At 37.8% G+C, this 142191-nt stretch overlaps 12 protein-coding genes and 1 long non-coding RNA gene across 27 annotated transcripts in view; 3 read left to right on the top strand and 10 right to left on the bottom strand.

Annotated features, from left to right (window-relative positions):
* Nucleotides 1-3992, bottom strand: part of LOC125139741 — a 6740-nt gene extending 2748 nt beyond the window's left edge. The window contains exons 1-2 of the long non-coding RNA XR_007138827.1: nucleotides 3571-3992; nucleotides 2697-2808 (exon numbers count right to left, since the gene is read on the bottom strand). This is a non-coding gene — a long non-coding RNA (uncharacterized LOC125139741). The remainder of the gene's footprint in view (nucleotides 1-2696; nucleotides 2809-3570) is intronic.
* LOC125139739 overlaps nucleotides 1-4556 on the top strand; it is a 10466-nt gene extending 5910 nt beyond the window's left edge. For 2 of the 6 annotated variants that reach the window (XR_007138825.1, XR_007138823.1), the window contains 5 exons: nucleotides 1496-1554; nucleotides 1631-1702; nucleotides 1776-1838; nucleotides 1925-2077; nucleotides 2324-3397. Coding sequence is in view for 3 of the 6 variants with exons in the window: in XM_047804958.1 (XP_047660914.1) it covers nucleotides 1631-1702; nucleotides 1776-1838; nucleotides 1925-2077; nucleotides 2324-2413 (378 nt within the window). In the remaining 3 variants the exon portion in view is untranslated. Of the gene's footprint in view, nucleotides 1-1495; nucleotides 1555-1630; nucleotides 1703-1775; nucleotides 1839-1924; nucleotides 2078-2209; nucleotides 3398-4535 lie in introns of those variants that run through there. The other 4 variants (XR_007138824.1, XM_047804958.1, XM_047804960.1 and 1 more) reach the window with 3 other exon arrangements.
* A 497-nt stretch (nucleotides 4557-5053) lies between these two features.
* On the bottom strand, nucleotides 5054-8080 carry LOC125139764 (proteasome assembly chaperone 1-like). Its single transcript, XM_047805112.1, has 7 exons — nucleotides 7990-8080; nucleotides 7396-7533; nucleotides 7032-7189; nucleotides 6823-6885; nucleotides 6364-6556; nucleotides 5355-5485; nucleotides 5054-5214 (listed from the first exon to the last, which is right to left on the bottom strand). The coding sequence occupies exons 1-7, from the start codon at nucleotides 8078-8080 to the stop codon at nucleotides 5137-5139; spliced, it is 852 nt and encodes a 283-aa protein (XP_047661068.1). The 3' UTR covers nucleotides 5054-5136.
* A 3205-nt stretch (nucleotides 8081-11285) lies between these two features.
* On the top strand, nucleotides 11286-21864 carry mpzl1l (myelin protein zero-like 1 like). The gene is made up of 6 exons (XM_047804956.1): nucleotides 11286-11478; nucleotides 14762-14934; nucleotides 15400-15610; nucleotides 15974-16103; nucleotides 17192-17297; nucleotides 20021-21864. Exons 1-6 carry the CDS (start codon nucleotides 11403-11405, stop codon nucleotides 20114-20116), a joined length of 792 nt encoding a protein of 263 aa, XP_047660912.1. The 5' UTR covers nucleotides 11286-11402; the 3' UTR covers nucleotides 20117-21864.
* Nucleotides 21865-33501: 11637 nt separating this feature from the next.
* klhl35 (kelch-like family member 35) lies at nucleotides 33502-39221 on the bottom strand. Of its 2 annotated transcripts, none has more exons than XM_027151568.2 (7): nucleotides 39035-39221; nucleotides 37778-38617; nucleotides 36997-37178; nucleotides 36046-36164; nucleotides 35764-35952; nucleotides 34448-34636; nucleotides 33502-34138 (listed from the first exon to the last, which is right to left on the bottom strand). In XM_027151568.2, the coding sequence occupies exons 1-7, from the start codon at nucleotides 39076-39078 to the stop codon at nucleotides 33947-33949; spliced, it is 1755 nt and encodes a 584-aa protein (XP_027007369.2). In that variant the 5' UTR covers nucleotides 39079-39221; the 3' UTR covers nucleotides 33502-33946. The 2 variants fall into 2 exon arrangements, with proteins under 2 accessions (XP_027007369.2, XP_047660976.1); XM_047805020.1 differs by lacking the exon at nucleotides 39035-39221 and adding an exon at nucleotides 38725-38837.
* An 898-nt stretch (nucleotides 39222-40119) lies between these two features.
* lrrc32 (leucine rich repeat containing 32) lies at nucleotides 40120-46241 on the top strand. Of its 2 annotated transcripts, none has more exons than XM_047805019.1 (3): nucleotides 40120-40163; nucleotides 41584-41659; nucleotides 42862-46241. In XM_047805019.1, exons 1-3 carry the CDS (start codon nucleotides 40150-40152, stop codon nucleotides 44638-44640), a joined length of 1869 nt encoding a protein of 622 aa, XP_047660975.1. In that variant the 5' UTR covers nucleotides 40120-40149; the 3' UTR covers nucleotides 44641-46241. The 2 variants fall into 2 exon arrangements, with proteins under 2 accessions (XP_047660975.1, XP_027011156.2); XM_027155355.2 differs by lacking the exon at nucleotides 40120-40163 and adding an exon at nucleotides 40592-40738.
* A 17625-nt stretch (nucleotides 46242-63866) lies between these two features.
* On the bottom strand, nucleotides 63867-83258 carry emsy (EMSY transcriptional repressor, BRCA2 interacting). Of its 4 annotated transcripts, none has more exons than XM_027151592.2 (21): nucleotides 83172-83258; nucleotides 81721-81781; nucleotides 81432-81540; nucleotides 81222-81321; nucleotides 80169-80243; nucleotides 79906-80081; nucleotides 79664-79819; nucleotides 78540-78799; nucleotides 76704-76932; nucleotides 76248-76472; nucleotides 75630-75779; nucleotides 75175-75348; nucleotides 74738-74874; nucleotides 74463-74639; nucleotides 74121-74328; nucleotides 72606-72770; nucleotides 72350-72499; nucleotides 71813-71940; nucleotides 70655-71185; nucleotides 70164-70493; nucleotides 63867-65583 (listed from the first exon to the last, which is right to left on the bottom strand). In XM_027151592.2, exons 3-21 carry the CDS (start codon nucleotides 81535-81537, stop codon nucleotides 65386-65388), a joined length of 3675 nt encoding a protein of 1224 aa, XP_027007393.1. In that variant the 5' UTR covers nucleotides 81538-81540; nucleotides 81721-81781; nucleotides 83172-83258; the 3' UTR covers nucleotides 63867-65385. The 4 variants fall into 4 exon arrangements, with proteins under 4 accessions (XP_027007393.1, XP_027007408.1, XP_047660849.1 ...); XM_027151607.2 differs by having other exon boundaries at nucleotides 74121-74316; XM_047804893.1 differs by having other exon boundaries at nucleotides 70164-70490; nucleotides 74121-74316.
* Nucleotides 83259-87462: 4204 nt separating this feature from the next.
* LOC113648285 (adhesive plaque matrix protein-like) lies at nucleotides 87463-91554 on the bottom strand. Of its 3 annotated transcripts, none has more exons than XR_007138888.1 (4): nucleotides 90576-91554; nucleotides 89716-90210; nucleotides 87991-88531; nucleotides 87463-87727 (listed from the first exon to the last, which is right to left on the bottom strand). XR_007138888.1 is itself a non-coding variant. In XM_047805235.1 (4 exons), exons 1-4 carry the CDS (start codon nucleotides 90813-90815, stop codon nucleotides 88729-88731), a joined length of 1143 nt encoding a protein of 380 aa, XP_047661191.1. In that variant the 5' UTR covers nucleotides 90816-91554. The 3 variants fall into 3 exon arrangements, 2 of the variants coding, with proteins under 2 accessions (XP_047661192.1, XP_047661191.1); XM_047805235.1 differs by lacking the exons at nucleotides 87463-87727; nucleotides 87991-88531 and adding exons at nucleotides 88729-88896; nucleotides 89338-89577; XM_047805236.1 differs by having other exon boundaries at nucleotides 87463-88531.
* A 1668-nt stretch (nucleotides 91555-93222) lies between these two features.
* On the bottom strand, nucleotides 93223-99456 carry LOC113645786 (NHL repeat-containing protein 3). Its single transcript, XM_027151640.2, has 7 exons — nucleotides 99214-99456; nucleotides 97476-97628; nucleotides 97240-97390; nucleotides 96111-96314; nucleotides 94887-94978; nucleotides 94656-94768; nucleotides 93223-94578 (listed from the first exon to the last, which is right to left on the bottom strand). Exons 1-7 carry the CDS (start codon nucleotides 99304-99306, stop codon nucleotides 94332-94334), a joined length of 1053 nt encoding a protein of 350 aa, XP_027007441.1. The 5' UTR covers nucleotides 99307-99456; the 3' UTR covers nucleotides 93223-94331.
* A 43-nt stretch (nucleotides 99457-99499) lies between these two features.
* On the bottom strand, nucleotides 99500-117921 carry ilk (integrin-linked kinase). Its single transcript, XM_027151628.2, has 13 exons — nucleotides 117690-117921; nucleotides 113757-113931; nucleotides 107234-107399; nucleotides 106631-106726; nucleotides 103390-103486; nucleotides 103195-103278; nucleotides 102926-103011; nucleotides 102733-102842; nucleotides 102302-102429; nucleotides 101986-102107; nucleotides 101676-101775; nucleotides 101458-101588; nucleotides 99500-101035 (listed from the first exon to the last, which is right to left on the bottom strand). Exons 2-13 carry the CDS (start codon nucleotides 113843-113845, stop codon nucleotides 100886-100888), a joined length of 1359 nt encoding a protein of 452 aa, XP_027007429.1. The 5' UTR covers nucleotides 113846-113931; nucleotides 117690-117921; the 3' UTR covers nucleotides 99500-100885.
* Nucleotides 117922-120830: 2909 nt separating this feature from the next.
* timm10b (translocase of inner mitochondrial membrane 10 homolog B (yeast)) lies at nucleotides 120831-121992 on the bottom strand. Its single transcript, XM_027149121.2, is given in 4 exon segments — nucleotides 120831-120996; nucleotides 120998-121389; nucleotides 121611-121706; nucleotides 121802-121992. Coding segments are annotated over 4 exon segments (537 nt in total). The 5' UTR covers nucleotides 121829-121992; the 3' UTR covers nucleotides 120831-120974.
* Nucleotides 121993-122543: 551 nt separating this feature from the next.
* LOC113644226 lies at nucleotides 122544-127744 on the bottom strand. Of its 3 annotated transcripts, none has more exons than XM_027148881.2 (6): nucleotides 127595-127744; nucleotides 126975-127082; nucleotides 126589-126631; nucleotides 126371-126441; nucleotides 125801-125871; nucleotides 122544-123601 (listed from the first exon to the last, which is right to left on the bottom strand). In XM_027148881.2, the coding sequence occupies exons 1-6, from the start codon at nucleotides 127614-127616 to the stop codon at nucleotides 123206-123208; spliced, it is 711 nt and encodes a 236-aa protein (XP_027004682.1). In that variant the 5' UTR covers nucleotides 127617-127744; the 3' UTR covers nucleotides 122544-123205. The 3 variants fall into 3 exon arrangements, with proteins under 3 accessions (XP_027004682.1, XP_027004691.1, XP_027004701.1); XM_027148890.2 differs by having other exon boundaries at nucleotides 126975-126994; nucleotides 127595-127714; XM_027148900.2 differs by having other exon boundaries at nucleotides 126975-126989; nucleotides 127595-127679.
* A 5569-nt stretch (nucleotides 127745-133313) lies between these two features.
* Nucleotides 133314-140183, bottom strand: si:ch1073-15f19.2 (nectin-3-like protein). Its single transcript, XM_027148019.2, has 9 exons — nucleotides 140045-140183; nucleotides 139176-139532; nucleotides 138704-138816; nucleotides 138454-138601; nucleotides 138186-138301; nucleotides 136281-136434; nucleotides 134812-135153; nucleotides 134285-134384; nucleotides 133314-134202 (listed from the first exon to the last, which is right to left on the bottom strand). The coding sequence occupies exons 1-9, from the start codon at nucleotides 140091-140093 to the stop codon at nucleotides 134106-134108; spliced, it is 1476 nt and encodes a 491-aa protein (XP_027003820.2). The 5' UTR covers nucleotides 140094-140183; the 3' UTR covers nucleotides 133314-134105.
* Between the last annotated feature and the right edge of the window lie 2008 nt (nucleotides 140184-142191).

The following is a 142191-nucleotide window of genomic DNA, read 5'->3' as shown; positions in this document are numbered from 1 at the left end:
AATTTACTGATTAAACCCAGAGACTGAACCTGTGCTTCCCTGTGCACCATTATACCAGCCAAAAAAGTTTAAAAAATAACTAAATAAATGTCTAGATTATTTGCAGAATTGCAGCCTATTAACAAATATTCACTAAAGATATATATATATATATATTGATTGTACTACCATTTTCAATAGATTGCAATATGCAGTGTTTTCCAATAGTGGTAAAGTTTCAGAGTTTCATGAACATAATTGCGTTACTTTAGGACAGTTGACTCTGCAATAGTATTAGGTTCCCCTTTCTGTAAGGAGTACCGGCTAAAACTGCTTAGCGCCGTATACTCCCAGTTCATCTCAGGCAATGTGAGCAGTCATGCATCAGTGCACACGCACGTGAACACATTCACCAAGTGTGAGTACACAATGTTCCTGCAAGCTTTGTGCTGAATGTATTTTCACAGTTAGATTTTATTCAGCAGCGAAGGCCTCGACAATTTAACTCCCTAATAATTAATATATTATGTGTTCATATTATTAATATATATACATTTATAAACACATTCTCTACTATACGTTTATTCTATAAATGTGCTTTATATTTACACTCTTTAGTCATAATTTACCTTCTAAGTGCTCATTTTAGGTATACATCTTATCCATAAACAAAAAGGGGTCACAAACGATCGGAAAGAACCAGGCTATACAGCTGCAATACACAATATGACAATGACATGAGTATCAGACAGACTAATGTCAGTATCACAACTGTGATTAAAAAAGCTGTCCTGTAGTTCTAAACACTAACCAAAGGCTGTGGATGGAAAAAAGATGAGCTATGTCAGAGCTCTATATCCACTAATAGGGAACAACCGGAAGTGTGTGTAATAATATGAACACAGTATTTAAATGTGGGGTCGTATCTGAAAACAGTCAGGCTACATTCAGTAAGTGTTCCTACAGTACCTTTGTAATGTACCTCCATCTAACTATATTCATACATTTATCTATATTAATTTAAAAATCGATTGATGAATCGATTAAAAAGGCAACAAATAACATGTAACATGAAAATGAGGCATGAATTGTAAAACAATGGATATTCATTAAGCTAGTGAGGATTTGTAAATATACTATTTATATTTATACTAGTAAATTGACTATAGGACTATTTCATGGGTAAATAGGTTAATCAGGTGAGTTGCTTGTATATCACAATTAGGAGTATGAATATTCTCTGTCTGTCTCTGTGTGATGCATGGAAACACACAACACTGTCCACCAGGGGGGTATTCCAGAAAGCTTGGTTAACTTACCATTTGGTAAATCATAACCTCTGGGTTGATTTACCCCAAACTAATCTTGTGGTGCAAGATTAATTTTTATGTAGGCTTATTTTATTTAACTGCATATGATGTATAGGCTACTGTGATCTTAGTCTGACATGTTACTCTTTTCATGTATTATTTTCTTTGATAATATTGAGAATTTAATGGGTTGTGTGTTCTTATAGATACTGATGGACGGATTGTATTATTGGATCCTCCAGAAAGAACACAGTCTGTCACAGTTGTAAGTGATTTGTTGTCAGGTACCTTTAGTTACTTTTAGGTTGTTACTTGAATATACTTGAATATTTCTCCTGTAGGATGAAGATGATGACGATGAAGAGACCACATCTGCTGTGACAGAAGTGGACAATGCTAGTAGATCCACTGAGGTATGATGCATACCATTATAACGTATGGTGCCTTTTGGCATTAGAGTAACAAACTGTCATTGTCCTTTCACAGTACATACCTAGGGATTTTCCCACAGATGAGGGTCCTTCAACCTCAGCACACAATCTAAGCAGGGTAAGAATTTGTGTCCAGGTGTCCATATTTGAATTTTATGGTCTGACCAAACAATCTCATTCATTACATTTTTTTCCACTTCCTAGTTGCCAGCAAAGGAGCTGTATAATGTCCATCTTCAAAAACAAATAAGAAAAAGTGACATGGAGATGGACCTTATACAGCTTCAAATGGAAGAGAAAAGGCTCCTCATTAAAAAAGCAGCACTTGAAATTAAATTACTGGAGCATCGCCTTAAGGTGAGAACTTTAATCTATTGCATGTTGAAAGTGGTGTGTGTGTGTGTGTGTGTGTGTATGTATGTATGTGTATGTGTAAAGCAATATAAAAAAAAATTTTTTTTATTGAATTTTACTTTTATTGGCTTTCAGGAAATAAAGAAATAACCTGCCTGGGAGACCAGTGCAAAAAAATTAATAAAAGTAATTTTGACAGATCCTGTCTCTCAAAAGTCTTCTGTCTCTGTTGGCCTCTAAAATCTGTAGGTGTTCCTCTGGGCCATCTTCCTCAATACAAGGAGGGTGGCTCTCTCCTCTTATAGTGGCAATATTGTGAAGCACAACACAAGCCACTAAAATGTCGCATGCTCTCTCTGGACTAACCCGGAGCTTACGAAGACACTGAAACCGAGATTTGAGGATCCCTATAGTCATCTCCACCTTGGCCCGTGTTCGGCTGTGAGCCAGGTTAAACCGTGTCTGTGGTCCAGGCTCAGATTCAGGGTAGGGTGTCATTAAATAGGGCAGACAAGTGTATCCTCTGTCCCCCAGCAAGTAACCATTGTACTGTTCTGTAATGACTGAAGTGTACAACACAAATAGAATGTAAAAAAAAACAATTGTATAAAGCAAAACATACCCTGCTGAAATGTCTGGCATAATGATGACTCGAGGAAAATTCTGGCAGCATGCACAGATCCTGGCCATTTTGCCTCGACATTGGTAATGATTTGGGTTGCCTCACATATTACCTAGTTAGTGGAAAAAGTAATGATTTTAAGAAGGGAAAAAATTAAGTTGTTACCTGCACAATGATACTATGAATAGATTTCCTATTGACATAGTCTCCCTCATTTATTGGTGGAGCTTTAATAGGAATGTGAATGCCATCAATGCACCCAATTACATTTGGAAACCATGAAACAGAAAGTTATGGAAGTATGAAGTGTGTGTGCGCATAATGAATACATGTATAGATATAAATAATATGACTAAATATTAAATATATGCCACTCTGTGGAATTCGTCTTTAATAACAAGCAGAGGTTTATGGCCAGGGAACCGCACAAACGTGGGTAAGAACTGTTTAAGTGCCAGACATACTGTACGAACGGCTCTACACACAGTTGCCTTTCCCACATGCTCTGAATCGCCGACACTGTACAAAAAATGGGCAGACGCAAAAAACCTAAGTGCTAAGCGCAGAACCGCGGTTTGTCATATTTGCGATATGCGGTTTTAAAAGACGTGTTAAATAAACTAACGAATCTTTTGAAAAACGATAACGCTCTTTCAAATATTCATTAGGGTATGCAAACACATCAGTACGCGGTCTTATAACCCTCTCCCGACGAAAAAACCATGCTCACCAGCCTTCTGCAACGAAGTTACACTGAAACATAACCTGCTCCCGAGCAGGTTATCTTCAGAGAGTCAGTTGCTATGGTTACATACATACTCAGAAAGTTACCTCCGTTTTTGGAACCGAAAGTTGAGGTTATCCACGAACTTACCCTTAAACATACCCAGGTATGTCACATAACCTGCTTTCTGGAATACCCCCCTGATGTTTTGTTGTATTGAAGATCTTCATGGTTGTGATTTACCGTCACTCGATATTCAGTATATAACAGCACTCTAGCTTGTGTGAAATTGCTTAAATATGCCATCATAAGAGTTCATTAGTTGTGATTTACACCTTAAGCTTAATCAGGTCATAAGCAGACAGATCTACAAGATCCAGATCTGAACTTTTTAAAAGGAGCAGCAGTTTGATGCTTTGTGCCGTAACTCTGCGCAATGTCCATATATGACAAAATCGCTTACAAAATGTTCTCATTTTGGGAAACAAAGCCCAGTCTTACTGTTCAAAGCAATTACATTATGCTGCGTGTTATGTAATTCATAAGCCACTGAATAAAATACCTGCGAATGTATATCAAAAACTCATATCTAGAAGTAAAATACATTATTATATGACATTTAATCTCCCATTTCTATGTGTTTTAATCTCCCATTTCACAAATATGTGATTGTTGCATATTTGTGACAACTTGCAGAGAAAATTCCATAAGAAACAACTCTCTGGGTTAATTAGAATCACGTAATTGGTGACAGGTCTTTGATAATTCCAAACATGAGTTCCAGTCATGAGTTGTTATTGGGTTATTATTATTATTATTATTATTATTATTATTATTATTATTATTATTACTACTATGCAACAAGGTTATTTAAAGGTTGTTCCTTCTCTCTTTTCCCAATATTCCCAAAATTTCTTTTGACCATTCGTTTTTCACTGCAGTTTTGTTAGTCGCTATATCCCAGTAAATACCTGATATGTGTTCAGCTTAGTCAGTTTAATTGCTGCCTGCAATTTGAACAGAGGTGCGGAGACTTTTTATAGCCCCTGTGCAGCTGATTACGGAAGGTAATCTCAGGATGACTCACATTTTTATTACATTCTTCTTCACATAAGGAATGAACGGATCCGGCACTACAGGTCTACGTTCTGTTCCTGGAACTGAGGGGTGATGTTGTAATGCTTTATTTCATTTAAAATCATTTTGCGTGATGATTGTTTTCCAAATATCAATAAAGCAAATGTATTTGCAATTAGTGAGTTATTTATCAGTGTGTGTGTGTGTGTGTGTGTGTGTGTGTGTGTGTGTGTGTGTGTGTGTGTGTGTATATATATATATACACATATATACACATATATACATACACTTTAAAATTCTTCCAGAGCTTCACTAATATTTGCAGCACATTTTGTATATTTCCATGTTCATAATTTCCAACTGCATTTGTATACTACTAAAACAAAATAAATAAATAAATAAATAAATTTCTTCATTTTCCAGAATACACAAGAACCCTTAAGGTTTCTACGTGCTCTGTAATGCAACCAGTGCTGACCTCAGAAGCAGAAATTAAAGTCTAATATTTTGCGCCACCTGCTGCCCAGAAAAGAAATTTCATAAAAAGTCCACAATGTCCCAGAGCACAGTGTGTTTAATGTGTTGCCATAAAAATACGTTACAGATAGAAAAGCAGTGTACACCTCTGAGGAGCTTCCTCTATGTGTAAAGATTGCTGTGTGCATCGTTAACCCTGGTTAATTTCTGCCGTATTTCCATTTTTGGACTTGTTTCCAGCTAAAGAGAAAAAAAAGAAAAAGAGTGAAAGACTGATGAATCATCATAATCCTCTTGACTGTGTGCTTACTAAACATAAATAGATCAATTATAGATGAATAATATATAAATCAGGTAAAAAAATAAAGTGAGAACCTCACCTTCACCCGTGTGCTGAAACATGACAAGGCGGGTTTAAAGGTTTCCATAGTGACAGAGTCGGGATGGAGGGCATCACTGAAGCACTGGAAGAGGACAGCTGGTATGTGCTGAACCTGACACTGATTGAGCACTAGAGAGAAAAATATGAACGCACACAGGCTTGTCAGTGAACCTCTCAACACATATACTGTGAAGAAATTTTTAAGGGTAACTAAGAGCAAATTATATCATAATAATGCAACAAGGATGTCCTAAAGGTCAGGAACCAGAGCCTAAATCCAGATATACATAATTTGTATTTATTATTTAAAACACATGCTCTACATATTCAATCTTTTGCTTCATGCATTTTCTCAGCTGCTGTATCACGTTTTCACAGATTTTTTCCCCTTGGTTACTGGCTTTCTGGAAATCCAGTGAAATCGAAGTTTATTACACATGCCTGCCTCAGCTTGCTGCCTTACTTTAATTGAGACCCATGTAGGAATGTACCAATGGTTCTAGGGTCCATTTTATTTAAATATAAAGAAGACAGGAAAGAAGTGTCTATGAGATGCTAGAACAGCCTAATGTGTAATGGGTGGGTATAGCTGCTATTTCTGATTTTTTAATTTGGAAATAAAGAATATATTTTTGTAATGTCTCATTTGCAGAAAAAAAACATTTTGCAGGGTGATAACAGGGTTATGTAATTCTGGTGAATTTTGGAGCAAATTTTCTAGAACAACAAAAGAAAGGTAAAACATTCCACCTACTACTACTATTAATAATAATAATAAAATAAAAACTGATTTTATCACATGTTCCCATAATCCTACACTGGGGACTGAAGGTCAGAGACTTTTATTTAAGTTTTTCTGCACAAGCTTATGGAGTCCAGGCCAGCTCAATTACACACTGTCATGTGGAAAAGGGAGAAAGAAAAGAAAAAAGAAAACGCATGTACATAAGTCCATCCTTGAGTGTAATGAAACCTTGTCCTAGTGAGTGTTGATGAGTGAGCTGTACCTGCAGCAGGAAGGCCTGTGATGATATTGGGCTGCTCCAGTAGAGGGCAAGGCAAGTTGTGTGTAAATGTGCTAGTCTTTAGAGCACGTAAGAATGGAGCACCATTCACGTAATGTGGACTTTTGTACTCAGCAAGTGGAGAATCGGACAACACCGTCACAGTCAGTCCTCTGCTCTGCAGGTTGCCCAAAACCTAATAACAGAACAGTAATGTGTTGTAACAAACTGCAGATACATTGCTAGTCAAAAGACTGGACGCACCTATTCATAAGGAATTTACCATTTCATGTTATTGTAAAACAATTATAATTATATATTATTTTATATTTGGCAACAAAAAATACAAACAATTCATACTTTCCATATTCGAAAGTCTTGGAAATCAGTATTTATACAGAAAAGGTGCCTTTCCTGTTTAAATTATTGGAGCAGACATTACAGAGTGAGAGTTTTATATACCTTTTCAGCCCACTGGAACAGCTGATCTTCTGCAATATAGCATGTACACTGGCAGATAAGAACCTGTCTCAAATAGAACAGAAACCATCAGTTTCTCTTAGTCAAACATCTGAGGTTCTGAATGTATAGTGTATAGACAACGTCTGTGTGTGTGTGTGTGTGTGTGTGTGTGTGTGTGTGTGTGTGTGTGTGTGTGTGTGCGCACTCACAGACGGACAGCTCTTCTGCTGGTAGAAAATACAGCCAGGTTCTTCAGGGAGGGGAGCCTTGTCCGGCCGAATGGAACCACGACTCCTTTCATTCCACAGAGACACCCATCCGACCTGCATCCAGCCCTCATAGCTAAGAATGTATGCAGAGACAAAACCTGTATCCGGAGAAACGATAATCCATAAATACATGGCGCATAAAGCACACCATACTCGAAAACAATTTTAAGGTGTGTTATTCACTGAACTGTGGCATGATAACAGCAATATACATTTAAATTCTGCATCAACAACAACAATAAATTCTGACATGTGGTTGATGATTCAATATTTCTCCTGACCGAATGACGCAATGGGAATTTACCTGCAGCATTTGGTCCCACTGCTATGATCAGATCAGAGCACTGGAGCTTATCAGTGCTCTCTACTGCTCTGGAAACCTCTGGACACCACCTGGTATGAACCTCTCTGTACAGTATAAGGCAAAAGAATGATTTGACTCCTTACATTGTATCCATTAATATTATTAGTCCTGCAGTATACAGCATTACCCAAACTGACATGTTCAGCATGCTCCGTTTTCATTTCTTCCTCTCTCTAAGACATTAAAAAAAGAACTGCTGGAATTTAACTTCTTCCCCAAACAATTGATCTTCATTTAGAACTTAGAAAAACATCCAGTGTGTGGTCAACCCTCTGAGTGAAGCGAGTCTAGGAGAAAATCACTAGTGTGTTCCAAACTTCACCAACAATACAGCAAAAAGTTTCAGATATAAAGTACTTTAGACTTTTGTTTAATAGTTTGTTGGCCACTGCATAATTCCAGATGCATTACTTCATGGTGTCAAAGTCTGCACTGTTATTCTAAAACAGTAAAAAAAGCAGGGGAACAATTATGTGACTAAGAGGTACAGCATATGGCCGCATGGTGCGCCGACAACAACCTGCTCCTTAACACCAGCAAAACAAAAGGAGCTCATCATTGACTTCAGGAGGGAGAGAGGAGGCACACATGCCCCATCCAGTTTCAAGTTCCTGGGGATCCACATCTTGCCCCCTTTCCACCAGAAATAACCAGGTGCTGGTTCAGAGCTGGTGCTGGTTCGAAGTTGGTTCCACTGGCGAGCCTTCTATGAACCGGTTTGCCTTTCTATCGGCTAGAGAGCCATCACAGAGCCGAGTCTTACATCACTGTATACAACGTTATACAGCAATGTTAGTGTAGCAGCGGCAAACACAAACAACATCAACAATGGCGGATGTTGCCTTACTGTTAATGCTCATGGGTTTTCGAACCTACATTGGCATCCAAACGCGGCAAATCCTGATTTAAAATGATTTAAAAATGGCACTAATGACGTTCACTTTTGTCTAGTATAGTATAGTTTAGTATAGTATAGTATAGTATAGTATAGTGTATTACATGGCAGGTACATTTTATTTGGCCTTCTGAACTAGAAGGATTGTGTTTGGATGGGCTTCCAGGGTTTCCCGCAGAAAATTTGTTAGTTAAGGCGGCAGGGTTGGACGTTGTACTACATTTAACAATTATTAAACAGGCACGTGCAACCTAGCTAGCAGGTGAAGAACTCAAACAACAAAATCACCAGCTAACTTACTTTAAATTTGCAAGAACTATAGACTAAATAGTCTTTAAGTCTTTGTAGACTTAAATAAACCCTAAAGCATTAGTCCACTTACAGTTCTTACGGACACGCGTTTTATCAACTGGCTAGTGCAGGGATCGGCAACCCGCGGCTCTGGAGCCGCAAGTGGCTCTTTCATCCCTCTGCTGCGCCTCCCTGTAGATTTGGAAAATAAATATTGAATTAAAATTTATTTTATTTTATTTAGTTAGTTTAGTTTAACTAATTTAGTTAGCATAGTTTAAATATGTCATTCTAAGATTATGATGCTCTTGTAATATTTTTATTTTGTCGCAAAAAATATGCGTCATAACTGCCGACTTGCGAAATCCGACACACAGAAGCAGACGCATTTTTGGTTTGCTGCAGCCGGCAAGTTAAAATTTTGATGTCATGAATAAGAAGAGGACTCAATTAGACATTGAACATTTTATTTGAAAGTAACCTTCAACCCAGCATCTTTTTTGTTAAAGGCAGGGTCTCCGATTTTTGAAAGCCAATGTCGACATTTGAAATCACCAAAACAAACACACCCCTAACCCAAATGGGTCCCACCCCTGTATTTATAGCTCCACCCACACATACGTAACCCAGGCAACTAATGGAAAGAAATGTGTCTATCATAGCTGAAGGGAAGAACAATACGATTGCAGATAAACAAACAAGTAAAAATGACACACAAGCATAATCATGCAAAGAACGGCATATATTAGTTCTGTGAAACAAAACAAAACCAATGTTACTCTCCTATCGAGAAGGAAAAAAACAACCTCGGCGTCTTAAGTAAAGTTGGCCACATATTCACAGATTGGTGTTTCCCGAGTCAATAACTCCTGAGCTAAGCGCTGTTACTACACAAAACGCGGTTGTAGCTGCCTCTCTCCATTACTACGATAGAAAAGAGGTGTTATTTGTGTAGTAACAGTGTTTAGCTCAGGAGTTAGTGACTCGGGAAACTCCAATCTGTGAATATGCGGCCAACTTCCTGCTCCTTCAGTTCTCTCCAGCGCTGGAAAGCTGATCCTATATTAAAACGGGTCTTATTAACTATATTAACTTCTACTTCTTGCCTTATCGTAAGCCTTTCTTCGCTTTCTTTCTTTGTTTTTATCCTCCATGTCATCCTACATGCGCACTGAACACTCTCTCCGCGGCATATTGACAAGCCCCGCCCCTTTCTGCTCATTGGCTACACGTTAGTTTTGATTTTTGTTTATTATTCGGCCCGACTCAGTTTTCTGAAGCATTTCTCAAAAATCGGAGGCCCTGCCTTTAAGGTTAGTGCAAACTGTTCAAAATATTTTTGTTTGCCGGCAGAAATAAAATTTCGTTTACTCGGTAGCAGTTCATTGATTTCATAAATGCAACATACAGTTTTTTCTATACTTTCCATAAAGGTAGAAAACGATATATGCAGTGTTATCTTCATTTTAGATGTCAAAAGGGTTTTGTGGATCCCTGTGTTTTTTTTTCCGTGGGAAACGGGTCCAATTGGCTCTTTGAGTGTTTAAGGTTGCCAACCCCCGGGCTACTTATCCTCTAGCCGTGTGGCGCGCGTGCTCGCTGTGTGAAGCGCGTCCGCGCTATTCTCCGAGATGCACTTGACGGCCCTTTTGTGCAGCGGAATTTTTTTTTTGGACGACCTAGTTAAGGCGGTAGGGTTTCCCAGCTTAGGCGGGCCGCCCGGACTGCAAAGTGCTGCGGGAAACTATATTCTATGATGTGATGATACTGTGCTGCTGCGAGTCGACTGACAGTTCTGCAGCAGCACTGCAATTGGGTGGAAATACATAAATACACACAAGACATATGTAATAGGAAAATGACATCATATCTCAACACTAGCTACCTAAAATTAGTTGGAGTTCACAGTGCTGTAAAAGAGGAAAGGTTAGTAAATTCAAAGAATACAGGAGTCTGATTGAAAGACAGGAGTCTTTTTGTACATAATACATGCTGCAAACCATCCACTTCTGCTCTCTAGTACAATGTTGTGTGAGTTCAGTATCTGAACCCTCACTCCTTTCCACATAAGATTAAAAATCTGGCTGCTACCACGGTTTATTTTTGTGTACTTTCATGGCATTTAATCGCATCTTTGAGTCCAAAGTTTGATGCTTGATCCTAGGTTTGTGTTTATTATGTCATTAGTTACTGCTTGCTGTTGTTTTCCATAGTCTCAACATCTACAACCATAATTGTACATAAGTTATGTACAGTATTTTTACAGTGTTCTAACGGTGTAGTGTAGAGTTCAGTAGTGTGCTGGTGGATAGAAAACAAGTTGTCCCTGAACTCTGATGATAAACAGAACTGCAGACTTCCTTTCGCTTACTGAGTTTAAGGCTGAGCTTATACATATGACAGATACTCTTTCTTCCAGGTGTGATAATATACTCCTTGTTTATATCACAATAACTCCAAAGTAAATAAAAAAATACAGATATTATTAAAAAAATGATAGGGAAAACTCTAGGAGTAAGAGAAGATGTTACAGAAATGAATCCACAGTGAATTAAAAAGGCCATAATCAAATCAACAAATGAATAAAGAGACATGTTGATCTGTTTATTGCTGAACAGCAGCAGGAAGACACTGGGTATTGTCCTGTGCCGGTACGGAGGGCGGATGGAGCTGTTGGAAGCACTTCCGGTCCACCGGATGGTGTAAACACGGGGAACTGAAACGTTAGCTGTTAAGTTGTACAGTTTTGGTGCTTTAAAGGATGGAGCTAAGGCTCTCAAATAGTTCTTATAGTTGCTTCTTGTGGCTATACAGCTTTGCTTTATGCGCAATCATAGGTAAGTTACATATTTATAGTAGAATGTATAGCGCTAACTAGCGAGCTAAGCCATTCTGTGTTGAGCTGAACAGTTAAAACGCTAAGCTAACGCTGTAGTGCATTGTTGTCCTGCTTGGTCTGTAGTTCAATAAGGTGATGATACTTCCCTTTCTGTATAGTTAGGTCGCCATTCACATAATTAATGTGTAACTAAACGTCACTTTATATTGTCTGTAGCTTTACAAAACAAAAGAGAAAACCGTATTGCTGCAAAAGTACAACACGACATAGCGACGAGCGAAGGCTTGTTTTATTCGGTTTCTGTCTTATTTATAAACATGTCGGAATCGAGTTGATTTATACGGAGGATTAGAAAGTTTTTCTGTACACTTAACTATTGGGTCTGTGCTAGTGATGTTTAAAGCTAACTTGGGCAACAGCTAGTTAAGCTTAACGTTAGCTTTTACCTTCCAACACTAACTAGTAGATGCTCGGATCAGCTCAAACTTCACCCGAATCCTCTGCCACAAATAAGTCAACATAATACTGCTGCTTTTAAATGAACTTTTATTTATTTATGAAACAAAAGTTCATTTTTTGCCCGGATTAAGCTACATTTTATTAATAGCATAAACACAGGCTTTACCCACTTTCAGACTTTGGCTGGAATGTCACCGTTTCTGTCAGCTTTGTTTCCTATATTTATGCTTATTGTTATTGTTATTATTATTATTATTATTATTATTATTATTATTATTATTATACAACACACCAAGACAAATTCCTGTACATTTAGACCCTATAATACCTGCAATAATCTTGATTCTGATTCTGATTCAGAATGTCCCAAACAGGCGAGTTATTTTTCCCAATAACTCGACAGGTTGCAAAACACGCTAATGTTTAGCCCAAAATCCTAAGATATTATGCTTCTGTACTGAGTGCATTAACATTTTACATTATACTTTTTACTTCTTTTTTTTCTTAAACTTTGATTCCTGTTTGAAACATACACAAACCCAATATATGATCTGTCCGAAGCATCCTATATTCCCATTTCATTTGTACATCTTTTGAAATCTGTACATGAGTTTTTAATGTTTCTTTAGGATAAATAGATATTGTCTGTGCCAAGGTTTCTCAAATTGTTTATAGACAACCTCAACACAGATTTTAACTATTCACAAATTAGGCTCACTCTCTCACTAATATTTTGGTGGTGTTGAATCCAAGGAGCTTTTGTATTCTTTTTGTAAAACTTACTTTCTACCAACACACCGGATTAGGACCAAGTACAGTAGGTTAATGTCTATATGACTAATGTTACTATAATAACTATAAGTGTATCGTGAACATAATAACTTTGAGAATGATGGGTTGTGAGTTTCTCCACTGTGAAAAAACGATTCACTTTGAGATCTGTTGCCCTGTGCTTAGTATGATGCTAGATATGTATATAATGAGTAATCACAAATTCTCTGTTACAAGCCTGAGTCGAGTCAGAAGTCCTGTCTACAGCCCTGTCCCCAATCCATAGTCTCACAAAGTAAACTCCTTTCTAACCATGAGTTATTCTCTGTCTCCTTAGGTCACCATTTTAATATTTAACACTAAATTAAATGTGTATTGTAGATGTTTATGATTTAGAAATAAACTTGCAGCTATAAGTATAAAATAAAGTTTTGGTATACGCTCGTGTTCAGTCTCTGCTGGTAACATTAGATAGCTAGTTAATCAGTTTATGAACATCAGAATAGAAGTGGCTCAAGCATAAGCTTTTGGCTCAAGCATAAGCTTTTGTACAGGGTTCCTGGTTTGTAGATCAGTCAGAGTTACATTTGTACCTGCGCTTGGAATTTGGAATTGCAGAAGTTTATCGGACTGTGGACAAGTATAGCATTAAAAGTGCCTGACATCAATGAACTAGGTTTCAATGCTGAATTGAGATGTCTAATCACTCTTTTATTGTATTAACTTTTTGTAAATGAAACCAGCCTCAATGGGTTGTTAACTTGTCTTACTCATGAGCCAAAGTACTCATTGCATCAGGCTCGTTAAAAACCTCTTTTAGTGTTTCTTTTAGATGTGGTCTGCTTTAGCCCCACATGTTTCCCATGCAGCTGTTCCCTTTTTATCTTTTATTCCCATGTCTTTTGTTCCATGAGGAGTTTCTATTCTTTGGATATAAAAACATTGTCTGGTTGGGATGGGCACTTAGTGTCATCTGATTTGAGTTGTTACATCATTCACTGCTTAGAAGTAAGTCAGATTCTCATACAGGCAATATCTAGAACAGAAAAAACTGGACCATGTTATATTTTTTCCGCATGCTACCACAGTTAAAGGGACAGGTTTTTGTAAGCAAAACGAATGTTTTTATTGTGTCAGGTAGCACGAATGTTCTATGATGTGATGATACTGTGCTGCTGCGAGTCGACTGACAGTTTTGCAGTTCTCTCAGTGGTCAGTCAGTGTGGTTAGGTGGAAATACATAAATACACACAAGTCATATGTAATAGGGAAATGACACCATATCTCAACACCAGCTACAAAATTAGTTGGAGTTCACAGTGCTGTAAAAGAGGAAGGGTTAGTAAATTCAATTTCATGGCATTTAATCACTTTGATGAGTCTAAAGTTTGATGCTTGCTGTTGTTTTCCATAGTCTCAACATCTACACCAATACATGTGTGGAGGTTTAGTTGTTTTAATCCATTAAACATGGTACACTTCAATAAAATTCAATTCAATCCAAATTTATTTGTATAGCACTTTTAACAGTGGACATTGTCTCAAAGCAGCTTTTCAGAACACCAGAAACATAGTACAAAAAGGAAGTACTCCCTTAGACGGAAGAGGATGAAACCTTGAGAGGAACCAGACTCAAAAGGAAACCTTGTCCTCATTTAAGGGACACTGGAGGGTGTGATTTCTAAATTTTTATAAACACCGGAGAGTGTTATTATGAATAATGTCCTTTCTACAGGTCAGATACAGTCTGATATTGTGTATTGATTAGGAGATTGTTGTCCTTAAAGACCACATGGAGTTGGCATCTCCTCTTTGACTGTTCGAAACCCTCATGAAGCGAATACACCTGGAGGTGGATTAAAAGAAGTATTAAGATTAAAGTATTAATTAAAAGAATTAAACAAATAACTTCATCACCTTATATCATGAAGAATTCAAATCTCATTAGTACCACAGTTCGGCTCTTTTATCATGTTTTGTTCTATAACCCATAAGTGCTTCTCTTCCTCCGAGTTGTTTGAATGAGTCAAATGATTATTTTTGTGTCACAGGTCTGCATCCAGTTGCTTCTATAGAAGTGTACACTCCCGCTGAGGTGTTTGTAGAAAATGGAACTGCTGGAATACTTAAATGTACTTTCAAATCAAATCAAGTGATCAGTAGCCAAGCATCAGTTTCCTGGTCATTCATTCCAGAGAGCTCTTTGGATTCTACTGGTGAAACTGTAAGCATCATTTTCCTCCTATGTTTGTGCAGTGAAATGTTTGATTTGTAAATAAATAAGATCATCTTGTAGTTTCAAACAGGCCCACGTAGGTATATAGCGTCCTGTTTGCACAGCAGATTGGCAAATATCTATTTCAATTCTTTTTATGTTTTTGATAGTTTGCTGTTTAGTTGATGATTCATGTTATCATTCACATCTAGAGTGGTTGTCTCTTGCGTGGCATGTCAGTGCTATAAAAGCAGGTTATTATGTGGCAGATATGCCAAAATAAACCAGAGACACAGGCAAAACAGGTGTGTTGGCATTAAATGTTTGGTGATGTGTTAGGAAACAAAAAGACTAGTCAGTTTAGTAAAAAACAAACAAGTGGCCTAAAGAAAAACTATGATATAAACTATATATTTTGGTTTTAGCTTCAATTTTCTCAGCCAGCGTAGTTATCTTGTTACGTTTGCTTTGCAGATCTTCCACTATGCTGGCGGGAAAGAATTCCCAGACAGCGCTCAGTTTAAGAGCAGAGTTGAGTGGGCAGGGGACCTGAACAAAAAGGACGGCTCCATTCGCATCAGTAAGATGCAGTTCAACGACAATGGCACTTACGCATGCGATGTGAAGAACCCTCCTGACATAGCAGGCAAACCTTCATCAACTAAGCTCCGAGTTGTGAAGAAAGGTAAACCGTGATATGATTTATCATCATACATCAAAACCCACAACATTAGATAATCCCCCCCCCCCCCCCGTAGTATTACAGGTAGTAGTATTGCAATTTTTTTTAGTATTGCTGTAGTATTACAATTTCCCTGTGTGTATTAGTATTCTCCTGTGTCAAAATTTAGTGGAAATCCATTCCAGGGGGAACTAAAAGCACATGCATGTGTGATTGGCAGGGGTCAACAAACCTTTGGCCAAACAATATATTATATCATATCCCCTAATGTGAGTTTTTCTGTTGTTGTTTGTTTTTTTAATCTGTGATTTTAAAAGTGTCAGCCCCCAAATCTTTTTTTAATGACTTGTCTAATGCCGTTCACAGAGTCCCTGCCTCAGACGAGCCCAGCAGTGATTGTGGGTGCAGTCATCGGTGCAATCATCGGCGTCATCATCATCGCTGTAGTCGCATATCTGTTAATAAGAGTAATGCGGTCCACTCGTGACTACGAAGGGTACGTTACGTTGAGTTTAATAAGGGACATTCCAAGTAAGCTTTTAATACTTTGTTCCTAAGGGAGGTTTGAAATGAAATTTTGTTCTGTTCTGTGCTGTGTGTCAGACATGTTTGTGCACAGCCTCAAGTAGGCATAAAATGGACGTTTTCAGGATAATGAATGAACGAGAACTATTTGCAACGGCCTGTGTTTCTTAGGCCCTTTGAGCATGAGTCAAAGTGAATGAGCACTCTCTGTCCTTCTCACATGACTAACAATTGTGCACGTTGTGGAACGATGCAAAGGGAGCATAGTGTATTACATCAGTTAGATGACTACCATGTGTTCTACTCAAAAACGTAATCTAACGTACTGTAACATCATGTTGTCTGGTTTAAGCCGAGGATAACTAACCATCTTTCCGTATCAGCCAGAGTCACTGCCTTTTTTTCTTCCACTGGGGTTTTTTTTTTTTTTTTTTGGTTTAAAAGGACTTGCTATACTCTGCTCCAGTCTGCTCTTTCCAAGGTTGTAGTTTGATCTTCTCAGGGTGAACATGGGCTCTTTGTGTCTTCATGTGTGTCATGCATCATCTAGCATTTCTATAAATGTATTCTTTATTAACACATCTTCTTCTCATTGTCTAACAATCTTCTTCTTTTTTTGGTCTTTATCAGCATGTGCACTAACCCTTATGTGAGCGAATGTAAGACAGAGAAACAGGGAAAGATTAAATGACCAATCAGTAATTGCTGCAACAGCATTATTAGGATTTTACTACTCTCTGTTGAACATCATCATTGTTCAATTCCTAATTTAGAAAAGAAAACAGTCATATCTTCCAGGGGAGATTTAATAAAAAAAAGGTCCATGCCACATTTTGCTCATGTCTGTGTGAACAGGGCTTTTTGTTTAGTACTTTGTGCCATTGGAACCTTTTGCTAGTATCACCATGTTACTTTATATCATTTTATTTCTTCACATTGGTGTCTTTCTTCATCTTTGTCTCTCCTTTGCGCTTGTATGCGTGCCTTCTCCATTCGCCACTGTCTGTGCATCATCGCAACCCGATTCTCACCCACACCCACCCACTCCGGCTGCCGCAGCTGCACTTCCATAGAGAGTGTGAGCACACAGGCGGCTCGGCCGGGGAAGAAAGCTGAGTCCAGCACAGATGGCTCACGCTCTAGCAGTCCTTCAGCTCCAGTACAGGTATGAATGAAGCTTTGTTTGAGTGAAAGAGAAAACCGAACTTGCAAATGTTGGAGCAGATGTCTTTTTTGTTTTTTTCATTTTGAAATGTGTTTTGTAACATATTTGCAGTAACTGAGCAGTAGATTGTCCATATTAAAATTAAGGATGTACCGATACCACTTTTTCTCTTCCGATCCTATTCCGATATCAGAGTTTGCCAGTATTGGCCGATACCAATCCGATCTGATACCTGTGTTCTTTTCTACCTTTACAACTCGTGTAGTTATTAAGGTTTATTTGTTTCTGGCAAAGAAATACAAAAATGCCCATTACTGGATGAAAAATGAAAACACGGGAAAACTTAAAAAAAGTATTAATGCAGAAGCAAACAGAACTTTTAAGAATCTAAACCATATATACTGCAATTATTTAATTATTTATATATTCTGAAGAAAAGGCAATATTTTAAAGTGGATCTTAAATTAGAACTCTTGAAACACAATGCAGAATGTATTAAACAGTAAACCTTGCAACCAAATGAGCGACATGTTTAACGCGCTGAGTTAAATGGAAAGGGCGCCTGCTAAACTTGCCTGTCTGTCGCAGGCGGATGTGCAACATATTTCTTATAAAATTTATTATACTTACTTACATTAATGTAATTTAATATATAAGTGTATTTTTCTTATAAGTTCAAGCAATAGTTTAGATTATTCAACCACCACGGGCTTGGGCTTTGGAAGTAAATAAAAAGTGGGCGTGTCCTGTCCCACACACATATAATGGTTCCGAAGCCCATGGATTACAGGAAGCAGGAGCGTGGTCAATGCTGTAGGTAAAACACAGAATAGAGTTTAATTTATTAGGGCATTCCTCAAGCGGAATGGATTCGACCCCCAGCGCTCTGAAAAGTGCGATACCCCTGACCACGGGTGTCGGATTTGGATAGGTCACGCACCACCGATACCCGATCCACTCAAAATGCTTGCATCGGCACCGATACCGATCCAAAATATCGGATCGGTACATCCCTAATTAAAATAGACTTCAGCGTTAAATTATATTAAAAATTAAGTGTCTGCACAGTGCTCCCACATTTTATGCTTCTGTCCTCATCCACATCTTCCTCATTTAGTGTCATTTGTTGCCCATGTTTTGTTCCCCTGCAGAGGCACAGTATAGATTGGGGAATTTCTATTATGAGCCCTGTTCATTATAAGCTAAAGCATATTTTCTGAAAAATTCTGATGCATATCATTTGTGTTTGAAGGTGTGTCTTGCGTTAAGGTGTGTACAGTATTTTAAATACCTTATCTGATTTGTGATTTGGCAGTGTTTGAATATTGAAATCATGTTTGGGTGTTTGTATATCATATACAGTGAGAAGGTTATATGCGCATTGTGTGTGTGTGTGTGTGTGTGTGTGCGCGTGTGTGCGCGCACGTACATAGATATATAGAAAGGCCATGCTTGTCGTTATTTTCATGCAGACGTAAGTGCTGCTGTTCAAGTTATTGAAAGAAATCTCTGGCGTGGTTGAGTTTTAGTGACTTGTGCGCAGGGATGTGAGCCAAAACCTGCTCAAGAACACATGTGACAATGACAGAAAGCAAGTTACACTGCAGTGGAAAAATTAGATTTCAAGACACCACATGAACATTGCTTTGTCCTGTTAGTGGTTAACTTCATACTATTTACTTACTGAGTACTTCATACTATGCTGTCATCAGTAATTGAGAACTACTGGTTACTATAGTAATAAAGGATTTCAGGTGAGTAGGTGCAGCTAGAATGCAACTTGTCAGCAAATCAGTTTTCTTGCCTCTAAAATAAATAAAATAAAGTGCTTATATATATTTTTTATTTTACATTTATATATTATTTATTATATATATTATTTATATAAAATTCTCCGTTTTATATATGCATTATATGATATGGGACGAAGGAGAAGCCTGACATGGATCATGTGCACTCTGTTGTTTTCACTGTCATTGGAAGTCTCTGCACCAAGTTGCTCCGCTGGACTCATCGACATCTAAGGTTGCTGTCGCTGGAAGACGTCTTGTGTCATTTAAAAATCAGTGATTTCCGCTCACTTTATTGTTGTGTCTCTTATGGATATTAGAATATTAACATTAGACAACCGAAATATACCTGATGAACGTCAGTGTAGAAATTAGCTAAAGGGAGTGTAATATTATTTTCTTAATAACATTCCCAGTGCTTCTTACAGATAAGATACAACCTAGAACCCACATGTTTGTAAATTACGGGGAAAAAAAATGACTTGAGTCAAGATGGTGGCCAAATATCTGATCAATTCAACATTCTGTATATAAAAGTAAGTCCTTATTTGAAGAGTGTAACATGCATATGTGTGTTATTTAGGTTTTTTCACTTCTTTGTACACAGCTTTAGACATTTGGTATAGTGCCTCACTGTCAATGCCCGGTGTGTTGTTTATATCCAACCTTTCCAAAAGCATTACTGTACGTGTCACGTGCCAGCAAATCTTCCCAGCTTAATTTCCTATGTATAGAACACAATGAATTTTGAGACACTCTTTGGAGCACTGAATGGGGGATTAATGGGCACCTTTTATATTTCATGGATACGGAGAACTTTTTTTTTGTTTGTTTGTTTGTTTGTTTGTTTGTATATAAACATAAGTATAGCTCATGATGATTGGGACTTCCTCCACCCTTTTGTTTTATTTCTCTCTTCTTATTTTTTCTCAGGGCCCGGTGATATATGCTCAGCTCGATCACTCTGGCAGCAAGAACTCTTTCCACAAGATGGAGCCTGTGGTGTACGCTGACATCCGTAAGAACTAGAAAGAGAGCAAGAGAACACAGAGTGGTACTCACTCTTCTAGCAACACTCCATTTTGATCTCTTTTTTTTTTTTAACTCAAATAAACAATGACACTCTTGCATGTTAATTATGTCACATATACTGAAAGGCTTCAAAGCACCATAACATGATGTTATTACACTCTGATTTATTTCCACTCCGAACGCAGTTACTGATTAGTATGTTGAATCTGTGCATGATGCGTATTAGACTGTCCTGTTGTATCAGATCTCTCTCTCAGAAGTGAGGTTCATTGTGCTTGATCTCACTGAAGAAATGCCATATAGACATGTTTAATATATATATGTTATGAATTGCTGCCTGTCAGATAAGTGATGCCATTTTGATGCACCACATTGTCTTACTGATTTAAATAGATGACAACTCGAACCACTACAAACAAACATGACCAAACGAGCTGTTGATGTTACAGACCAAATTCTAACTAATTGTACAGGTCTGGGTGCTTAGTTTAAAAGTTGTCTTTTTTTTGTTTGTTTGTTTGTTTGTTGTTTTTTTAGAGAATTTTTTTAAGTGTTTTTTCCACTTATTTTTAAGTAACGCCAACACTTACAACCAAGTTTTCATGGACACAGTTTCTCCTTAGTCTAAGCATTTAAACTGAATTCAGTGAAGAAATTCTGCAATGTTCTATAAGACTAGGCTTAATGTATGTCTTGAAAAATGATCATGGAACCAATTTTTCTTCCTTTTTTTTTGTTGCCTTACTGTACTACAAACATTCTTTCTTTTCTTTTTAATTTATAAATTCAAGGTCTTGTCATTGCCATCCTCTTGTAAGCAAATGTTCTTCCATATGCTACATTCTAGGTACAGCTGTGTACGCAGCAGTGCAGTCGGTAGGATGAGTTTGTCTGCTTAGCTGTAGCCTTTTTCTGTAAATGCTCATCTCTGTTACATTAGCGGTTAGTGCGGTAGAGCATAGGTCGTCATTAGTGATCATGTTCTGTTGGATATATTCAGTGTCGATTTGCTCAGTACACGACATTACTGCCTCTGTTTTGTGACATGCCAAAACAGGTTGATTTTGGGAATAGTGTTAGACATTCCTCTGTTTTTACTTCCCCTCTGTAAGTCTTAATTGTTTATCTCTTTGCACATTATGAGGTGACATCGTAGCTTCCTTTATTTTATGGTTTGTTTTAGGGGGAAAAAAGCATACCATTTACTATACTGTTCTGTAGAGTTATCATAACAAATACCATGACATTCCTGACAGTTAATATGATGCTGGACCTTTGTCATGCAGCCTTGTGTGTTGACATAGCATATATATAGATTATTGCTTTTATTTCGGAGAAAAAAAAAAGATGTCTGTCGTTGAGAAGTAAAACTTAAAGAAGTAATAAACAATTAGGAATAGGCTCTCGAGTGCAGGTTACACCAACGTTGCACCGTTCAAATGTGACTGATTTTCCGAGGCTTTATGTTGTGATAAAAAGTACGCGTTGATCTCTGCAGCATGTTTTGACTTCTAGCACTATTGTCCTTACGTTTTCTGTGTGTTAATGCAGATTAATGATGTTAATGACGTGTTAATAATGTGACCATTCTTTGAGAACTGGAATGTTGTGAATCATAGTGCCTTTTTCACATTTCATGTACTAACTCCGTTACATTCTGCGTCTTCTGTCACTCCTGTTTGTGTATGAAACCCTCGCTATCTGATTTCTTTTTATACATATATAAAAATATATATGAAAAATCAGATGAATCCTGATTCAGCATTTTTTTTTCACTGCTATGTAAATGGTTGTTTTTTTTAATGATTTTTACATAAAGTTGCTACAACACAATTTAGGCAGAGTCCTTAGAAGAGAAGTTTCTCTGACCTTGACCTTCACAGTGGCATAAAGCTATTCAATCCTCGCTAGCAGGAAGAAAAAAATGACAGAAAAGGTTTTTCCCCCAAAACCCTTCTGCTAATAAAGAATGAACTGTATGTTCTTTCACTTTAGGGATTCTGAAGCTTAACCAGAAGTCTGTGACAAACTATTAAGTCTTGTAATCTAACAGTTTAATATGAACTAGCGTATTTTCATTCAAAACAACACGACATACAATTTTTTTCAGATAGAGCCATGTGGTTTGTTTTCTTTTTCTTTCCTGATTGTTAATTAATGAAGGCAGGAAGTGGATCTAATTTGGGATCTTGTTTATAAAATAATGTCAAGGGACAGTTTATGCAATTATTATGAGAAGATTTATTTGATTTGCACAGTTCTAATGTTATATAAAAAATATTGATGAAATTGGAATACCAGATTTTGACAAAAAGGCAGTTACAAATGAATGATATAATGATCTAAATTATAAGATTAACTTTAATGGGTTTACATTAAAGCCCAATCGTGACTATAGGATACCATGAGCCACAATAATAATGGGATTAATTGACCCTGGTATCTGATAAGGAATATATACAGGATGGCCTTTGTCTACTGAAATATAAACTGGATTATCTGGTCCTCAGTCTAGAGATTGTTTCTATGGAAATTCACTGGAAGAACCAAATCACTGACGATTCTGTCGAGCGGCACGTGCACAACGCAGTGTTGATAAGAACACAGGAATTTCTCTGGAACAACACAGAATGTTGTTGTTGTGTCTGATGACTTTAGCTACATCAGATGCTAAACTAAGTAATATCTCCTGATAAACATGAAGACCTGTCTTCCACATAACAGTTTAAAATTGTTCAAATTGTTTTAATAATCATTAAACTTCTCCACTGTTGATGTTTGGGTTTAGAATAATCTCAGCCTTTTGCGGTATAAACAAAATGGCAGATCTGCAAAAGTTTAACGTAATATGTCATGTTGTATGATGACAGTGAAGAAAAAAGGCATGAGAATGATGTCTAATACAGTATTAAAGTTTATGGTTAAGGAGTTTGACCCCCATAACCCTAGATGATCATGTCACGATATCAATGTCATTATTATTATTGTTATTATTATCATTAGTAGTAGTGGTTTTATATTCCACAGCACATTAACAGTGATGTCATGCATAGAGTGCTTTAATAATATAACTCTTTAAGCCAACAATTAGTGGGAAAAAATGTGTTAAGCTGGTCAGAATGATCTGGTGTATTTGATTCTTTAACAGAGCCTTGACTTTGTTTCTGTGCAACTTAGTATTAGCTCAATCAGTTTTATAATGTAGAAAGTAAAAAAAAAAAAAAAAAGACCTGCAAATACACAGCAACCCAAAGATGCAGGAAGAGAATCAGTTTCTTTTGTTTTTTTAGATGAAGCTGTAAGATATATATATATATATATATATATATATATATATATATATATATATATATATATATATATATATATATATATGCAAACACACACAAACCTGATTCCAAAAAAGTTGGGACACTACAAATTGTGAATAAAAAAAGGAATGCAATAATTTACAAATCTCATGAACCTATATTTTATTCACAATACAATATAGATAACATATCAAATGTTGAATGTGAGACATAGCTATATATTCCAAAAAAGTTGGCACAGTTAGCAATAAGAGGCCGGAAAAGTTAAATGTACATATAAGGAACAACTGAAGGACCAATTTGCAAGTTATTAGGTCAGTTGTCAACATGATTGGGTATAAAAAGAGCCTCTCAGAGTGGCAGCGTCTCTCAGAAGTCAAGATGGGCAGAGGATCACTAATTCCCCCAATGCTGCGGCGAAAAATAGTGGCGCAATATCAGAAAGGACTTTCTCAGAGAAAAATTGCAAAGCTGCACTGCATCACGTACAGGAATGCTACTGTAATGGAAATCACAACATGGGCTCAGGAAGACTTCCAGAAAACTTTGTAGGTGAACACAATCCACCGTGCCATTCGCCATAGCCGACTAAAACTCTATAGGTCAAAAAAGAAGCCATATCTAAACATGATCCAAAAGCGTAGCTGTTTTCTCTGGGCCAAGGCTCATTTAAAATGGAAAGTGGAAAACTGTTCTGTGGTCAGGCGAATCAAAATGGGAAGTTCTTTTTGGAAAATTAGGACGCCATGTCATCCGGACTGAAGAGGACCAGGACAATCCAAGTTGTTATCAGCACTCAGTTCAGAAGCCTGCATCTCTGATGGTATGGGGTGGCATGAGTGCATGTGGCATGGGCAGCTTACACATCTGGAAAGGCACCATCAATGCTGAAAGGTATCCAAGTTCTAGAACAACATATGCTCCCAGGCGTCGTCTCTTTCAGGGAAGGCCTTGCATTTTCCAACATAACAATGCCAGACCAGATACTGCATCAATTACAACATCATGGCTGCGTAGAGGAAGGATCTGGGTACTGAAATGGCCAGCCTGCTGTCCAGATTTTTCACCCATAGAAACCATTTGACGCATCATAAAGAGGAAGATGCGACAAAGAAGACCTGAGACAGTTGAGCAACTAGAAGCCTGTATAGACAAGAATGGGGCAGCATTCCTATTCCTAAACTTGAGCAACTTGTCTCCTCAGTCCCCAGATGTTTGCAGACTGTAATAAAAAGAAGAGGGGATGCCACACAGTGGTAAACATGGCCTTGTCCCAACTTTTTTGAGATGTGTTGATGCCATGAAATTTAATATTAAGTTATTTTCCCCTTAAAATGACACATTTTCTTAGTTTAAACATTTGATATGTCATCTATGTTGTATTCTGAATACATCATTGCATTCTGTTTTTATTCACAATTTGTACAGTGTCCCGTCTTTTTTGGAATCGGGTTTGTGTGTGTGTGTGTGTGTGTGTGTGTGTGTGTGTGTGTGTGTGTGTGTGTGTGTGTGTGTGTATTAGTTTGAACTATTCTATTGTCATATAAGAGTTTAAAAAAGTGTTCTTATTAAAGCTAAATAAACAATAAATAAATAAATGCAATTTTCCTTTCTCTTTTAATGTTTTTTTCCTTTTTTCTATTTTAGTTCATTATTAATTAGTTAAATATTAGACTGTTAATATGTTTTGAGGTTAGTTATTATATGGATTGCAGTATTTTGTAGACTACATCCGATTCGCTGCCTTTCAGTGGATATTACAGAAGTCAGATTTCAAACAGGCTGTGGCACTTGGTTGAGCCCTGAAAAACTAAGCTGCAAATCAAAATTTGTTTAGATTGATAGAAACTGGTGCAGAATGAAATGTACAAGAGGAAGTATGTGAACATTATTCCTTACTGAAGTCAAAGGAGAAATGAAAATCAGTCAAGGCACCAAATCTCATGGTGCTTATACCCACAATTATGTCATGTAAGCTGAAAAAAAGGAATATGTGGTCAAACCCGTTTAAGAAATAACTGTTACACATAGTTTACATATTTTTCTCAACAGAATGGGATTTCATTGCTTAAACACATGTAACTTCATGTAAACACATTTCTTATTATTAGATTGAATTATATACAGTGAGTGCAATCAATTCAGGTACTATTAAAGCAAATCAATTACATTTTGCATCATGTGAGAATGTTGGCCCTGATAACTATAACCATAATACTTAATTTAAACCGTTCTGCATTGTAGAGTAACAGAGCAATATTGTGTTTGCAAAATAGTTTGAGTTTCATATTAAATTTAAGTTTAATTTTTGAGCAATTTGCAGTACAGTAATTGTACCGCTGTCAACACCGGTGCTCCTCAGGGCTGTGTCCTCAGCCCACTCCTGTACTCCCTGTACACACACGACTGTACAGCGACACACAGCTCCAACGTCATCGTCAAATTCACTGATGATACAACGGTGATAGGCCTGATCACCGACAACGATGAGACGGCCTACAGAGAAGAGGAGAGCACCCTGACTAAATGGTGTCAGGAGAACCGCCTCTCATTCAACATTGACAAGACCAAAGAGGTTGTAGTAGATTTCAGGAGACAGAGCAGAGAACACAGACCCATCACCATCGATAAGACACCTGTGGAGCGGGTGAGCAGATTCAAGTTTCTGGGTGTTAACATCAGTGATGATCTCACCTGGTCCACACACACCGACGCAGTGCTGAAGAAGGCACACCAATGCCTCTTCTTCCTGAGACGGCTGAGGAAGTTTGGAATGAGCCCTAGCATCCTCCGAACATTCTACACCTGCACTATAGAGAGCATCCTGACGGGCTGCATCACTGCCTGGTTTGGAAACAGCACCGCTGGCAACCGCAAAGCCCTGAAAAGGGTCGTGAGAACTGCCAGCCACATTGTTGGAGGTGAGCTTCCCTCCCTCCAGGACGTCTACACCAGGCGGTGTATAAGAAAAGCTCGGAGGATCACTAATGACTCCAGCCACCCATCCCACAGACTGCTCTCTCTGCTCCACCAGTTGAGTGAGGGATAGCTTTTTCCCTCAGGCCATCAGACTAGTTAACAGCCATAACTAACTACAGCATACTTCCACAATATGGTATGCTACACACTGCATTCTAACTTCAAGAGTTCAACACTGGACTACACACACACTGCATTCATACTGCATTTAGATACACTGGACTATACACACACTGCATTTAATTTAATATAACAATCTATCTGACAATAAGCTATCTGTACCACAGGACATTTCTGTATCTGTACACCTTAACATATTGCACCTTAACATATTACATATATATATTACATATACAGTATATAATATTTATATTTATACATACATACATACATACTGATTATGTATGAGCACATTGCATCTTTTCCACATTTGCACATTTCACCTGGTAATGAGCATTTTGCACATTTTTCACCTGTATGTAAATTGTTCTTAATTTCTGTTTCTTAACTACTGTATGTAAATGGTTCTGCAATTTCTGGAGCTCGCTCCCAAGAATTTCACTCACCATGGCACATGTGCAGTGGTGATGTGACAATAAAGGTGACTTGACTTGACTTGTTTGTATTGTGTGATTTTATTCGTATAAATGGCTTTGCGGGACAATGATTGGGAGATGTCCTTATTTAACTGTTTTTATTAAAACACTTATAAATGAAAAGTTCAATTGCTCACCAACAACAGAATGTCAGGGGGTTTCAGGATGTAATCGTAGCTTAAATCATTCTGTCAGAGAATATACGTCCATGTAGAGTCTGTTAGCATTTGTTTTTTGTGGAAAGAAATGTATGACTTAAAACAAAAACCAGTGCCAATACAGACAAAGGTTCATTGCTACTTCCTGGTTGCACAGTAAATTTAATGGCACTGTACAGTATGTTCAGCTGTTTACTGTCTATTATATAGTCACAGCACATACCAAAATACTCCATCCTGCTTTTTAACATATTCTTTTAATGTAGAAATTACAGACTATCCATTCACTCAAGTAAATGAATTATAAAAATGAATAATATGTGATTGTTACTGTGGAAGTTCTTTAGAAATATACTCTATCAAGGAAGTATGTTAAGTAGGAGCTATCAGGTTTCCTGTTGTATTTAGATAAGGCTTTTGAAGCCACTGGAATTTGTTGACCAGAATGAAGACAGGAATTTCTTCAGAAGAGCAAAAGTTAAATGGATGCTTTTGGTTTCTGTACCCCATGTTGTTAATTCTTTTCAAAGAAAAATGCTTCATATTTCTAACATTGTAATAAAGAATTCTATCCTTCTTTCATTTATCTGTTGTCATACTGATTAATTGATAATAAGAATAAGAATAAGAATAATTCTGAGATATTATAAGCTAATGTGGCTTACAAAATAATCATACACTAAGATCTTACAGCTTTAAAGATATACAGAATCATTTAATTATCAGAAGGAACTATAAACCTTTTTTTATACAGAAGTGAAATCAGGAATCAAGAAGTATTACCACAGAGTAAATAGTGAATCATTATCCCTAATCGTGGGAAGATGTTGAGTTAGAACCCTTACTATGCCGCAGCCACAACAAGAGCAGCGCTGGCCAAGCACATGAAGAATGAGGAGCCATTTGGTGACATGACACATCAGATTTTTGACACGTCAATTTTTTGACATTCCATGAAGCAAATTTCTTTATCTCATTAAATAACTAATCAGGCAAACATATTATTGTAAAAATTCTCTTCAATTAATCATCATACTTTTCCTGAATGTATTTTTTTAAGAATCATTTTTTTTGATTTTCAAATGGGTACAAAAGTTTTGTACCTTGAAATATCAAAAGTATTAAAGAATATTAAAACCGTATGTGCAACCACACATACATGTTTTGAGGGTTTGCTCATTTATATTCATTCCCTGTTTACATAAAAAAGAATTAGCTGTAGCACCTCAGCTGCAGTAAATGAAGAAAAAGTGTGAACTCAGGGACCTGATGGGCTATTTATTTCATAGAACTGCTGCTGATCTCTATAAATACTGCATGTATCTCAGAAGACCAGCAGTTCATGAAATGGTGAAGACATTAAGATTTACAAATACCAAGTTGTGTATGTCCATCTTACTGTCCTTACCCTTGATAGGGTCTGGGTCTGATTTCATATTGCAGCTAGTTTACCACCAACTCTTTTTGTTTTTCTACCACTAAGTTGCACATGATTAAGCAGAATATTGGTGGACGCTCTCCTTTATTATCTTTAATGTGTAATTAGCTATTTTAGTTTTGTTATCTGACTTCTGTGTATTATGGTTTTTCCTGTTTTTTTCACCCTGGCAGGTTGCCTAACGATGATACTGAATGATCCTTGTTTAACTTTGCCTGACTTTATTTTGACCCATCTAAAGCATATGTCTGTCTCAGCTGACTATTGCACTAGACTAGCAAAAGATGAGTAAGACTTGGACCTTTAATCCAATATCAGATTACAGCAGAATACAAAAAGAGGACTATAGAAAACTGTTTCCTCTTTCCTTCCTATGTGCCATGAAAAGATCAGAGCAAGGAAATGAGAGTCTACCATTAGAAGAATGCTAAAGACGAACACTGATCTTGCTTGAACTTGACTAAAATCAAAATTTACACCACTATTGAAATTTTATATAAATAACAAAACCTCTTATACTTTTTCAGTCACTGACCTCAATGAAGACATTTGGACAAAAAACTTTGTATAGTAGTGTTGTGGTATTGTTATAACTATAAATATATAAAATCTGGAGAATAACCACTAGATATCCACTGTTATTATTCTTTATTCTTTACTGAATATATTCACCATATGCATTGTAACATATTAGCTTCTGTTCTTTAAGATAGCAAAATGAAAATGAAACACCTGGTTTTAATCCACAATAATTAATTAGTTTGGTCTCAGGCTTCCAATACAGCATCAGTTTGTCTTATGAAAAACAAGTCCTGCAAGGTGACCAGAGGGATTTTGAGCCATTTCTGTTGCAAAACAGTGGCCAGATTACTATGTGATACTGGTGGAGAAAACATCCTGTCCTGATGACTTTGCTGCAGGCCATGGGAGATGTTCAATTCCCTTTCATGTTAATCAAACCACTCTGTCACCAGTCTGGCTGTGCGTATGGATGATACACTGAACCACCTTCAGGGTACAATGTTTGAACCACCGGGTGTATGCGATCCTCTAGAATGGTTCGGTAGTCCTTGATAATCATATGATTTTACAATTCAATTCAATTCAATTCAAGTTTATTTGTATAGCGCTTTTTACAATGGGCTTCGTCTCAAAGCAGCTTTACAGAATATAAACATAGAACAAAAGTTAAACATAAGGAGAAAAAATAATTAATGTGGTAAAAAATTAAGATATATATAGTTCACATAGTGTGTATGTATGTATGTATGTATGTATGTATGTATGTATGTATGTATTTATTTATCCCCAATGAGCAAGTGTGAGGTGACTCAGGCAGCAGTGGCAAGGAAAAACTCCCTTAAATTGGTAAGGAAGAAACCTTGAGAGGAACCAGACTCAAAGGGGAACCCATCCTCATATGGGTGACACTGGGGGTGTGATTACAAATATACAGTCAAACAAGTGTTGAATTGGTGTAAAGATCACATGGAGTTCAGATCTCCTCTTGGTATCATAGAGTCCAACTGGAGCTGGTAGATCTGTAGATGTCTCAGGATTTTCATAGAGTCAGCCTTATCTCAGTGGAGGTCCAAAATCTTCATTGCATGGAAGACGATCGGATCTTGTACAATGTCTGGATGCCTCGGGATGGGTAGAAAGAGAGAAGCAGCGTAGAGGGATTAACATATTTGCTGTTCATAAAAAAGGTGCAAGTCTAAAGTTGGTGCATAATTTTATGGGATGTATTATGTGTGTGTACGCCTGACTAAAGAGGTGAGTTTTTAATCTGCTTTTGAACTGGGAAAGTGTGTCTGAGCCCCGAACACAATCAGGAACACTATTCCAAAGTTTGGGAGCTAGATAAGAAAACGCTCTACCACCTTTAGTAGACTTAGATATTCTGGGAACTACCAAAAGTCCTGAGTTTTGTGATCTCAGAGAGCGTGAAGGATTGTAACGTGTTAGAAGACTAGTTAGATACATGGGAGCTAAACCATTAAGAGCCTTGTACGTAAGTAGCAGCAGTTTGTAATCAATTCTAAACTTAACAGGTAGCCAGTGTAGAGATGATAAAATTGGGGTTATATGGTCATACTTTCTTGTCTTAGTGAGAACTCTGGCAGCTGCATTTTGGACTAACTGTAACCTATTTATTAAAGATGCAGGACAACCACCTAGTAATGCATTACAATAGTACAGTCTAGAGGTCATGAATGCATGAACTAGCTTCTTAGCATCAGATACAAACAGGATGCTTGTCAGCTTTGCAATATTTCTAAGGTGGAAGAAGGCTGTTTTGGTAGTATGGGCGATATGATTTTCAAAAGACAGGTTGCTGTCTAGTATAACACCGAGGGCTTTCACTGTTGAGCTACTAGTAACAGTACATCCCTCTAAGTGAAAGTTAAATTGTGAGAGTTTCTGTGCATTGGTTTTTGGGCCTATAAGTATTATTTCTGTCTTATCAGAGTTTAACAATAGAAAATTTCAGCTCATCCAATCTTTTATCTCTCTAACGCATTGAGTTAATTTGGACGCTTTGGCTATTTCATCTGGTATTGATGAGATATATAACTGTGTGTCATCAGCATAACAATGGAAACTAATCCCATGTCTTCTAATAATGTTCCCTAATGGAAGCATGTATATCGAGAAAAGCAGAGGTCCTAGAACTGATCCTTGAGGGACCCCATTATTAACTGGTAATAAACTGGAGGATTCACCATTTAATTCTACAAAATGGTATCAATCAGACAGGTAGGAGCTAAACCAACTTAAAGCCTGACCATGAATACCTGTGTAATTTTGTAAGCGATCTAGAAGGATGTTGTGGTCTATAGTGTCGAATGCAGCACTAAGGTCAAGTAGAACTAATAGTGATATACAGTACAGTCTTGGTCCGAAGCTAAGAACAAGTCATTTGTAACTTTAACAAGTGCTGTTTCTGTGCTATGATGGGGCCTGAAACCTGACTGAAACTCTTCGAGGATATTGTTCTCCTGTAAGAAGGAGCTCAGTTGAACAGACACAACCTTTTCTAGTATTTTAGACATAAATGGAAGATGTGAAATAGGTCTGTAATTTGATAGTACATTTGGATCTAAATTAGGTTTCTTAATGAGGGGCCTAATGACTGCCAACTTGAAACATTTAGGGATGTAACCAAAAGATAGCAAGGAGTTAATAATATTAAGAAGAGGCTCACCAGATTTATGTAACACTTCTTTCAGTAATTTAGTTGGAATTGGGTCTAGTGAGCAAGTTGTTGATTTAGATGTGGTAACAAGTTTATCTAACTCTTCCTGTCCTGTACTTGTAAAGCTGTGTAAAGCCTTAGGTGAGATTGTGTCACTGGTTGCTCTCATATGTTGAGCGTCACCTATTTTATTCCTGATACTTTCGATTTTATCAGTGAAGAATCTCATAAAGGCCTCACTACTGAACTGTGATGGAATAGTGTTCAGATTTCTGTTTTTTTGTTAAACTAGCCACTGTGCTAAATAAAAACCTGGGGTTGTTCTGGTTATTTTCTATGAGTTTGCTCAGGTGCTCAGCCCTAGCAGCTTTTTTATAGCTGGACATACTGTCCTTATACGCAATTCTAAAAACCTCTAATTTAGTTTTTCTCCACTTTTGCTCGAGGTTACAGGTTTCTCTCTTGAGGGTGTGAGTATGACTATTATACCATGGTGCAAGCGTTTTATCTCTAAACTTCTTTAATCGGATTGGGGCAACAATGTCTAATGTGCTGGTGAATATAGCGTCTATGCTGTTAGTCATTACATCTAGGTCGTTTGTGTTTAAGGGTACAGTAAGAAGTCCAGACAGATCAGGCAGGTTATTTGTGAATCTGTGGTGGTCGGAATAATAGTTCTACCGAGTCGGTAACGTGGTGAGACACAGTTAGTCTGTTCTATAGGTAGTGTGTACATTATGAGATAATGGTCTGTGATGTCATCACTTTGAGGTATGATATCTATGTCAGTGACATCTATTCTGTGTGATATTATTAAATCTAACGTGTGATTACGACGATGAGTTGCTTTAGTGATGTTTTGTTTATGCCCAAGTGAGTTTAGTAAGTCCAAAAATGTGAGTCCTAAAGCATCGTTTGTATCGTCAACATGAATGTTAAAGTCTCCTACAATTAGTGCTTTATCAAAGTTAACCAATAGGTCTGAGAGAAAATCTGTAAATTCTGTAAATTCTGTAAATTAAAAAGAAAATCGGTGTAGGGCCCTGGGGGTCTGTACACGGTCGCTAGAGCGAGAGACATCAGGGATTACTTTGTGTGCATGTGTGGTAGTGTAACATTAAGGACAAGCACTTCAAAAGAATTAAATCTATACTGTGTTCTCTGGGTAACAGTAAGGTAATCACTAAAGATAGTGGCGACACCACCTCCACGGCCAGTCTGACGAGGCTCATGCTTATGAATATATCCTGATGGTGTAGACACATTTAGACTGATGTAGTCTTTTGGTTTAATCCAAGTTTCGGTAAGGCAGAGTGCAGTAAGGCTATTTTCTGAGATGATTTCATTTACAATAAGTGCTTTGGGTGTAAGCGATCTAATGTTCAGAAGCCCAAACTTTAGGAACTGTTTTTGTTTGTTTCTATGCCATTTTTCTGGTCTAATTACAGTAAGATTAGTTTGAGAACTTCTCACGTATTTACTTTTTGATCTCACTGCTCGGGGACCAGACACAGTTTCTATAGGGTGAACTATGTGTGCATTTGTGTCAATGTGTTGAAGTGAAGGATGACTATTGAAATTTAAATTTAAGGAGTAGTTTACCAGTTACAACCCAAACCCAAATCAAGGCCTGTGCTTTACTCTGGATACTGTGGCTCTTGATATACCACAAAGATTTGCAGAAAAGTATTTGTCAATTTGTTATTTAGCCCAACTTCTCTTTATTGATTTAGAATAACACTATTTAAAATAATGATTCGACAAATTAACAGAAGGTTAAAACTGGCAAAGAACAAAAATATGATAACTTGAGGATAATAGAAAAGAGATTGAAAAAAAAAATACAAAGGCAAAGCAGCAAAGTGTATTAACAGTGCGAAACATGATTCACAGAGAAGTATTCCTTTCAAAATTCACAGTTTTTATATTATCACAGTTTGTAATTGTTCCTATTGTTGTCGTCGTTGTTATTTTATTTCCTGAAGAGAATAAAATGAATTAATAACACTTAAGGCTTGTACTAGTTTATGGCTTGGACTAGATATTATAAGCAGCAAGGATTAAAGAATGAAATTCATCTCAAGTAAACAAGGTATTAGATGACCTTAGGACTTTTCATGCTTCAAATGAAAATAAAAAGATAATTTTATTTGTGCTGTAGGTGTTGTGTGATAGTAACACATCCATGGTTGCCCAGGCTGTGTGTTAGGGGCATCTCCTCGGTCAGCTGGCCGCTCAGTGGGTCAAATGCCCATGTACAGTCAGTTGCAACTTCAAATTCATCACGGCCACCCAGGATATACACTTTCCCATCACAAACAGCCAACCCACAATTTTCCTGAAAGACATAAATGGTTGAATGAGCAGGATGAATAAACAGTGCTAATCTGTTTAGTGTAAAAGTGTAGAGATGGTAAAGGACACTTAGGAATGACTGAACTCAAAGTACTGTTTATAAATCATTAATAATTTTAATAGCAAATCATTAATTACTAATGAATTACAGTAACGTAATTAATGGTATTTAGGAGGATTTAAAATCAGAGCCAAAGCAACTTCATTAGTAACAAAAAAACACGCAGACGATCATCTGAATAGTTGGTCAAATGTGTCTTAGAGTCTTGTGTAGTTTATTTATTTCCCCTACCAATTTCATGGGAAGCTCAGCTACTTTGCTCCATGAGTCAACCTTGGGACTGTAACAGAACAGCACATCCAACAGACCCCCGGCTACGTAGACTAATCCGTTCAGTGACACTGCGTTTAAACACCTCTGAGAGAAAGGGCAGGACATCATGCATGTCCACTGATCCTTAACAGGGTCGTAACACTGAAGCTGAAATATACACAAGCACACAACAGATTGTTAAGTGAAGCATAAAACCAAACACACTCATAAACATATCAGTAATCAGTTTACATCAAATCAATATTTCAATACAAATTCCTGATTCCTGTTGAACCAAACAGAATAGTCAAATTTGATAACAAGGTTAATGGTGTTTCTAAGAATTATTGAAGAATTTTCAAAAAATACATTGTGTCAGAAATGAAGACCTTAATAACAATAAGCAAAAATTTAAAAATGAATAAAAATAATAAAAATCTAAGCAAGTCTGAGCAATACATTCAATTATTTTGAGAGTACTGTTTGATAGAAGAATTGTAAAGTAAAAATGTGTATATATATATATTGACTAATCTTATAATAATCATAGTGGGAATAAAGAGGAATATATATATATATATATATATATATATACAGTATATGTTTATATAGCCTTTTAAGACATATGGGATATATTAGCGCAAGAGATACATCGTTCAAGTAAATCAAATCGCAGCAACAAAATCGCTGGATTATTTTGTAAAAAATATTTGCCTGGTAGGCATCAATTTGGTAAAACTAAAATATTAGAGAAAGAAGGCAGCCTAGTCTGATAAATCATATTTTATTGTACTTTATATGGATAGCCAAGTGCATGTGTGTTGTGAACCTGGAATTTGGAGGCCAGGTAAGCACCTTGAACATTTTTTCATGTTCCTCAAATCATTCCTGTTGAATCAAACCTGTCTAAACTGTGTTGCTCATGCAAATGTTCAAGGTGCATACCTGGCCTCCAAATTCCACAGATTCCCAATCCACTTGAAAATCTGCTGTTATTGTCTTGTGCCAGATAGCGCTGTTTTGGTGGTACAAGAGGACTTACACAATGTTAGGCAGGTGCTTTTAATGTTATGGCTGATCGGTGTATTTCATATTCTCTGGAAGCTACATGCTTATTTTAGAGTCTTTGTAATCTATAATTAGTTATGGAAGTTTCATAATATGCTATGTTAGTTCTGTAGTGCTTTTCTGTAATCCTTGTAAAGAGCTTGCTGCTCAGATGTGTTATAATTACTCACTAATTACAGCTGATTCTTGCTACACCTCACATGTGTGTACATGTCTGAATGTCTCACCATGTTGCTGTTGCAGTCTTCACTCACAGCTCCACTGATTACATAAAGCTTTCCACAGCAGCTGGCTAGAGCAGCAGAACTGACAGGCAAAAGCAATGGAGCCACAGGCTTCCACACATTCTCAAACACGCTATAACACTCCACGCTGGTCAGCCTTTGCTCTCCATCATATCCTCCTACAGCATACAGCTGCAGTCACAAACACACACATATGACAATATAAATAAGCGCGCTGAACTGGAAATAACACAAAAAATGGAATGTGTTTGATATGGAACCAACCTTTCCACACAAAGAGACCATCTTGTGTCGCCATCTTCCCTTCAGCATGCTACCCACAGAAACCCACTGGTTTAACTGAGCCATAAAGCGCCACACTTGTGTGCTGTTCAGCTGCCCACCTGTATACACACACGTGACAATAAACCCATGTAGGCCATGTTATACAGCATACATTCCCAGAGGCACACAGGCACAGATTACATCAGATAAGTATGTACTAGGTTCAGCTGCCAAGGTAGTTGCATGACAGATCAAACGAAAAAATGAAAAGACAAATATTTCACACATACTTGAACAGATATGAAAAACTATTTCTTTGAAATAGTTTCTTTCTTGTAAATGCCAACCATAACTTATTATTAGATGTTAGATTATCAAGTAAATATAATGTCATATTAAATAAACTGATATATAAAACTATGTGGACATCAATCTCATTAAGCATCCCATTCCAGATTTCAACCCCCTTTGCTGGTATATTAACCTATATAAGGCTTTTCAGACAATTTTGGAGCTGTGGGAATTTGTATTCATTCTGCACAAGAGTATTAATGAGGTCAGGGTGGATGTTGGGTCCTGGGAGTTGGGGTGTTCCGATTTGTCTTAAGAGTATTCACTTCTTCCACACAAACCATGTCTTCATGTAGCTCACTATAGATTGCCCCCTTAGCTCAGTGAAGGGAAATAGTAATGCTACAGCACAGAAAAGCATTCTATACAATTGAGCGCTTCATACTTTGTTGCAGTTTAAGGGAAGCACCGAGTACTTTGATATTTAGTCTATATAGTTAATATAGTAAATTATTAAAGAATGCCTCAATTATATTCCACATCTGAAGTAAAGAAATTAAATTTGAGTGTGATTCATGTGCTCAAACTGGAAAATAATTATGTAGGCAGACTTACACTGCAAAATGGGTTGATAAGTTGGTGAAGATTCACATAGCATACCTGATAAATAAATGTCATTGTGAAGTTCACAGACAGCAAATTCATATTTATATCCTGGCACACTGACTGAAGTGAGCCATGTCCCAGGGGTGGGGACCTGTGTGTTTGTGAGGGCGAATCTTGAAATCCTGTTTTTGTCACAACCTCCGACAACCACAATCACCTCAGCCCAGTCAGACTGCCTACATTTGTACACACACACACACACACACACACACACACACACACACACACACACACACACACACACACACACACACACACACACACACACACAGACACAGACACAGTGAGAAAGAGAACAAGAGAGAGTTCAGATCACAGTAGTTCACCTAAATTACTTCCAGACCCTGTTTTGTTGTACAAATCACACATAAACAGTGAATATTACTTTTAATAAGACTAATATGTGTATATGCAGAGATATTTTAGTCAATAACAGCTTTAGTAAACATAAGCCATAATCAGTCATTAGGTTTTGCTATTTTAGCTCTTAGTTTCCTTTCAGACAAAAACAAACAATGCAAAGACGTATCTAGATTTTTTATATACAGTATATGAATTGTCCTTCTTAGTGTTAAAATAGTTCTGGAAACTTTTGTGCATAGATTCTCTAAATCCTGTTTACTTAAGCTACTGGTTTAGTTTTTTGACAGTATATTAGTACTACAGTTGACATTAAGTGAAACAACTGTGGTGACCATTTATACTGTAGCTTAAACCTAGACCCTGACTGGGAACTTAACAAGTACTGTCACCTCTGTCTTGTTGTATGACTGACCTTCTTGGTTTGGTTCTCTCCGAGCTGATCTCTCTGCCATATATGCGATAAAGTCTCGCCTCCTGTAACAGCTTCCTGCAGTCAGGTGATTCCTGGATGAATTCATCAGCCTCCAGCATGTTGGTAAAGAACACAGGGTCTAATAAGGGCAGCCGAAGTCTCTCCAGTAGCTTTCCTAGTGCTGCTTTCCGCTTGCTCCTTTGATGGTTAACCCATAACAGAGCAGCCTCCACCAGGACTTCCTCCTGCACTTGTAGCTTTTCAGAATCCAAAAGCTCCACCACTCTCTCCACTGGCAGCTCAAGGAACTCATCGTGCTTGGCTACAATGTTAAAGTCCTGATACAGCAGATCCTGGCACTGTTTCAGCAGTGGCTGCAGTGAGTAGAGCTTGGCGAATTCTATCAGACCCAGGCAGTTCAAGTGAGACACGCACTTCTGCAGGAAATCCAGACAGGCTTTGGACAGTGCAGGCACATCCAGCAGGTCAGCAGCTTGAAAAACCGTCTCCACATTCTCTTCCTGGAGCTGAACCTGGCCCTCATAAACAAAGTCCAGCAGGTGCTCTAGAGCGACTTCAGAAACCTCGTTCAGCCGCACCACAGATTGACTGCTCTCACGCAGCTGGCCCATAAACATGGTGCGAAAGTATTGACTGGATGCACACAGCACAGCACGGTGGCATGGAAACTCATGTTTCTCCACCTGCAGGACAACATCAGTGAAGGTGCCACTTTTCCTGAAGACATTCAGCTGCTGAAGAATATGCTCAGGTTGGTACGAGCTGGTTTTGAAGCTCGCCTCTAGATTGACATCAGGCCCAAAACCCATGGATGGGGATCTGAAAATATATTATGGTGCTTGTTATTGCTTGAAATAAAAAAAATCCATACAGAAGAACCTGTGTTATGTGTATTCACAAACCCCTAGAGTCAACTGGACCCTAACCTATTGCAGTGCATAGTGAGATTCTTTATTCTTCAGTGTGCTTTTTGGTTCATACTCTATGTATTTCCAATTCCATTTCCAATTCAATCCTGCATACATAAGCTATAAATAAATAAAACTGAGAAAAGAAAACAATATACACTGCTATGAATAGAACAGCAGTTACATTTTTGTGACACTTCTTAGTCATGTTAATAAAGTCAACACTACCCAGACATCCTTCCAAAGACTACTATGGAAGAGATTATATTTAATATCTAAACATTGTTCAGAGGTTTTTGTTAACCAGATGATATTTAGCTCCACTCACTGTGCTGAATTGTTGTAGCTGAGTCTGATACTGATGCCACTCATCAGAATATGGACAGATATTTAGTGTTCCTTCCTTTAGTGTTCCTTCAGGTGTGCAAGCTGCAGAATGTAAACACTGCTGCACTTATTTATTACCCTCCCATCACGAGGGAAGTCCTACAAGCAGCTTGTGGGAGGGATTCAGCCAGCGTGTTTACATGACATTTGTGCCTGCAGGAAACATTCACCCACTTGTGATTATTTCTCTTTTTGTTGTGTTGCAGTATCTCCAGCTTTCTCTAACTCTCCTAAATTAAATAGAAAATGGTAGACAGCAAGTTTTAGGTCAAGCCACAGACATGTACTGAATTTAAGTCTGGTGTTTGTCTTGGCCATGCCAGAACCCAATCTGTATATATGCCAGGTATGCGTCTGTAGCTTTTGCCCTGTGCTCTGGGTCATTGCCCTGTTGGAAGATAAATCTTCACCTTTTACTGGCTGACTGGAATAGATTGTCCCCAACAATTTTCTTGTATTTGTCTTAAGCCATTTTGTCCTTGATGGTGCCCAGCTTTATTTTTAGACAAAATTTATTGAAACCAATAACATATAATATTTTTTAATTTGATACGATACATAAATAGCCACTAGAGGGCGCTATTTACTGTCTTACGAGCAAGTCTAACAAACAAGTTTCTGCCTCCTGGTATTTAAATAAATTTCCAATAAATGAATGTTGTGCCATTATTATTATTATTATTATTATTATTATTATTATTATTATTATTATTATTATTATTATTATTATTATTATTAATGCATTTGGTAACATATTTGCTATTTATATATGTGAGTTATACCTACAGCCCATACACACATTACTTTGTAAAATATCTAAGTAAAATAAAGGTGTCAGACAGCTTATTATATGATCCTGATAGGGCAAAAAATGCAAAACAAAAAAAAAAACATCGAATGCTCCTAACTTCTAATGAGCATGGCTTGTAAACAAGGGAAATCCCTGACCGACTACAGGCTGTCCTTATATATGCCTGCCCATCACTGTCTGCTCAGGTTCTCTGTTCTTTCAAATGAGATGGACCTTCTTTAAATGAAGAATTGTCATTGGAAGTCATGTCCAGGCCAGAGTAAGTACATATTTCACTTTGCTTAAAACAATAGCAATCAATTGGGTACTTGACATAGGGAGTAGTAAAACACTCCTCGTGTCATTCCTTAAAGGAATTTATTCTCAGAGGCCAGCTGCAGTTTTTCAAATGGATACTCTCTATCTCCCTTTGTGTGTGTGTGTGTGTGTGTGTGTGTGTGTGTGTGTGTGTGTGTGTGTGTGTGTGTGTGTGTGTGTGTGTGTGTGTGTGTGTGCGTGCCTGTGTGTGCAAGAGAGAGAGAGAGAGCTCCTCAATTCCATAAAAGGTTAGGCCAAAGAAGGAAAGTAGGGGCATAACAACAATGCAGGATATTCTCACAGGATGTGTACAAGTGCGAGAGTGAAAGATAGAGGGAGAGAGAGAGAGAGAGAGAGAGAGAGAGAGAGAGAGGGAGGGAGGGAGGGAGGGAGGGAGAGAAGGGAGGGGAGAGGAGAGGAAAAAATAGGGAATGGACCGCTGCACTGTGTCATTGCTGAACTGAGAAGCTGCAGGCAGCATGAGCATGAGTGACACCCTCTTCAAGAGATAGCTGAATAGGTGCAGTCGCTTCTAAGGTAAGGTTACTGCTAAAGGACAACTTTACTCTCTTTCTCATTCATCTCTCTCACGCTCTTTCATTCTCTCTCTCTCTCGCTCTTTCTCTTCCCTTCTGTGGCCAGATTGGATACAAAAAACATAGGGAGCCCTGTCTAAATGATGCCTTTTTATCTACATAAACAGAGATGTTCTATAACTGAGTAACAGAGAAGGAACAGCATCCTGAAAAACTGTACAGGAAGTTAGATGATTATCCTCTCACGCTGTAAGCATTTGGTCATCTGTCTGAAACTGATTTTTGAGAAGTCAGAGGTTTTACTTTGTGTATGTGTGTAATGATGTGATTCATGCTGTCCTCAGACCTTATGTCCTTAAAGCAAGCCAGTGAATAATGAAATTAATTGAAAATACCATGCACTTCGGCACCCCGATATCCGTCATCCCCCCACCATCTAAAACCTTCCTCTGTCAGTGATGACTAAATTTCAGCTTTTTCTGACATGTGGGTGCTTTCTCTTACGTCAGAAAAGTAATTATGAGTATAAGAACTGAAACGACATAATGTATTTCTGCAGAGTGCTCTGTAATGTCATCTATGTCAAAGATTCCCTTCAAAATGGAATAAATTAAGGCTTAAAGATTAACAATCATCTGTCACTACAGAAATCTGTCAGTATCAGTTACAATATAATAGCTATCACTTACAGCACATGGATGGGTGAGTCTGTAATAGTATATAAGAGGGATGTATATTACAACAGATTCACACTTCCACGTAATAATATATATTTGTACGCTGAGTTCACACTGCTTTATCGGTCTCTGTGCGTGTACTAAAACTGTTCTTGCTCTATTTTTGCAGCATGATGAGCACCCAGGTGTGGGTCCTCTTCTTCATCGTGAATTTATTCTCTCTACAGCTCTCACTCTGCCAAGAGGTGAGTGACATTCTGGGCATCTCTTAAATAGAGCCATTTATGTTCTGATTCCTGTTTATTACTTTATTAGGCAGATTTAACAGATTGAATTAAATTGGCAGGATTTCACAATTGTTCTGAACTTTATAATAACCGAACAGAAACTGAAAAAAAAAAGAGATTTAAATCAGATTTTAATTCATGTAATTAAAAAAGGCAGTTGATATGAATCACATATTTTATTTATGGTTAAATGCACTGTCCTCATTAATAATGGCGATGTACTCAGTATATTTATAGATTAACTACAGTTGATAATTGATTTATATAAAATTAATTTTTAGTATAATTTAGCCTTTAAATGAACCAGAACTTAATGCCATTTTGGAAAATTCATATATAAACATATGTAAGTATTTTGTATTTTTAAAAATTTTACCAATGGGGCGAAGTGAGAATGATATAAAAACACTGGAAAAAACTGGCAGTGCAGAAGATAAACATATTTTATCTATAAATAAATAAACATATTATTTTAGATAAGCATATTTATCTATCCATCTCCAGTAACTAGTGAGGTGTATGGTGCATGGTATCTACAACCAGGTGTTTTGGAGTTGTAAGGAAACTTGGAGAACAAACCCCCTAGAGACCGGGAGAGCATACTAAACTTCCTATATACAGTAAATGGAGCTCAGGATTAAACCACTGGCACCACATGTAGAGTTGTTTCTGTAGAGTGCCAGTGTTTGTTCCAGTAGGTGGACTGGCTGCTTTACCCCTGTCTTGCCCCAGTGTTTATGGGATATTGTCTATTGAAGACAAACATTTACTGGCTTTTAAGTTTGTAGGAAATCACCTTAAGCGATGGGACACAAGTGTTCCTCAAAGTGTATTATGACACAATATGACATAAGGCTGATGGGAAAGAAGCTGGGGAAATATTGTACAACAGTGCCATATTTTGTGTCTGCACCATTTCATTGCTCATGCATGTTTAAGCATTGCAGGAACTGGATAGTTGCTCAATGCCACAGTTAGGCCATATTTGCGTCATTGAATGCCAGTACCAATAAATATGTTAAAATGCTTGTGTGTCAACAGAAACCTTTTCTGTATATTTACAGTTATTATAAATATGCTGATGAAATAATCTATCAGTCTCTGCCTAGAAACGTAAGAATATGAGAGTTAATTTGGCTTTTTTATGCTTTCCTCCATAGCTCCAGAGTGCAGATGACTCCAGCAATCAGATCTTGAGCAGTATACTGCCCAGTGTGTTCCCTGACAACCATATGCACAATCTGTCCCGCAAACTCCTGCAGTTTGTCCAATCAGATCTCAAGAACACGACACACCTGGAAGCTCCGGATGTAGCTCTGAAAAACTATGTGGGACCACTCTCCAAAGTACAGAATCTTGACCTGTCTGGAAATGGCCTTTACTCGGACATGATTGACTACCTTCTGAGAGATGCTCCAGTTCTTACCAATCTTTATTTAAATGAAAATAGCATAACAAAATTAGCCAATAGTACATTCACTAGTTCCCGTTCATTAAGAAACATTGACTTACATAACAATGTCATCCTAGAGATTGAGGAGGGCACATTTGATTCTCTGCTTAATCTCACCGAGCTGGATTTATCAGTGAATTCCATCTCATGCATTAATGACTTTAACCTGTTCCAGCTGAAATCACTAAACCTAAGCAAAAACAGCATGACCTCCTTCCAGAGCATTGAATCACACCAAGAGTTCGAGTTGCTCTACCTGGACCTGAGAGAGAATAAGATGCACTACTTTCCTGTTCTGCCAAGGAAGAATAAGATCATCTATCTTGACCTTTCCCGAAACCAGCTGCATAGCTTGAACAGCACAGGTCCAGAAGATGAGCTACAGTATCTGAGGGATATAGAAGAACTGACCCTTGCTCCACTTCACAGCAGCAAAACACACCAGAAACTTCCCAGACTTCTGTACTTAGACCTGAGTTATAACCAGCTCAAGGCTGTGCCTCCTGATTTCTTCTCCAGCTTGGTGGCTCTGGATACCCTGAACATCAGCAATAACTGTCTGGATAACATTGTGGTAGACTTTGAGAGTCCTCTAAATGCACTGAAGACCCTTGACCTGAGCTTCAACAACCTACAGAACCTGACCTTTATGGAAAACACACTGGGGGCACTGCAGACTCTCTACCTACAGGGCAACATTCTCAGTATGCTGGACTCTGGAGTCTTTCATTTACCCAGCATCACCAACCTGCATTTTCAGTTTAATGAACTGAACATCTGTGGTCCACAACAAAACCAAACCAGTGGCTGTGTCTCTCTCTTCTCTATCCCTACCCTGCGATACGTTTACCTATCTGATAACAAACTGACTTCCTTGCCTGCACATGCCTTCCAGGGAAGCCCATTGCTCATCCTGGACCTATCTCTGAACCCTAACATAAAAATCAGTGAACAGGCCTTCTCAGGCTTGGAGAGGTCCCTCACCCATCTCTACTTGAGAGGAAACCAGCTTGAAAAGCTGAACATCAGCCTCTCACCCTTACGCAGCTTAAAGGTGCTGGATTTGACCAATAACCTGTTAGATGGCCTGTTTCTGGGCAGAGACTCTGCCATTGAGAGTCTGAATCTGGAGAACAACAAAGTGAAGATTCTAGATCCTTCCACAATATTGGCCCTAGAGAAGACACTCAGAACACTATATCTTGACTCAAATCCACTCATTTGTTGTGAAAACATGCATTTGATCAGTTTTTTACAGCAGACCCATGTTGACATTGACAATGCCACATGCCAATTCACAAGTGACACTGGGTACGGGAAAGTCAGCCTCAGGGATGTGAGATCTGAACACTGTGAAACTCTGAACAGCAAAGTGCTTGTAATTGCTATGATCGCTGTACTGGTTTTGGGACTAATGATTGTATTGCTGGTGGCCATAAAGTTGTGTCACTCAAGAAGTCACAGATTCAACAGTTACAAGGCTTAAAATATTCTGGTGAAGAAACCAAGAAAAGTATATTAATGTTATCAGATGTCAGGTATTGAACTGCATGACGTAAACAGCTCACCTCCATCAGATAGAATAATATAGCCCAATTAGACTGGGAAGCTATATAGATGCTGAATAACTATACATGGAAGCAGGGACGTATAAAAATGTGACTGGTATCACATGAGTTCAGTAGAAGGTCCCTCTGGAGGGAGGTACTGAAAATATGTAATATGTGGGATGGGGAAATGGCTAAAATGGTTGTTCCATGTAGAAACACTAACACCAGCAAAATGAAGTTGACTAGACACATAAGTCCAAGATAATTGCCTGAAGAAAAAAGTTTCTTTATGAAGAGAAACATGAGGATCAGCAAACATTAAGTAAGAAACCATTGCTCTTACTTGATGTAACAATGACAGACCGTAAACACATGAAGGACCAGCATTTTTTAGTGTGATTTTGTTATGTATACACATTGAAGATGTCTTTATTTATGTCAGCAATGTCATTTTTGGTGGTCACTACATTTCCCCAGGGTTGTTTAACAACTATTCTTTTGCACTTTAAAAGACTATGCTATAAGAATATTAAAGATGTGTTAAATGCTATGGTATTGTACACATTGTATAACCGAATAACCAAACTCAGCAAAAACACTATAAAGCAAGCACCTACTACAGTTTTGCATAGGGGTAGAGAATTAAAATGGATTTAAAGCTTTCACACAGCTCATGAATAAATCATCTTTAAGGTTAGCGGCAGTGATGACGTTGCATACAGTATAACATATTACATATAAATGTAATATGTCCTTAGAACGTCCTAACAAGCTAATGTGGCATGGGAATCATGGGACCAGGCTGAGACCATGTGAAGTGTGGGTGTGTTTGAGATATGATTTAACCGAGCCAGGAAGTGTTGCTGTCCGGACACCTGCAGTAAAACTGGAGCATGTTTTCACAGCTTTAGGACTGCTACAGTTACCTTTCCTGTTATTGATTTGGTCTTTACAACTCTGAATCTGAATAAGATGTTATTGTTACTTAGCCAAAATGTAGCTGTTTTGTTGATGGAAATCTTGTCATTTTATTTACATTTTCAAAAATCTAACGAATGTACAGTATAATGTTCCTTCGGCGTATTTGAGTATCCTATTTAAGGTAGCATTCATTCAGCTTATTTTATTAATAGATTTCAGGGTGAAAGCTGTTTAAACTCGCTGTCTATACCAGGACCTGGCATGACTAAAATAGACAGGAGGAAATCCCTATGTGATCGAATGTGTCATCACTTTGTGTATAAATAGAAGTTCATTTCATAGGTTGTTGACGCTGTAATGATACGATATTTCCTCATATGTAATTCATGGTCACTACCACTTCTTGTTTAACATCCCACGCGATCCACACCAGCCGAAACTAGAAGCGGTCACATACATACACCTACACACTGCTGTTCAAACTGTCTCCTGCTCCAATCCACTAAATATTAACGCTTTATAAAGTAATTATAAAAAAAAATATATGAAGAATGTAAAAGAGATGTATATTTATGAATATCCGTATTTTGTTAAATAAATGATCTGTCCTGTGTAAGTGTTGTACGATTGTTGTAATGCTTCATTGTTTAAAACTCACTGAATATTAGTGGAACTATAGATATATAATAACATATAAGCAAATGTAGGTGTGATAAATTTAGTGTTTAAAGAGCATTATATATTCTAGGCATGTGTGTTTGTACATGCATTAGCTTGAATAAGGGATGGAAATAGCTGGTGTGAGACATGTTTGTATTAATATAATCCTGGCTGGCAGAAAGACAGCAGGACAATATCCATCAGGCTTCTCCAAACAGGAAGCAGCTTGAGAGGAAAATGGTCAGCACATATAAATAGAGTCATGTTCACGCCCGGTCCTGTTACGTGCCATCGGCCTGACCCAGACTGCCAGTGCAGGCCAGGAATTATTATTATTATTATTATTATTATTATTATTATTATTATTATTATTATTATTATTATCATTATTATCATTATTATCATTATTATCATTATTATCATTATTAATGATAATAATTATAATAATAATAATAATAATAGTAATAATAATAATACTACTAATAATAGTAATAATAATAATAATAATTATTATTATTATTATTATTATTATTATTATTATTATTATTATATTAGTAATCCATAATTGATCAATAATTGTTACTTAAGTACATGCAAAACATACAGAACATATGAGGAATCCCGTGCAAACATAAAAACAATGATATAAACTCAAAACTCATAACAGTAATTAGTCTGTGACTGTTATTACATAAGAACCGCATTACTAGAAACAAGAAGAAAACATATTTGTTTAAATAGTGTGTGTGTGTGTGTGTGTGTGTGTGTGTGTGTGTGTGTGTGTGTGTGTGTGTGTGTGTGTGTGTGTGTGTGTGTGTGTGTGTGAGAGAGAGAGAGAGAGAGAGAGAGAGAGAGAGAGAGAGAGAGAGATAAGGTTTTATCTGATTATGTGGATTATGTGGACCAAATGACTCCCATAATAGTATGTGGCAACAAGAGTGTGTGTGTGTGTGTGTGTGTGTGTGTGTGTGTGTGTGTGTGTGTGTGTGTGTGTGTGTGTGTGTGTGCAGGGCTTTACATGAGAATTTACCACCCTTAATCTATGTGACATTTTGTAGTGTTACAATCTGAAACTGAGATGGGTTTATTCAGATAATATTCAGATAAATATTAAATAACAACGTTGGCCAAAATATTGGTGCAGAAATGATATGCAACAAAAATACTCACACACACTCATTGCTGTGAAACCCCTAAATGAATTCTGGTATGACCAATTCTCCAAAAAAATTCTCATATAATTAGATAAATGGAGTTCACCGCTGGGTAATTAAATTGTCATGTGATCTCAGTATTAATGCACCTTTTCCTGGAACCACTAGGTTTTTTAAGGGGACACACCTAAACAACATCAAGACTAAGGAAGTCCCAGACAACATTCTAGGAAATTATCAGAGTTTGGTTATTTAAAAATAAATTCAAATTTCAAAAGTCCAGTGAACAGTTAAGGATGTTAGGATGGCATTTACACCTTCATCCCTTTCCTAGCTAAAATCCATTCTAGCTGTCTACAGGTTGCATAGCAGAGTAATGTCCTGAAAACACAATAAAAAAATGTTAAGAAATATTATCAGCTGAAATTATATTAAAATTAGATTTTAGAATCCCGACTTGTAGGCTAATTCCTAAACCGTTCCACAATTTACAATGTCTTTACATGTGTTCTTTATTTAATATCAAAGATTTAAAAATATTATTAAGTACTATTTTATTCCAACTATGAATAGATCTGGAGCCTATCTCAGAAAAACAGCATACAAAGAAGTTGTACCCAGGAAACTAGCCTGTAAGAGATCTTAGCCCATCACTCACCACTACACACACACAGACACACACACAGACACAGACACACACACACACACTCACACACACTCACATCCATGGGGCAATGCAATATATGCTAGGTAAAATTTAGAATGGTCAATCCAACTTCCAGCTTTTTTTAGGGTATTGCATGGAAATTAAGTATTTGATGCCAACCAAACCATCACTAACAAAAAAAAAAAAAACTGACACAGCTGACACAGACTAAACAGCATCTCATAGTTAGACTAAAAATAGTACACTACTTTCAAATTTGTGAAAATCTTTGAATGAATGAACAAATATTTAAGCTGAGTGTTTTTTTTTTGTTTGTTTTTTTAAACTCTGGCATTGACAGAGCCAGTACCTTGCAGGGAATTTGACTATTACTACAAAGACTATTACTGTCAAGTTTCACACAAAAAAAAAAGTGAACTGAAATTCCCATAACATACTGAGACAGCCAGCATTCCTGCCGCACTCTTTACTCAAAGCCTGAAGCATGAGAAACATTTTTCTGTGGATCCAGACAGCAATAATCTAAGGATCTAATCTGTTTTTTCCTTCTCCTGTAACTTGTTTGTCCATCGGAAACGTATTCCCCCACCCACTGTACCAGCCCTTACTTCTTCTGCTGTCTGCTTTCTACCTCCCACTCAAACACAGATATACACTAACTCAGCATGTATTATTCTCCCCCAGCTTTAAAATGTTACTTACAAGCAATCTACAAATGTTTTAAGCACATAAAAGGAAAGAGAAGAGTGAGGGGGAAAGAGAGAAGTGATCATCTCTACAACATCCTCATTGACGTGTGTATATGTCTACTGATACCTACCAACTTAGTCAGGCTTAGAGTCATGTGGATGGAAGAGGGGTTTAACATGTGAGTCAGCGCTGTGCATGGTCTAAGCGATAAACTATGAAGCTAAGTTCAGTCTCACATCCACCGAAGTATCTCACATCCTCTGAGCAGAGAGCTTCCTCCGGTCAAAATTCATCAGAACTTCTTGACTTCCTTACAGGCTTAAGTGAGAGCATTATCTACATGCACTGGGATATTTGACTCAGATAATTAAGGTGAGGTGAGCAGAGAATGAATAGAATGAAAAAGAAGTCCTTCTGTTGCCGTAAGGCTCAAAAAAATATAAAACATGAGATATGCATTTAAAGACAGAGATCCGCAAATGAATTCTCCTTTATCCTAAAGCTTTTGAAAATAAATTATGTAGATTTACAAATGTGACAACAAGAAGAAAATTAATCCTGGTATGTTTAAAGATACAAAGCCTGGTTTTTGTTGATTCAGTAAGTGTGAAACTGGCTGGTGTCATTTGATAATCCCTTATGAGAACAAGAAAGAATTGAATACCTAAAGTATGTGGCACTGTAACACCAGAAACTACTCCGATGTCCACATTTCACAGTCATTGAATTGCCTGTAGCCATGCACTTAAAAAGCTTTTCTTACTGAGGTAGTGGCACAGTGTCTTAAATATGTAGATTGAAGAAGTATTACATCACTGCTCATGTTTTCCCTAAAGATGGATTTTCATCAGAAAAGTTAAGAGAGGCTCAGTGCCAATCTGTTTTACTCTCTATGTAATGTTATTTAGTATAAAAAGTGTGGATAAGGAGGTGCCTTTACATTTACATCATCGTTTTCGGATTAGTGCATTACCACAGGCCTCTGACCCACATTTGATAAAGAACAGGATTGAATTACAGACATCTAGTACTTTTCTGTATACGTAGAAAATATAGGAGGATACTGTTCTGAATATTATACATGTTCGATAAAACCCCAAACTTTTCTCAATTTCTATGATTAATAATAATAATACATTATTATTATTAATCATAGAAATTGAGAAAAGTACATAATACATTATTATTATTATTATTATTATTATAATTATTATTATTATTATTATTAGTAGTAGTAGTAGTAGTAGTAGTAATAGTAGTAGTATTTTAAAATAGTAATATTAAAACTGCTTGTGCTTGTGCCGTAGTACTGCAATACAAATTAATTTAAAAACGATTCGATTTTAAGAAAAGCAAGTATTATAATTCTATAGGCATGTGTGTGTGTGTGTGTGTGTGTGTGTGTGTGTGTGTGTGTGTGTGTGTGTGTGTGTGTGTGTGTGGGTGTGTGTGTGTGTGGGTGACTGTGGGTGAGTGTGGTATATATTAAGTTGTTTTTTACAGTCATGTACCATGTCACCAGCCCTGAGTCAAAGACAGAAATAACAAAAAGATGGTATGACTCATCACAACATAATTTAATCTGTATTGCTTTGTTTTCAAGTCGTCCTTCCGCTGCCACCACATGTACATATTCCACACAAGACTCTCATTTTGAGTTTCTGCAAGAAGACAAAAACGCTTAAAGGATACCTAAATTAACCATGACGCCAGTGGGCTCCTTTCACAAAAACAGAATCGGGGTAAGAGTGAGCTTCTAGGAAAATGTACCTAATATACAACGGCACTTTTAAAAAGCAAACTTTTATGCGCGCACACACAGACACGCACTATATTTTATGTTGGTTATATATTTGTTACTTAAAAGGTTTAACCACATACATTAGGTGCTGTTTTTATTCTGTTGATCTCAGAAGGCTGTTCCTGATTAGAGATGTGTGTAAAACTGTAAACTTACTCAGCATCTATCTTGCTTCCACCTCAGTATAACTGGGTTATTCCAACTTCAATATTTCAAATGACACAAATTTTTCACCATTCTACTTCCACAAAAAAGATATGTTATGATATGTATATACGTACAGAGTTTTTCCTGTCCTATAGCTCTATACAGGTCTATAGGTCTATAATTTATTGCTGGCAAGGCTTGCTGTCTGAGAGGGAACGTGTTTTACTCTTTGCCAAAGCTGTGGTGTGTGAGATCCTGCACACCTCTCGCCTTCCACTAACTTCTCTTCATAGTGAGTAAGTTTACAAGCACAAATGGAATCAATTAGGATACCATTCCACTGGAGCACATTTATTTTCTTTTATGACGTGCCCTGCGTGAAGCAGCAGCTCGAGCGGCAGACAACAGTGAAACTATTCTCATGTTCTTGTTCCTGTTTAGATCTTTTTTATTCAATCACTGTTTGTAATGTATTTCAATTCACTACTGATTTTTTGTCCAGTAAATGAGTATATGTATTGAATCTAAACAAATCTAAAGTGTGCATATTTCATTGAAGCTGTGTTTTTGAATATAGATCTCAGGCAATGTGAAAGAGATCATGAGGAGCTCTATGGCTCGGTTTGGTTTTGGGTCAAGGATATTCAAAATGAAATAATTCATTCCCTTCACATGCTTGTAGTCTCTCTATGGGAATGTAAGAGCCAATGATGTAAACCAAATAAATAATCAGCCAACACTAGAGTACTAGAGCAACTGTTTTAAACTCTCTTAAAATGTCATTTGCTAAACATACTATAAAATGTCTCTCTGTGTTTGCCAACCAAAATATTTCCCACAACCCAAGATCACTGCAGTGTAGTCTCTATGGACCTCTGATGTCAGGACTGCTGTAAAACATTCCCTCTGGGCTTCCACAGAGCCCAAACTTGGATTGAATTAATAGCATGGCAGTAAACAGCTGCTATTATAGATAAGCATTATATGCACAGCAGAGTCATGAACTCTCCACTTAGGATCATGAATTTAGTGAGACACTTTAAAGCCTCTGTAAAGCTCTGTGTGACATTTCTTTCTGAAACCCCCATGGTTTGATGTATGAGTCTAGGTCAGCTTCTGAGTGTATGATGCAGAGCTGTTTCACACCTCTCACTAAACATATTTATACAGGGTCATCTAGAGTTATGACATGTATAAGGTTGGCATACACTTTATACAGTTACTTTAATGTTACTAATGCAGTTTTACGAACCAACAGAACTTCCTTTAGTCGTGAAGACTTTCTCCATTTCCTGTGGTTGCTGAGCAGATGAGAACGATGGTAAGGTGGAGACCATTCCTCCTTACAAAACTATTTAAGCTTAATTAATGTGCTTTGTATATATAAAGCCCTATTTTGGCCATGCCACCCCAAATAATTTAGGCTGTTCCTGATTCATTAGTGTGTTTTGCATCATAATTAAGCTCATGGGTAGCAGCTCCAAACCATCATACTCATCATACATCATACCGCCATCATCGCCCCTTTCTGCTCATTTGGCTCATTGGCCTTTAAAGGTAGGGTCTCCGTTGTTTGAGAAATGCTTTAGAAAACTGAGTTGGGCCGGCAAACAAAAACAAAACAAAACTAACGTGTAGCCAATGAGCAGAAAGGGGCGTGTCATGTCAATATGGGCGGAGAGAGTGTTCAGTGCGCATGTGTGACATTAGCAGAAAGCGGTTTTAACATTGACATGGCGGATAAAAACGAAGATAGAAAGCGAAGAAACGCTTACGATAAGGCAAGAAGCAGGACCCGTGTTAATATAGGATTAGCTTTCCAGCACTGGAGAGAACTGAAGGAGCGGGAAGGCCTGCGATGGGACTTAAGTAAAGTTGGCCGCATATTAAATATTAAGTAAAGTTGGCAGTATGTATTAAAAATACATTTCTCCCAAATAAGTGTTGTAGTATAACTATCAGGACATCAGTGATGTGTGAGCTGAATTTGGTGACAGTACAGTGTATGACAGTGAAGTTATTGATTGTCATTGTAGTATCCGCTTTTCGGATTTTGCACTTTGCAGACGGTAATTCCCATGGAATCTGTCTCTCAGTCATCCGCACTTAGAGACTTGTGTATTTTGTCCACTACGGAGGAAAGCTAATTTTGAGGATAATTGGGTTGTAGCTGCCTCTCTACATTACTACGATAGAAAAGAGGTGTTATTTGTGTAGTAACAGCGTTTATCTCAGGAGTTATTGACTCGGGAAACTCCAATCTGTGACTATTCGGCCAACTTTACGCGAGGTGCTATTTTCCTTCTCGATAGGTGTGTAACGTTGGTTTTGCTTTGTTTCACAGAACTAATATATGCTGTTCTTTGCAAGATTATGCTTGTGTGTCATTTTTGCGTGTTTGTTTATCTGCAATTGTATTGTTCGTCCCTTCAGCTATGATAAAGATACATTTCTTTCCATTAGTTGCCTGGGTATGTGTGGGCAGAGCTCTATATACAGGGGTGGGACCCATTTGGGTTAGGGGTCTGTTTGTTTTGGTGATTTCAAATGTCAACATTAGCTTTCAAACAATGGAGACCCCACCTTTAAGATCAAACTGAGGATCCTGAAGCTGTATTCCTTCGACAAAGGTCATTTTAAAGTTCATGAACTTTTTTTTTTCAAAGTATATACAGTACATTAGTACCAAAAATTGTTCACTAGAATATAGGCTACATTATAAAGAACCAACACAGTCTGGGAAATTTCCTGAACACTAACAGCTGTCCTGTTAGCAATTTGAAAAAAAAAAAATTCTAGTTGGACTCTGCCTCTTCCTGGCAAAAAGATCTTCTGACTGATGTCCTGTGTGTGGATGGGGGTTGACAGCGGTGTGCATTTGTTTTAGGTGGTCTTCAACTGCAAACAGATTGCACTCACTTTCCTCCTTTATGACATGATACTGAGTCACACTTTTCAAACTTTTACTTCACAACACTTTTCTGAGTCAGGGAATGAAAACAGTATTTCTTTGTTCATGAAGCATGGACATGATTAAATCAGTGTGTGTCTGCGATTAAGGGGGTTACGTGTTGCCTGTTTCATTAAGAACAATTTAATACTCGCGGTTAAAAAAAACATGATGATGTTATATTACAGCAATGTTATTTAACTGACATATTATTATGAATTATCTGTACAAACCCACAGACTTTGTATGCTCTATTCTATAGTGTTTGTTTAATAAAAATTAAAATCTGTGAACTAATAAAAATATTCTTATGATATACAACTATGACGTATATATAAACCTTTTTTATGACAGATTTCATAGGATAAATCACCCTTATACTTATTTGTCATTATTTTCTGTCATCTTTTTTTGTAGCATTACAGGCAATTCCACATAAGAAGAAAATACCAGTGGTGATTACAGAAGAAGTTTTATCATGATGTTATCTATCTCAGTTCCCCATTGTGTCCTTTTTCCAAACAAAACATATTCAGACAGTTAACATTACACATAATATCTGGAAGATAATGTACAAATATTTAAGGAAGCATTTGACCTTCTACACAAACAAGGAAATGGAAGAGTAATTATAATTAATGGGCCATTGTCCTAAGTATGGACTCCACCCAGTCCCAGTCTCACTTAAAATTGAACAGTGAAAGGCGTCTTTGGTTTTTTAACGAATCCCAAACCTCAGATGAAGATACTACTGTGTTTGTGATTAATTACTTACTAGCAATAGGAAGAGTTTAGCCATTGCTAGCCCTGCATTTCCCCCATAATTTCCCTAATCTCTTAGTCACCATCTCTCCAGCAGGGAGGTTGAAGAATAACATGTGCTTCCTTTGAGACATGTGAAGCCAGTCATCCTTATCTCTTTGAACTGCTGTCCATGCCACAGGGAGCATAATGCACTCAGAGAAAGGAGCTTTCCACCCTCCTCTGCATAGACCCCTACTATTGGTTAGTTTTGCTTTGATTGACTGGAGACAGCGAGAGAGTAATGCCATCCTTCCCACCCAGAAAACATAGCCAACGTTATTATCTTCATAGAATGAATGCTTTTCTGTACCACCACATGAGAGCACACTGTATGTATAAGATAATAACCAGTGCCTAAAAACTAATCCTGAGTGATTGGTACCCTATATTACACAGTACAAAAATAATATCTTAAAGGTAAAATGCATGTTGAGTTATATTTTGATATTTTAGTTTATTTTAGTTTTTTTTTTTAATTTTAGATATTTTAGTTTCAGTAGAGTTCATTCCCAGATAATGAGATGATTTTGTGTTGTTTTGTTGTTTTGTTGTAAACTATTTCAGTGTTGATTGGAATTCTTTAAGCTTTTACCTTGATAAAAAAAAAAATCATACAATCTTTCTTAAAGAGGCCACTCGGTTTTGAGCTTAAATATCCTGGTACTTAGAAAAACTCATAATAAACTATAGCTGCTCACAACTATTCAGGAACCATCAGCTCAAAACAGCTCAAAATCATTTAGTGATCCATCAGCAGATTTTTCTGAGCTTACCATGCTTAAGGTATTATGACAACTGCCACTTTTGTATATATATTGTTGTGTATATATATATATATATATATATATATATATATATATATATATATATATATATATATCTATATATATATATATTTGTTTTATATATATATATATATATATATATATATATATATATATATATATATATATATATATATATATATATATATATATATCTATATATATATATATATATCTATATATATATATATATATATATATATATGTGGGGGGCACGGTGGCTTAGTGGGTAGCACGTTCGCCTCACACCTCCAGGGTCGGGGTTCGATTCCCGCCTCCGCCTTGTGTGTGCGGAGTTTGCATGTTCTCCCCGTGCCTCGGGGGTTACCTCCGGGTACTCCGGTTTCCTCCCCCAGTCCAAAGATATGCATGGTAGGTTAATTGGCATCTCTGGAAAAATTGTCCGTAGTGTGTGAATGCGTGAGTGAATGAGAGTGTGTGTGCCCTGCGATGGGTTGGCACTCCGTCCAGGGTCTATCCTGCCTTGATGCCCGATGACGCCTGAGATAGGCACAGGCTCCCCGTGACCCGAGAAGTTCGGATAAAGCGGTAGAAAATGAATATATATATGTATGTATGTGTGTGTGTGTGTGTGTGTGTGTGTGAGGAACCATCTTCCTCACTGTACACGCAGTGCAGAACATTTCGATTATCTGATTACTAACATATCAGATGAGTAACTGGTTTTATAGCTTCAAAGAATTGGAATCATTTCAAGCGATTAACTATATTTCTTGCTTGTGTTGACGCTCATAAAGATTCACCCACCTGAATTTTGCTGTTCTAGACAAAAATATTCTCTCAGATCTGAGTGTTGAGTCATCTGCCATAGTTTACTTGAGCCAATAAAGACTTGAGCCAATAAAGACTTTATTAAAGTCCCTAAAATGGCCTCAAGGTTTTACCCTGCTGTTGGGACAATGACACGGAAATCAGTGGGTGTGTATTAGAAACCAAACTGAAATTCACACACATGCTAAAGTTTCACCTAGGATATTTTATATTAAACATCTGTAATATAACTCTGCATATTGTAGCTCTATTTTCTTTTTTATAGCCATCGTAATGCAAACCAAACACAGACATTCCAGACTATCTGATTAAAATTCAAGGGTCTGACCAAGTGTTCCAGATGGACTTCTTTATTTTCCTAACAAACAAATTCCATTGAGAGAGAAAACAGGCTAACACATGATGGGATTTAAATCAGATTTATTGTTGTTTTAAATGAGATCAGGGTCACTTGACATTGCTCGCCTCAGTTAATTCAACCATGTGATGAATTATTCAAATCACATCCAAATGTGAAAGGAATAAATTCTGAAAAGAGAATGTGATTAAAAAAACTATTTGAAATCTATGCTAAACCCAGACAATAGCCACATTTCTGTTGAGTTAAATGTCCATGTAGCCCTTCTCTTATTTGCTGATTTGCTTTAGGAAAGTTTTTTGACTGCAACAGGATACAGGAAATAGGACAAAGTGTGTCCAGCACAACGTGAGGAGGAACAGTATGTAAAGTTCAGGGTGTGTATAGTATTACTTAGTATGTTCTTATTAAGTGTGTTAACCTTGCTATATATTTTAGCTTTTTATATATAAACATGATCGCTTGGAATTAAGATCCGTAAACAGTCCATTACAGTCCTACTGTGAAGCTGTGACTTTTCTGAAAGCTCATCCAGGTTATATTCCTGGCCTGTGTACACTATTGCAGGGATAGCTTGTGACTCTGAATGATGAATTAATGAATTTGTGAAAAAAATGAAGGAAAGAACGAACGAACGAATGAATAAATGCATGATTGTAGGAATGAATGAGTGAACAAACGACTGGTTTACACTTAGTGTAAGATTACACTTACATGCATGCACGCACTTACACACACACACACACACACACACACACACACACACACACACACACACACACACACACACACACACACACACACACACACACACACACACACACACACACACACACACACACACACACACACACACACACAGGATCTTTGATTAACTCCAGATGTGCAGGTGTGTCTGGAAGCAGGGAGGCCTATTAAAACTCCAACAGCACAAAGACTCAGCAAAGTGGAATCTGTTTATTTCTATGAACACTAAACAAGCGTTATGTCATCACACTTTAGCAACAGCTTGTACTTTTCAGCTTGCAATTTCTTCCTCCAGGTATCAAGAAAATATTGAGTTAGATTTACGTCCTACGTAACACTTAGAATTAGTAAGACTATACTTGAAAATATACATAAAATGAATTCTGTGATTTGTATTGGCGAATCATTCAATAACTGATTTAATGAAATATTCAAGTCACTGTCTATTACATCCTGTAGTGCATGAGCAATTTCTTGGGACATTTCATTTCTACTTGTTCTACTGAACCGAAAAAAGATCAGAAAACCTTATTTTAATAGAGATTTAATTTATAATAGACATATGAAGGCAGTAAATAAATGTTATAATTACAGAATATGATTTAAAGTAACAGTAAAACTTTTAGTAAAACAAAAGCAATAGAAAGTCTTCCCAAAAGCCTTTCTATTTTTAGAGTTATATCACTGGAGCAACACAATAAAAAGGAATAAAAATGATTGCTTACATTTTCACTAGGGGTTTATGGTATGATCAGACTAACCATGCATAACCACTTAGAGGTCCATCCATTTTCTGAAGCGTTTAATCAAAACAGGGTCACAGGGAGCCTGAAGCCCATCACAAGACACATGTACTCACTAACACACCATGGAGAATTTAAAGATGCCAGTCAGCCTAAAAATTCATGTAGGAAACTGGAGCACATGGAGGAATATCTCCATCTGTGCTCTCAGTCTCCACCAGGAAAATAAACCATGAAGCCAACATGCCATCCACGTATAATCTCTAAATGCTCTATACAATGTTGCTGTGGATCTTATCCAAGAATCAATAAATATGTGAATCCAACCTGGATGGAATGCCAGTCGATCACATGGACCATTCCCAAACACAATTCAATTCAATTTGAGTTTATTTGTATAGCGCTTTTTACAATTGACATTGTCTCAAAGCAGCTTTACAGAACATAAACATAGAATGGAAGGTTAATATAAATAATAATATAAGGATTAATAGAATACAAAATTCAAGATTGATATTATATAGATTTAGTTCACAATGTGTATGTATTTATCCCCAGTGAGCAAGTATGAGGTGACTCAGGCAGCAGTGGCAAAGGAAAAACTCCCTTGAATGGTAAAGGAAGAAACCTTGAGAGGAACCAGACTCAAAGGTGAACCCATCCTCATATGAGTGACACTGGAGGGTGTGATTATAAATATACAGTCAAACAGATGTTGTAATGATGCAAAAGATCACATGGAGTTCACATCTCCTCTTTAGTATCACAGAGTCCAATTGAAGCTGGTAGATCTCTAGATGCCTCAGAATCCTCACAGAGTCGGGCTCATCTCAGTGAAGGTCCAAAATCTTCATCGCATGGAAGAGGATCGGAGCTGGTATAATTTCTGGATGCCTCGTGATGGGTAGGGAATTAAAAGAGAAGGGATTAACATATCTGCTGTCCATAATATTTGCAAGTCTGATATAATAGTGCACAATATTATGGGATGTGTAAGCTTGACTAAAGAGATGGGTTTTTAATCTACATTTAAACTGGGAAAGTGTGTCTGAGCCCCGAACACTATCAGGAAGACTATTCCAAAGTTTGGGAGCTAAATATGAAAACGCTCTACCACCTTTAGTAGACTTAGATATTCTGGGAACTACCAGAAGTCCTGAGTTTTGTGATCTCAGAGAGCGTGAAGGATTGTAACGTGCTAGAAGACTAGTTAGATACATGGGAGCTAAACCATTAAGAGCCTTGTACATAAGTAGCAGCACACACACATTTAAAACTAAGGGCAATTAATAGAACCCAAAAGAAACACACAAGGACACACAAAGAACATATGAAAGTGCAACACTCGGTTGTGAGGTGACAACATGACCCACTGTCCCACAGAATACCTCAACATGTTCTATCTATACACTGATCATTCAAACAGATATGCATAGACTTATAATGAGATATAAATGAGTAAATTCGTTCATGTTCTTTTTTATGCACAAGAGGAAACATTTTTTCCTGTTGTAAAACACTGGACTATACCTTAGTCACACTATATTTAAAATATAAGGCTTGCTTTGTGCAGTTATTAGCACTGGAATGCATTGTTTTTCGGGTGAGGTTCAGGTTTCACCACACAAGGATCTAGTTTAACTGGTATGAGGAAACAGTGTCTGTGCTGGGCAGAAAATGAATTAATAAGCCAACAGCTTCTTAATAATTCTAATTAGGTGTAATCAATTTTGGATTTTCTTTAACTCTGAGCTCCTGCCAAGATTAGAGCCAGACAAAACGTCATTACATTAGTGAAACTATTTCGCCCTCACAGTGAGCATTACGTAGCAGACCTACAACATGACTGAAAGAACATCAAATGATTTCCTTTCAGAATGAGACGATTTCCTGTGTCTGGAGTTCAGACAGCTCTCTTGAGAAATCTTTAAGATTGGAGGACATCAAGATTCTGATGACTCAGTTCTGTCTGCTGTTTTAGAAGTGTAAGAATAATAATAACCGAGTAAATACATCACGAACATATTAGGTAATGGTTTTGACGCAATAAATCATTGATGACGGTTCCAACAAAGAGGAAACAAGCCTCTGTAGTACGCTGGAGGACTTCAAAGTAAACACATAAATAGATAAATAGAAAAAAATTATTCATTCAGTTCTAAAGAACAATCCCATCACATTTAAAAGTGAATACGTGAATCTAAGTTCAGGCAAAGCAGTGTTCAGTTCAGTTCAGTTCAGTTCAATAAAATTCAATTCAAGTTTTTTTGTATAGAGCTTTTAACAATGGACATTGACTCAAAGCAGCTTTACAGAACATAAGACACATCATACAAAAAGTTTAATAATATACAAAAATTAATATTATATAAAAGTTCAAGATTGATATTAGATATATTTAAATGTGTTTGTATTTATCCCCAATAAGCAAGCCTGAGGTAACTGAGGTGACTGTGGTGAGGAAAAATTCCCTTAGATGGAAGAAACCTTGAGAGGAACCAGACTCAAAAGGAAACCTCATCCTCATTTATAGGACACTAGAGTGTGATTATAAATTGTTATAAACACCGGAGAGTGTTATTATGAAAAATATCCTTTCTATAGTAATATACAGTCGGATAATTGTGTATCGATTAGGAGGTTGTTGTCCTCAAAAACCACATTTAGTTGGCATCTTGAAGCTTGGCTCCTAAAGCAAATCCAACTGGAGGTTGTACATTACTAGATGCTTCAGGATCCTCACAGAGTTGGCTTCATTTCAATGAAGATCCAAAATCTCTGGTTGTCTCGGGATGGGCAGAAAAAGAAAAACATTCAGCCATTTCTATTTGTGATTAGTGGTTGGGGTACAAAACAAACTTTACAGTTAAATGTTACACGCACAATTGTGATTTATTTTGAAAGACAAGAAAAATGTCTGAATGATGCTATACAGTACATGCAAGGCAATATTTTTTTTTAGCTGAATGTTCTATTTGAAACTGGATTAAACCCAGACGTGATTCCAAAATGCTGGGGAAAATAAGTTCAGCCAGGCACTGTCAACTTCATGCTAAAGAGAAAAGATTTATTGACAGCAAGCAGCTCTAGATATACTCACTGTATTAGAAACACCTGAACCTACACATTCATGCAATCACCCAATCATGGGACTACAGCACGATACAAGCCTCCATACAGATACAGGACAAGAAAGTCAGTTCAAGTTTGCATCAATAATCAGAATCTTGAAAGTACTGAATATTTCGAAAATGTTTCTAGAATTTACAAAAAACTAATAACAGTGAAAGTGAAAACTTTTTGGTGATGTGAGAGTGGCTAAACATTTCCTGGTCTTTTTCCTGGTCTTCAACTGTCAAATGTAGGTGTGCCTGTGGCGGCTGTAGCCTCAGATTCCTGTTTATTGCTTTTCTGCTGTTGTAACCCATCCACCTCAAGGTTCAACAGGTAGTGTTTATTTAAAATTAGATACATTTCTTTTCAGTGGATATATGAATTACTGTAGACTTCCTGTCAGCTTGAAACAAGTCTGCGTATCCTCCTCTGATTTCTCATCAACAAGGCATTTCCACCCACGGAATTGCAGCTCACTGAATGTTATCGATTTCGCACCATTCTGTGTAAACTTTAGTGACTTTTGCGCATGAAAATCACATCAGCAATCATTCTGACATCAACAATCAAAGTGCAAGTGTCCAGGTATTCCTAATAAACTGGACATCGAGTGCATTAATGCTTTGTTATGCAATATTACCATTATTCATCATTATCCCTACATTCAGAAAGTGCCTGTCTGTTATGGACAGTGCTTGTGCTCCAAAATATTCAGTAAATGATGATTCATTTAAAAAGGTACCTACTCTAAAACCAGCTACGTTCACTCCTGTGGAGTCTCTTCTACGATTAATCTATTCAGAAAACATGCCAAAAAGCCTCTCCCCCACTCCCAATAAATACACTTCACCTTTTAACCGTAAGAATAAATCATTATTAACATTCCAGTTATATGTTGCAACTGTAACTGTTCTACATGTACCTTCATCTGAGCAGAACTTGAGAAATGTGTGGTACTCTGTGTATCTGTGGAGCACTGCAAATGCACAAGCCTTTATGAGCTGTCCCCTAAATCAGATGAAGGGTGGATAAAGTCCAAATTGACGTCAGGTTTTGTTTTTATAAGGAATTGTGGGGTTGCTTATCTGAGCCGATTTCAGGTCATGCAGGGTTTCCAAATGAGTGTGCAGACATGATTGAGAAGGAAAAGGAAAAGGGTGTCACCCAGAAGAGACCCTGCTCCATAAATCCTGGCCTGAAGACAGTAAAATACCAGAGAGCTAACCAGAGACACATGTCCAATATTTTGCCCCTAATAGACTGATCTCAGTCAGAGGCCTGTGCATCTTGAACCTATTAACTCAGGTTATTTATTTATTTATTTATTTATTTATTTAATTTATCACCTGTTTTTGCCTTATGTTATTTAAAAAGATACATACCACCAAATTCTGGAAATATCCTCTTGGGGTTGGAATTTTTTTTTCCATGTACAGAAAAAACCATGAAGGATTCTGTAGTTAGAATAAAATAATTAACACACTGAAGATTTCCAATAAAGTGTTTAAAAATTTAATGTAAGGGTCTGCGAGACAAATTAGTTCCTGTCATTATTATGTAAGATAACACAAAAACCACAGTGAAACAAAGTGGAAAGCACTGAAAAGTCCTGAAGATTTTCCAATTGTGAAAAACATACTGACTATAACAAAGCACTAATTGATCATTCAGACTATATAAATATATATTTTTTCCTCGACATTGCCCATTTCCACAGAAGAGAAGACTTGGGATGATTAGTACATGTAAGAGTCTACCTGGAATTTATGTAGACACATAAAATGTTAATTTGCTCCAAATGTCAAGTCTCAGGCTGGCCATGTGAGCTGGTTTCAAGTTTCAGGTCACTTTCTAGTGAGCGCTCTAAATCCTAATTAGTGGCCATATACCTTTTACTGGGAGGAAGGAGCTTAACATAACAGGACCAAGTGGAGGAAATCCTCAAACAACTGATGAATTTATTTACATGTCCCAACAGGTTTCCATGTGACACCGTTTTGTGTAATTGTATAAATTATCAGGCTTATTTCAGAAGAAGTTAAAAATAAAATTATAAAATGCAGATAGAACCAAACACGGGTTTCTATTTTCACAAACAACCGATTGAGAACACGATCCCACTTCTATACACACTGTATGAACTCACAGGACCAGTTCTGCAAGCAGAGATCCTGAATACATAAAGCTTTTGCTGGCAATACAAACTTTTGCATTAAAATCCTAAATTTCAGTTAAGTTTCTTAATTTAGTTTAGTTTATAAAACAATCCTGGATGTAGTTAATAATGAGCCTCGGTTCAAAGTCCATATTTTCTGTTCACAGGGACTTCCGGACGATTAAGCGGTGAAGGACTAGTTTAAACCTGAATGTGGATTTTCCCCACACCTGATGCTTGGCTCTAATAGGACAAGCTGACAAACTGAAAGTGTAACTTCAACCAGCTGATTGTCTCAGACATGCATTATTTCAGAACCACAAAACACAGCACCCTTTCAAAGTCTTCATAATGATCCCTCTAGCTGGTCCTACAGATCTGTCCAATCTGGGAAAACCAGACACATCTAAAATGTGCATTGAATGATGGGGAATCCCAGTACTGAAATCAGCAGATGTCTGAAGCTGCTAGATTCTTTGCCATTTAGCAAAACATATGGGTTACACTTGTTTTTAATAAACACACAACCAGTGGCACCATATTGTGTCAGATGATATAAGACAGAGAAAGAAGACAAACAGGAAGGAGGCTGGAGGGAGAAGAAAAAGAAAAAAAAAAACAGAAGTCTATTCAAAAACCTTTACAATGTAGAGGGTTTATTACACTAAAGTTTAGCCCTAAAATGAGGTGTCTACAGGCAACATTAGAAGCACATTATCTGATGTTACATAAGATGCTGGTGTTCCAGGAAAAAGGACAAAAAATAGAATACCAGTTAAAACTAATTATGACTCTGAGACACTATAATTGTACCCAAAGGTGGACACTTGCTCCCAGCGGAGTTCAGGAAAACAGGCTTGGAAAGTCCCAACTCCCCGTGCAAAGCATGGAAATTAATGGAAATATATCACTAAGAGTATGAAGGGACAGAGAAACAGAAAGTGAGCCGCAATGGGAGAGCTAGTGTGTGCAAATAAGGGTCTGAATGGGGCTTTTAGTGACGCTGGCAGAATTTCCACAACAGCCAGTTGCCACCTCTGCATCACAGTTCAAATACCATAAATAATGGCAGTAATCTGAAAGCTTCCCTACACATGTAACCATTACAGACACTGGAATCCACCAAGAAGCCCTTAATGTGTGCTTACCTGACAACACGTAATCCCTCACACACCTCCAACACACCTCTTTCATTGGAGAACGCAATGTGGTCAGCTGATAAAATAGGAAATTGGTACTTTCCACATTTAAATATATCTCGCACAGGCATGTTTATTCTTCCTAGTGGAGTAAAGCTAGCGAGCAAGCAACATTATGATGATGAGGATGATGAGGACAGTGGTGACACCTACCTGTCTGATGGAAGAAAAGACATTATGAAGTCTAACTTCTACCAAATATTAATAATAAATTAAGACCATGGAAAAGGTTTTGGTTTGAATCCTAAATCAAAGTTTACTCTATTAAAAGTGTTGTACATTAAAAGACAACAAAGCATGATTGAGTGAATAGGGGAAGTTTCTGCTTTTGGAACTTGGAGACAACCGTCAATGTACAAGTGCATCATGATAAGAAGTCTCTACAACTACCTGTGTAAGCATCAGGACGTTATTTACACTAAGAGCTACAGTGCACACACTTCCAGACAAAAAATACAGGAAACAATTCAATATTCTAGTCTTAACAATTCAACATAAACAATTCTAAGCCAAGAGCTCATGCTCTTTAAATCTTTAGTATGATATCCAGAACGCAAGCACAAACTGACACGATGTTAGGGTGAACCTTTAAACACTCTTGACACTATTTAACACAATCCTGCTCTAAAAACACAGGATAATAATTAAACAAAGCCAAATCGGTCCAATCATCTCCTTTCGGAATTTATCATATAGTAATCCGAGTTCTGGGTGAAATACTGTCCTGGAATGAAAAAACAAAAATGTGTTGAGAAGAAATAGTTGTGAAGAATAACTACTGTAAGATACTGAAGGGTTCTCTTTAAGAGAGTGTTTCTTTAAGTCTTCTTTAGAAAATCCTCTTCAGGAAATGTCCCAAAATGTCACCATCTATGCCAGATTCTCTCTTATTCCTGCTCATTCATTCATTGTTCGTGATCGTGTGAATGCTGCCGTGTTTGGTAAGAGCCCATGCTCACTGGGATTGGTCAGCGCAGGTCTCCATGGGGCTGGGTGCTGCACCCTCGTCGTTACTGCTGTCCACTTCCTGGTCCAGAGTGGCCTCGTCGTCTAGGCGCTGGCTGGTGTAGTCGGTGATCTCCAGGAAACCGCTTGGCTCCACCACAACGTTTGACTGGCTCGAGTCAGGCATGATGGAGTACTGTGGGATCACCTACAGGAAAGAGAGAGGGAGAGACTGACTAAAGGTTCATTTGCAATACAATGCAACAACGCAATAAAATGTATAAGATAGAAGGGAAAAAATGGACTAGGACTATAAAGACCATATAGTAGGTTGGTAACAATAATGCCCATGAGATTGAGAGGTCGATTTTATTATTTATGTGTTTGTTTGAATGATAATCAGGACAAATGCTGCCTGCACATCATAATTTTAATAAATGCAAGGGTCATACTGTACTAGGAAGTCGCACACGATTGACACGACAAGTCCGTAATTATGACCGGGCAACTCAGAGATCATTTTAACATCAGGGTTAATGAGAGAACAAGTCCTATACTTGTCAGGTGGAGGATAGTGCAGTTTCTGTGCTGAATGACAGTTGTTCATTTTTCTAACTGCAGATAGCACATGCTGGTTTGCTCATATTAATTTATGTATATGAGCAAATTATGCATGTTGTACAGTTTTACACTGAAAATAGCTCGTATTCCATTCACTGTAGAAAAAATTATACATAGAAAAAGAGCAGAAAGAAGAAGGAAACATGTTGAGACAAAAAAAAAAAAAGATAACTCTTGAGTGTTGAATATTGAAATGGGAAAGGAATTGAGTCAAAACAGTAATCAGTAATTGTAATCAGACAGCTGTAGAGAGTAAGAACCAGCTGGGGAGGGAGGGAGAGAGAGAGGGAGGGAGGGAGAGAGAGAGAGAGAACAAGTGAGAGAAAGACAGAGAGAGAGAGAGATAGCTATAGAGATAGCTATATGGAGAGAGCACTATAGAGAGAGAGAGAGAGCGCTATAGAGAGAGAGCTGTAGAGAGAGCTATAGAGAGAGTGCGCTATAGAGAGAGCGTGCTGTAGAGAGAGAGAGAGAGATAGAAAGCTATAGAGAGAGCTGTAGAGAGAGAGAGCTATAGAAAGAGCTGTAGAGAGAGAGACAGATACAGAGAGAGAGCTGTAGAGAGAGCTATAGAGAGAGCGTGCTATAGAGAGAGGGCGCTATAGAGAGTGCTGTAAAAAGAGAGAGAGAGAGAGAGAGAGAGGGAGAGAGAGATAGAAAGCTATATATAGAGAGAGCTGGAGGGAGAGAGAGCTGGAGGGAGAGAGAGAGCTGTAGGGAGGGAGAGAGAGAGAGAGAGAGAGAGAGAGAGAGAGCTGTAGGGAGAGAGAGAGCTGTAGGGAGAGAGAGAGCTGTAGGGAGAGAGAGAGCTGTAGGGAGAGAGAGAGAGAGAGAGAGAGAGAGAGAGAGAGAGAGAGAGAGAGAGAGAGAGAGAGATGTAGGGAGAGAGAGAGAGAGATGTAGAGAGAGAGAGAGAGAGAGAGAGAGAGAGAGAGAGAGAGCTGTAGGGAGAGAGAGAGCTGTAGGGAGAGAGAGAGAGAGAGAGAGAGAGAGAGCTGTAGGGAGAGAGAGAGAGAGAGAGCTGTAGGGAGAGAGAGAGAGAGAGAGAGAGAGAGCTGTAGGGAGAGAGAGAGATATAGAGAGAGAGAGAGAGAGAGAGAGAGAGAGAGAGAGAGAGCTGTAGGGAGAGAGAGAGAGAGAGAGAGCTGTAGGGAGAGAGAGAGAGAGAGAGAGAGAGAGAGAGAGAGAGAGCTGTAGGGAGAGAGAGCTGGAGGGAGAGGGAGAGCTGTAGGGGGAGAGAGAGAGAGAGAGAGAGAGCTATAAAGAGAGCACGCCATAGAGAGAGAGCTATAGAGAGAGAGCTATAGAGAGAGAGCTATAGAGAGAGAGAGCATGCTATAGAGAGAGAGCTGTAGAGAGAGAGCTATAGAGAGAGAGAGCATGCTATAGAGAGAGAGCTGTAGAGAGAGAGAGAGAGAGAGAGCATGCTATAGAGAGAGAGAGCTGTAGAGAGAGAGAGAGCATGCTATAGAGAGAGAGCTGTAGAGAGAGAGAGAGAGAGAGAGAGAGAGCAAGCTATAGAGAGAGAGCTGTAGAGAGAGAGAGAGAGAGAGAGAGCATGCTATAGAGAGAGAGCTGTAGAGAGAGAGAGAGCATGCTATAGAGAGAGAGCTGTAGAGAGAGAGCATGCTATAGAGAGAGAGCTGTAGAGAGAGCTAGAGAGTTATAGAGAGCGCTAGAGAGAGAGCTGCATATATATATATATATATATATATATAGAGAGAGAGAGAGAGAGAGCTGTAGGGAGAGAGAGAGAGAGAGAGAGAGAGAGCTGTAGAGAGAGCTATAGAGAGAGCGTGCTATAGAGAGAGGGCGCTATAGAGAGTGCTGTAAAAAGAGAGAGAGAGAGAGAGAGAGAGAGAGGGAGAGAGAGATAGAAAGCTATATATAGAGAGAGCTGGAGGGAGAGAGAGCTGGAGGGAGAGAGAGAGCTGTAGGGAGGGAGAGAGAGAGAGAGAGAGAGAGAGAGAGAGAGAGAGAGAGAGATATAGAGATAGAGAGAGAGATAGAGAGAGAGAGAGAGATAGAGGGAGAGAGAGAGAGAGAGCGAGAGAGATGTAGCGAGAGAGAGAGAGCTGTAGTGAGAGAGAGAGAGAGAGAGAGAGAGAGAGAGAGAGAGCTGTAGGGAGAGAGAGAGAGAGAGAGCTGTAGGGAGAGAGAGCTGGAGGGAGAGGGAGAGCTGTAGGGGGAGAGAGAGAGAGAGAGAGAGAGCTATAAAGAGAGCACGCCATAGAGAGAGAGCTATAGAGAGAGAGCTATAGAGAGAGAGCTATAGAGAGAGAGCTATAGAGAGAGAGCTATAGAGAGAGAGAGCATGCTATAGAGAGAGAGCTGTAGAGAGAGAGCTATAGAGAGAGAGAGCATGCTATAGAGAGAGAGCTGTAGAGAGAGAGAGAGAGAGAGAGAGAGAGCATGCTATAGAGAGAGAGAGCTGTAGAGAGAGAGAGCATGCTATAGAGAGAGAGAGAGAGAGAGAGCATGCTATAGAGAGAGAGAGCTGTAGAGAGAGAGAGAGCATGCTATAGAGAGAGAGCTGTAGAGAGAGCTAGAGAGTTATAGAGAGCGCTAGAGATAGAGCTACATATATATATATATATAGAGAGAGAGAGAGAGAGAGAGAGAGAGAGAGAGCTGTAGGGAGAGAGAGAGAGAGCTGGAGGGAGAGAGAGAGCTGTAGGGGGAGAGAGAGAGAGAGAGAGAGAGAGAGAGAGAGAGAGAGAGAGAGAGAGAGAGAGAGAGAGAGAGAGAGAGCTGTAGAGAGAGAGCTATAGAGAGAGCGTGCTATAAAGAGAGAGCTGTACAGAGAGAGTTATAGAGAGAGAAATGTAGAGAGAGCTAGAGAGCTAGGAGTTTATGTTTGATACACTGTAAAATAGTGTAATATAAAAACAATTAAAACAAAATGTAATGTGTGCTGAGCAGTTGATATGACTACAGACAGAAGCAGCTGAATTTTAAAAATGTTGGTGTCTGTTCAGGTAATTACAATTACTCTACATGCTATATCTAGCATGAAGTTATGAAAGCAGACCAGGATGTCCTCATCTTTTTAACATAAGTAAGGGTTGAAGCCAAGCAGAGCAGGTGACTTGTCTTGTGAAGGTGTAGTCAAAAAACTTTCCTAGATTACAAACATTTATAGAAGGTTTAACAGTGATGTCATCTCTATAAATTCATCTATATATCTGCCGCGATGTCATGTCTATAACCAAAACTTCTCTATAAACTGTCTATTCGGGAATTTCTGTCCTACTGCAGCCCTCAGTGCCGCGCTAGGACACGTCAGTACTTTAGAGGAAGCAAATTCAGCTGTTTGCAAACACATTTATGTGACGAAAACACATTTACCGACCTGCAAGCTCTAAAAACATGTCACGCTTTTCAAGAATAAGGATTAAACTGCAACGCGAGTTATTTGATAAGAAAAGATGTCTAAAGATTTCACAAACACGACTGCAAACGCTAGAAACACTGTATCTGGTGAGCTCGTGAAGCACTTTACACACAAAACATCAGTGGATTTCATTAACCTGTGTAATCATCATCAGTCCTCTGAGACAAAATATACTGAACATTAAACTGTTAAATACCTGAGGTTAATATTTATTTAAAATAATATATTTTTTTAAACAAATAAAACGAATATAAGAGAATTGGATGTTTTCACATGAACTATTGTTGTGCAACAATTAATCAAAGGACTAACTACTAGACACACAGACAACATCAGTATAGTCCACTGTTCTATATTTAGTGCACCATTCTGATTTACTTGTTATAATGTATGTGATTTGGAGGCACGTAATAGTCTTCTGACTCAGTAAAAGCTTTAATGTGTGTTACATGCCTCACTAACTACTGTAGCTAACAAACATCACTTGATAAAGCGCATGTACTAAAGAGAATAAGAATAGTAAGTAGGGCATAGTTCGTCAAAACCTCAATACTTTTCAATCTTATCCTAGTACAAAATATATTTTTTTAAATCCGAACCTGTTACAGAATTTGTTCCTTTATCTACATTTTGTTAAAAGAAACAACAAATGTTTGTAATGAAGACAACAGTTGATGCTACAATTGCAATAGCGCTATGTGAGTTTTACAAAAGATTTTAAATAAACTGTCTTACACACTCACACACACACACACAAAGAAAAGACTGTTCACCTGTATAATGTCCAGGTCTTTGCTCTTCTGGATGCGTCCAAAGGCAGCATGTGTGTGTGTGAGTGTGTGTTTGGAGCTGCTGATGAGCGGTGACGTAGGGGCAGCCTTGCTGAAGGTGCTGCAGTCGCTGGATGAGTCAACCACCACGGCCTCGGTGCCCGGCTCGATCTCCGCCTCCATCATGGAGATCTTCAGGATGTCGGAGACGTTGGGTTTCTCCGAGCTGGACTCTGCGTGCAGTTTCACTGCAGCCTCGCTGCTGCTACTGGACACAGGAGTAGCCCCAAACGTGATTTTAGTGACTGCTGCTCCTTGTGTTATGATTGTCTGCTGCACCAGTCACAGAAAACGAGAGAAAAGGAGGCAAACATTAGGCAAGGACATTTTCAGCCAAATCAGCTATGTGTATATGTTTTATTTGAGCAAGCTTTGGGTGAATACTTTTTTTACTCTGTGTGTATGTGTGTGTGTGTGTGTGTGTACGTTCCAACCTGGCTGCTGCTGCTGCTGCTGGCCGGTTTATCTGAGGTCACAGGATGGTGGGCCTGCAGTGGTGGGGGCTGGGAGAGCTGTGTGTGTGTTTTGGGTCGGTTGTGTGAGCTTGGCGCCTGCTGTAGTCGGGGCAGCTGTAGAGTGTGAATGGATTTAGTGGGGGGAGTGTGTTGGGCTCCAGATCCAGACGGAGTGGAAAGAGAAGGAGCAGGAGAGACAGAGGGTTTATCCACCCGTGTGGTCACTGGAGCTGGAGCTGGAGGTCTGGTGCTGGGGCTGAGTTTGGAGGCCTCGGTCTGGCTGAGAGTCGACTTGGTGGGAGTGGTTACGGAGAGCACCACTGGCTTGCTAAGGGTGTGTGTCTGGGTGCGGTGTTGCTGAAGAGTGGGAGGAGGAGGAGGAGGTGGAGGAGGTGGGGCTGAGGGATTCACTGCTCTGTAGAACAGTCCAGTTTGAGGGTCCAATGTGTCACCTTCCATTTCACCTTCCTCCACTATGGCTTGCTCTTCCAGGGGCTTGCCTGCTCCCGCCTGCAACACACACACACACACACACACACACACACACACACACACACACACACACACACACACACACACACACACACACACACACACACACACTAGTTTCTCTTTGACTAGAAAACTGTCATCTTATCTGTATGCAGAGTTTGCATTACACCTGAATGCAGCCCCATTGGCAGGTGTAATAGGTGAATATTTAAATGCAGGCACAAATAAGAGATTTTTTTACTGTCGATTCAATACAGTACTGTGAATCGCACGCGCCCTCGCACGCGCCCTCGCACATCTTTTACACAGGCTGAAGTGATCATGGCTGTCTTATTGTATTGAGAATGTTATACTTTTTACAGTGAAAAATGGAGTAGAGATTTTTTTTTTGGAAAGTGGAAAGTGAGCACAACATTGTCCCCAAGGTGCCAGAAATTGAATTTACTGCTAACAGTTCACAAAGTAAGATTTTATTATTTAGCACAACAGTGATTACAAACAACAGTGATTACAAACAGCTGCCGTAGTAAACATTTCCTATTAAAATTGTAAAAATGTAATGTAGGGTTTCTTACTTCAAAGTGAACTATAGAAGTGCACATGCGAGTGCATTTATTTTAACAACAGTGTGGCAAACCCTAGTACCTGAACAGTGATTGAGCTGGTGCTGGTGGACGGAGCAGCGTTCGAGCTTTTCACCGTGGAAGACAGAGCTGATGACTGACTGCAGGATGCAGACACTTCACCTCCTGCTGCAGCCTTCACCACTTTACCTGAACGTATAAACAAACGTTTCTCGCTCAGCACGTTCATACACACAAACACTCTAATTTACACACTAAGTACAAACATTTCCCACTGCATCAAGCAACTCAGGTTTCAAAACTGGTAACTGCTTCTATTTTAACAAAGCTAATATGTCAGTGGCTCAATTACTGAATTACAGCAACTTCAAATCTCTAAACACTTGAAGTGACTTTGGACTAGAAAACGTTTACTTCAATGGAGCGGTGTGTATTTTTAAGCAGGCTTATAAATGGCAAAAAGAAATAAATTATTCATTATCTCAGAAACACTTGAGTCATAAAAATAAATAAATGATTCTCGGTTTTGGGTTTTTGTTTTGTGCTCACAGAGCTCTTTAGTAAAGGAACATGTTTCAATAAGCATCAGTACTGATACCAGAGGTGTCTGCTGGGGTCTCAGGCTCGCCTGCAGCCTGGCCTGAGGGTTCAGGTGACTGTCTCCTCTCTGTAGACATCTGTATCGGCACTGCCATCTGACTCAGATCGATGGTGTGCTGCCGCAGCTTGGCCTCTGCCTTTTCCTTCGCTAAAATCCAGAGTAACATAGCTGCGTGTTATTATCAGCACCAGAAAAGCTGACTTAAAAGAGGAGTAACAGGTGAAGGAGCCTCCACTTACACAAACACACATACCTGTGGTCTGCTGCAGCTCCAACAGGGCTTTAATGGTAGACGTGGCAGACTGAGCTTCGCCACTCATGTCCTGGTAAATGATGGTGGGACTCGCTTCTACTGAGACTTCTTGTTCTGTCCAGTCCTGGCCCCTGGCGCTGATGACATGCACGACCGCCTGGGTGTCTGGAGATGATGGAAAAGTCAAACTTAAACACATTAATATGCTAATCATTCATTAATTATAAATGGAAGTCTATATCACATGCTATCCTTAGATACATATCCACTTTAGTTTTCCTCCTGATACCCATTTGTTTGTTGTCAGCTTTTTTTTTTTTTTTAACTCTTTCATTATTCTAAATAACAGCCACTAATAGTCACAGATGTGTTAGAATAATGTAATGTATGATTCATAAAAATCAGCAAAATGTTTAGTTACATAATCAATAACATATGAACAAAAATAAAATATAATAATAATAATCTTTGTCTTTTCACACATACACATTTTATATCTTCCTAATAAAATCTGTTAGCCATGTCCTGTTGCCCTGGGGTCTAAATATGCAGCTGCACATGTGAAAAATCTCCATCCAAAGAACAATAAAGTTAAATATGGTTACTGAGTAGCAAAATAGATAAATAAAAAAATAAAGTAATCGATATAAAAAAATACCAAAGCAGTTAATTAAAAAGACAGATGGGGTCACAATTGTTTTATGTATTAAACAGCAAATTTGTCTGGATTTGGATATGAACACACTGTGAAGATGATGGTGAAAGAGGAAGCACTCAGAAATCACAGATTTGAAATTACACCATTTGGTTGATTTCAAATCAATGGATGTCATATCCAAATATGATAAATGAGTAAATATGATCAATTAAAAACTTTTTTTTCCCACAGCAATGAGTTGTTTAGAAGCATTGCTGGAAAGAAGAACTTCCTGAGACCGTCTCACAAGATCAGGCATCGTCTGAAGGTCAGCGAGCCTCATCAGAACCACACTTAGCATTGTGGTCAGTAAGATCAAAACAAGCGTATTGCTCAAGCACACACACACACACACACACACACACACACACACTATCAGCAGGTTTGGTGACAAAAGGTGACTGTATGCAAGGAAAAACATGCGATAACCATGTAAAATCTGGTGGTGGATCATTCATGCTTTGGGACTGCCACGTTTGATGGTTCACGATATTTCTTGGCCATATACATCATGTTTACCTTATTGTTTGAGCTCAAAATCTAAAATATTAAATGGGTTACTCTTTTTACACATATTACACAGAGCAATACACAGCTTACACTGTCCTTCTAGTAGTCAATTTCTCTAATTTCATGCTAGAATAATACGCATGCTGCCTAAAAAAAGGTTCTCTGAACACTTTTAAACATTAAAGAACTAATTTTAAACTTCTAAACATTAAAGAAAAAAACCTGACTTTAATTATTGTGGAATTTTGGAAGACCGAGTGAAATTTTACCTAAGTAAAAACTGTAACTTGCTCACTGCAATCCCTTACCATGAGTATTGTCTGAAGATGTTGGGCTGCTTTCCATGTAAGACGGAGAGTCGTCCTTGAGCGCCCCCTCCTGGCCTGCTATTACACCAGCCTCAGGACCGCGGGTCACCTGCTGCAGTGTCTCACTCACAAGCTGCCTTGCATGCTCACTCACTACTGTCGCCTGGAACGCCATTGGCTTCGGCTTGATCAGCACCTGCAAGGCATTCTGGGTGAATCAGGGTGTGAAGATCATCACCCAGCAGATGCAGCCTAGTAAGATTTCATTCTAGATGTGCATTTCTTGCACAAGGTGAATCAGGTGTTTTCTAAAATGATCTGATGCACGACTCTGTAGCAGACCTGGGTCTTGCCCTGCTGGCCGTAGACTATCTTGGTGGGGATGAGCTTGGTGGTGGTAGACGGCTGCACAGCTGAGCCCAGACTCTTCGGCTGGGTTACGATCATCTTCGTGATGGGCCGAGATGCTGTAATGATGGCAGGCTTTGCTCCCGGTACAGCCTGCAGTGCTTTCTCCCCCTGAGGAAGACACACGCACATATATTTAATATGCGTTAACTCACAACACATTGTCTATAGGAAATAATAAAGCGTAAAGATTATTACTATGGTCCTACCCCAGCATTTAACAGTGTGGTGACCACGTTCTTCCCAGGTAAGCCCTGGATTGTGGTTCCTTTCCCAGTGGTTTTCTGCACCACGATGACATTGGGTTTGGAGGTCATGGGAATAGTAGTGATCTTCGTAGTAGTGCCTGTCATTTAAAAATTCAGTCATGAAATCACACTACTGGCTACAGAGAGAAAGTGTTACAGTTATTCACTCTCAGTCTATGTGGACGTGTAGTCAAATATTTCTCATTAAGCTCATTACGAACATGTAATTGTTAGGACACATCAGAAAAGATTCATGGTTTCATGTTTTATCTTGCCATGACTGGAGGAATAAGGGAGAGCACCTATCAGCTTTTACAATAACTATACACTCAGTGTGTCATCAATGACATACTAAAACACTGTTCCTCCTTTTGGTGTATTTTCTCTTGTCAAATTACCAGACACCATGTTGGTGCTGATGATCTTCCCGCCCAGTGTAGCAAGAGACTTGGGCACCACTGTTATAATGCTGCCGCTGGTGGTTTTGACGTATGTGGTCCCAGCAGGTGATGCGGCCATTCGAGCTCCGATGGAGGGTGTTACTGAGGGCCGGGTGTACGTAGCCTGGGTCCCTGCACACACACGACACACATTTGGTATGCATTCTTCATGTTTTGTGTATTTTATAAAGTAAATGTGTTTTATATTTTATAATCTAAATGTATCCACTTCAGCTAACTCTTACTCATTAAAGGCATCATTTAACAGATGCAAACTTTACTACTTATTCGTAGATGAATCGTGTGTAAGCCACACACAGACAGTGTCCTACGTTGTTTAGCTCAGTTTTCTGGTTTGGAACTAAAATTAAAGAACTAATTAAATTTGGGGTTAGTGTTCAAACCTGATGTACCTGTAGGGGTGGAGACCAGCTTTGTGGTCATGATAGCTCCATTACTGCTTACTACCATGATGGGACCAGAGCTGCTACTCGTCATGGCTGCACTCGAGGGTTTCGGCAAAATCTTACTAGGCTGCATCTGCTGGGTGATGATCTTCACACCTGCACACATTTGGTCCATACATGAACATCGTGCATCGTTTCTCATCTGGCTGTTCATGTGAGGGAAAACTGCTTAAATGCATAATACCTAGTTCACTTGTATGCTTATGTAATACATAATAAGAGATAAATAAAGTTCTGATATAAAACCGAACACTCTTTAGTAGACACAAATATATCTTTGAACCCTATATATACACTATATATATATCTTTTAGCTTTTTTTTACCCATATCACAAAAGGGACTGATCATACAGAAGATTTCAAAGGTCGTAAATACAAAATATTGTTGATTCTCATAAATTAGTTAATATTAATAATAAAAAAATGACAAAACTGATACTGCATTTTCTACCACATATCTGCTCATCAATGGTTTTATTACTCTACGCTGTTTCAGTCTAGTTGACTGAGATTTGGGATGTGAGATTGTGGACTCCACATGATGAGACACTTCAGGTTCTCACCTGACTCTTGTTTAATCTGTATGGTGGGTTTGGACACGGACACTGTACTGGTGGTTTGAGGTGAGGAAGAGAGAGGAGACGCAGATAGGCCTTTGGGTGAAACTGACTGCTGTGACTGTTGCTGTTGTTGCTTAGGGAACTGGAGGATCTGAGAGGAAGAACCCACTAGAGCTTTGGGGGAGGGCATTCTCGCTGAGGCCACTTTCACTGCTGCTGTAGAACCAGCTGTATATAAAGATGTATATATACACACACACACACACACACACACACACACACACACACACACACACACACACACACACACAGAGAGAGAGAACGACAGACAGAGCCAATCCGACACAAAATTGACGAAAGAAATCTATCAACACAATTAACTATAAAAAATAACACTGTCTATATTAGTATAAAAAAACACATTGTGAAAATTATTCATGCACACACACTTTTACTTACTTTGAGCCACAGTGGACATGACCACAGACGGAGTGGAGGACACCACAGTTGTCACGGCGACAGAGCCTGGAGCTGTGGTGTTGCCTGCTGATATCACCATGGTCTGCTTCTGAACGGATGATGTGACTGCGGAGCTGGACACCAGCTTTGACACAGCTGCATAGTTATGAGACTTGGAGAGGATGTTGGGAACAAAGCTGGAGCTTGCAGATGTGGTAACAATAATAACCTAAGGAGCAGCAAAAAAATAAAATAATTACAATAAGTCAGAATGAGAAGTAGAAAAGAGGAAGAGGAATTTTATTAAACACAGCGGTTACTCATCTAATAAGCTTTATACACTGCTACACTCTCATATGGAGGTTTACTTTATATGTGATTGGTCCATTCCCTTTGGTTTATCCACATGCTGCTCTTGTGGTTGACTGTGTAGTGATGCTTACTGTTGCACACTGTCTACTTAAATAGTGTGTAGAAGCTTATTTAGAAATGACCGGCATGGATGCAATCTCTCAATCACACCAAGCAGAAAAGTCACCTCAGTCTAGTGAAAACCAAGACCAGCTGATTAAAAAGGTGGAATCGGATGTGGCTCCTGCTTGACTGCAATGAAAACTTGCAATCATGCCGGCCTTTGGGCCGGCATGATTGCAAGACTGAAGACTGAACACCTCTGTTCTAGTGGCTTGATTTATCAGTCAAAATGATGTCAAAATGACTAGTCTAGTGAGGCAGAGGTATGGAAATTCAGGAAGATGGTAAAGAGTGCAAGCTAAATGTATTTCAGTCTAGATGAAACCAATCCTACAATCACTATGACTTTTTCAATTCACTTGTATAGCACTTTTAAAAATTAAAATTTGTATCAAAGCAGCTTTACAGAAACATAGAAACCGAAATAAATAAATAAATAAATAAATAAATAAATATAAAGTTTAAAATGAATTTTAAAATATTAATTTAAAATGTAAAAAAAAATGTACATCACTAATATCTATCCCTAATGAGCAAGCCGGCGGTGACGAGGCAAGGAAAAACTCCCTGAGAAGATATGAGGAAGAAACATTGAGAGGAACCAAACTCCCCCATTTGAGTGACACTGGCTAGAAAATAATTTAAATGTAAATAATGTCCTTTCTACAACAGTTTATAATAGTGCAACTGAGAGCTCCCGAGGAAATAATAGCCAGGTTAACGCAAACTCTTGAGTTCACCACAGACCCAACACTAAATCCTTCCTTCCCAAGTCTTCAAACATTTGCTTTAATGAAACTCTCTCACTGAGGGCGCAGCGGCTTGGTGCTTAAGTGAATAGGCTGCAATTCACTATCTAATCCTATTCAACTAGTGCAGCACACAAGCCAGCTTACATTATTAACTTACAAACGCTCCTACAGACATAACATCCTCCATCCAAGGAAGGCTGGTTATTGACCTACAAGGAAATAAGTGCGTTCTAAGAAAAGGTACGTCCTAAATCAGTGTAATAACACAGACTATTTTATAATTAGTCTATTCCAGTGATTTGTTGTTGTCATTAACAATAAAACTTTCAAATGAATATGGTAGCTGTGTATGTCTGTTAATAGACCTGCAAGCTGGTGTGTTTTCTTTGCTGTTGTTTTATTAGTGTTTAACAGTCAAACAGTCTAATCATAGTGATGTCCTCAATCAGTTGTTTTCTTTGACTATGTAAAAGATTTTTACTTTGTTTAAGTGGTGGTAAATAGTAAAAATGACTACTACCCAATCTGTCTACAAGTTTAGGTTGGAATGAATTAAAAACACAGTTAACAGAGATGAAGAGGAGGGGGATGAAGAGGAGTGTGTACTGACTTTCTGGGGGGCGGTGTTAGTGGCCTGTGTGCTCGGCTTGGTGAAGGTGATTTTCACTGGAGACATGTGTGGTGGCAGCGAGTTTGCGATGCTCTGCATCAGGTTGCTCATCTTCGGGCTGCCGCTCACCGGCACCGTGATGCTCTTTGAGGCAGGTGGGGTCACTTTAGGCACCTCCTTGAGCAGAACAGGTGATGAACCTGAGGAGTTGGTGCGGCGGCGTTTGCGAGGCTTTTCGTCCTCGTCAGAGCAACTAACGCCTGAGAAAGTGGCAGAGTGTAAAAGATTAAATGCTACAACAACAATAACAACAAAATATCTGTGCAATCTCTTCTTAGATAATGAAACCTACTGGAGCTTTTATAGGGAGAGCTCTCATGACATTTTTAGAGATATTATACACTGAAGTACTAAAAAATTTAAATGTATGCTTCTAATTGGCCATAACTTGGAAGACCTAATGGCCTTTTTGCCCTTAAGAGTCATAATGGTATCAGAAATGTTGAACAGAAGTTCAAAAGCAAATTAGCAGCAAAAAAAAAAAAAAATCGAATTTCACTGAGCTTTTACAGCAGATAGAATACAACTTGTTACAGCAGATAGAATACAAACACACAAATACAAATTTTACATTTTAATCGTAAAATCAGACCAGGAGGGAAAATGATATATGAACTAATCCGACTGCAGTTAAAACTTTTTTTGGCATGTGGCCGACCTGTTCAATATGAATTTGTGATGTACTGTATGTTCTTGTTCAGATGAGCTTCAATAGCTATGAAAGAATATTAGTTATTATATAGAAGTGACACTGAGGTGAATAAGCCTTACTCGTGTTCTCATGCTAGAGGGTGAGGAGAAGAGCATACTCATAATAATGACAGAGAGAGAGAGAGAGAGAGAGAGAGAGGGGAAAAGAGAGGAAGAGGGAACAACCTTTTATCAGGAGATATTTAACTATGATAAAATGTTCTCTTGAAAAGAGAAACAAACTTTCATTTTAGTTCTATCTACGTTCATCATTTGTTCCATTTCTTACACACACTTATAATTTATTTCCTTTTTCATTACGTTATTTCATGAGAAAAACCGAGACTTGAGCGTGTGTGTGTTCAGGTACTTACTCTTCACATATACTGTACTCCCGCTGGGCAGCACTACCACGTTGGAGGCGGGGCTTGTAGGCCGAGGCGACTTGACTGCAGCTGCCACAGTACCGCTGGGGGCAGTTACACTAGGGGGCGTGGCTGTAGTGCTGGTATACGAGTAACACACTACCACTGCAAAACAACACCTTCACTATCACACATCACCACTAAAGAAACTCTAAACAAGCTCCCAATAAATTTCATCCTTCCTTATTTACCTTCTTTGTTGCCAGTCTCTGCAGGAAGAAGCAGAGAAGAGTTCTGATGGGCCGTGACACTGGCTACTGCGTTGGCGGTCACTGTAAAAGCAGTCTGAGGCACCAGCCTGGGCATCAGCGGGACCAGCCTTCGCCCTTCAATAGACCACTCTGAAGAGCTGTTCGGCCCAGACATGCTGTTTAATGGAAACAGAGACGCATATATAACTCATGAATTATGGCATGATGCTTTTTGTCACCGTGTAGTAAACAGGCAGTCTTACTGGTACGCGATGGTAGTGAGACGCTCATCGTTCACCGCACGCCGCACCTCTGCACGATGACGCTCAGTTGAGATGCTGGAAAAAAACAACAACATCAGATTAACAACACTTACATTCTGCATCTCCCTCCCAGAACAGTACAGGATATTAAAACAGCAAAGGCAGGGAACTAAATCTGCAATGGGATGTTGTGATGGTCCACAAAATATAATGTATATATTATATATATAAATAAAAGCTCCAGTGTGCTGCCCAGTCCCATGTCTTATTTGAAAAAGAAAAAAAAAAAGTGGTCAACTAGTCTGCTAGTCTTTTTACACATCATCTGTGTAAAAAAAATCTGATTTCTGCTTCAGATGTTAGCTACATGAACATAATAAAGTATTGCACAAGAATTTCAAAAGATTTTATATCATTAATAATGCAGGTTTTTATTTAAGTTACCTTATTGTGAACAAATAAACAAATTTATACACACAGAAGCACACAGAAATATCTTTATACTGGCATTATAACCAGTTTGTGGCATTTGGGGATGCAATGCAATCTAAAATAGCAAGGGACACTTCCCCTTGCAATACACTCTGTTAATCTGTGAGACACGGCTCATATCTCCACCTCTCTAGCTCCCAGTGATCTCTTGATATTATCTGCGCTTTTATCTCTCTTATTGATGACCAGATGGTGTTTGACTACATGTGGGTCTGGACAAAATTGAAGTCTGAACTGTAAAGGAGTGAAGACATGAGTGTGTGTGAACCATGGCAAAGAACACACACTGCTTCTTCTTCATCTTGCACACTTCTACCATCCAGGATGTTTAATTTTAGCGCCAAGAAAACTGGTTTGTTGCCAAGTGGAATGTTAGTTGTGTATGTTACTACGGCAACCAGTAGTATGTATGCCTGCTGGTGACTTGTAGCCATGAAATCAGTGTATGTGTGACCGTAACATCGGCTTTACTTGTTTCGTTCTGAGACACTATGTAAATTTTGAGGTGTTAAAAAAATGCACACTGATCCCCGTCGTTTATAACAAATCTGTTGAATCTACCTTAATACTTTGGTAAGTTCTCCAAGCAGGTCTTTCTTGTCCTTGGTGAGATCACCCTGGGCACGAAGCGCACTGATCACTCCGGCATATGCCTCCAGTTCTACAAACAAATCAGTTCCAACACGGTTACACATAAATACTATATAGAGGAACGTTTACTGACTTTTTTTAAGTACCACCTTAAGATCACAGATGATAAAAGCATCTCACCAAGCTTGCGCAGGATTCGTTTACAATCATCTCGGCTGAGGTCAAGAAGCATAGGCCACACCACCGGCATGGTGGCAGGCAGTTGGGGCTTCTCCTGCTGAATCATCCACTATTGAAGACAGATTAAATAGAATCAGAAGGCTAAAATTAACAAACAGTTTCATTTGCCAACATTTTGCTGTGGGATGTTATGTGTAGCTAAATTAGGAAAACATTGATGTCATGAGAATGAATCCTAAGCTTTAATTTATTACTGCATGATTTGTGTTGCACAGAAATAAACTGTTACCTCCAGGAGCCAATGAACGCTGTCAGAAACGTGCACGCTCGATCTTCAACAAACCATTATCCTTCAAGAAAATATAATGAAGAAAATAAATCACTAATTATTTATGTCACGGTTGCAAACGTTGTTACAAACTACATTCTGTGAGTCAATTTTCTCTTCCAATCACTGATCATCATTATTCCTAACGACCAATCGATGTATACTGAATGTTTGTTTAGACTTAAAACTCTTTTTTTTTTGGCTAAATTCGCAAGTGATACAAATGAGTTGTTCCATTTTTAGCCATTTCCTTGGTATCTACTTATCTAAATAGTATTATTATCAATTTTACTGCTAATTTGTTTGCATTATTGAAACAAACAAACATACAAACAAACAGGCAGACAGACAGAAATTACAATAGTTTGTAAACATGTAAATAATAGGTTTGTGGCCTCATGACCAAATAATTAGTTCTGTAATAAATAGTATATTATTATATTAGTGTATTATATAACATTACACTATGTATTATATTACATTATGTATTATATTACGTATATGCACATATATTTTGATATGCAAAATAATCTGATCGATTCGACCAATACGCAAATTACGATGACGTCATGCACTTCTGGAGACATTTTGTGCACGCGCTAGTTACTTTCCCTAAACAGAGTAAACAACACTGTGGTTCCACACAACATGAGATAGACATCGTTTCATTCAGACGTTAGCGAGAAATTTAGACGCTCCTGACAAATAACAGTCAACTTATCCAAGGCACAAGCCACAACATCCGGGATTTAAAAGTGTTTACACTCATCACCGAGCAGTAAGGATTAATAATCAGATTTAAACCCAAAGTATAAAATAGTAAAGTCTGAGAGAGAGAGAGGGAGGGAATGGGGTCTCCTACTAAATAAACAGAAAAAAGTCTACAAAACCAAACGTCCTCTGATTGAAAAACAGTGTCTGTAGATGGCGAAGGAAGCTTTTTGGAATCCCTTATAATAAAAGCGTGTAAATCTGTAAATATACAGGATTACAATGCGGCTTGTGGGGAAAATATCTCTGCACATCAGTGAGAATATACATTATTTTTTATACCGATTACTGCCATTAAATCTGCACAGCTCAGATACCAGGTGCACTACAAACTCAGGAAGTTCATTTTATTTGTAACAAAACCAAACAAAATGAGAAACACCGACGTGTCTCTGCTCGAGTGAACATTCATGTTTGTATTATTCTTTACCAAAAAAACAAACAGAAATCCCTCATCAGCACTGTAACACTCTGCTAGGGCTGATGTACTAAAATAACCAGTTAGAATAAATAATAAAACAACATCAATCCAGCAAGTTTAATAACTTTGCACCAGAAAAAATCAACAACATGCAAAGATAACATGTTATCCCTGCAAAATGCAACCGTGTTACTAAATATAGGCAAAAATAATCACCAACCTTTGCTAGACACAAACCCCAAAGTCCGCCATGTTTAATGTTTAATCGACGCCAAAACAGAAGAGCCGCAGTTATAGCTGTCTGTGAGAATGCCTGAACGAAATTATCACCCTGAAGGAAATCCATCATAACTGTTTAAGTTAAATGATTTTATCAGCAATACAACACGTTCAGAGATTTATTTAAAGAGAGTATTCTATTCTTTATATTTTCTATGTTACGAGTGATGGTCAAGCTTTTTTATTTACAACAGGCACTTACAATAGTGTCCCAAACAGGTCCTTCATAAAACAAACAAACAAACAAACAAAATAAAACAAACTGCAAATGCACATTTTTTCATACTACTACTACTACTAATAATAATAATAATAACAATAGTCCCAAAATAGTACATTAAGCAATAAATGATGTGGATTTCGATTCAATTGCCTTGTATTATGAATGTTTTTCTTGTTTTACAACATTTTATGAATGTATTATTGATATTCATTGTGTATCGATGATGTTTTGGTAAAATACCTTTTGACTTTCAAACTATCATAGCGACTTCTTGTGGAGAGATGGAGTTTAATCAAAGCTTGGGAACCTTATTCCATCTAACAAAACAATTATTGTTGTAAGAAGGTTTAAAAATGCATTAATAGTTTGCATAGTACACAAAATATTCAGTAAAATTATTGGCATCTCACAGACTGTGTAAAAAATGTATTTGGTTAACAGTATAGTTTTTTATAGAGCCCGTGAAGTGAAGCTGTTGTTTTACATCATACACAAGGGAAAATTACAAACCTTGCTGATGTGGACAAGCAAGATGAGCCATTTGAGAGAGAGAGAGAGCTTTTTGGACTCCTTCATCATTTGTAATGTTGCTCCCATTTAAAACAGTTCGGCTCAAGACCAGCCATTTTTAGAGTCATGATTGTTTGAGACAAGTTGTTTCGTGTTTGAAAATACCCTCTACAATAAACAACCCCAATCATTCTCTCTCTCTCTCTCTCTCTCTCTCTCTCACACACACACACACACACACACACACACACACACACACACACACACACACAGACACACACAGACACACACACAAATTAATAAATGGAAATTGAATAAATACCTTTATTCAGTTCGGTTAATTGTGTTCAGTGATCCGTACCAAACACAACAACACCCCAATTGTTGTGTTTGGGTGGGGGGTTGGAGATGTCACTCTTGCCTTTCTTGAGAGCCCTGTATATATTTATTTAATTTATCATAGAGTAATATAGAGCTTCATGTGAATTTAGGCTGGATGTTTGTAAGAAAAAACGATGATGGATGTATTAAGTGCAAAACAAATTAACAAATCCGAAAACGGTAGGTATCGTTTGTGAATGGAAACTGACCGGTCATTGAACAAGATACCTGTCACTCAAGATATACAGATATGGAATCTTATGATGTAATGTGTAAAGTTTTCCGTTTCAATATAAAAAAACAATAACAAAATTAATCCACAGTAATCCATTCCATCCATCCATTCAAACTTTTCCCTGCGGCTGACTGTTGAACTTCATGTATACCTTGAGTGACAGGTGTCTTGTCCAATGATCGGTAAGTTTCCAATCACAAACTATACCAACCTCTTCCGGGTTGTCTGAATTGTCGTCGTGTTGTCGGATTTGTTAATGTGTTTCGTCGGATAAAGCGGTAGAAATGAGTGAGTGAGTGAGCGAGCGAGTGAGTAAGTAATGTGTTCCGTGCAACGACTCAGACAACCCGGAAAAGGTAGGTATAGTTTGTGAGTGGAAACTTACCGATCATTGGACGAGACACCTGTCATTCAAGATATACAGGTGAATGAAAGGTGTCTCGTCCGATGATCGGTAAGTTTCCAGTCACAAACTATACCAACCTCTTCCGGGTTGTCTGAATTGTCGTTATGTTTTCGGAGTTGTTAATTTGTTTTGCACAAGGGGCGGTGCTAAGATGGCGGGTTGAGCAGTCGTGGTTTCCGAGGCTTGTGATAGTTTTCCCAAAAGTTTGACTAAAGACAGTACTTCCACCAATTTATGCCAAGATGTCTGCACAAAAACTGATTAAACCTGCCAAGTTGAAATTAGCCCCCAAAGGTAAAGTTCTGACGCCTAATGTCGAAAAGAAAGATGAGGCTAGAGAAACGGAGCATGACTACGCGATGGAGGTTACTGTGATAAATAAAAGAGAACGAGGTGATGGCTCCCTTCCTTCAACGCCATGTAAAACGCCAGCGGAAAAAAGAGTGAAGCCAACGGTTGAAAGTGAGCAGGTTGAGATTTCTAATGAAACTATTCTGGAGGCAATTTTAAATCTGGAAAAGAGGGTGGACGAAAAGTTGGCGGGTTTAAGTGAACAAGCCAAGCAGAATAGCGCCATGATTGTAAGCTTAACGAAGGCGATTCATTTCAACACGGAAGGTAAATGAGTGCAAGAAAAGAGTAAAGGACTTGGAGTCACAGAATGAACATCTGCGCAAGGACAATTGTGTTCTTAAGGAGAGAGTGAGATAACAAGAAAGATATAGAATGAAGTGGTGTCTCCGTATCAAAGGCATAGAAGAGAAAAAAGACGAAGATATCAGGTTGCATGTCATCCAGTTACTCAGTAAAATTGCACCTGAAATGGACGTAAAAATGGATGAGGCTTTTGACATCGTCCATAGGCTGGGCAGAAGGATGGACAATAAAAACAGAAATGTCATTGTGCTGTTCACTCAAAGGCGGGTAAAAGATGAAATCTGGCGTCGCACCAAAACCTCTCTTATCTGCAAGACGGAAGGGGTTCGATTTGCCGAGATGCTTCCGAGGGAGGATTTGGAAGACCGACGAAAGCTGTGGCCTCAAATTGATCAAGCAAGATCTAAGAAAATTATTTAATTCCCTATTAGAATGTATTGAAAGAAAAGATCTGATAGAAAGTATGAAACAAGGCTTAATTACATTGATTCCCAAAAGTGGCAAGGATAAAAGATTTTTAGACAATTTGGTTTATGGAAGGAAGGTCAATCCATAATAATATTAGATTGGTGTTAGATCTAATTGACTATAGTGATGTGGTTCAAGGCAATGGGTTTCTTATTTTATTAGATTTTTACAAAGCATTTGATGTGGTTGAACATCCATTTATTTTGAAAACTTTGCAGCATTTTGGTTTTGGAGTAAGATTTATAAATTTAATTAAAATGTTATACAACGGAATAAATAGCTCTGTAGCTCTTGGTCATGGAACCTGCACAAGATTCCCAGTTAAAAGGGGGATTCGTCAAGGATGTGGTAGCTTACCATTGCTATTCATTATGGTTGCAGAGCTTTTATCAATATTGATAAAAAATAGTGGTATTGAAGGGTTAACAGTGTTGAATAGACAATAATTATAAGTCAGTTTGCTGGAGCATGTGATTGCAATGAAGAAAGGTAATCATATCAACATGCTCAGAACTGAGGCTTGCCCTGCGCTTTGAAGCAATGTTTCCTGCTGCTGAAAATAGACGCTCTGATGCTCGATCTTGCAATGGACACACGCCACGGCGTTTCTTTACTTTTCAATTTGAAATGATAACAAACCTTGGACATTTTCTGTCATTTTCTCCTGTTTGTTTCTTCTCTTTGCTCATTGCCATTGTTATCGCGCCCTTCCATTTTGCAGCCCGCACGCGGCCTCAAATCAAAAGACCGCTAACTCCTTGAGTAAGCGCGGTTACACTCTCACACACACACACAATAATTGCACAAGAACGTGACGTGAGCTTTAAAATGAATTAAAAGAGGCTTCGAGGCAGACGAATTTGCCTTGATTCATTTTTGTAATCAAGTTACTCAAGGAATCGTTTCAGCCCCATATCTTATGTCAATAATGTTTAAGGAACTAGGTTTAGGGCTCCATAAACACACAGGGTCACTTTAGTGTGTGTAGCCAGTCTGCCTCCTGTCATGTTTTTTGGGATGTATAAAGAAACCAGAGAACTTGGAGGAAACCAATACGAACATTGTGGAGAACGTGCACAGGAACTTGGCAAATTAAAAAAAGAAAGCTTTACCGTTACAAACATGATCTGTATTTATATCTATATATTTACTCAGTTATAGTAAATACTGTTCATCAGTTATTGCATAGTTCATAACTGAGGTTTCAATGATGTTCAGTTATTAAATTCTAATTCTATTTTATTGAGGTGGAATTTGAGAGCTGATTATTTTACAGCACTTTAACTGCTGCTGCTGTGAGAGACATTTACACCAACATTTATTTAGTGTGATTAAAAACAGACCATTTGTGCAACATTTGGAAGGTGTAATTTTATTTAGTCTTATTAGGGTTCATGTCCACGGCCAGACACACTTGGAGTCTTTGTTATAAAACTGCCACGTGTTTCTGTTCCAGCCACATCTCATCTTCTCCTCTGCTAGTTCTATTTTTGTTTAATACAGAGAAATATTCAGCAGGCCCGTTTCCACAACCTTCCCATTCATCTCCCTGACAGATGTTTTGGCTTCAGATTCAGAGGAATATGTTATATATCCATATCCTTTAGCCTTTTTATGCTGTACAAGGAGATAGAGAAAGCAAACAATGAGCATTACAGATTATAATATATATAAAACAGAACAGCTATGCTGTGTTAGTATCAGGGAACTGTGATTGAACCCACTATAGTCCATATAAACTTCTTATCTACATCTATTCGGATAAAAGTCATTTCTGACAGCAGCTATATCAAATACAGTGTATCCTAAAAAGACAGTAAGGGGAAGTGAACACAGTGTATTTTGCGAAAGGAAGAAACCGAAAGGGATTAATAGTTCACCTTAGGTGGAGGTTCGGGTGGAGACACAGGTTCAGGGGGAGATGCAGGTTCGGGTGGAGACACATGTTCAGGGGGAGATGCAGGTTCGGGTGGAGACACATGTTCAGGGGGAGATGCAGGTTCGGGTGGAGACACATGTTCAGGGGGAGATGCAGGTTCGGGTGGAGACATGTTCAGGGGGAGATGCAGGTTCGGGTGGAGACACATGTTCAGGGGGAGATGCAGGTTTGGGTTGAGACACATGTTCAGGGGGAGATGCAGGTTCGGGTTGAGACACATGTTCAGGGGAGATGCAGGTTCGGGTGGAGACACATGTTCAGGGAGAGATGCAGGTTTGGGTGGAGACATGTTCAGGGGGTGATGCAGGTTCGGGTGGAGACACATTTTTGAGCAATGATGCAGATTCAGGTGGAGACACATGTTTGGGTACAGACACATTCTCGGACGGAAACACGTTCTCAGGTGGATACGTGGCCGTTCCTCCCAGAAGCCCGTTGACCATAATGTCTTGGCCACCATCATTGGGGTCCTGATTTTTAATCTGTAGAAAATACAATTTGGAGTTAAATTGTTAATCTTCTAGAGATAGTTTAGGTGCTAAATGTCTGGAGTTAATATGTGAAAACACCATTATAAGAACCTTGAGTATTTTTACTGTAGTACTTTTTTATTTCTTACCATTGTGCGCTTCCTTTCAGGTTGTGAGGAGGCTGTGGAGTTGGGAGGAAGTAGTCTTCTTCAAAAGTCTCCACTGTTAGGGGTTTTGTGGTAGAATTCGAGGGGCAGGAACTGGTAGTACTCAGGGTAGTACATAGGGTTGTACTCGGGGTAGAGGTTGACAGGGACATTTTCTAAGTCAGGTGTATAAATAGCAGGCACATAGTGCACAGTTTCTTCCAGCTGGAACTGAAAGAAGAAACAGAGATGGCTTTTAGAGAAATTGATTGTTTCAGAAAAACAAAAAGAAATGAACAGGTTCATACTGAGGCTTACTGATGAAAATAATGACTTTTCTCTTCAGAAACAGGCCTGGATGCATTACTTACTATACTGCGTCTTCCATTTCTGTGTTAAATCATCATGTCTAAGGCTTTAGTGCTCCCTAAGGCGATAAGCTACTTTTACAATTTAATATGAAATAAATATAAATGTAAGTGAATAATAAAATAAATAAACTTAATATTAAACTAAACAGTATGAATGCTTAAATAAAATGGATCCTGAAGATCAAGTTCACTAGCTTCATGATAATCAGATCACATTAGCGGCACGTCCCCATGTCCATATAGGGACACAAAGGCATGTCTTCTCAGGTCTGCGATCTGCAGAGAGACATTAATGCTGTACCTTTGTGTTTGCAGTATCTGTCTGCACAGGCTCCGGTTGTGACATGGTCTCATTTGGAGGCACAGGTTCAGGTGGAGACACATTTTTGAGCAATGATGCAGATTCAGGTGGAGACACATGTTTGGGTACAGACACATTCTCGGACTGAAACACGCTCTCAGGTGGATACATGGCCGTTCCTCCCAGAAGCCCGATAACCATAATGTCTTGGCCACCATCATTGGGGTCCTGATTTTTAATCTGTAGAAAATACAATTTGGAGTTAAATTGTTAATCTTCTAGAGATAGTTTAGGTGCTAAATGTCTGGAGTTAATATGTGAAAACACCATTATAAGAACCTTGAGTATTTTTACTGTAGTGCTTTTTTGATTTCTTACCATTGTGCGCTTCCTTTCAGGCAGAATTGGGTGGTGGTTGTGAGGAGGCTGTGGAGTTGGGAGGAAGCAGTCTTCTTCAAAAGTCTCCACCGTTAGGGGCTGGGAGTAGAAGTTGGGTGGCAGGAACTGGTAGTACTCAGTGCTGTAGTCGGCATAGTATTCAGGGTAGTACACAGGTTGGTACACAGGGTTGTATTTGGGGTAGTACTCAGGTTGGTACACAGGGTTGTATTTGGGGTAGTACTCAGGTTGGTACACAGGTTGGTACACAGGGTTGTATTTGGGGTAGTAGTCAGGTTGGTACACAGGGTTGTATTCAGGGTAGTACACAGGTTGGTACAAGGGGTAGTACTCAGGTTGGTACACAGTTTGGTATTCGGGGTAGTTCACAATTTGGTACCCAGGGTTGTACTTGGGATAGAGGTTGACAGGGACATTTTCTAAGTCAGGTGTATAAATAGCAGGCACATAGTGCACAGTTTCTTCCAGCTGGAACTGAAAGAAGAAACAGAGATGGCTTTTAGAGAAATTGATTGTTTCAGAAAAACAAAAAGAAATGAACAGGTTCATACTGAGGCTTACTGATGAAAATAATGACATTTCTCTTCAGAAACAGGCCTGGATGCATTACTTATTATACTGTGTCTTCCATTTCTGTGTTAAATCATCATGTCTAAGGCTTTAGTGCTTAGTAAGACAATAAGCTACGTGTCTTACAATTTAATATGAAATAAATATAAATGTAAGTGAATATTAAAATAAATAAACTCAATATTAAACTAGACAGTAAGAATGCTTAAATAAAACAGATCCTGATAATTAAATTTACTAATCAACAAAGTAATAATCAGGAAACTTACCATTTTCCAAACTTGGTGGTGTGATGTGCCTCGTTTAAAAAGTAAAATTTGTGAAAATGAATGTAAAAAGTTTGATGTTTGTTGTGTGTTGACTGAATAAAGTATGCTGTGTAAATTGTGAATAGTAAAAGTCTCTCCAAATAATCTCTCGCTCGATGAAGTTCGCTCACTGTATTTGAATTCAAATGTCAACAATTTAAGTGTAAACGGTGATGAGCTGTCATTGTGTTCCGGATCCATGACTCAGCCTAGAGCATCCTAGTGTTATACACTACACTACTAACATATGTAACCATATGTTTATGTCCAAAACCACAACACAACATGACAAGAATTCTTTTATATTCAAAATGTCCCGACTAATATTTTAAGACATGAGCGGCTCATCCCCAAGAGACCTCGCTCTAATTTTCGTGCTAAAATATATTCACACTGGTATCTTTATACTTTAATCACATTCTATATATCTGTGTAAATCTCAGAATTATCTGATTTCTAAGAACAACAATGTGAATCTATCAAATGAAGTGAAGTTATTAGGTTTCTCTACTGTTCATGCTGCTTTTTGATTTCTTTGTCATATTGACATTACTACAGTCAGTTATCAGGACAGGAAAGATCAGCTCAGCCACCACTTTCACTCCAACCCTTTCACAACAACCACTTTATCTTATTTTAGTTAAATGCAGAATTTTTAATCTATTCTACTTCATTTTATTTAGTTGTATTTCTACATATTTTACACTTTTAAAAGCTGATGTCTGGCACAGTCATTAATCAATTTATATCCTTTAATAAGCAGCAGCACACAGTAACACGTGAATTCACCAGTGTTTACATTATCAGAGATTACATATTCTCATTCATCATCCTCGTTCACCCACAGAGAAAACCACTGGAGCTGCGAGCATCACTTTGAGGACAGAGTAAGTTTCTCCTGTTTTAATGTTACAACAAATTGAACTTGTTTGACACAAACAATGACATTTTGACTGCTGTTAGAGATGTTTCCCAGATAATCAGCATCAGTTTTTCATGAGTGTCTGTAACTTAGCCAACAGTTTTACAGCCTGTTCACTGACAACACCTGCTCAGAACAAGTAGTCTAGGCCAGTGCTTCTCAAACTGGGGGCCCGGAGATGGTGCCAGGGGGCCCCAGCTTTCTGACATTTTATAAAATAATGAATTTATCATAAATTAAATTCTCAGGATATACCACCAGCACTACATTGTATAATTTAATATGTTTTGTTAATGGCAGGGTCTCCGATTTTTGAAAGCCAATGTCGACATTTGAAATCACCAAAACAATTTGATAGCTCCGCCCACACACACATACGTAACCCAGGCAAATAATGGAAAGAAATGTGTCTATCATAGCTGAAGGGAATAACAATACGATTGCAGATAAACAAACAAGCAAAAATGACACTCAAGCAGTATCATGCAAAGGACGGCATATATTAGTTCTGTGAAACAAAGCAAAACCAACGTTACTCACCTATCGAGAAGGAAAAAAACAACCTCGGCGTCTTAAGTAAAGCTGACTTTCCCGAGTCAGTAACTCCTGAGCTAAATGCTGTTACTACACAAAACGCGGTTGTAGCTGCCTCTCTACATTACTACGTTAGAAAAGAGGTGTTATTTGTGTAGTAACAGCGTTTAGCTCAGGAGTTATTGACTCGGGAAACTCCAACCTGTGAATATGAAGCCAACTTCCTACTCCTTCAGTTCACTCCACTGCTGGAAAGCTGATCCTATATTAACACGTCCTACCTCTTGCCTTATCGTAAGCCTTTCTTCGCTTTCTTTCTTTGTTTTTATACACCATGTCAATGCTAAAACCGCTTTCTGCTAATGTCACACATGCGCACTGAACACTCTGTCCAACGCATATTGACAAGCCCCGCCCCTTTCTGCTCATTGGCTACACGTTTGTTTTGTTTTTTGTTTTGTTTTTTGTTTATTATCGGGCCGACTCAGTTTTCTGAAGCATTTCTCAAAAATCGGAGCCCCTGCCTTTAAATTCAAATATTAAGTTTTGGAATGTTTCATGTGATAAATGTTCTTTTTTTCTTTATTTGTGTGGGGTGTTTGGTGGGGGGGGGGGGGGTGGTATTGTCAGAATCTGCTACCCATGTTAAAACTGAGTATTGTGTATTTTGCAGTGTTATGTCCATTTTAAAGTATAGGTATGAATTTTAGTGGGGGCACGGTGGCTTAGTGGGTAGCACGTTCGCCTCAAACCTCCAGGGTCGGGGTTCACCTGAGATAGGCACAGGCTCCCCGTGACCCGAGGTAGTTTGGATAAAGCGGTAGACAATGAGTGAGTGAGAGGTATGAATTTTGATAAAGTAGTACAGACCGATAGGTTATACGTTATTTATACGTTATTGCTACCATTAGGAAATTCTGACAAGGAGGAAAAGTGATAGAGGAGCCATTGTGTTGTAGTTGCATAGTTTTCTATGCATTGCACAGCTGCTACCTGATTGGCTGATGGAATAATTAATGAGATTTGTGTTTCTAATAAAGTGGACAATTAAATCTCCACACTAGCTCCTTGTGTCAACTATAAAAAATTGTGCATAAACATTGTGCATGAGTGTATAATGTACAGAGATAAACACACAGTACGAAGACATGCCTCAGTTGAGCACTGTAATGACAGGTTTATTTACAGCTTTAAAGAATACTTTGGTTTTGAAAATGATTTAATCTTACAGTAGTTATTTTCCAAATAAGACAAATGGCAGTTTTTTTTTTTTTTACATCGAGTGCAGAAACATAATTCTTTTGTGCTACATTAATTAATTTATTCACATTGAAAATGTACACAACACCTAACAAACAACACTGTTCAATGACCATTTGTAATAATAATAATAATAATAATAATAATAATAATAATAGCAATATCTAAACACATATTTGGCCTCCTAATTAAGTTTGCACTTGCAATAACCGTTGTATATGTCCATTATAAATACAGTGAAAAGTTGACAAATTGAATAGTTAGTCACTAATAAAAATACAGACTACTTTAAAAATGTTTTGATAAACTCCATGTAAATTTTCAGTCGTACATAACAAACCTCAGGTAAAACTGGTCACACCATTCCTCTCACAAATTGCTTTCAATATATATTAAATCACTCTAAAATATGTCCTAAACTGGTACCGATGGATAAAAACAAGTTATATAGTGTCATGTCAATCCATATATTTTTCAAAAATCACAGAAAAGTCAACTCACATTTCTAAAGCGAACAGGAATTATAGTATAGATTTACATGAATATGTTACAGCACAAAGTAAAGCATTACAGACATGGCAAATACAGTTACAGTCACATTCAAAAGCACCAGGCAACACTATACAAGATGCATGTACTCTTACACTCAAGAACATTTATGTGGTTAAATTTGGACTGAAATTCAGACTTAAATACTTGTTTTAATGTCAAAGATGATTTGTTCCATCCAGTCAAAACATTCACCTGCACAGACATCTTGTATTACAAACTGAAAACAAAGTATTCTGATCATCCTGCAATACTAAAATAAAGTGCACTTATTTCAGCTTAGAACTGGCATCTGGAAAATATTCTTAGAAATATTATTATAGTATCGTATTTATCCCGAATATGACTTAAGGGTTTATACCCTTATTCAAAATGAATCAAAATTATGTCAGGTTTTAATCATTTCATCTTCCCTTTCAAACAGCTCCCTCTGAGCAGGTGAAGTCTGTGGTTTAAAGGACGTTGTTCCTAAATGTGGTTGGTACAAACTTCTGAGCCTGCTGACCACCGATTTCTGCCACATAAAGTGCTCCAGTTTTCTGATCCAAGTCCACCAGGTGAGGTTTAATGTCGTCAGCCAGTTGGATGGAACTCACCACTTTACACTGACCAATAATTCCCACAGGTGGAGCCTCCAGCAGAGTGACACGGTTAGTGTTTAACTGTGCAACAACCAGGTACTTCTGGTCAGGGGTGAGCCTGTGCAGAAAAATGATCTGTACTGTAACCCAATGCATACAGGTTTGGGAACTTGAAACATCTTGATTGTATTTTACCTCACGGAGTAAGGTGCGTCGTCTGTGAAGCAGCTTCCCCATGAGCCCAGCCAGTCTCCAGTAACCGAGTTAAACACCTGAATCCGCTTATTTCCTCGGTCAGCAACCCACACCTGACACAAACAGTGGGTATGATACAGTTTTCCATAGTGCACCATTTACAGAAACATGTACATGTAAAAGTGGATGAATGACAAGGAAATAAAGATTAGAAATATCTTGCAGACATACCCTCTGAAAATGATCGACAGCCACACTGTGAGGGATGTAGAACTGGGAGAGTCCTTCACCTTTCTCACCATGCATCCACAACATCTGCAGGTCTACACGAAGACCACACAATTAATCGAAATATCCCAAAGTGCTTTATTTCGCTGATACAACAACAATTTCATTTTTTAAGGTTTATTTTAACCAAGATTCTTTTTTTATTCATTGAAGAATGACATACTTCAAATGTAGTCCCTGAGATCACTTACAACAGCTACAGATAATTGTCTGTAAAAATGCAGCCTGTCATGTTACAGAAACAAAAAAAAAATATCCTGCTGTACTGAAGACTTTGCCATGGGAGAAAACTGTAAGTTACAAAGCACTGATACTGAAGACTCTGAGTCTGATAATCATCACCAACCATTCTGCTCCCTGTGTAAAGATAATGCATTAAAATTTGCTATATTAATATAAACCATGCATCTGGAACTACCATCAGAGCTACTGTTTAAAAATAAATCCAACTTCTGACCAATCAGCATCAAAAATTCAACTGCGTGAAATAACAAACACAACACTGTTTCCAATTAAAGATAAAGTCATTGTTTTTTTAAGAAAAGTTAGTTAAAGTTTTTCATCTTCATCTCCTTCTTTCAGTATTTCTCCAAAGCCGAACAAACTGGCTACATGACTGACGGGCTGACGGAGAGACACTATTGCAATTACTTGGATGTTGGCGGTTCACTGCTGTATCTCGCCCCCTCAGAGATGAGAGATTTTCTTTTGAGCTGTAAGTTATAATGATAACTGCATGAAGTAAATAGTGTAAAACGCTGCTTCACACATATTTCATCTACGCATTTCATTTCTTTGAAAATTCTCCTTATAAATTGTTTTTTCGCTCAAAAATGTTTTCACAGCAGAATCAGATCACATCTCTACAGTATCAGTGCGAGAGCTCTGGTATCAGCTAGAATTCAGCCATAGAGCATAAGAGTAAAAAAGAAACATTGGATTGATAAATATGAAACCCAGCATGTTATGCGGTGCATTCATTTCTGTGCCGTTACTGATTTACTAAATACACCATGCAAGACTCTGTACTGGTCATTAATCCATCATCAAAATGTGTGTTTTATATCTGACTGCCTGCATGAACCACATCTGACTTTTACACCTTAAATACTGTGAACATCCCCAGTACACAATAAATCAAGTTATTATTATTATTCATAATAAAACCTTGAGACAGTTTGATGAGACGGTTGTTCATTCCTCCGTCTCCATCCACAATGTAAATCTCTCTGGTCGAGTCGTGGATGAAAATATCAGCAGGTTGGTCGAATTGTAGTGGGTTGAGACCAGAGCCGGATTTCCCTGCTGTTCCCAGCACCTGCAGTAGCTTCCCAGAGGACGAATACTGCTTTATAGTGTGTCCATAGGGCCCTGCAAATATATAGGAAAAAATATTTTATACAAAAGGTCTTTTACGACTCAGTCTCAAAAGTTTTTGTTTAAATAAAGGTTGTGAATCACTGCAAGGTTTTCTTTTCCTCCACAAGATGCTGACCATTATTCAAAGACTGAAAAACATACTTGCACAATTAATCTGTTCAGTTAAAAAAAGAAATCTGGTACTTTAATTGCTATTAGTAAGCATAAATATCTGAAAAAACAAACAAACAAACAAAAAAAAAAGGCATACAAATGAGTAACTAGGTAAAATTGTCAGTGGCACAGACATCTGACATCTCTAGTGCTGGTGATTTGTTTCATGTATTTAACACTGCACCCAGTTCAGCCATGGAATACTTTTATGGCTCTGTAACTGGACTGTGGTGTGCCAGTTGATGACTATCACTGCAGGGTGTCAATAGTTTTTTTAAAACTCGGTTGTATTTAAGACCTTTTATTCACAAGGTACAATAAGTGTGCCGTTCTAAACTACATATCTGCGATGTTCTGTAGGCAATGCTGGCAGCTGCAAATAATAATGTTGACCCTTCTGCACTTCTCCTGCTCAGCTACTTCAGCTTCCTGCTAAGAAATTTAAGCACCCTCAGTATCCTTGAAATTGATTCTGAATTTCCAAACCACCTTCGAGCTGTGCGTTTTTTCTCAGTTTGTAATCGACAGATCAGACTTTAAACAAATCTTCTTCTTCTTTTCGGGTGGTGAAGGGTTTATGCCGGATGACCTACCTGATGCAACCCTCCCATTTTATCCGATAGAATTAACTCTTCAGTGGCTGGATTAGCGCCCTGCACAGGAATTGAACCTGAGCCGCAGCAATGACAGCTGGACCTGCCACTGGACCAACAGAGGATCAGAATTTAAATGAACGATAAATAAAAACTCTGAGTGAACTCACCATTCCCCACATCAGTTATCCACACGGTGGGGAAACTTGAAGCGTTGGCCAGAAAAATACCATGTGGCATCTCTAGTGTGCTGGTGTTCCAGGCATGCAGGAAATCTCCGTCTGTGCTAAACACCAGAACTTTAGGGACATTCTCACCTCTCTGCATAAAAACAGTGTATATAAATATACCTGATACACTCCTGTGGCATATCAATTATTTGGATGTGAGCACACTTTAACCTCACCTGCACAATGTACACTACGCCAGCCTGATGGTTCACAGCCACGCCAAAAACCTCTCCAGTGAAATGCTCGGAAAATTTGGGCCAGGAGGCGTCCAGCTTGTATAGTGTTCTCCCAGCAATACTGACATTCCTTTTACGTCCTGAGGCTACATACTTCCAAAAAATGATCACAGACAAAAAAAGATCAAATATAGAACCGAGAACAAAGACACAGCTCTAATAATGGTGTACAACATGGCTCTTTCTAGTAATTCAAATATTTTCATACATTTAAATAATTTAAATCAATTGTTGCCTGGTCAGTTCTGGTATAAGTTATCTAAAAAAGATTTATACAGCCTTGTAAAGGTGAAAATTTAACCCAGAGTCTGGTTTATTTGATCTTTTATAAATTCTAACAACATTTAACAACAAATAAAACTCAATCTTTTTAAATAACGACAATATAATTGTAAGTTGGCCATTTGCCAGTCCCCAGTTTCATGCAAATGAACGATCACATATATACACGTAACTTAAAGACCTTCTCTGTATCATTTTGCCCTTTTTTTCTGTGAAAGATTGTTCCTCTTATTTTCCCCTGAATATTACTCACAGTCTTCTGTTATACAAATTCCCCTTTCCCTGAAATTTCTAGTCATAAGCCACCAGATGACTTGGGATTTTTTTATTTTTTTTATTCAAATATAAAAGAATTTTGCATATTTGTCTGCGGTTTTGTTGATTATGCAAGTGCGTGATGCATATATTTTAATACTATAATAAACACACTTGGTGTTGTATTCATATTTCAGCTCCATTACTGCTTTTAACATGGATAAGACTATTCTCAGCCCAATTTAACTGATAACACATGTAGTATGTTAGAACCATGTTCAAAAATCAACCAGATGTGAAAAACACATCAAGAACAATTAAAAAAACTGGTCGATGAACTCAAGTGTAAGGGAATCTGAGGCATCACGGTGGCTCAGTGAGTAGAAATGCTCCGTTACAGACAGCTCCAGGATCCCTCCTTTAATCCCATACAGGTTTCTGTGTGGTATTCCATGGGTTGCCCTCAGGTTCTCTGTTTTCCTTCTACTGTCCACACCTAGGTATACAGACTGACTACAATAAATGTCTCAGTATGTGAAGGCGCGTGTGTCTGTGATGGACTGGTGTCACAGCCATGGTGAATAAACCAGAATAAAGGGTCTGGATAAACTGAAGATGCATGAATCAGTACTGACTGTAAAATAACACACATTGGAAGCACATAAACTGCTTTGAGTATGATTATTATTATTATTATTATTATTATTTTTTTTTTTTTAAACAAGGGACTAATGTATTCAGCGCATGAGGGGTTGAGTTTGTTCAGGTCGTTTAATGTAAACGACTGTATATTTTTTTCCTATATTCCTACAAATTTTGGACAAGTAAAGAACCTTAGAAGTGAGTCATTAAACAATGAATCGTTTAATGATTCGGTACTTTGAACGATTCGCTCAAAATGAATCGGTTATTCATGTACGTCACTACTTATTATGGATAGATTGCACCTTGGCAGCTATAGTAATCGTCATATTTCCTCACATAAATTCATATTCCTTTAGAGATCAGTTTTTGTATCAGATTGTTTAGCACTAATTAGCTAGTGAAAAACCTGCTCTGCACCCGACAGCTGGAACCGAGCTATGGCTAGACACCAATGTCAATTATTATAGATACAAAGAAGAAAAACAAATGAACTTACGTGGGAATTTAAGGTGCTATACATCACAAACATTACGAGGAAGATAATAGCCATCGCTGAACTAACGAAACACAGCTGACTTTTCTTTTTCATGTAGAAAACGTACGCAGTGTTAGCAAACAAAACCGAGCAGCAGAACAAGCAGGAATCCGCTTCCTGTTATGGTCACGTGACCCAAAGAATGATTCATAAACGCCAATGAGACGCAAGGAAAATAAATAAATAAAAATAATAGAATTAAATATCCTTGCACATATAATTTTTCAACTCATGCTGACAAATCGGGTTAAGCAAGGGCAAAACACTTTATTTGTACTTGTTCTTCTGTTCGGTTTGTAAACTCCTGTTTACATGAAAAATAAAATTCCCAAAAAAAGATTAAAAAAAAAAAGGCCACAAAATTGTATTCAAAATATCAGCAAGAAACAAAAAAAATAATAATTGGTGAGATAATTTAAAGGACAAAAATGCCTTCCTCTACAACTGTGGTTTACTTAAGAGTGGAACAGAAAATATCGGTTCCTGATCCAACATATCGTATTGGATTAAATATTCTACGGGACATTTATGATCATTTTCTCCCTGGCTCTTATTAAACACTGAGAAGCTCACGTCAGACAGTGAAAGCAGAAAGAGAAAGAGCTAGTGTATAGATGTAGTGTTGACAGAAGTTCATAACAAAGCACTCATGGGTAGGCAGGTGCATCTCCCCATGATAAAAACATACATATATGTATACAGACAGTATAAAAATGTTTAGAACCTTACATTTTAGCACACAACACGAACAGTGAAGATTAGGTAACAGAAATATGAAGATATTAATTAATGTTAATTAATGAAATAGAGAAAAGTCATGCATTTGTAGTTTTCCTCCTGACCTGACTGAAAATGAAACAGAAAACTATAGCATTAGAATAACTGCAGTCGTAGATTAATGACGTCTGCGTTGATGCTTTGGGCATTTCACTATTTGGTAACTAGTTGCATGGTAAGGCAAAAGATAAGAAAGGAAACACTTCTTGCACACGCACAAACATTAAAGTTAATGAATGACTGCTAAAAGTTGGAAATATGGCTATGGCTGGGATTTTGATCAAATACTATTCATTGCATATGTATAATTCTTTAGCAGGGAGTCGGTACAGGAAAACTCCCATTGCCACAAACGTTAAGAAACATATATCACAAGGTTTAAAAATGACCATTTAAAGAAAGACTTCACAAGCACGGTTAATAATGCTAAAATATGGCCCCCGGGAAAGACAGTGATGATTAACAATGAAATGAAGGGTCTAGTGGTTAGATGGTACATTTTAGTTGTTACAGTACATTCACTGTGTCACATGCTCCTCATCCTTAACACACATATGGCTATTAAGAGGCATTTAAATAATTCCATATCTTTCTCCATAAACCCCTTACAGAGAGTAGACATACACTATCATCCACTGATTGTGTATCACAAGGAACAGTACAAGAGATTGCAAGGATAACACTAAACAGTCCAAGACGTACAAAGTACAAACGTGCTTTCATTGCAAAGTATACAGTGACACAGAGCACTTTGGTGAATGGCGGGTTTAAGGCAATACTGGTGCAATCAGCATATGAAGTGGGTGAGGAGGTTGTTGATGCGCAGGGGAGTAGTAGAGAGGACAGCCAGGGCTTTTTATTTGTCTTGCATCTTCTCCAGGATGGGCACGATCATGTCAAATTTGGGTCTTTTAGCAGGATCTTCATTCATGCAGATTCTCATAAGCTTGCAGATGTGGGGCGAGATGCCAGGTGGGATGGTGGGACGCAGACCCTCTAGTGCCACCTGGAGGACAAAACGAAAATAGGTGAAAATGAAAGAACAGAAAAGTCATGAATAGATTTTCATGGATATTAAGAGACAGGGAAAGGTTTTACTTCCATCACTAACCCTAACCCAAAGGACTCAATATACTGTCAAGAGAAAAAGAAAGTACATCCTACTGCAGTTCTATGTTTATATTTATTAGATCATAAATAAGTGTGGACCTCATCAACTTAAATAAAACCTTGGGTGACAGCAAAATACCCAACAGATGTTAGTCATTATCATAATATTTTTCAACCCCAAAAGTAATGCTAATCTAGTATAGGAAAAAAATAAAACAAGGTAAAATGTTTGTTAAACCAAAAAGCTTTTAAACAGATTTTGTGATTTGTTATTTGTATAAGTAAATAAATTAATAAAAATAAAATGATCACTCTTACCTTCATGCCAATCTCCATGTTGGAGAGATCAGCAAACGGTACCTCTCTGGTGACTAGTTCCCAGAGCAGCACAGCAAAGCTCCACATGTCTGCAGAACGCCTGTTAATTTCTTCTGGCTTCTTCTGCAGAGCTGGTGGGGTCAAATTAAAAAGTGCACAGCGTAAACAATCCAATAATGGGGCTTAAAGAAGGAGCCTACTGAAACCTAGGGAGGTACCTTCAGGGGCCATCCATGCTGGAGAATACATCCTGCCAGGACACTGGAAGGAGAACTTCACATCTGCCATGCTTATCCTGGCTGTCATGTCCTCATCTATCTGTTCATTGGCATTAACAGCAACATCAGTTAAAATGATCATGTATTTTAGTCAGTCAGGTATTTTAAATGCCTAATAGAGCCAAGGCAACTGGACTTGTGCCTAAAGAGTTGCTTTTAGACAGAAAGCGTGCAATCCTGATACCTCATGAAATACACTGGCTCTTTAAGGCCCAAGAAAGGATACGTTCTGTGCAGATTTCACACTTACCATGACACTCTTGCTGTTGAGATAGTGACGTGGAATCATGGGCTCCAGTGTGTGAAGGAAGGCCATCCCGCATGCAATATCCAGTGCAAACTTCACCGCCTGCATCTGGTCCACCACAAAGTCTAAAGTGCGAGCAAAACCTGATTTAAGTCCTAATCTTTTTTTATAACGCAGCTTCCGAAAAAACAAAAACAAACAAACAAACAAAAAAAAAAACAACACAAGCACAACATAAATCTGTGATGCCAAACATGAGACCCAGAAGGCACTTCAGGTTATCTGTTCATATCTCTAAATTTTAGAAAACTTTACTCACTGGTGCCCTCATGGAGCACGTTGTAAAGGGAGCCATATGGCATCCAGTGTGTGATGATGACTGGGTGGGGAGCAGGGGGTGACTGACATGCCCCCAACATGGGCAACACATTGGGATGGGAGAAGATTCTAAAGTAAGGAGATAGACACACAAACACACAATGACAGTTTGTAGACAACATTTAAGCCCTTTTATTTAATAAAGGTCAGGCATCAGTATACAATATGTTTAAAAAATTGCGACAAATAGTCATAGGTTTGATCCGAAAATTGTCCTATAATTAGAGATTAAACATTTAAGGCATTTGCAATCTCCTTTACATCATCTGTAGAGAAACCTGATTTGTGCATTTCCCTTTCCTCCCATCGATGCTACAGACTACCCAGAAAAGTTATATACATATCTATATCTATATACACACACACACATACCTCAGCTTGGGGTATTCCTCATTAAAGTCACGACTCTTTCTGGTGGTCCAATCCCGAACATGGAACACCTTCACTACAATTTCCGTCCCTTGCCAGCGTCCCTTCCACAGCTATTAAAAAGAGTAACAGCTGAAAATATCCTGCTACAAAAACTACAACGGGCAAAGTTTACAACAGAGAAAGGTGGGCTAACCTCTCCTGAGTGATTTTCATTTATCTTGGCCATAAATGAGAGCTGCTTGTAGTCTACACCGGCATGTTTGTTTAGTGTGCCATTGCCTATAGATATTTAAAAACAAAACAAAAAAACAGCAATATTACAGATGAAATAAAACTAAATGAATTACAGTGAAACATTGTTAGAAAAGAAGTAATTTACAAACTATTTGTACCTCAGAAGTGTTTAGTTATATCGCTTTATACAATGCTTAGCGGCAATGTTTATACACAGTGAGTGCTTACGTGGACGTGTTCGAGTTGTGCCCTTCCAGAAGGTGTCCTTAAAGGGAACTTTGGTCAGATTCTGTCCTTGCTTCTCAGCCATTTCTGAACACAAATTGTTAATGTTAATGTGCTAAATACACTACAGTAAGGTCATTCATATTTAAATGCATTTTAGTGTCTTATGAGTTTTACAGTCAAAAATAGATTGATCACCTTTCAGGTTGTCACGCAGGTGTGGCTTAGCTTTGTCCATTGGTGTTTCTCCATATTTGTTACAGATGCTCACCTGAGCACCATTATTGACAAGGTCCTGAAATGGAATAGAGAAATGCAAATTATGAATAGTTAACCTGCCATACATAGTAGTACGAGGTATACATGTGTAGTACGAGGTATATAGTATCTAAGTGTAGGCTAATCTGTTGTTTACAGATTGTCAGCCCCCTGTATCTATAATCAATAGAAAGGAACCATCAAATACTAGTAAGATGAAATCCAGCCAACAGCTCTCAGGGGTCAAAAACCTAAAAATATAGAATAAGATAGGATAGGATATTCAGTCGCACGGTCACTCACTCCACTCAATCAGCTATTCCTGGTCATGGACATAGTAGCAAAAGGCAGGGACAATTTCCTGATCTGCCTAGACTTTCCAATCCATGGTTATAAAGATTCCAACTCCTCCTGGGGGACCACAAGACATTTGCATCTGCCCTGAGGTCTCCATCCAGTGGGATATAACCCATTGTGTCATTCTCATGCTCTTTTACCGTTAGTGGGGAATGGGATCCCAATCTGTTTAAACTCCCCCAACAGGAGCAAGATGTCTCCCCTCATCTGAGAGAAACATGGTCTTGGATTTGGAGGTGATGATTTGCATCCCACTGTGCATGATGTCAAGAGACTATCATCGTTAAATAAATGGGATCGTGCTTCTTGCCAGCCCTATGCTGTAAAGTTCTACAACCCTGGCTGGGTCTTTAGATCTAGTCCATCAAAATCTTAAACAGTAGTGAAAAGACACACCTGAGACGGATATGAAAACCTACATAAATGGTTTCCAGAGTGCAGGCATGCTGCACTCTTACAGAGCTTCATATATAGAAGCAAACCTAATACACCGTACTCCTTCATTACCTCCCACAACAAATGATAGAGCACATAATCAAATACACGTCTAGACTTGATTACCATACTCTCATAACCCCTCTTAAAGCTGTTCAAGGGTAAAAAGCTGGTTCACTGTTCCATGACCTGGCCAGAACCCACAGACCTCCTAAATCTTTCCAGAGCCATGAAATGGGTATAATTAGATGGAATGGTATACTTGGAACACCACCCTCTTTTAAAAAATAGGGACCCCATCCTAGTTTGCCAGACACATCACCACACAACACTAACCTAGTCATTCATTGCTAAGAATGTTACCAACAAATAAAGTGACAGAAAAAACTTCTAGACCTCAGAGATTTCTGTAACTACCTGATGAAAGGAGGATATGCACAATGGTATAACAAGATCCTAAAATTGCTTCTTCCATCACTAAACAATATCACTAGCAGATGTCAACACCCACACTAACTGTGCAGAGTGTATAAATGGTCTTGTGTCCAGTTTGCCAGTGGTCACCCACATTTTCACCCATTGTCTCTCCGTACTGTCTACCACAGCATATCGACATTGAAGTGAAATACTCTTGCTTTCATTTGAGAATCCCTGTATCCAAATCAGGTTAACTGTGTATTAATTACTGCACTTTATGCATAGCTCTTCAACTGTTGCATGGCAGGGTTTGTTATTCCCTCATTATATCACTTACAAGTGAGCATAAAGCAAAAACATTAGTTGGTTCCAAATCATTTGGTACACTGGTGCATTCCTACCAAGAAAGCATAAACTGGTGAATTCTGGAACAGCAAAAAGTTAAGAACGCAACTATATGCAGATGACAGACTGAATTTCCACGGATAGTAAATACTGTGGGTTTAGCGTAAAATACAAAAGTAAAAATGGAAGGACCTGTTCACGATTCAAAACACAACACTTCATTACATGGGATGGACGTTTATGGCTGCCAAAGGAAGTGGGGTCCTCGTACTTCTTGATGATGTGACTGCTGACTAAAGCAGCAATGTGTATTCAGACAAGTGTAGGGTTATGTTATGGGTGCAGATTTAGTCAAATGCTGTGCAGTGCAGATGGCTAAAGACCTGAAACATACTTCAAAACAATCCAAGGCATTTGCACAGTTTCCAGGTGTAGCCTGCCTGACTGGTCACTAGTGCCCCTTTTCCATCGAGGCAGTTTGAGTGCTGGTTCAGAGCCAGAGCCTAATTTAAAATCAGTTCTTTCTTTTTCGACACCCAAAGCACCGGCTCTGAACCAGGAAAAGTGGTTCAAAACGTTGCTGGTCTAGACTTAAGAAATGTTTGCGTTGGGGGCTGTGGACTGGGTTACTGTGACCAACAAGACAAAAGAGAATGTCTTTAGTGCCATTTTAAATCATTTAAAATCAGGATTCGCCTCGTTTGGATGCTAATGTAGGTTTGAAAAGCCATGAGCATTAACAGTATGGCAACATCCGCCATTGTCAATGTTGTGTTTGCCGCTGCTACACTAACATTGCTGTATAACGTTATATACAGTGATGTAAGACTTGGCACTGTGATGGCTCTCTAGCCCATGGAAAGGCAAACCGGTTCTTAGAAGGCTTGCCAGTGGAACCAACTTTGAACCAGCACTAGCACTGAACTAGCACCTGGTCCTATCTGGTGGAAAGGGGGCATGTGTTGTCCTTTCAAATCTGTTCACCACATAACATAACATAGCCCTAAGGAACACTGATCAGAGTAATGAAAACAAATTATAGGCAAAAAAAAATATGACCTGATTTACACAATGAAAGAAAGAAAAAAAAATCAATAACTTAACTACAAGGAGGGTGTGTTAATACCTGATCAATTATGGTCCTATAGTAATCCCACATATTTGATGAAGGGAAAGATAGAAGTGTTGTTGAAGGCTAATAAATTTCACACAATAAAGTATATAGTTAGGAATTTCAAATATATATTCGATAAGTGTCGATGAGTGCAGATAGAAGGTGAATGTAAACCTAAACTAAAATAAGGTGGTGTGGAAAAAACATCTGACACGCCCTGTCTAAAGTCCCGCAACAATATTCCCTACTCAGTGTTTACATGCAGATGTTGATTTACTCACAAGAACTACATTAAAGCTAAAGTAATATTGCCTGTGCAATAGGAGGTAGGTGGACCAATGGAGTGGCCACTAACTGTATATAGGTTAAGGAAATGTGTCTTTAACTGAGACCAAGAGTTCTTATTTGGGTCACAGAGATATGCGTTGAACACTGTGTCTGTGGATTTCACATACCTGTGACTAAATCGCTGTGGTTCTATAAAATGGCCAACAGAGGGAAGCGTAAACTTACCTCAGCAACCAAGTCATGGCCCCAGAAGCAGGCGTAGTGGAGCGGGGTGTTGCCGTGTTCGTTAGATGAATTGGTGTCTGCTTTGCACTGGATTAGCTGAAAAAGTATTAAAAACACACAAATAAATCATTCTAAAAAATAATAACGATAATTTGTAAAGCAATAATTTGGTCTAAAAAACAAACAAACTGATTTTAACATATCAAATATGTATACTTTACGCAATAAGGTTCAATGCATAATCAAAACAGTAAAATTTCAGATTTCATTTAAAGTGAATGGGTGTTTAGTGGTGAGAATTAGGTGACACTCACCACGGATAGTGTTTTTCAAATCTGGTACTTACTATATGACTCACCAGGAATGAAACTGGGTTACAGACATGTTTATGTCTGCACTCAACATGTGTGTGTATATGTTTGGCCGTGTCTGAATGAGCACCTCGCCAAAAACATATCGGACTCTTTTATACAGGTATGTATATGTATATGTATATATGTGTGTGTGTGTATACACACATATATACACATATACATACACACACACACACACACACACACACACACACATATACATGTGTACGTGCATACTGATTGTGCAAACCTTGCCCAGAATGTCACGGTGTCCATGGCTAGCAGCCAGGTGGAGTGGCGTGTCGTCTCCGCGGTTCATCACGTTGATGCGGGCACCTCGCATAATGAGCATGTCCACCACATTGGAGCGTCCCTCCCGACACGCCCAGTGCAGTGGACTGAATCCATGATCATCTCTAAGGCACAAACAAAGAGAAGCCTTTCAGTCAGACAAAATCAGTAGCTGAACCTGACTGGTGCTTGGGACAGAATTAAAAACATAAAAATTTGTATGTTTTCAGTATACTACTGTATTTCTAAAGCAGTATGAGCAGTTTAAAAAACACTGCTTGTTCTTTAGAGTCATTATTTTTAAACACTGCCACTGGCCACAGACAGTTCCGCCGTCTTCTCTGTGCACACAGCGGGTAAGCAGAGTCTCAGCTGTCAGTGTCTAAGGCTCCCCTGTCGGGTTAAATATAAACAGCAGTTAACTGGCCCTCTGCTGTCTGCAGCGCATCCTCCCTCCCCCATCTGTGTGTGTATGTGTGTAACATGCTACCTCCCTCAGCACCAGGCTTTATTTATATTTGAATGCAGGATTCTTTCTCAAGCCATCCATTTCATTTTTACAGTCAGAGTAAAGATGTTGCAGTGAATGCTGAGATCAGCAGTGCAGCTCTACTGCACATCAGTGCTTCTCATATACTAATGTATAGAGCAAGAATCAGATTTACACACTGGCAAAACCAATAAAAATCATGCATACTTTTATATTATTATTATTATTATTATTATTATTATTATTATTATTGGGCCTGCTGTGCTTCTACACAAAAGGAATTTGATTATAAATAATGAAAATACTTGGGCCCCAGATTTCTTACTACTTCTGAACACAGACAACCATAAAACAGCTGCTAGTGGTTCTCATGCTGCATTACAACATGGCCACTGAATACAGAAGACACGCTCAGACACCCACCCACAGAGACACACACCCCGCAAATAGAGAGAGAGAGAGAGAGACGCACGCCCTGCACAGAGAGAGAGAGAGAGAGAGACGCACGCCCTGCACAGAGAGAGAGAGAGAGAGACGCACGCCCTGCACAGAGAGAGAGAGAGAGAGAGACGCACGCCCTGCACAGAGAGAGAGAGAGAGAGAGACGCACGCCCTGCACAGAGAGAGAGAGAGAGAGAGACGCACGCCCTGCACAGAGAGAGAGAGAGAGAGAGACGCACGCCCTGCACAGAGAGAGAGAGAGAGAGAGACGCACGCCCTGCACAGAGAGAGAGAGAGAGAGACGCACGCCCTGCACAGAGAGAGAGAGAGAGAGACGCACGCCCTGCACAGAGAGAGAGAGAGAGAGACGCACGCCCTGCACAGAGAGAGAGAGAGAGAGAGACGCACGCCCTGCACAGAGAGAGAGAGAGAGAGACGCACGCCCTGCACAGAGAGAGAGAGAGAGAGACGCACGCCCTGCACAGAGAGAGAGAGAGACGCACGCCCTGCACAGAGAGAGAGAGAGAGACGCACGCCCTGCACAGAGAGAGAGAGAGAGAGACGCACGCCCTGCACAGAGAGAGAGAGAGAGAGACGCACGCCCAGCACAGAGAGAGAGACACACGCACGCACACCACAGAGAGAGAGAGAGACGCACGCCCTGCACAGAGAGAGAGAGAGACGCACGCCCTGCACAGAGAGAGAGAGAGACGCACGCCCTGCACAGAGAGAGAGAGAGACGCACGCCCTGCACACAGAGAGAGAGAGACGCACGCCCTGCACAGAGAGAGAGAGACGCACGCCCTGCACAGAGAGAGAGAGACGCACGCCCTGCACAGAGAGAGAGAGAGACGCACGCCCTGCACAGAGAGAGAGAGACGCACGCCCTGCACAGAGAGAGAGAGAGACGCACGCCCTGCACAGAGAGAGAGAGACGCACGCCCTGCACAGAGAGAGAGAGAGACGCACACCCTGCATAGAGAGAGAGAGAGAGAGAGAGAGAGAAATGCACACCCTGCATAGAGAGAGAGAGAGAGAGAGAGAGAGAGAGAGAGAGAGAGAGAGAGAGACGCACGCCCTGCACAGAGAGAGAAAAACAGACACACACACGTGCCAAATCTCCCCTTCAACAAGACTTATGAACAAGACGTTATGACAAGATGGGCACAAAGAATGAAGTTTCTGAAACAGAACTTTTTAAATTTTTAAATTTAAACAATGTTTAAAACATCTGTCTGGTTTCCTTTTGCAAACTATATGCAACATCACAGCACAAGTGCGTCACTATCACACAGCCTTCAGAATGATTCCTGAGACAAGAGACTGGCTAGTGAAGACAGCAAGGGGAGGAGAAGGGAAACAAGCAGGAAAGATAGGAAATAATACTCCTCCTGCTGCCCCCCCTCACATTTTTAGCATGTGTGGGTGTTGTGCTGTTCCTAGAAAGACACTCACTTTTCCTTGTAAGGATGTGAAGTCCAAAGGCCTGCATCATTAACACCCATCCCGAGGGTGTAAACGACAACCAACTGACAGAACGCACAAATATTAGCTTGAGGAACTATACAGGACTATTAAAGGCGTTCACTATGCCTGTTTCACAAGGCAAAAAAAAAAAATTATATATATGCACAAATATATATATATATATATATATATATAAAAAAAAAGCCATTTCAGTACCTCTCACAACCTGATGAGTGACTGATAAAACTTCTTTTCTATTTAATTAATTATAATTAATGCTTGTTTTCCATTTAATTATATCATTATTATTGTCAGCACAAAAGGTTTCATAAATAAAAAAAAGGTTTTCTTCAATTGCTGAAGATTAAGAGACTGATCTACAAACTTGTATCTCAGTATATAATATACAATATAAAAATACACAATAGTCAAGTCACCTTTATTGTCACATCACCACAGCACAGGTGCCATATAACCTCCCTCAGAGCTATATTAATATACATATAAAATATTACAAAAACCAAAAAGAAGGAAAGTTTTCAAAAATGCTAATTTGTCCATATCTACAAGATGAGACAACAAAATCTTTTAGATATTCGCTTTCCATCATTAACATCTTGTAGTGAGGTCCATATATTTTTAAAAAAAATTTAATTCAACCAACTAATATAACTAAAGCATCTAGTTTTCCCTCTAAATGAATGGGGCTGTGAGCAGCTTCGGCATGTTCAGAGGACAGAGCAAATGCCACTTCTGCCACAGAACTGTTAGACGTCAGAGCATAAACTAATCACGTAATATATTCACTCATCACCACTGTAGAGAGATAATGCTTGGGCTCTGTTCACACCTGCTATACAGTAAAACAGATTTCATATACTGTATCAACTGGAAGGTGGTCATGTATCCCACCATTTATCCCTTCCACTGCATTTACATTGTACAGACTGTCCAATCACACCATCTGCTAGTGAACATGAACGAGAGATGAAATGACAAATGAAGCTATAAGAATGATTGTCATTTTCCAGCTAGGGCAATGATGCATTTGTTTAGGCAATCCTGTGTTGCTGTCTGGAACAGATAAAAACATTTTACCTTCACAGTACAATGTGATGTGGGGCCATGTCTGTACTGGATCATCTCCAGATGGGCTTTGCATAATTGGTTCTCAGTGAATATTTAAGCTGCATTAGACCCTGTTCATACCTGTGACCACTTCCAATTGGATCACCCAGGACACACGTTAATGCCATGTGTGAACAGGGCCAATTAAAAGTGAAGTTTAACTGGTGGCCTGTAAGCACATATGGCAACATCACAATGCTGCATTTACATTATTCCATTAAACTACAATGTCGGGTTTGTCTCGATGCTTTAGCTAACACACACTAGGCAGATTCATTAGCGTGAATAAGTAACAGGAAGGCTTTTAGAAATCAGGAACGTCTGGTTACGTTTGTGGAAACACTGACAAAACGGAGCACAAAGCCATCGTACTCTCCTGTTGGTACAACAACACGCAGTCACCTCACAGCTAACTATGTGGACAGGAAACCAAGCTGATAATCTGACCTCAATAATATGTTCTAGGTGCGATGTGAGGACAGAACACGGTGTTTCATAGGTAAAAGGAGAAAACTAGTTGAGTAAACCGTATGTTATTACATTAGTTACAACTTTTTAGCCTAGTCGACATCCTGTCAAACAAAACATGGTGCATTGGAGCATTTACTTGCCTACAGTTCTGGCTAATGAACATATGATTTGTCCACCCCTGCATACGATTCTGAACCAGGCTCTAAAGCAGCTTTAAGGCACCATTTTGCATTCAATTGGAAAGAGGATGTGAGAGGAGACCATGCAATGCTTGATCTTTGTCAATTCAGTACAAAGGAAAACAGTATTTTTACTTAAAATGGATAGGTTATGCGAGTTATGCTCTTTCGCTGATTCTACTTAATGAGTTAGTATACAGAAGTCTTCTGGCAAAAGTTTTTTCCTGCATGCAAACCACAAAATGTGTAGCTAATTTAAATGGAAGAGAACTCAGCATTAAGAAGCTTGAACCAATCACTGAAATTACAGCAATTCTAGTTAGTGTTTCCAAACAACAACAAAAAAAAAAAACACAAAAAAACCAAACAAACAAACAAAAAAAATTAACTCTGACTTCTGCTTGCTCTCAGATAAGATAAGATCAGTCTATAGCTGAAATCTTAAAGCTGGTCATTTAGGCAGTCTCACGGTTTTGCCATTTCCTGTCCCCTCCTACAACAGTTTGGGGTCACGACATCTAAATGCCTTGTACAGCCCCAAAAATGCTGAGAATTTACTTTACATGAAAATCCAAAAGGTTCCAAAAAATCTAATTACAATATAAACAAGTGAGCAAAGACCGAATGGCAATGATAATAATGTAGCTAGAGTGTAGCTTTTCTATTTCTGGGACAGGAAACAAGTAGAGGAAGGATGAGTAAAAGAGTGTGTAACAGGAAGAAAGAGTGCTAGAAAATGTGTGCGTGCGTGCGTGCGAGCGAGAGAGAGAGAGGGAGGGAGCACACTGGTATGGCTCAAGTCAGAATGCTCTGGTTAGTGAGCTCATAGTATGGAAACTATTCGCCCCTGCCATTCCTGAGCAGTCTGGCTTTTCCTTCCCCCTCCCACCTCTGAGTCAGTATAGTGCTAGAAACTACGTTTAAAGTGACATATCCATGACATTAGTCACGCTGCAAAATATACATGGCTGTGTTACCCAAAGAAGTAAGCCTAGTCATATTTGTGATTCTTCATCCGTCTGTTTCAGCTGACCATCAGGATTTGCTTGATTGCTCGACTGTCCCACTAACTGTTAGAAATGTACAGGAAATGCATAGATGGGATCTACAACGGATGTGACGATTTTCTCTACTCTAGTCATGTGACAGTGCTTAAACTACAAATGAAGACGTGTTGCCTGCTAGAAACATGCTGTTGCCTGTTGATGCACCGTCAGACAAGGACATCATTCTAGCATGTTCTAACTCCCCACTCGGAGGGATACTAAAACATTTCATTCACTTGAGGGTTTTTCTTTAATTCATAAACAATTTTCCTTGGATAGCATAGATTCTGAAAAGGTTGTGTTTGGCACCAGCCTTGCAAAGTTAACACCGGAATGAACTTCTACCCAGATGCCTGCATAAATAAGAACTGAGCTAAATAAACTGAGCGAGAAAGATCTGCTTCAAATATGCTTGGATTAAGTGACTAAAATGATATCACTACCTATTTGACCGCAGCCTTGCTTGTTTCCAGCTGTCTGGAACATGGAGTCATGGATTAATGTTGTAGATCTCTGCACCATATAGGGACACTTTCATTTCTCCAGCATGTGCATGACTTTTTCCACTGCGAGACCATTCTGAAGTAGGCCGACACTTCAGCAATGAGCTTTCGGTGGAAAAGAACTTAACAGTCAGCAAGTAATCTGAAGAACCAGGTTTATACTGTTTACTTGCCAAGAAGAAGAATGTGAGAGCAATTGTAAGGCACGGGTAACATCGGGGCACACTATTATCCAGCAATCAAAAGTTCTTCTAAAACATCTGGCCTGATGCCATCACTGTGAGCTGCAATCCAGTACCAACTCACTGGACTAATGACGCTCTTAACGTGAGTCACTAGAATTTCCAACACACACACACACACCCCTTCCAAAAAAAAAAAGATCTGTAAGTTTTCTTGAACTTCAGCTGTATAGTACCGGAATACATTAGGACTAAGATGAACAAAGATAAATGTAATGGAAAAATATCTGTGTAATGTCTGTTTAAGCAACATCAACAAAAAGTCATGATATAACAACAATAAGAGTGTAAGTGGAATGCCAAGCAACAAGCCATGACAAAAATCCTGCTCCAGGTGAATTTCAGTTTTTGAGGCTTTAAAATTGGGCCTGTTCTGATCATGAATGCTGTACTCAAAAGATCCATAGCATGATTTAGCCTCAGAAATAAGAAACGATTACATATTGAACAATAATTTATAGCCACTTCCAGGTTTCAGTTAATTTTCGCTAAAAGATTAGCAAATTTGAACTTACCCCTGGTTAAGGTCGTTCTCTGTGTTGTCCAGCCACAGGCGGACAGCTACAGCGTTACCCTCTCTGCACTGGGTGAAGATGTCGTCCATTCTGGTTCCTTCTTTCTCCTCTGGCTAGTGGAATCCTTTGTCCCCTACCAGGAGTGCCCTGGGAAAGGGGTGTGATGCAGCGCTACCTGGAGCACAGACAGAAGAAAGTAACACATTCATATCAATGAGTAAACAACGCTTTAAAGCACTGTGGCAGTACATGGCAATAACCAGAAAGATAATAGGACAATATTATATTTTTTATTGAGAGTCATTTTCTTTAGATTGTTTCTGACACAAACAATATAGCAAAACATTTGATCACAAATATCAAATACATTTTCATGATGATGCATGTCACAGTATTTAGTTTTAAAAAGATGCCTTTTTAAAATAAAGCATTAAACAAGAATAAAAACATAGGAAAATAATCAAACTGAGTTTAGATTTTTTTTTTAAATTAGCATAAAATTTAATTATTGTGAGTAACAAGAAATTCCATGTTGTAATGAGCAGCTTCTCCAGAATTTTGCTGTTTTTAATGTTGCGACCAAAATGCTGATTGACTGCCACTTTATTTTGTTGCGTAAAATCTGAATAGGTAAAACTGTAAGCAAATGATTCTACTTTTGAACCATTACGAGTAAACAAACAGGTCATTACTATTATATCTGCACTCATGTTCACCACATGTGAATGGAAGAGTTTTGGCTGAATGATGTCTTACAACGACAATGGGCTCAAATTTGCACACAATCTGTGGCCATTTTATTGTGGCATTTGGTTGATTTTGCATTCAAATTATGACATCTTGAGGGACTGAATATTACTCTAATAGCCCAGTCCATACTACACATGAGGGAAATAATGCCAATTGTACCCAATAATGCTTGTTGACTGTTCTTTTAATGCCACGCCAGCATCAATGGCTAATCTCATGGGAGGATCAAGGTATTGAAAGGGAGATATTTTAGTAGTTCAACAATAGGATCTTATATCATTTCAGCTGTGCTATATACTTTAATGTTACTCTGCTCTAAGACTAAAGGGAAAAATAATTTTCAATGAAATTGCAATTATATATTTTTTCTTACCATCACACCTAACTACTTTATATGATACAAGTAACACACACACACACACAGCCCTGACAGGCATCGCATTTTCGACTCTGTCACACCACATGTTGTCGGCTTCTGCCTATAGGGTCAAATTACTTAGTTAAATATACCCTTGGTGATCATTTCTGGTGTAAATATGACAGTTAATCTAAGCAACAATGGAAATGTAAGCTATGAGACAGATTATAAAAGTCTGTCCATCAAATTTCTGAAGGTTAATACATCTTTATTAAAAATGTGTCAGAAAACAGTATTATGGATTGCTTTTTGGAAAATAGAAACTAAAGCCCGTAATTTTGACAGAAATTAAAGTTATTTAGCTCAACAATTTGTAAGTATTATTCATTATTTGAATTATTATTTAATGCCAGTTTATGAATATCAGCATATTATTGCTGGAATTTCACCATATTATAGTGAAAATTATAGAATTTATAGAAAATTTTAAGAACATAAAAGCATAACCTACTACTTTGATAAATAAATTAGAAGGGTTACATGTGGACACTGAAGCAGGACTGAAACGCTAAAAAAAATTTGTATTTTCATTAGTTCCATGTGCAGTTAGAGGGGTGAAAAGAAAAATCTAACATAAGGCAAATGTCTTTTCTCACTCACAGGGTTCCTACAGGTTTCTTCAAGTTAAATTCAAGTCTTTTTAAGACCTTTTTAAGACCATTTACATAAAAAATTAATACCTATTTCACGTCCCTACCAGCAAAGAAAAACAAAATCCTTGAATCCTTGAAATGTGGAATGGGTAAAAGATAAGCCACGCAGTGTGAAAAATATTGTTTTTCGTAGTCTCATTGAGACTCTCATCAAACATAAGAACGAACGGCGATTTGTCGACTTTGGACACCAGTTCTTCTTTGATGTGGATAGCTAAACCAAACTTGGCTATGTAAGCTGTTTTGTCGGGACCACAAGTAAACATTTTAGCGATGTCGGAGTCAGGGAACATGCATTTGAAAAGCTCGGAGATACCCTCATTTCCATTGTAGGACTGGTGTTTAGCGATTGTGTTACGAGAAAGCAGATCCACTCTAGTTGCGGCCATAGCTTGAGGGTCTGCAGCGCTAGCTGAATCCTTTTTTTGCATATGGTGCAAAACGCCTCAAAAACATTGTTGTCCACTGGTTTTAACCAATGACGAAAAGAGTTTTTATCCAGCCACGCTTCATTAAATTTACATTTCCCCATAACCTCAGAATGAAATTGTTAGCTAGCTAACGTAAAAACAAACTTTACAAATATGACTGCGTGAGTCAGTCAACCTTTCCTGTGAAATGCTGAGATTTTCATTGATTTCTCACGCTTATCCTTTCTTGTTGTGTTGTAGTCTATGGCTGTGGTGGCGTGGTGCGTGATCTTCCTTTACTGAAGGCATTGCGTGTTCGCAGTATTTTGTACGGTGACCCGGGACTGCGTTGCGTTCTCAATTATTGGTTCCGCCACTCTTTTATACTACGTCATTTAATCAAAATAATCGTGGTTGGCAAATGAAACTTTTGAGGAAAATTACAATATGGAGAAGTTACATACAGCACAATTTTTAAGACCCAGACATCAAAATTCAAGACTTTTTAAAGTATTATTTCCAAATTAATAAATTCAATGCTTTTAAGACTTTTTAAGACCCCACGGGAACCCTGCACTCACCATGTGTCAGCAACATTCAAGGTCACATTAACGAGCAATCATTAAAGCGCCGCTGCATCACACTCTTTCGGATGAGATGTTGGTGTGTTGATGTTTAAAAACTGTAGCTCAGAATTTAATCAGAACCTAAATCTTCTGCGCTACAAGATAATATTTTGATTCAAAGTATTGATCTGCATTTTGTTCCTGGTGGATAACTGTTCATATTTTGCCTTCTGAAAAAGAAGTCTTTATTTAAGGAGATAGCAAAATAATCCACCTAAGTAGCTTATTGCTTAAAAGAATCCAGCGTAACAGGTATTTTAACATGTCCATGACAGCAATAATGTAATACATCATGTAAATGATTAGACACATGACTAGTCTGCAGCACTCATAGGAAAAAGTCAACCTCTACTTTAATATTTACAATTTTTATTTTTACGCAGTTATATACAAAAGAAGCAGAAGACAGAACGGCATGTGAGTATTCCTCACTAAAATCTTCATGTTTAGGAGAATATTTGAATAGAATCCTGAGGGTTAAGAAATACAGCATTATGACGTCACAACCTCACCACAGGACCGACTCTACCTACATTCATATATGGTCATTAAAAATATAAAAATATGCAGGGTGTGTGAAATTTCTAGCCTATTTCTAGATTAGAAACATCGTTTTAAAAAGGTGGAAACGCGTATTGTAAAAGTGTTTATTAAACGTGTCTGATATGTTGAGACCTGTTTGCAGGAATGGTGACGTTTAAACGCTGCGGTTTCTTTACAGAGGTAAATGTTAGCAATTGGGAAAAGAGAGAAGTCAACTTTATTTACTTCGATATTAAAGCGTTTACGCTGTAAAATAAAATAAAGAAAGGGGAAGTAACTAAAGTAATCGCTCTCAGTTAAAAACAGAAATGTTTTTTTGGTATGAAAACTAACGTTTGGAGAGTTAGCGTTTTTCACTGAGCTAACAGTCTAGCCGTTTAGCTAATAGCGCTAAGTCGTTAGCTTTGGTAAAAATAAATAAATAAATAAAATAAACAACAACCCGCAAGCAGTGAGTTACTCAGAGGATTATTACACTGAATGTATGAATGCAGCTTGGTGAAATGAAGTGAAATATGAATTAAAGTCGTTACCTGTTGAAGTGGCAGCTCTGGCTGAACGAGAAAGCACAGTGTGTCGGTCACTAACTAGCCCTGACTGTCCACACCCTGGTCCTCTGAGTACAGGAACCGCCTTTCTGCTGTAGTTAAGTGTGTGTTCCCTCAAACAACAAAACAGCATCGCCCTCTGTTGGGAATCCGTTAAAAACCGTGCCCTCAGGGGAGGAATTTTTTACACACACTCCAAACACAGTCCTGAACTTTCCTCGAGTTATCTAAACAGGTAATCAGATAGTCAGTGATAGAGGTGAGTCATGTCTGAGAGGCTGGAAAGCTAAAATCTTCTTCACTTTATAGTAATAAAGCACATGTTGTAAGATCCTGCGCAGGAATGAGAAAAAAAATTATATATATATATTCTCTCATTCTTTTAGCCCCCTACTGGTTTAACATGGTATGTCCATATAAGGCTCTCTCTCTCTCTCTCTCTCTCTCTCTCTCTCTCTCTCTCTCTCTCTCTCTCTCTATATATATATATATATATATATATATATATATATATATATATATATATATATATATATATATATATATATTTTTTTTTTTTTTTTTTTTTTTGGAGTTATATATACATTTTTGAAGTTAACTTTTTATTATCAGAGTTCAAAATGGGAAGTCGGACATCATACAGCATTATTTGCTTTAAAGTAGAAAAAAAGAAAGGAAGCGTTTGCTTGTCACACACATTACGGCACAGTGAAATCCTTCTTTGCATATCCTAACTTTAGAGGTTGGGGTCAGAGAGCAGGGTCAGACATGACATAGTGGAGGGTTGGGGCCTTGTTTAAGGGCCCAGTGGTGGTAGATTTGCAGTGTTTGGGCTTGAACCCCGATCATCAGTCCAGAGCCTAAACTGCTTGATCCACGACTGCCCCCAGAAATGACCAAGTCAATTCATTTTATAAGATTACACAGCATGGAATGTCCTTTTGCAAGAATAGTATACACCATTTATTTTATTATATCACAAATGAAGTCCATACTATATTCTTACAGAGGGCCATGCACTGAGGAGCCCCTGTTGGAACTGTACATTTCCTTCTTCTTCTTCTTCTTTTAGTTTTCATGTGCGAGTCAATGGCAGCCCATAAAAGAATTTCTGTTAAGTTAAGTTAAAACTTAATTTCTGGTCACAGTTGGTGCATTTTTCACACACAAATTTTTCCTTCCGCTTTTTACAAATCCTACTACAGCGGTTTTGCACACCAAACAGACATTAATGGTCGATGCCCTTTTTCTGTATCTGTTTTGTAGAAAATTGTATTGTGAGTTTGCACACACACTTTACATCAACAGGTTGATATTTTTACTCTCTCGCCCTTAGTTCTGTGTTGCCTTATGCAGCTGTTTGTCTATGTAGCACCAGGGTACTGGAGGAACTTTCACTGTGTACTGCTTCAGCTATATATGGTTGAACAGAGAATAAAAGCTTTTTGGCTCTCTACTCTCACAAAGAAAGAACAAAGAGTAACATTATCTGTTAATAAATGACCTGTTGTGTCTAATAATTGTTGTAAATTACAGAACTGAGCTGTTCATTGTTGTCTAATGTAATATTTAAAATAGAAAATTGATATGCAGTGAACATCTTTTTAATTATTTTAAGTTTTAACACGAACACTAAAGTGTGATAAAATAGATTTATTCAAGAAGAAAATTGGTGAAAACTTAAGCAGCTCTGCCTGAATGTGTTTTACTTCTCTGTACACAGTGTCTGGTTAATGTTGTTAGGTAAAATTGTGAAAGTTCAAACTATGTAGTATGTATGCCATATGATGGTTTTTGACGGTCTGTGTAGACAACAGGAAGATAGCTTTTTCCTGTGACTGGCACCGAAACACATAAAAGATGAGGATATTGCAAAATGTTTGTTACTACAGCCTGTATTTAGGTTCTTAGGTGCATTAAGTTTTACCTCATTTTTGGTTAGCTTCTTTTACTTCTGTAGTCATCTTCGACTGTGGAAGAAAATGTGAAATAAAATGAAATATTTACTTCGTGGCTTTATATACTAAAGATTTGCATTCATTTCTTCAATTTCTCAAAACAGGTATGTTTTTTAAAAGACTGACCTTTTTGCATTCTTTCATGTTTTATTAGTGAATCTAAGAGATTATACTCGTCTACTTTGAGTGAAAATGTTAAAGATATACCTCAAAGTTTATTAAGTTACAGAATTTTTTTATTATTGATAGATTTTTATTATTTATAGTTTCAGGAATGATTGACCAGTGGCAGCAGTGGGCATTTGACTGCTAAAATATTTCTAATTTGAATTCTATCCTGCATCAGCTATACTGTAACTATATATTAGCTATATGTCATTAGCTATAATTCATTTTTAATCGGCATACATACATGTTCCCATCTCAAATTCAATCCCAAAAATGAGACATTAAAAAATGTAAATTGTATTAGTTCACTTTGTGTAATTATTTGTGGTGGTGATTTCTGTTTGTTTTCCGATGTTTGACCAAGACTTGTTTGACCAAGAGATAACTCTTGAAGCTCAAGCTAACATTGCCTACAAATGATACTTCTACAATTAAAATGGAACTGAATATGTCTAACAGGTCCTAGATGATGGCTTGAGATGTTCATGACTGCACTCCAGGCAGTACTTCCGGAACATATATTATAATATTATAAGGGAACAGACCTGGATCAGTGATTGTTTCATTCTTTACAGAATTTTATCTTGCTGTAACTAAATATACAGTAATGTAAGTGTGCAATAATAACCTGAAATTAGATCATATAACTTCATAAACTTCATAACACCACCACCAACCTTAAATGTTTTCCTTATCACATATTTTATTTCTTGTTAAAATGTGATGTTATACTTTTCAAAACACCATTATACAATACTTTTTTTCTTGTTTCATGTGTTTTTAGTCACATGGTCACTTATTCTATCCAACATCAGAAGTGGAAAAAAAACAACAACAAAAAAACAATCCTTTTTGTTGCCTCTGTGCCTGCTATCATAAAGAACCGGAAATATCCATGACTCCCAAAATGATAATGAAAGTCCGTCTCTTTCACCGTTACAAATTTCAGTAATTTTCACACTGGTTATTCTACTCAGCACATGCTTCCATATATCAGCTCTGAGCTATGAAACCTGTCCCTGTCCATTAATAAACGAACATTAAGTTGATGGTCTTTCTCCCCCAGTAGACTGATGTGCTGGTAGACTGTGATTTACAGGAGAAGTAGAGACTTTCAGTCCCTCTAAATGTGGAGCGGTCACTTCTAAGGATGTTTGCCTGGATGAAACGACTACTGTTGGCTCAGCTGCAGGTGTATGTGCACTTTCTGTAATAATCGGTACTGGAAAGTGTGAACCCAATGCCTCTGTTGTAGAGAGTGATGGTGTAGATTGGATTGTGCCACTGGTAGCTGTTGTCCCTGTGGGTGTCTGCACACTTGGCGGAGTTGTACCAGAAGTAGATGTTATGAATGAGGATGGAGCATCAGATGAATTTAAACCTCCTGAGATGCGCTCCGCTGGGCCTTCTGCTTCGGTTGCCTTTGCAAGTTCTGCAGCTTTGCTCTCCATCTCCTCCATTCGCCGTTGGACCATGGCTGGCATCAGGTTCACATATGTTCCCATTAGGCGGTGGTTGGAACGGATTAGTTTACCAGCACAGCTGTCTGCACAACGCTCCTATATTGGTCCCAACAAAACAACAACAAAAGGTCACTTTTCTCACTACATATTTCACTAAAATTGAATGCCATCAAACCAGGATCTTCATGAATATACCACAATAATGTTCCATTTCTCTTTTTAAAACCTTTCCATAGGTTTCCGCGCATGCGCACCTCATGCACGCCATACACTCACTTTATTATTTGTAATATATTCTAATACACTGATTTACTTACTTCATCCATTGTAAGATTTCTGTAGTTGAAATTGCTCGTACATCTCTGGAAGCAAATTTCCGTCATTCGATTATAAACCAAGAGGAAGTCCCGAAGCTACAAAACAGAGATGTAACAAACCCATAATAAGCTTCAACACCTTCTGGCTGTTTATGTCTAAATGCAATAAAGCAGGAATTACGTGTACTTACATTCCGCAGTTGTCCGGCGGGGTCCATTAGAGTATAGGTTACAATGTGTCTTTAAGATAAAATATATGTAGACGGTACCTTATAAATATTACCTTCATAAACAGTGAATAAAATTCCCCACAAGGTATAGCATGACTTTCACATGCGAGCGGCCATGTTGATGTCACGTGACCAGAGCATGGTGACGTCGTGGCAGTGGAACCCCGGAAGTCATTTTTATAATGAAAGTTAAACATGGCTATTGAAAGAAATATTGTACATTTTGCTTAACAAAGCTGAAGAAGGTAATTATATTGTTCAATTAAAATCATTTAATTTAAGTATTTTAATAAGATAATAATATATTATTATTATTAATAATAGCTTTATAATATTTGATTTTCTGTTTGTTTTAGGTAGAAATATTTATTTATTTATTTATTTATTTATTTATTTATGTACATGTATGTATGTATGTATGTATGTATGTATGTATGTATTTATTTATTTATTTATTTATATTGTAAGAGTACCTTATCACCCTTATTATATTACAATTAAACATTTCGTTATAACTTTATATTTTTGGACTTCTCTCTGTTATACAGATGCCAGTTGTTTACATGGACTCTTTTTTTATTGAGCACGTCTCCCATTATTATGATTATTCATGAACATGTCTTGCATTCTATACAGAAAAATGAAAATGTTAAAAATGCCAAATGTCTGGGTTGTTATAATAAACAGGTTTAATTAAATAAAGGAAGCACTTTACTTTTAACAGTGTAGGATCAGGCTGCATATGTTAATGATTTAATAATGTATATAGTTTGCAAATGTAGCATCAATGACACTTGTACAAAAGCAGACACTTTTTAAAGTTGTATCATTTTTTATCATCACAAACAACGAATTTCCAACATGCATAGAGTGACAAGCTTGCCTAGTGAGTTAAATGTAAAAGTAGTTATTACCTATTACAAATAACATTCATGCTCTGCAACTCTTTGCATGTTGCAGTTTTTAATTTTTTTTATTTTTAAACACCCTGTTACAGATTTAGCTCAGAACTGATTAGGGACAATGGATGTTTCCATATACATAGAAAAAAAACTATGTTGTATTTTCTGTAATCAGTTTCTTTATGGAAAACATTTAAAGGTGTTTCAACAATATAAGTAAACAATGTTGCTCAATATCCTCCTGTTGCCTGCGGTGGCAGACTGTTGTGCAATCTGATTCCAGAGCTCATACTACCTGCAGAAGCACAAAAGTTCATCATTTTACACACTTACAGGTAGCAATATTTGTCTTCACGTGCTGGTGAATTATGGTAAAATAAGTTATTGGAATGAACTGTGCCAAATTTAACTTGGTAAGTCAGATTTCTTTGCACTAATGTACTCTTTGCATTTGCTTTGGTCTTTAGCTGCCTTGATCATGACTTGGCTCTGATGAGTCCAGACTGTGATCAAAGTTGCCATGAAATTTCTTCACCATCTCCCACTCCTGATTACTTTTCCATTCTAGCTCTCTCTCCTTTTCTCGTTCTCTCTCCCTCTGTAGCTCCTCCGTCTCCAGTGCTACTTGATGGCTGTTGAGGTAAATGCTGCTGCGAGACACAATGAGGCTGCTGGTCCGTGAAGGCAGAGTACTGTCACAGTCTGTTCCCCTCTCAATGCGCCTCACCTGCCGACCAGGAGCAGCATGAGTCTGGACCTTATGTGCTTGATTCTGTCTTTCCTGGTGTCTCTTCTTTTTCTTATGCTTCTGAGCGAGTCTTAAATCCAAGGATGCATAAGAAACATCTTCTGGGTCAAACTGGAGGGAATAATGTTGTTTTAATTAGTGTCTAATCCAATAAGGAACCTAATCTATTTATGAAAAAGTATTTAATTATACTGGGTTTATCAGTATATACAGTAATAAGTATAGTATAACTTTATGTCAGACCAACATAAAGACAATGCTAATTCTGTCAAAATCTAGTCATTAAAAGACAAAAAAATGAAACAAACCAAAAAAATAAGTTTGTCAGATGTATTTATAATTAATACCTTGTTAATAAATAATCTGATAATAGTATAAATAGGTGACATTAACAGCTAAATGTTGGCGTAAGTTTATTATTTCTTGCATAGCTTGGGTCCGTTTGGTCCTTTTAATTGTAGAGTCACTGAAATGCAAATTCTTTTGTCTGGTCATCATCCTCTTATGATTATACATTTCTCTCCTGAAGGTAATGGTCTCTTTCACCCCCATCTACAGGACATGAAGAAACCCTCAATGGTGTAAGTATTATATAAATATGAAAATGAGTCAGTTATTTGTATAGCCTTCACAGTAACTGGATTTCAACCTATGTGAACACCTATGGGAGAATTAGGAGTGACGTGTTCGTTCCTCACTACCAACATCAAAACTCTAATAGATGGAAAATATTTTGGATGCACAGTATTCATTTCCCCAGAACAGTGGCAGCGACCTGCAGAATCAATTCACTGAAGCTATTTTGTACTTTATTTTATTCGCCCATCTTTTGATCTATAGATTAATATACTGTATACATATACAATTATACAAATATCCAATTTTTAAATCTGGGCACTTAGTTGGAAAACTTTTAAAATTTGAATGTCTGATTTATTTTTATTTTGTTCGATTGTTTGTTTGGTTTTTGTGCAGTTATATTATGGAATTTATTACAGTCATCAGAAATGGCTATTTAAAAATGGTTAAATAATAAATGAAAAAGCAATTACTTAAAATGAATGTTCAAAATATATCCATATTTTGACACTAAAGAAGATATTTCTTTATAAAGATAACTCACTAGACAGGCAACTGTTGCATGCATCTATGAATACTATCATTATAAATGCATTATACAGTGGAGTCCAAAAGTCTGAGACTAGTGAAAATACAAATTATATTATCAGCAACTGCTTAGGTAAAAATGATGAATCTTGAAAATATTTAAATTAATTTTGTCTTATTTGAATTCTCTGATGATTATTTGGTGATTATTTGAAATTTTTAATGACCGTCTGTATGCCACAGGTGATACCACAACTGATGCCACAGGTTTGTGTAAAACTTGTCGTCTGAACACGTGCTTCAGTGGAAGGGATGAGTTTGAGAGACAGTCTGACCTTTTGTACAAAGCAGTTAACATGTTCAATAGCACAATTTTGATTCAATTTGATTCATTGTGGAAGATTTTGCATAGTAAAAAGTTGCACATTTCCTTTATTTATTTTGAAAAGTCCAAAATTATAAAAATCAATCTGTTTGTTTCCTAAAATCCCAGATTTTCAATGTGGTTTCAGACATTTGGACGCTAGTTTAAATCTCTGTACATCTTTAGTTAAATATCATTTTTGGATTAATTTTTATTTTGGAGTCTGTACATTTTTGCAAGGGTTCAATGTAAAGCGATCTTCTCTCCTCTTTCTTATGAAGTATTTTTATTTAACACCAACAAACTTTTAAAACATTTTACTTTGCAGTAAACTGTATACATGCAGTGTGAGGCGAATAATTATACCTCATGGAGACTAGTTTATTGTATGACAGTTAACTTTCACATATGAAAACAAGCCCTATGTCAGTATTTAGTTCTATATGGTTTCCTGTGCATTTCTTGGAGTCAAATTTATTGATGCACGGTGGTCTGAGAGTGCAATACCACAGTCGTCATGTGAAAGTAAAGAGCTACATTATTTCTGTGCGTGTGGCCGTTTTTAAATGCGTGGGATGACCTGCTCAAAATAGTTACCTAGCTATCAAATTAACTGTGTTTTCACATGATAAAATTCTTAGAAAATATCAGCTACGGTGACACTGTCCCATTTTTTATGCCGGGACCTTTTATTTATGGCTTTCCTTCATAATTTTAAAAATGCATTTTATTTAGATTAGACTGTAATGTTGAAGCATTTACTAGTTGGAATTTCTCCAGTTTTATAATAATGATTATGATGTTTGAGTAAACATCAGTAGCACATGTGTGGACTGTACCTTTCCATCGAGTCTTGTGCCTTTTTTTGTCATTCGTACATTGTTCCCATATTCAGGCAATGACATGGATCCTGAAAAAAAAAAGTAAAAATAAATTAAAGTAGATATTTATGCAAAATGGAAGTAGCGAGACAGTGTATTGTTATGATGTGCTGGTTATTATACTGCATTGCTATTTACAAAACATTTCCCTATTTCAATTCAATTCCATTTGTATAGTGCTTTTAACAAAGGACATAGACTCAAATCAGTAGTACAAAAAAATTCTAAATTAATACTATACAAAAGTTCAAGATTAATACTATACTTATATTTAAATCTGTTTGCATTTATCCTCATTCATATAAAATGATATTCTAAATAATTAATTTATATAGCTTAAAAAATTGCAATCTTTTAACTGAGGTTTGGGCGTCTTGACTTTTAACAGTTTATTTTGCATTTCTATTCATAGCTCAGATTTTTGCGTTATAAACTACACAACCATCAGGAATAGCAGTAGATTAAGTTTTTCCCAACTGTCAGAATCTGTCAATATATACAGTATCAGTGTATAAGAGATTAATTCACCTCCAACTCCATCTAAAAAGATGTTTCCATATATTGGATTGTCTTGATTTTGTCGTTCATCGTCCTCAAACCTATGAGAAGATTATGAAAAACAAACACATTTATTTAATACATGGCTTGAGTCATTTTAAGCTCATAGCACAGTATGTAAACAAGCAATCACACAAACAAAGAAACAAACAAATAATTAAATAAATATATTTGGAAGATATGCCTACCTGTCACTATGAAAAGAATCTCGGTACAACGGCACCTCAATGTCTATTTAAAAAAAGGAGAAATATTATCCAAAGGTATGGTTGTGTTTGAATGCACTGTAAGATTATTTAATTTGAAAGTATAACATTATAGGTACGATATAGTAATATTTCTGTATACTAATATGCTTATAATGATAGGTGTAAAATCATTATATAATTCATATAATATGCATCATATAATAATTTACTCTACAGCATACTTTCATAAGCGTAATACATTAATACACTTTGTGTTATAACAGCATCCTAATATAGAATATAAGAATAAATTATTAGTAGAATATACTGAAATATATTCAGTGAAATATTTGTAGTATACAGTGTTACTACTAGGATTAACATACCTCTGCTTTGTCCATCTTTTCTTTTCAGGTAAAAGAGAAAAATGTTTAAACATACAGATATTAACAGTGCTATAGGCATTATTGCCAGTCCCACGACGCAACCATTATCTATTGTGGGAAAAAAGAAAGAATCTTTAGATATTTTGCTAAAGGTCATTATATCACTATGAGGTTTTATTTAACAATGAGTTCTGCCTTCCAAAAAACTTTCCCAGTAAATCAACCGTTATGTTGTGTTATGTATACGTTATGTATGTTTTATATAAATAATAATAATAATAATAATAATAATAATAATAATAATAATAATGACTAAAAACTTGCTTAACAATTAACAATAAAATTAACAATCATTTTAAAACATCAGAGGGACAGATATTTAGAAATAATGCATAATGTACTAATGGAAATAATGAAGTAATAGGCCACGCTTGATTTTACTTAATTTCTATGAACAATTCAGTATAACAATACTTGATGTAAAATGCTTTACAAGTCCAAAAGAACCGCTCTGCATAGATGTATATATCGGTCTTTCACTTTGGAGAGCACGTTTTCACGTACGATGGCTTCATCCTGCATGCACTTAAAGCACAGCAAAAGTAATAATTCTAGCTTACCCATTGTGGATCTTCTGATCATCAACTGTCATCAACATCAACTGAAGCTTTAGCTTTGCCTCCTATGCGTGTTGTTCGTGAGGTGCACCATATCTGCTTCTATTTTTACTGTCTTGTGTTTTTTTCGGTTACAAACAGGAAATGTGGCGGATACCTAATTCACTGCAAACGTTCACGTCACCCAAAGACTAGGTAACTATCCTAGAGTTACAAATGTAGCACTTTTTCTTTTTTATATAGCAAAATCTAATTGATTCAAAGGGTTTATTTATCACTTTAATGATCTTTGATACTTGTTTAAATTTCACTGCTTCATTTATTGACACCTTGAATTATTCTTCTGAAAGCCTAATAGATTAAATGTGGACGTTACTGGAATTTGTACAGTTAAAGATAAATTTTATTGTGAATATATTTCTGGATTAAACACTTATTTATTGTGTTCAGCAGAAAAATCTTTTGTACTTAGTCTTGTTTGTAATTTGCACTGTGTTTCTGCTCTAGTTATCTACAATAGTATTGGGCAATAAAAATCTTGCTATGCTGTATAATGTGAATAATTCTAATGATATTAATGATAAAAAAAAACATGAACAACAAGAATGAAAATAATTACGAGCCAATAGATTTGCGTTGTATTGATCTGAAAAGACTGAGAGCATTAACTACAGACTTGTGGTCTATGGTCATAGATTGTACCTAAATCCAAGTAAACATTTTGAAACCTGTCCTCATTTCTTTTTTGGAGCTCACACGCTGCATCTTATACTGTATACTGTATAAGAGAAACATATAGAAACCATGCCAGCCTGAGGAAGCTGTTATTCCAACATCTTACAGCTTATTACAAGTGCATCAGTGCGACAGTAAATATTAATAGCACATGATTATTTGTTAATTCCTTGTTGCTAGTTGGTTAGTGTTTGCAGGTTGTATGTACTTTGTGGAGTATGTGAGAATCTTTTTTTTTTTTTTTTTTAAATTTCCATTTCCGACCACATAGCAGGAAACGTCCTTCTGGGTAAACTCATATCTGTTCTTTGTGAACTGAACCCACAAACACAAAACACTTGCACAATATAGTCACTAACAATAGAGTTTGGCCAGTGTAAACATATTTATTCTTTATTATTCAAAATCAAGATAATTAAACCGGTAAATACTTAGCTAGCTATGTTATGATCAATCAGACAATTACAAAATACTTTTACCCCAGTTGATATTGTCTGGTTTACATAAGGTGAACTGTTGTGTAACAGTCGGAAGCTGTTCCTGTTGGTCACTTCTTGATATCTGATGTGGTTTGCCTGGTTAGTCCTGTCATGTGTGAATATGTGAGGTGTCATCTGAGGTTTAAGTGTCAGCACTTGTAATGGGTATTTTTTGTAGGCTGCTTTTAAGAGGGCCATTCTCTGAGTTTGAGAATGAAGTTATCAAAGTTTTCAGTCATCCATCTCATTTTGACGATCAAATGGTTATTAAAAGTGACTTATAATAATATAATACTGAAGAACAAATAAAGCTCCTCGGATGAGTGGCAAAATATCTTCTGGGTTGTAACATACTGTATGCATGTAACATATGTGCTACTAGACATTTTTCAGATATTACATTAGTACAGTACATCAGATACAAAAAGACTGCTTTTGTATTGCCTTTGTCCTTTTGTGTAGGGCTGTGTTATCATCTTGAAATGTTAATTGTTTGGGACACCACACCGTCTGATCAGTAGATTAGTGTTACAGGTTTAGTCACTTACACATTCTCTGCATCAGGCTCAACAAACCCGCTCCTTTACATCACCCCATGAAGACCACCAAAGTTCTTTTGCAACAGGAATTTCATTACTATTTATTTATTTGTTTGTTTGTTTGTTTGTTTGTTTGTTTGTTTATTCATTTATTCATTTATTTATTTATTTATTTATTTATTATATAAGGATTTTTTTTATTATTATTATGTCTACTGGAGCAGTAACATTTCCACTGGAGAGTATTAAGCCTCTAGCTCTCTAGCTGGGTCATTAACACTAGTAGAGGAATTTGTGAAAAAAAGCTACACCCGTCCTGCCAGTGAAATAATTGAACAGCATGTATGAGCGAATATATAATATATATATATAGTGAGCGTATATATATGCTGGTATCACTGGTATATATATATATATATATATATATATATATATACGCTCACTATATATATATTATATATTCGCTCATACATGCTGTTCAATTATTTCACTGGCAGGACGGGTGTAGCTTTTTTCAGACCTGCACACAAACATGCACAAAAAATACAATAGTTAACAGTCACCAAAATCAGAGGTCAGAGGAGAATGACTACATTGATTCAAGCTGACAGAACGGATATGGTAATATAAAAAAACACTCTATACAACCATGGTGAGCAGAAAAGCATCTCAAAGTGTGTGACATGACAAACATTAAAATGAATATGCGACAGCAGCACAAGACCACATCCGAAACCGATTGGCAACAGGAATCTGAGGCATCTTTGCATGTATGAGCAGGTTCAAAGGTATTCCTAATAAATGAGTTGGTTTGTGTCTAGTGCCATGCTGTTCAATCATTAGCAGAGCTGCAGGATCTCAATCTGCATAGCTGTAATATATGTCTTTTAGATAGCGCGGTCCACTCTCAAACAATTTGTGAAATCTCGCTTCTTTGTCAGATGTCAGTGTTGTTCACTGTCAGTAGCATTGCTGTTCCTTCAATCTCTCTGGGCCTTGAGGTTTTTTTTACCTTCTTCAGTCTCTGCTTAAATCAAATTGTTCTGTTTTTAAGTCTCCTTTTTGTTAAGCCTTGTTCTTGTTTTGTTAAAACTGTTCAATAAACCTACTCCTGCATTTACTTTCAACTGTGTTGTATGTTTTTTTTAAATCTATTTAACATGAACACTTGTCTGTATATTTAATGAATCAGATCATGGTAAATGTTTGTGAATGAGATAAAGCTGTTAAAACATCGACAGAGAAATACTTGTCTTGATTGTCCCTGATTATTAGTTGTTGCCGTCCACAAACTTTTAGTACTCTGGATTCTTGATAGTCAATGCAATCTATTCTGTCAGATCAGAACAATTATTTGTTGCCTTCATCCGTTTTATTTGTAATCCCCTGTTTCCACTTGCCTCTAATACCAGCTAGATAACTTATCCCTGTTCACTGAATTCACAGCCACTATCTACATCATGCAGAGAGTTCTGATACAGAGGTTATTCCTTTCAATTCTTACTGAGTTGCAAAGTAAACTAGAAAAGTCCAGACCAAAGAATGGACCTACTTATGAGACTTGAACAGACCTACTTAACAGATTTGAAGCTATCATAGAGTTACAGGATTTGGTAGATGCCCTTATCCAGAGCAACTTATATTTTCAGTGAGGGTTGAGGGCCTTGGTCAGAGGCCTAGCAGTGACAGCTTGGTGAACCTGGCATTCAAACTCACAACCTTCCAATCAGTAGTGCCTTAACCACGGACTTATCACTACAAACATGCTTCACATACAGTATAATTTAGAATAACCCTTTGCTCTTGTACATTTGCTTAAATGACTGCAGAAGACTTGCAGAAGACTCCCTGACTGCAGAAGACTTTGCTTCTTTCTACCAGGAGAAGATTGAGGAAATCTGCCGGACCTTCACTTCAGCCCTGACTGCACTTACATCTCAGAGTATGGATTCCCTTACACCTTCGTTGTCACATTTCTCAACTGTGGCAGCAGAAGAGATTTTACAACTCATCCAGTCCTGCAATCCTACCACCTGCCCATTGGATCCACTCCCTACCACTATGCTCCAGACCATCTCACAAGACCTCTTGCCCTTCATTTCCACTATCGTCAATAGATCCATAGCATCTGGTCAGGTACCAACTACTTTCAAAAGAGCAAGGGTTATTCCCATCCTAAAAAAACCTGCTCTGTATCCATCAGACATCAGTAACTACAGACCGGTATCACTTCTCTCATTTCTTTCAAAAATTCTTGAACGCATTGTCTATAATCAACTGTCTGTCTATCTCTCACAGAACAACCTCCAAGATCCCAAACAGTCTGGCTTTAAAGCAGCTCACTCTACAGAGACAGCCCTTTTGAATGTCTCTGAGAAGCTACATACTGCTAGATCAGCCAAACTATCATCCGTCCTTATCCTCCTTGACCTTTCAGTAGCGTTTGATAAGGTCAACCACAAGACTCTCTTATCCACCCTCAAGAGTCTTGGGATTTGCGGATCAGCTTGGGAATGGTTTGCCTCCTACCTGGAAGGACGCTCATATCAAGTAACATGGAGGGGAGTGACATCTGCTCCACGCAGACTCTCCACTGGCGTCCCACAGGGCTCAGTACTTGGTCCTCTTCTTTTCTCCCTGTATACCCACTCTCTTGGGGAAGTTATTTCATCACATGGGTTCTCTTACCACTGCTATGCTGATGATACACAACTTATCTTCTCTTTCCCACCCTCAGACGCCACAGCTTCTGACCGGATCTCAGCATGTCTGGCAGAAATTTCATCATGGATGACTGCTCATCAGTTAAAGCTCAATCCTAGCAAAACTGAACTGCTGTTCATCCCAGGTGATTCATCCCCAGGTCATGATCTTTCTATATCCTTGCACAACAATCTGATCTCCCCTTCAGCCACAGCTCGCAACCTTGGGGTAACCATGGACAATCAACTGTCCTTTTCCTCTCATGTTGCAAATGTGACTCGCTCATGTCGGTTTCTTCTCTACAACATTAGAAGGATTCGGCCATTTTTGTCCACACAGACTGCCCAGGTACTTGTTCAGTCTCTTGTCATTTCTAGACTGGATTACTGCAATGCACTGCTGGCAGGTCTACCTATGATCGCAATCCGTCCTCTGCAAATGATCCAAAATGCAGCTGCCCGGCTTGTTTTCAACCTGCCAAAGTTCTCGCATACCACCCCGCTGCTGCGATCCCTCCACTGGCTTCCGGTAGCTGCACGCATCCGGTTCAAAACACTGATGCTGGCCTACAAAGCCAAAAATGGACCAGCTCCCTCTTACCTCAAAGCCCTCATCATTCCTCGCACTGCACCTCCGATCTACCAGCACCGCTCGACTGGTTCCACCATGTCTCAGGGTAAGAGGCAAGTTTACTACAAGACTCTTCTCTGTACTGGCACCAAGGTGGTGGAATGAACTTCCCATAGAGGTCCGGACAGCTGAGTCACTGGCTATTTTCAAGCGGCGGTTGAAGACCTACTTATTCAGGAAGCACTTCAACTAGCACTTCTTTCCTTATCCTTTGCATATAAAAAAAAAAAATAATGTAATTTTAAAAGTTTATAATCACACCATCCAGTGTCACCCAAATGACGATGAGGTTCCCTTTTGAGTCTGGTTTCTTTCAAGGTTCCTTTTCTCATCCATTTAAGGGAGATTTTTCTTGCCACAGTTGCCTCAGGCTTTCTCATTAAATAAAAATATAAGAATAATATTAATCTTGAACTTTTGTCTAATATGAATCTTGAAATTTTTGTACTGTTTCTTATGTTCTGCAAAGCTGCTTTGAGACAATGTCCATCGTTAAAAGCGCTATACAAATACAACTGAATTGAATTGAATTGAATTGAATGAGCTAAAAGCAGACTTGATAAACCAAATAGCAGACATGCAAAATGTTGAATTTTGCATATGGAATTTCTAGCACATTTGAAGTTGGAGACAAAATCAGTTATCAGGTGCATCTAGCACCAGTTTAAAGCTTTTATTTAAAAAAAAATAGGTGATTCACAGGAAATAAAATATAGAATATAAAATATAGAAAAAAACGATTTTCACATAAAAACATAACAATCAAAGGTAAACACTTCTAGCTCACTATATCATTTTAATATAGTTTTTTCAGTGTAGTAGTGTCACATGGAGAAATCTAAAAATGTCATTTATGGCCTTGTTTAAAAAACAACACAAAACAAAACAAAAAAAAAACAACAACAAGCAAAAGATTTCTGGATAAATCTTCAGTGCCTGGACATGCCTGGAAATAAACTTTATAATTTATTTACATTTTAGATATTTGGATAACATTATATCATCAGATGCAGCAGCTACTGCATTATAATAGAATTTATGCCATTATTTTCCATTTCTCTTACTTCAAAAATATTATCAAATTTGATCAAAATAGAGTTTTATTTTGGTCTTCATATAGCTATATCTAAGACTAAATATTCATTCATTTTTTTTTGCCTTTTTTTTTTTTAACACATCCTGTTCCCTTCTTCATGCTTTTTGACCTTTCAGATATTTCAAGGGAAGACAGAGGGTAAAAGTGTAGAAATGTCAGAGTGTGAAATAGGGTTCCTGCTCACAAAATAAGGGATAGGTTATGTATTTACATATATTACAGGCAGACATAAAATATCAAAATAAACCAAAAACTTAAGTTAACTTAAATCAACACACATGAAAAGCCACATACAGTCAGTATAAAATGCTCTGTTTTGATGTAGAAGTCCATCACACTAAAATGTCAGTAACAAGTATGTTGTGATTTCTTGCTGATGTGTACTTCACTGGTGGCGGAGGAGGTTTGAATGGCGGTGGCATATCCAGCCTAAAAAAAAAACAAAAAACAAGAGGTTAGTAGACAGAAAGGTGCCAGAAAGGACACATGGACCTTCTGATGTGTCTCTCACCTTTTCTGAATGTGGTATTGCCGGTAAAGAAACCCAACCAGGGCCAACATGAGAAGAAAAGGAATGATAAACACACCATGTGACTTACTGGTGCTTACATCTGCAACAAAGAGATGATGATGAGATAAATCAAGGAGTTTTGATCTCTTTCTTTATATCCTGTCATCATGCATTTGCCAGTTTTGGTGGAATCATCTTATGTAGTTAATAAAAGCCGTAAGATGTGTGACATGATATTGTTAGCATTTTACTTTATTTCAAAATTTGTAATGCTGGATTTTATGTGTTTATATTCACTTGGACAAAGTAGTATTTGAAAAAATAATAAATTAATGACAGATTTAGTGCAAAATACTGTCTTAATTTAAATTCACATCTGAATATCAAAAAAGAGCATGCAATGTTAAGATGTAGTACATAGGAGAAATTGCTTGCATCATCATAAATCTTGCATAAAATCTTTTGGAATTTTAGTTGTTAAGATGTTTATTCTCACAGTGGCCATGTAAAGATGATTGTACTGGTACCTGGAGATACATAGTTGATTTCTCTGCTGGTTGATCCTGGGCTGGTTGTAGATGAAATCTTAGGAATTGTCCTGCACTCAGTTGTCATATGTGTGAAGGTGGTGTCTGAGCTCTTTAACCCTGTGTGTGGTGTTGTGAGGTTTACATGCACCATGGTGACGTTTCCAGTAGGTGGCGTTGAAGTGCTGATATACATGACTTCCTCTGTAGACGTGGTATCAGAGGTGCTGTTGTTATATTGTGCTTCTAATGTTGGCGTTGTAACGTTAAGTTCTGGTGTTGTCATAGTTGTGCTGCTTATCTGAGGTGTTGTTTCCATGATCACGGTGCTGCTCAGATGTTCTTTAGATGGACAAAAAAGACAAAAATACATATTGATTGTTATACACAAAAGGTTATAATTGAATCAGATGAACTTGTAAAAATGGTCTTTGTTAATATAGATAGGCAGCTGGGACATGGCTAGATATGCTGACCCAACCATTATTTAATAAGGGAGATGAACTGCTGTCACTATGGTTACAATGTGGATTCATTCATCAAACTGAGTTTTAACATCAACATGCAGGTTTACTTGTAAGCCATATGTGAGTTTATTCAAAGGTTGTTCCAGATTTTAACAATAATAAACCAGGACAGGGTTCATGAACTGGTGGATCCAGTCTGAATGCAGACCCAGCAAAATATCTCAGAGGATCAAACCAACACTACTTTTTTAACCATATGCAAATAGTCAGGTATCTTTTTGGCAAAAGAGACACTGACATTTATATTTACATTTACATTTACAGCATTTGGCAGACGCCTTTATCAAGAGTGATGTACATAAGTGCTTAAATCTCAATCATTGGATACATTAATGTTGGTTCACTAGGTTACATACTTAAGATACCATGAGTTTAAAACATTTGTTCAAAGTTACAATGAAAAAGCTTCAAAGGTAGATTCTGGGCTGTATATATATATATATATATATAAATGCAAAACATAGGGAAAGAAGTGCTAGTTGAAGTGTTTCCTTAATAAGTAGGTCTTCAACCACCATTTGAAAATAGCCAGTGACTCAGCTGTCCAGACCTCTAGGGGAAGTTCATTCCACCACCTTGGTGCCAGAACAGAAACGTTGATACAGACACATAGAGAATAGACATAAGTTCTCTAAATCATTTTTAATTATTTTGGTCACCTTTCAGTTTGCTACAAAGTTTGTTACAAAGATGTAAGTTAAGCACAATATATATATTTTTAATTGTATTTCTATATACCATACTGTAACACACTATCCTTTCTGTCCGTAGAGGAAACCACATTTAAAGATGTGTCATGAATATGCAGAACACAGCAAAAACGTGTCTAGCCTTTACAGGAAGTGAGCAGCAAACTCAGCAAACGGCGATCCTTTTGTCATGTATTCTTATCAGGGTGTTAAAAGTCATCACAGATTTATGTAGGGATTTTTACACACTCACCCGTGTGTGTCCTATTTATCACAGTAACTGTAAAATCCTTCTGTCTATGTAGACGGAGATTTCCAGTGTAAACCCTCAAGGTGTAAATTCCAGATTGATCAGAACTCACTGACCACAGATTTATACTGGCATTAGAGGACACTGTCATGTTGTCCTGTAGGAGAAGGGCAACATCATACATAGGCTTATATACTGTACACATACTGAGCACTTTATTAGGAACACCTCTACACCTGAACATTCATACAATTATTGAAACATGTGGCAGCAGTGCAATATATAAAACCTGATACAGGCCAGCAGCCTCAGATAGTGCTCACATCAGGAAGTTTTGCCAGTTATTGTCCGTGGCACGACTGTCGGTGGGATGGTTTGAGTATTTCTATAACTGCTAAGTCTCTACAGTTTGGTGTGAAAATAAAAAATCAAGTGATTGACAGTTTTCCTAATAAAAATGCCTTATTTCCACCAATTCAATTCAATCTGAGTTCCCAAATGTGTTCCCATTTGAGCCTGATTCGTCTCAAGGTTTCTTTCTCATATTATCTCAGTGAGATTTGCCATGCCACCATTGCCGCTTATTGTGGACCTAAATAAATTTGAGAATTTGAGAATTAGATTAAATTTAAAAAATATATATATTTATGCAAAGCAGCTTTGCAACAATGTCTTGTTGTTTTACAAATAAAATGTTTATAATTATTATTAATCCAAATAATTAATAAATTATATTGAATTTTATTAAATTGTGACACAGCCAGAGGAAAATAGCCAGATTCACACTGGTTCAGAATGGTTCCAAAGAGCATTCAATATGGTTCAATCCAACAAGAAGTGTAAGTCAATAACTCAATCGATCACTCTTTACAACTAAGGTAAGCAGGAAAGCATCTCAGAACACAAAAAGCATCAAACCTTGCCGTGGATTGGCTAACACTAACGACCATGCCACAGAATATTATCTGAAGCTCTTAATTTGTATCTGATTGGATAGATTGTGCTACAATTGGCTAATTAGATAACTATATGTATATTAAAATGTTCATTAAGTGAATATGGATTTTAAATGTATAATATTTTAATATTTACTATATTTTTAAACCTGCAAGCAAATATTCTTGGATTATGTTCTGGTTTGGTTGTTACTGAATAAACTCTGCATATGGAATCTGCACCGTCTGCCTCAGGGGTTTCCTTACACATAAGTAATGAAACATTTTTTTCTACTCAAATATTCGGTACTTGGTAATTACACTGGACTGAACATACCAATACATAAAAGTGACAAAATCTTATTCAAGTAGCAGTATCTTAGCCAAAAATAACAAGGTTTAAGCTAAACTACTTTAATGAAAACTGTTAGAAAGTAATTTTTGTTTTAAAGCAATTACACCATTTTATTAGAAAAATATCACTCAATGAACAAAGTAGATGTTCATACCTCTGTTTTAGGGAGGCTAATGTCGAAACATTTTAGTGTGGAAGGACTAGTGGCACTGATCCTCAAAATCAGCTTTGCAGTCCAGTGGCTTATACAGCTTGAGATCCAAATGGACAGTGTTTTTATATATATATATATATATATATATATATATATATATATATATATATATATATATATATATATATATATATAAATAAATATTTGTGTGTGTGTTTTGATACTAAATTTATCCAGTTTGGCTTATATCTAGTATACAATCACTGGCTGTATATAAGAGAATACTAAATTACAATAAAATAATATTATATGAATATATACAGTAAAGTATATACTCTGCAGTTGTTTTTAATTTGAAAATCAAATAAAAGATACATTTGCCAATATAATATTTTCACCCTATTCAAACAGAGTATAAATGTTAAGTATTTTGGGTAGTGTTAAAGCCCCTAAACAGGAATTACCTTCATCCAGACAAAATGCAAGAACTTAGAAGACTTTGCTTCACAGGTAATCGTCAGATTTGTCCCAGTTTCAACTTGTATCTGGTTCTCCGAATTACACTCTATATTGTCAAGAACTGTTTGACAGAGCGAGAATAATATTATGAGTATTAAAATGAATAATAAAATAAAGCCATAATAAAGATTCATCTTTACTTTCTTCCATGTTAATTCTCAATGCGTGTGAAGTGTATAATAATCTGACATATAGCTAGAAATGAAGACTTACAGTCTACAGTCAGGTGCACAGTTGCATTAAGGATTTGTAAGCGTTGGTTTGATGAGTCCCAGAGCGGCTGACAGATCAAGTCAGTCATGTGCCGAGTAATGTTCTGAATGATGAACTTTCCATCCTGATTTTCCATTATTGATTGACTCTGTAGGGAGGAGCAAATCAAAACGATGGTAAAAGTAATTTCTTGCAGAGGAAGACTTGTGACTTGTGATAGCTTTTCGTTCAGGTAGATTTTTTGACTCACCAATGAGGATGATAACATGTACTTGTCAGGTGGGGGATTACAGACACACGTGATGCTCACTGTGTCTCCTTCACTTACAGTCCTGTCGGTGACCTTCACTGAAACTTTTGGAACTTGGGCACAAACATTCGTTGCTCAGATGAAAACATTTGTGATTTGTAATGTATAAGCAAAGAAAAGTTTCCCCAACTTTGTTCACTCAGAAACAAATTTCTGAGTGATTCATTTTAAAGCTTTGTAATAATTATATACTAGGCTATATAATATGAATATTAGTAGATAATTATACAGTATATAGTTCATAATATGTGTAGCATCATCATTAATCTATACTTTATATTTGATAGAATACATGCTATAGTAAAAGAAAGTAATAAAAAGATACTGTGGACATATACTGTATACTGTGGTACAGTTATAATGTAAATCTCACATTCTGTTCCACCCCTAAATGATTTCGTTATAAATTTACCTGTAACTTGTACTTTTGTGTAGTTTTTGATGTTGCCATGAGGAAATGAGGTGATATCACAAACATAGACACCGCTGTCCTTCTCTGTAACTTCCTGCAAATGCAAGATGGAGCCTTGCAGCTTTGTGGTGTTTGTTTCTATCATCGGCTCCAATTTTATATTTGCATTGTAAATAGGAGAAAACGAAGGATTAAACACCACTAGAGTTTGTTCTTCATGTTTTCCCTGTTTAAGCCATTGTAACTGGATGATTTTTGAATCCTTCTGGGACAAGATGCAAGGCAGGCTGATGTTCTGTCCAACTGCTGCATTCACCTCTGTTTTGTGTTCTATGAAGACAGTCTGACTGAGAGTTCCTGTTGATGAGTTTACATAACATTAATCAGTGATATACAGGTTATTCTAGTGAAATCTTTTTAAATCGTTTCCGATTTAATTGTACAGCTTCAACACTCTAGAGCAGCGGTGTCCAATCTTAACCACAAAGGGCCCATGTGGGTGCAGGTTTTCATTCCAAACCAAGCAGAAGCCACACCTGATTACACCTGTTTAATCAGTTGTTCTTGACTATTAGTAGACTCTGGTGTGTCTTCTGATTGGTTGGAATGAAAACCTGCACCCACACCGGCCCTTTCCGGGTAATATTGGACACCGCTGCTCTAGAGGTTTCTGAATGTCTTTCAAAGAACTGATTCTCACTTTTAATATCAGAAAAACACCTATCCTTTTCCTAACAAGTTACAGATGAGATATAAATTCATATAGACATAATAAATGCTTAATCAGTTAAGTAAACCACAAATTTTTAAACAATTAAGGTAAGATATTAACCTAATGAAGGATTGTAAATAAATCTAGTCATGCTCACCTTGAAGAATGCTTATAAAAATCAGAAGACTGCCAGCTTTATTGGCCATTACAGAAGCTATGAGTGTAGAGACAACAGTTAGTTTTAGAGAACGAAAAGAAATGACGCATTTGACAGGAAGTGGCTGGAGGTTATACCACTGAAGATACAAGAACAAAACTGTCTGCATCTGCACACATCCTTGTTCCTCACACAAACTGCACCAGTTGAGATATCTTTATTTTGTAAATTATATCTAAAATGTATCTGTATATTAAGTGTATCTTAATATTAGTATCTGTATATTATTTTGGTGATTGTTTTTTTTTAAACTTTATGTTAGATTTGACAATGAAGATTTTTCTGAAGCACTGCTCCCTCATACCTCCTTCCTAGGTTAAATTTGGTTTCCTGTTCAAAACCTGTATCAGCATCATCCATGTGAACACACACACACACACACACACACACACACACACACACACACACACACACACACACACACACACACACACACACACACACACACACACACACACACACACACACACACACACAGGATGTTAAACATGAATGCTTGCATAGATGTCTGTCTTCATACTTGAATATAATGTAGGCTACTGTATTTAAGTGTCAGCATGTGCAGCACATGCTTTTAGTTTCACAACTTCACTTCCAGTTTTGCCACATCACTTCCGGTTTTCCACCATTTTATGTAGCCCCGGGCCAAATGCATTTAAATGCGCAACCGATGCTCCTTCTTCGCCAGATGGTCTTTTCAGTTTGCCTATTGCACCTGATCAGCTATCCTGTTGTGCTCTTGCATTCTTTGCCTGGTTTGACCCCGTTTTGATCCCAACTTCGTCTCTGCCTGCTCTTCATTGCTCTGCTACCCATATACCGGATATCGGACTGTCCTTCTGGTTACGTTTTCTGTCTGCTCTGGACAGAACCTCTGCTCGTGTTTTAGATATAGGAGGAATTGTTACATTTGGTGATCCACTATACATCAGAGCAGAACTTCCTGAATAACACTGAGTGAAATGCTTTAGAAATGCTTTCAGTGAAAATAGAATTTGGTTGTCCCAAGGTTTCATATTACAGTATGTCTCCAGCACTGTTCTGTCAGTAGAGGTTTGAGGAAGACCCAAAAGAAAAAAAAAAAATGAGTGTCTTACCAGAGTCTTTATTAGAGTCCCCACAGCAGTAACACAACAGCCAGATAATACTAAAGATATGTTGCAGCCAATGAGAACAGCGTAGAAGGCAAAGCACACAGTCAATAATAAACCCAGGATTATGGGAAAGTAACAATGCAGGAAAGCACCTGACTGTAAGGCACACAGTCAGTAATGCTCCAGCAGCAACGGAGGAAGTCACAAAGACTGGGTTGTTCATTAGGGAGAAATTATATATATATGTATATATATTTATCTGGATGTATAGTATGTAAAGCTTTTTGTAAAGTAGTGAGTGTACAGCTTGTATAACAGTGTAAATTTGCTGTCCCCTCAAAATAACTCAACACATAGCCATTAATGTCTAAACCGCTGGCCACAAAAGTGAGTACACCCCTAAGTATAAATGTCCAAATTGGGCCCAATTAGTCATTTTGTCTCCCTGGGATCATATGACTTGTTAGTGTTTCAAGGTCTCAGGTGTGAATGGGGAGCAGGTGTGTTAAATTTGGTGTTATCATACTGGTCACTGGAAGTTCAACATGGCACCTCATGGCAAAGAAATCTCTGAGGATCTGAAAAAAGAACTGATGCTCTACATAAAGATGTGTAGGCTATAAGAAGATTACCAAGACCCTGAAACTGATCTGCAGCATGGTGTCCAAGACCATACACCGGTTTAACAGGACAGGTTCCACTCAGAACAGGCCTTGTCATGGTCACAAGTTGTGTGTGGGAAATAAACGCATGAATTCTGCCAGCATTGCTGCAGAGGTTGAAGGTGTGTGGGGTCAGCCTGTCAGTGTTCAGACCATATTCCACACACTGCATCAAATTGGTTTACATGGAAACCTCTTCTAAAGATGATGCGCAAGAAAGCCCGCAAACAGTTTGCTAAAGACAAGCAGAACTAAGAACATGTAATACTGGAACCATGTACTGTTGTCTGATGAGACCAAGATAAACTAATTTGGTTCAGACTGTATCAAG

Source organism: Tachysurus fulvidraco, chromosome 20 (genome assembly GCF_022655615.1).
Source record: "Tachysurus fulvidraco isolate hzauxx_2018 chromosome 20, HZAU_PFXX_2.0, whole genome shotgun sequence".
NCBI lineage: Eukaryota > Metazoa > Chordata > Actinopteri > Siluriformes > Bagridae > Tachysurus > Tachysurus fulvidraco.
The sequence above is the reverse complement of the archived record's forward strand: the minus strand, read 5'-3'. Positions and strand labels throughout refer to the sequence as shown.

Bases quoted from the DNA above. Each gene is read 5' to 3' on its own strand.
- lrrc32 (XM_047805019.1), top strand. The intron at 41,660-42,861 runs GTGAGTGACATT...TTTCCTCCATAG, and splicing joins AGCTCTCACTCTGCCAAGAG to CTCCAGAGTGCAGATGACTC.
- LOC113644226 (XM_027148881.2), bottom strand. From the start codon at position 127,616: ATGATCAGAAGATCCACAATGG. The intron at 126,442-126,588 runs GTAGGCATATCT...ATCTTCTCATAG, and splicing joins GATTCTTTTCATAGTGACAG to GTTTGAGGACGATGAACGAC. The intron at 125,872-126,370 runs GTGAATTAATCT...TTTTTTTTTCAG, and splicing joins CTTTTTAGATGGAGTTGGAG to GATCCATGTCATTGCCTGAA.
- LOC125139764 (XM_047805112.1), bottom strand. From the start codon at position 8,080: ATGTGGATCCCCAGGAACTTGAAACTGGATGGGGCATGTGTGCCTCCT. The intron at 6,557-6,822 runs GTATATAAAACT...TTCTGTTATTAG, and splicing joins TGTTCCAGTGGGCTGAAAAG to GTTTTGGGCAACCTGCAGAG. The intron at 5,486-6,363 runs GTACAGCTCACT...TTTTCTCTCTAG, and splicing joins CACAGGCCTTCCTGCTGCAG to TGCTCAATCAGTGTCAGGTT.
- mpzl1l (XM_047804956.1), top strand. From the start codon at position 11,403: ATGGAGCTAAGGCTCTCAAATAGTTCTTATAGTTGCTTCTTGTGGCTA. The intron at 11,479-14,761 runs GTAAGTTACATA...TTTGTGTCACAG, and splicing joins TGCTTTATGCGCAATCATAG to GTCTGCATCCAGTTGCTTCT. The intron at 17,298-20,020 runs GTATGAATGAAG...ATTTTTTCTCAG, and splicing joins GTCCTTCAGCTCCAGTACAG to GGCCCGGTGATATATGCTCA.
- ilk (XM_027151628.2), bottom strand. From the start codon at position 113,845: ATGGACGACATCTTCACCCAGTGCAGAGAGGGTAACGCTGTAGCTGTC. The intron at 102,843-102,925 runs GTTAGCCCACCT...TCTTTTTAATAG, and splicing joins ATGAAAATCACTCAGGAGAG to CTGTGGAAGGGACGCTGGCA. The intron at 101,036-101,457 runs GTAAGAGTGATC...TTTGTCCTCCAG, and splicing joins ACATGGAGATTGGCATGAAG to GTGGCACTAGAGGGTCTGCG.
- LOC113645786 (XM_027151640.2), bottom strand. From the start codon at position 99,306: ATGAAAAAGAAAAGTCAGCTGTGTTTCGTTAGTTCAGCGATGGCTATT. The intron at 97,629-99,213 runs GTAAGTTCATTT...ATTTTTTGGAAG, and splicing joins ATAGCACCTTAAATTCCCAC to TATGTAGCCTCAGGACGTAA. The intron at 94,769-94,886 runs GTATGTCTGCAA...TGTTTGTGTCAG, and splicing joins CTGTCGATCATTTTCAGAGG to GTGTGGGTTGCTGACCGAGG.
- LOC113648285 (XM_047805235.1), bottom strand. From the start codon at position 90,815: ATGGATCCGGAACACAATGACAGCTCATCACCGTTTACACTTAAATTG. The intron at 89,578-89,715 runs GTAAGAAATCAA...TATTTTCTACAG, and splicing joins CTGAAAGGAAGCGCACAATG to ATTAAAAATCAGGACCCCAA. The intron at 88,897-89,337 runs GTACAGCATTAA...TTCTTCTTTCAG, and splicing joins CAGATACTGCAAACACAAAG to TTCCAGCTGGAAGAAACTGT.
- klhl35 (XM_027151568.2), bottom strand. From the start codon at position 39,078: ATGAGTGGCATCAGTATCAGACTCAGCTACAACAATTCAGCACA. The intron at 38,618-39,034 runs GTGAGTGGAGCT...ATATATTTTCAG, and splicing joins AGCTACAACAATTCAGCACA to ATCCCCATCCATGGGTTTTG. The intron at 34,637-35,763 runs GTGAGACATTCA...TGTATATTTCAG, and splicing joins AAGACTGCAACAGCAACATG to CTTCAGTGTTACGACCCTGT.
- si:ch1073-15f19.2 (XM_027148019.2), bottom strand. From the start codon at position 140,093: ATGGCCAATAAAGCTGGCAGTCTTCTGATTTTTATAAGCATTCTTCAA. The intron at 139,533-140,044 runs GTGAGCATGACT...ACTCATCAACAG, and splicing joins TTTTATAAGCATTCTTCAAG to GAACTCTCAGTCAGACTGTC. The intron at 138,817-139,175 runs GTAAATTTATAA...TTTGTGCCCAAG, and splicing joins CACAAAAGTACAAGTTACAG to TTCCAAAAGTTTCAGTGAAG.
- emsy (XM_027151592.2), bottom strand. From the start codon at position 81,537: ATGATTCAGCAGGAGAAGCCCCAACTGCCTGCCACCATGCCGGTGGTG. The intron at 74,329-74,462 runs GTCTGCTACAGA...TGATTCACCCAG, and splicing joins GCCAGCAGGGCAAGACCCAG to AATGCCTTGCAGGTGCTGAT. The intron at 70,494-70,654 runs GTTGGAACGTAC...TGACTGGTGCAG, and splicing joins GCAGCAGCAGCAGCAGCCAG to CAGACAATCATAACACAAGG.